We start from the raw sequence: 127,797 nt of genomic DNA, 5'->3' as shown, positions 1-127,797 counted from the left end.
CTTCTTAAAAGTTGTAGCAATTCCAACAGACTGTGTTAGTTCACTACAGGCTTCATCATTTAGAAATGATTGAGAAATGGTAGGTAGGATTTGGGTAGGGAATTCAAGATCGCATCCTTCTCAAGTTGTTCGTGCAAGAAAAAATCGAGCTTGCTCAGACGCTCGATCTGCTCGATCATTTATAATACATAATCAGTGACCGATGCTTCCTCCCTTATCCGAGCATTGAAAATGGCACAACTAGTCTTGTGCTGCTCAACATCATCGGGAGTACCAAAAAACTCGTTCAACACCTTGAGCATATCTTCTGATTAAGCCTCTTCAAATTTTTGACTGAACTCGTCATTCATCATAGCGCGCATTATGCAACGCATTATGGTGCAGTTGTTGAGTCACTTCAAGTAAGTTTCTCGAACAATACCATGAATATTAGAAGCAGGCTCTTCAGGTGCTGGATCTGTAAAGATGTACAAGATCTGCTCGTGCTCCAGGACTATTTTTAATTTTCGATACTAGTTATCAAAGTTGGATCCCATCAATTTTTCACTGTCAAACAGTGATCGGAGCGACAAGTTTGAGGCCATGACTATACAAAAAAAAATAAAATCTAATCAGTATATGAATTAATTAAGCCTAAAGATATAGATTTTAGTCTAAAAGTTCTTCCACTATTTTATATGAATTGGTAGCCTCTACCTCTAACTCGAAGAATTACCTTAATTTTTTAGTGGGTTCTAGAATCCACATAAACTGCACACGAGCTCGACTTTGGCTGGGTCACCCATGTGCATCCATGGGTAGGTTCTTTAATCACTTATTTCATCAAATAATTTTTAGTAAGTGATTTAGCCCTAGATAACTTTTCAGTTGACTTTGATCTTCTCTGCAAGCCCTGATTAGGTCCAACTATTAATATGATCATACTTAAGAATCTAACTACCAAATGATCAGATCCAATTTTAGCCGGCTAACCTGATCACTTACTAGAGAGACTCGATTGAGTCATCATATTATGAATGATAATTTCAATAGCAGATGAGCACCAAGCCTTTGGGACCTAATAATTTAAAAAATTTAATTTATGAATTAAGAGAAGAGAAGAGATTAACCAGTAAATCATAATTCTTCCACTGACTTCATCAAGTTATTGAATTGGATTAGGATCATACTGGTTGAAATGACACCTAAATCAGTCACACTGATTAACCTTAATGATATGAATCAACTCAAATCACTTAGCAGTCTAATCAAAATATAATCTACCAAATTGGCCAAATAAGTGAGATCGATGGAAGGATATGCTAAGCTTGCCTTAGACACCATCAAAATGGTCAGATAAGCTACTCTTAATTAAAAACCACTGATCGAAATGTCAAACTTACCTTAGACATCAATTGGTTAATTAGTTTCAATTTGACTAGCCTAATGACTCGGGTTCAACCACTGAGCCTCAATCAAATTCTATTTGATCTAATCAAAGATATGGACTTGACCATCTATAACTATTGTATTGGGTCTAAAAAAAATTTGATTTAATTTAATTCAATATTTGGTTAGATTTAATCAATTTCTCTATATGACTCATTAACCCTTTGATTCTAACCATAGGCCTAACCTAATTAGAAGACTTGATTTGAGCTAACCCATATCCTCATATTTTATGCAATGTCATTAGATCTTAAATCATAATTTCAGATCTAATCAATTTTATAATTAATTTTTAATTAAATTCAACATCAATATGGGTTTAGATAAAATTTTTGAAACTATTTTTCATGTAAATATTTTACATTAATTCATAAAATCCTTTTAGATCATATCTAAACTTCTTATGATTATAAATATTATTAAAATAATTTTAATCAATAAGATTAGATGTTATTACTTTTCATACAACTTGCATCACATACAATAAATCTTAGGATTTCAAGATCTAAGATTTTACAGAAAAGTAAGTTCTTCCTTTCGCATTCTTCTTCATAGGATCTCACAGTGGCACCCTTACATGCTATAAGAGCACCCTATTGAATGGGAGGAGAGGGTCATATAACTCTACTTGCTCCTACGATCAGACAGTCTGGTGATTACTCAATCCAAGTACTTTGCCACTCAAATCATCTAATCTAACATGTACAGACTGATCAAATATCAGATCTAAAAATAAAATTTATTTAGATATAATCTAAATAATATAAAATTAGATCTAAATACATATAAAATTATATCATATCGAACCTAACTCTGATACCATTTGAAAAAAATATTGACAGTTTTATGCATGTAATTTTAAAATTTTGTAGTGGATCTAGTTAGATTAAATAATTTAACCTACATTACATGCACAAGATCTAATCTAAACTACCATGCCAAGTCCTATGATATGATTAAATATGAGATTAAGATCGAAAAAATAAAAATCTGCATCAATTATATTGATGTTGTAGACTAGATCTAACCCTTAGATCTAACCAAACATGATCTAACGAGTTCAGAACTCATTACCGAAGCATAGATTGCTGATCTCTGCTAGTGTATCATGTGGATAGAAGTTTTTTTAGGTTGTTCGCAGCCACACAAAGGTATTCGATATCTATAGATCGTCCACATGAAGAACGAATGCTGATCAGGCTCCTCAAGAATGCTAGCTTGCAAGAATCTTTTAAGGCTGATCTTCTTCTTCTTCTTTTAATCTCTTGGATGCTTCAGAGAGGGAGAAGAATCAATGGAGGAAGGAAAAAGAGAAAAAAGCTTTTTAGAAGAAACAAATTTCAACCAATACCACCTATGGGGCATCCAACTATTGGACCCCTTTTATATAGTAGGTGTTGGGGTTTAGGGTTAAGAGAGGATGCCAATTAATCTCCATGCCACATCCATATGGTGCATCCAAAAATTTTCAAGATTATGTCATGGTGTGAGAAAGAAATTAGATCTTTCTCATGCTAACAAAACCTCAATGTACAAAAGAAAAAAAATATTTGGCACCACCCATCTTTCTAAACTAAATGGATCTCTTTCCTTCTTATCTCCTTATCCTTGATTCGGATCGAATTTAAATCAGAAAAGAGATAAGATCAATGACTCATCAAGAGTGCTACCCACCATCTCAATGCTCTCCTTTCTCACATCCAAAAATCTCATGCAAAAACTATTTTTGTGTTAACAAGAATGGTGTGGGTCCAAGGCATGCGCTAGGGGAGAGAGTCCTAGTTGTCTGGGACTCTTTGTTTCCAATTTGATTCCAAATCAAATCAAATTTGGTTTGAACCTAATGAGAGGAAGGAATCTAATCTAATTAAAAATTCAATCTTCTCAATAAATTTTTAACATAATTAGAAATTATTTGAACCCAAGTCCTGATCAAATCAAGAACAAGTTTTCTTCACAATTAGGCTTGATCTAATCAAATCTAATCTAAGTCAAACTGAATCGAATTCAATTAGACCTGATTCGAACCTCTTTGCTTAATCAAATTGAGTCAATTAGAAATCTAGTTGCTAATAAATCCTTCATGAATAGTAGAGTTCCAATCCAGTAGGACTGTCCTTCAGAGTCCCAGTCCAATGGGACTCTTCATCAGAGTCCCAATCCAATGGGACTCTTCAGCTATCAGATCAGACTAAATCTTCTTATGTGTGTGACCCTATAGATTCGAATCTAAATCGGTAGCATAGGAATAACTTCATATACTAATCGATGTAACCATCTAGCAATGGGACATGATGTCTGGATAGATCGAAAGATTGCAAAGTAATATTCTAGAATCTACTGGCATATGGTTGCCGTATAATTCATCTCTTTAACCCTAATGCTCAAGGTGACCTAAGGTTTAACTATCAACTCTAAAATAGTCAACCATATTATATTTTAATCTTTTAAATCTATCACATGGATTATCTTGATCAAGATTTTACTAAATTGAAATACACTGATGCATTAACTCCTACTTATTTAGAGGGATCAATCCCATCTTGACTCATGAACCGACTTGATAAGTACTTGACTGCATCTAAAAACCTTCTATCATTGAATTAAAAATTTAGATGGCCAAACACCAAAGTAAAATAAGTTGCTTACAAGTCACTGTGGTGATCTCAGATCGGAGGGATACTTATACCCATACCCTTCGCGAGCTACTCTTGACAACAGAGTGCTCAACAATTGATCATGTTTGATACGAATGTACTCCTATATTCCACCTGCATACCATATCAGTGTCTTCACACTCTTTGGTTAAGAGAACAACCAATCTATATGACACACAATAATCTATACTCAATATCGCCATCATCCTATTAATAGCATATCATTTGATCGTGAACATATTTTAAAGACTAAATGATAAATTTTTCTTTGTTGATTAAATATGTCCTAAAAACTTTATCACAATACAAGAGTTCAAGTAAGATAGATAAAATATGATGAAAAAATCAAATAATTTTTACTAATAATAATTCATATACAATTTACAATTATGAGCACAATCATCAATAGGCTGACGATTAATTTTGAGATATAATTTTTAATAATTTTATACTGTTAGGTGTCATTGGTGGATTGTGAGAGCTCACTAGGATTATTCGAGATCGATAATTCTTATTGAATTATAGTAAAATTATTCTGATCCATTGAAAAGAGTTTCAATGATATTATGATAGAGACATGGTATGTCTTACTGTCAGATAGAATTGAATCTATGGGCTTACACAATAAAAAGATTAGATCTAGAATAAGCAATTAAACTTATGAAGTCTCAATTGAGTTTAGATAAATCTTATTAGGTTCAGGGTAATCTTACTATGACAAGGTTGAACCCAATTTTTTTTTTGCACTTGAATTACTTATTTGATAAAATTAATTTAAGTTAATTACCTACTAATAATCTAAATAAATTAGATTTATTGGGTTTCAATTCTTGGATGCCTAGGGTTTTGGATCATATGTATTAAGGGTTCAAACCCTTAATCAAATTTCTTGATTATTTTTATGGGGCGCCACTTGATTTGATCAAGTTGGGCATGCCCACATTACTGATGGCATCTTAGACTAAGGAGGGGCTCACTCTTCTTCCCTATGGTGTGTGAGAGAGAGGCCTTGAGGGCACCAACATGGTTCTCCTAGGCATGATCAAAGAAAGGAAACAATAAGGATTTCTAATGTAAGTAGGACTCATATTAAGAGACTATTTGGTTTGGAATAGGATTCAAACATTTTTTTCTATTTAAAGGAGCCTTCTCTAAGGGTCTTAGCATCTGAATACCAAAAAACTCCAAGCCTCATTAAGCCTCCCCATGCCTCCCTCTCTTCTCCATCTTGGTTCCAACACCGAAAGGGTGTTGGGTGTCCACCATCTCCACACCCAAGGAAGCTTGGGTGGCACCTTTTAGCTGCTGATCTTTAGAGATTGATTGCTTCAAAATTAAAGGAAAAAGATCAAAAAAAGAGGAGAAGAAAAATATTAAGAAAATGATCAAAGAGTTGATCGTGATCCAGGCTTCGCTCAGATTCGCAGGGTGATCGTTCTTGGAGAAAAAAGATCAACATCATAGAGGACTGTTCCATATTGATCCTGAGTAGATACCCATAGAGGTCGAGTACTTGTATGGCTAAAAAAAAATCTATTCTTTTCTAGATCCAGATTCGAAGAAAAAAATTATAAAACAGGTATGTGATTCGATCACATATTTAATTTCAGCATAAAATTCAGTATGTGTTCAATTTCAGCATATGAAGTAGATCTATATGTTCTATATTTTATGCACATATGTATTAAATTAAAAAATATTTTAATTTTAATTTTACTATATTATTTTTAAAAAAAAAATTTGAAACACACATACATGCACCCTATATGAAATTTTAACAAGTTATTATGGATTCAACAATGAAAGCCGAATACATCGCCAACTCTGAAGTTGCTAAAGAAGCATGCTGGTTTAAGAAGTTCGTTGAGGAGCTGGGTGTGATGCCATCAGATCTATGTGACAACAATGGCACCATAGCACTGCTAAGGAGTCCAGTTCTCACCAAAAGTCCAAGCATATAGAGCAGTAGTTCCACATCATATGCGATTATCTCAAGAAGAAGTTCGTCGAGATGCAGAGAGTCAACTCCATATAAAATATGGTGGATCTGTGGACAAAGCCTCTTAGCCAATAGAAGATCGAAGCTCACCTTGAGAAGATGGGTTTTAGGTATATGGCCAATTGGCTTTAGGTCAAGTGAGAGTTTGTTAGATATGTGACCTAGAAGTCAATTATTGACTGACATATTTTATAATTTTAAGACTTAATTTTATACTTATAAAATTTTTAATAAAAAAATATTTTTATTTTCAATTAATTTATGTGTCCATGATTTATTTTAAAAATTAACAAAGATGATATTGTATATTCTTAAGATGTTGAAAATTTGAGATATATATTATTAGTAGTTAGTTTTTAAATACTTTCGATCATAGGATCATCACGAAGGATAGTGATCTATCTATTTAAGATCGTTGTATGAATCACCTTCCTTTCAAATATATGAGTCTCGAGTCTGTGGTGTAGGGACACTGGTGTGAGAGTGTAGATGGTTGTTAGAGAATAACTTGTACTGAGAGTAACCAACATAAAAATTTACTTGGATGTCTACTCACTTATCAGTAATCTTCTCGATGCTGCAGTGCTGTGAGTAGTTCTTTGACCTATGGTGGATTGGCTCTTCATAGTGAGGCTACTGAGTTTGACTGTATATTTTCTTGGTCCCTAGCCATTCGAGTCTTTACTGTGTATGTTAGCTACAGTAGGTTCGGTTCACTGTTAGAGTAGAATGCATCTAGATGAAATCTATCGATCTTGGTAAAAAGAAATCCTATACGATTCACAAGACTGAGTTCAGAAAGTCTTCAACTGAAGTAAATATGAATGGTGGAAAAAAGTTTTCATGAGATTCACAAATGAACTCAAGTCGAGCCAATCTAGTATTTGACTAACGATGGAATTTGACAAGTTCTTCATGACCTCCATTGAGCCAAAACTCATGATAAAAAGACTAAATCACATAGTAACTGCACCTAAAGGTTTAGATTTTTTTGTTCTGTTAGATTGCTACTATATACTGCTAGGCATCACTGATAGATTGTGAGAATTCACTAGGATTATTTTTAGATCAACGATCCTTGTTGGATTGAGTTAAAATTGTTCCAACCCATCGAAAAGAATTTTGATGATACTGTGATAGAGATCATGGTATGTCTCACTACCAGACAGAAGAGAACATAAGGGGTCACATACAAAAGGAGTTTGACCTGATTAATGGTTTAGATCAAAGTCAAATTATCAATTGGATTGATGAGTTGAATTAATTTGTAAGTGTTATAGATTTAGTAACTACTAATTATTAAAAGAGAGTCTTAATTGCAAATATTACAATTTAATTAGAGTTGATTAAATTATAGATCAAGTCATAGTTAATTTAAATCAAATTTAATTTAATTGATCTTGATTTAATTTAAGATTAATTGAATTTAATTATCTAAATTAGATTTGAATTTCAATCCTGATTGGATCAGGTTTGACAGCCTTTCAAATTTGATTCGAATCGGGTTCAAATTGGATTCAATTTTAATCCAGATTGAACCCAATTGAACCTAACCTCTTAAGCCCAAGTTCATTAGGCTTTTCTCTCCACTTGATTGATCAAAAAAGGGATGGGTGCTGATTTTTCTTGCATCTCTCTTGGGCGCATGCGTGGGTTGTTTTGATGAGGTGCCGCCTTACTTTCTTGGTTGGTTGGGACTCCTTTCTGATAAGCAATGATTTGAATTTTGATTTGAATCAGATCTTATCAAGTTTTGACATGGGAAAGGAGGATATTTTGTGCGACAAAAATACAAAAAGCGGGCATGAAGGCATGAGAAAAATTATTCCTTGATTATGCATTGATAACAAACTTGCCGCCCCTTCCTCCTACATGCCAACTTCCTCCTTGTTCCCTCTCTTTCATGCCCCAGTACCTCCTCCTCTAGATCAGATCTGAGAGAAGAGAGAGACCTTAGAGAGAGAGAGAAAGGGAAGTAAGAAAGGGTTCTTGATTCTTCTTGGTTGTTGGATCAATCCCCATAAACCTACAATAGGGTTGCTTCAAGTGATATAAAGTAAAGGGCCCCAATCCAAGCCAAAGAACATAGCCTACAAGAGAGCTAGCACCCCGAAGGCTTCAGAGTTCTGATTGGGATCATCTTTGTGTAGATACCAGCAGAGGCCAGGCACATACACGGCTTTGACTGGAGCCCTAGATATCTACAGGATCCAATCCAAGGAAAAACAAAAAAAAATGATCAGGTATATTTTCCTTCTTCCTATTTTTATTTTAGATCTGATTTATAAATTTATTTATACATGTTAGACTATCTTAGGTGATTATGATTTAGAATCAGCATGCTTAGATTATATAAAAATTATTTTTATGTTCTGCTTCTACTGTAGTTAACGTAACTAGTTAAAATTGTATGCGAATCACCTGCAAACTATCACATTGTAGATTGGTGTATGAGCTGATGTAGGTCTACCTGGGTAGGCTAACATGCATGCTATCATCAACCCATGGAGATAGATCAGCGGATGAGCTGAGGTATGCTTGTATGTGGCTTGCTTGTCGATCTTAGCATAGTCAAGGTTGCGCATCCAAGACAACCTTCTATGGTCACCCTTTTGCCTCGCGAAGGTTTGGATGACATCATAGTTGCTCACTTTCATGGTTTTGAGAAATATCCCTCGAACTTGCCACCCGATGCAGATCCTTTGTTGAACTTCATGATGCTTTTATGAGGGTCATAACTCTAAGATGGTGATGTTCTAAAGAATGGGCCCTAAGGAATATTTTCTGAAAGGAAGGCAGACTGTTAGAGGCTTGGTAAGCTTGACACATGGCTAGCAATTAGGGGGGATAACTTGATCTCAACTGTCCAAAAACTCTATGAGTAGAGGGAGGTTCACCCCTCACGAATGGAATAGCTTCCATCTTCTTCCTCCTCTCTATCTTCTTTCTCTCTTGCTCTATTAGCATGGACCATTGGTCAGTAGAATGGCTATTGGACCACCTTGAGGTGCTCCAACTAGCCCTTCAATAGGCCATGGAGAGGGTGGCAGAGGTTGAAGGCAAGGTGGGGCTTCTACATGGCAGCCTGGCCATGGAGAAGGCAAGAATCACCTATTGGAGGGAAACTAAGATGAAGGCACAATTGAGGGTGGCTGAAATCTAGTAGAAGAGACAAATCTTAGGGTCTCCATGTTGGGTTCTGGTCAAGCAATGGAAGGTTGGATTTTAAAATATTTATGAAACCTACTAAGAAACCCGAAACCCTAAACCCTAGGATTCCCTTTGATGCATTCAATCAAATTAATAAACTATAATGAAATGAAGCATATAATTATATAAATACCTCAATTGCTATTTTCAATATCTCCACAAGGTACACAAATGTATACCCTCCAATGGTGATCCACACAGAAATTGGTTCAAAGAGTCACTCCTTCTAAACCCGATCGCCGGACCCGAGTTGACCCTGACTCGATCGGTTTGATTGAGTCGCTTCCCAAACCTGACTTGGACCACTTCTTGACTTTTTGGTAATTTGGTTAGACCTCTTAGGACCCTCTAGAGCCTTATCCTAAGCCTATTTAGGCTGAGAATAGGCTGGATAGGCTTATCCTAAGAGAACTAGGGGTGTAAGAGAGAGAAGGAGAGGATTCTTGTCTTAAGCAAGATAAGAGAGCATGTAAGAATTGAATGATCTCTCCTCTCTGTGCCACCCCCTATTTATAGTTGTAAATGGGGTATGAAAAGCATCTCGTGATGACTTGTAGGCACCACATGAAAAGGTTTATCAAAACCAAGAGTCTTACATGATAAGAACTATTAGGAATGAAATACTGTTTCACAGCCTTCTCACATGCATGCCCATGGAAGAAACCTTTTGGCATCCCAACTTAAATTAAAAAATTTCAATATTTTGCCACATGATTGGAGGGTTGTTTCTAATTTAAATCACTAAGAGAAACCCCTTAAGAAGCCTCTCATTTCTGCATTAAAATAGAAAAACATCAAGCACCTCTTTGGGAAGTCTTCACACATGTGCGTCTATCTTCTCCCTTCTTCCATGCCTTATCATTCCATCAAATGCCTTAAAACTTATGATAGGCTGATGGAGGGTTTGAAAAGCTGCCACACAAGTCTCAAACCCATTAGACAAGGACTCTATAAAATCATCCATGCCAAAATAAGTGAGCGTCTATCATATTATGCGCCAAACCTTGGGTAGAGTTCAATCCCCATTGGACTCTATCATTCCAACATCCAAAAGGGCCATGTGGCACCATCTAATGGCTGCCCAACATCAGAGAAGAACTCAAATTAATTTTTAATTAATTTAGTTCACAAACTGGATTAGGATCGAATCAATACTAACCAAAATTGGAGCTAGGATTAGCCTACCAGTGCTAGCTTGTCAATTAGCCACTCAATCAAGATCTAATGACCCATAAATCAATTCAAAAAAAAATCTTTGATCAATTTTTTAATGTGTATGACCCATTGAGCTCTACACCTAGCTAGCAGTAGGTCCAGATACATGTTGATCTGATTTGATTAGACTCCATCTAATCGATTTAGGTCAAACCTATGTAGACCTAAGTTGTCAAATTAGAATCTTTTTCTAATTGACTCATGAATTACTCTTTAATTCATAAAAATATATAAGACATGATTGATGCCTAGCAACATATTATGCCTACCTAGAAGATATAAAATATTTTGATGAAAATATCAAAAATATTTTTCAGTGGTAAGTTACTGTGCAATCCAATCCTTTAATCATCTTTTATTCTAAATAGGTAATGGCTATAGAAAAATATCAAACCCTAATACTTATTCAAATGAATCTCAATTCACTAATGATGACTCTATTATAAAATATTAGAAATTATTTTTTTAATTTTTATCCTGCTTTGATCAAAGACTTCCTGAGTTATCGATTAATGAGATTGCTTAGGATGACACCTCTCCTTATCAGGAGTGATGATTCCTTGTTGATTTACTCACTACTTTTATATATATATCACCATATCCAGAATACCTTACACGTGTCTTTAGAAAGTCATGATAGAAAATGAACCAAAATATAGATCTATATATACAAGGTACTATGGTAGCCTTAGGTCAAAGGACCACATACACTACTCCTACTAAGAGAACCATCTTTTGATATGTCAGTAAGACTTCCATAAGATGTAATTCTCATGATGGATCATTTCAGTGAACTCATCCTCCTATGAGCACCCACATCCTTGTATTAGTGTCCCTATACAAGTGATTGTGAGATCAATCATCCTCTCCATCAAGCATACATAGGATGTGCCAGTCTATCCAGTATCATTGATTTCTGACTCAATGATCCTATGACTGAAAAGATTTTAGATTAAGATTTTAAGTCTCACTAGCACAATTTTATCATCGTCCTAAAACCATTATCCTAACCTACGGAGTTTATCATAATTTTAATAATGCACAGCATATGATGAAACAAAAATATCTCAATTTTATTTATAATAAAATATGTCAATTTACATGAGTATGGAAGATAAAGCAGATTAATCCCTTTATATATGTCATTAGATTGGCTTGCAGGGTATTAACTCTTTAAATCTCTCACTTGCACTAAAATCAATCACCCTTGTATTTAATTTCCATACAATCAAGATGACGATCTAACATTTGCTATGACAGGGCCTTAGTGAATGGGTTTGCTGAAGGAAAAAAGTCCGATCAGTAGAATAGGGATCAAAATCTCCAGAGAATTTTTTGAATCTGATGCCTCGTAAGGTCTAAATACATAGACCCTCTACTTCGCACGCATGCCAGGCTCTACAGGAAAGATGGATGAATGTTGGGCGTCGTTCCTTCAAAAGGGCAGCGAGAGGAGGAAGGAGATCTGATCTCATGCCTTAGGAAATCCTTGGATAGGATCTTCATGCTAAGAACCAGCATCCAAAGGAACTCCAGCCAAGAAGAGGAAGGCGTCCAAAAAAATCAGCTCCTCTCTTCTTAAGTTTTGTCATACAAAATAGATTTCTCACCGATGGTTTTTGTTCCCTTTTGTTGCACAAAAATAAATCTCATCACAATCAATGGATAGGAGTCCTCCCTTTAGATAGACGTAATGCCCAATCTAATCAAGACCTAACTAATTTAGGACTCTTAATTGAAATCATATTTGAACTAATCCAAAACTTAACCAACTAGGAAATGGAGGAGAGAAAGGATGCCTCCTTTCTTCACACGTGAAGCCTTCACATGCACACATAATGGGATGGAAATAATCACCACTCCCTCCTCTCTTAGTCAACCACTTTATGAGAGAGAGTCCCAAGATTTTGGGACTCCTTAGCTCTAAATCAATCTGACTCAAATTTAATCCGATTCGAATCTAATTCGAACCAAACTTGAAGAGCCTGTCAATCCTATCAAATTAGGACTCTGATCCAAATCTAACTTAGATTTTTAATCCAATTAAATTTTAATTAAATCAGATCTAAACTAAAATTAATTAAGACATAAATTCAATCTCTTATAAATTTTTTGGATCACTGATCAGATCATTATCATCTCCAAAATTAAACCTGCACCTCATGTCCAGTGCTAGCTAAACATAGTTAACTATTTATTTTCATATGACCCTTAACTTAATTCTCAATTAAGCTAATCTATTTGTTCAATCAAGTCTCATACTTCCAAATTGAACACATAGATATTAGGTCAATTCTTTCCTACTTTGCCTGACTTTGTGTGTGACTCCATAGGTTCGAACACTAAGTCGGTAGCATAGAAACTATTTTCTATACTAATCAAAGTTACCATCTAGCAATGATTTCTGACGTCTGGATAGATCTTTTTGTGTGACTCAATAGATTCGAACATTAAACTGATAGCATAGAATATATTTTCTCTACTAATCAAAATTATCATCTAGCAATGATTTTTGACATCCGGATAAGTCAAATATTTATAAGGCAACATTCAAAAATCTTGAAATATGGTTACTACATAATTTATCTCTTTAATCCTGAATGCTCAGGAGGGCCTAGGGTTTAACTATCTTGAATGAGTCATCCATATTATATTTCAACCTTTTAAATCTATTACATGGCTTAATCCGATCGAGATTTTACTAAATTAAAATACAATGATGCATTATCTCCTATAATCCAGAGGGGTCAATTCCATCTTGATCCATACACAGACTTCACAAGTACTTGACTGTAACCAATAGCTTTCTGTCACTATATTAAAAATATAGATAGTCTGACATCAAAGCACAGTGAGTTGCTTGCAAGCTACCGTGATGATCTCAGATTTGAGGGACACTTATGTCCATACCCTTCGTGAGCTGTCCTTGACAGTAGAGCGCTCCACAGGTGAGTCACTTATTCAGTGATGATATACTCCTACATCTTACCTGTATGTCATACCAGTATTTTCATACTCTTTGGTATGAGGACAACCAACCTATATAACATACAACAATCTATACTCGATAAACGTCATCATCCTTTAATGACATATCATTTGGTCATGAATATGATTTAAGAATTATTCGATAAATCTTTCTTTATTGATTATTTTATAGTTCTAAGGAGTTCACCACAACACAAGAGTTCTAATAAAGAAGATGTATATTTTATGATAAAAAATATCAAATAATTTTTATTAATTAATAATTCATATATAAATTACGAAAAGCACAATCATCCAAATGATTAGCTTTAGGACATATTTTTTAACAACTCTCACTTGGACTAAAGTCAATTGGTACAGTATCTAATACTCATCTTTCATTTATGTTGGTCAAACTCTTTAATTTCGGAGGCTTTAGTAAATGGATCGATTAAGTTTTTCTTTCTATTGATCTTCTGAAGATCGACGTCATTTTGATCCACGATCTCCCAGACAAGGTGATAGCAATGCAAAATATGCTTGATTCTCTGATGAGACTTCAGCTCTTTTGCTTGAGCTATGGTTCTGACGCTGTCGTAGTACAATAGAACAAGACCATCAAAGGAGGATGCCACTCCAAGCTCACTGATGAGCTTTCACAACCAGACACGGATGCCGCAATGTACTCCATCTCGCATACTGAATCGGCTACGGTGTGCTGTTTGAAATTTTTTCAATAGATCGCTCCTCTATTTAAGGTAAACACATATCCTGACACACTTTTACTATCATCATGGTCTGATTGAAAACTGAACTCAATATATCCCATAAATTTTAAGTCAATATCTCCATAGATAAGCCATTAATCCTTAATATTTTTTAAATACTTAAGGATTGTCTTACAACCTTTCAATGATTCTCATCCGGATCAGATTGGTACCTACTCAGTACCCCTAGTGAGTATGCCACACCGATCTCGTACATATCATGGCGTACATGATAGGTCCCACTATTGAAGCATATGAGATTCTACTCATACACACTCTCTCTCTCTCTCATGAGGTTGTCTGACAATCATTCTTAGACAAAATAATTTCATGGCCTATCAAAAGATAGCCTTTCTGAAATTTTTCATGCTAAACTATTTTAGTACGATGTCGATGTATAGATCTTCATCCCTAGGATGTAGGATGCTTCTCTCAAATTCTTCATGAAGAACTATGAAGATAGTCAGACTTTTATTCTCTATAATGCAGGGATGTCATTTCCAATTAAGAGAATGTCATCTACATACAAAATAAAAAATATAACTACTGACCCATTAGCCCATTTGTATATGTAGGGTTCTTCTTCATTCTTAACGAAGTCATATATTCTGATCATCTTATCAAAATATATGTTCTAACTCCGAGATGCCTACTTCAATCCATAAATAGATCTCTGAAGCCTACACACCTTTGATTCATCTATAGATGTGAACCCTTTAGGTTGTATCATATACATCTCTTCTTTTAGCTCTCTATTTAAAAAAATAGTTTTGACGTCCATTTATCAAATTTTATAATCAAAGTGTGCCGCTATCACAAGCATAATCCAAATAGACTTGAACATTGCTACAGGAGAAAATATCTCATCATAATCAATACCATAATGCTGATGATATCCCTTGACAACTAGATGGACTTTATAAGTCTCCACCTTTCTGTCTGCACTCCTTTTTCTTTTGAAAATCTACTTACACCCTATGAGTTTTAGCCTTTCGGGTAGATCAATGAGTGTCCATATATTGTTGACCTTCATGGACTCTATTTTGGACTTCATGACTTCAAGCTATTTATCAAAGTTAGACCTCTGCATGGCATCCACTTAGGTGATCAGATCCTCATTATTCTCATCGAGTTCAATAAAATCACCATTTTGGATCAAAAAATCATAATATCTATCTGATTGATGGGTACTCTACCAGATCTCCTCAAGGGTGCCTCTATAATGGGCTACGAGTGTGATCTAACCAAATCTGGTTCTATAGGTATAGTTATTTGTGTCAGCTCTTCTACCAACCAAACTTTATTAAGTTTAATCTTAGTGGCATCAATTTCTTTACTAAAAAACTCTTTTTCTAAAAAGAATATCTTATTGCTGATGAACACCTTTTGTTCTTCAATAACGTGAAGTAATATCCGTTAGTTTATTTTGGGTACACAACAAAATAACACATATCATATCGGGATCCAAGCTTATCAATCTACAAATGCTTGACATAAGTCAGACATCCCTAAACCCTAAGGTAAGAGAGTATCGGCCTACGTCTAGTCCATATCTCATATGATATTTTTGTGACTGATTTACTTGAAATCCTATTCACAACATGACAAGCAGTCTTAAGAGCATAACCACAAAAGGAGACTGATAGATTTGCAAACCCCATTATGGATCGAACCATGTCTAACAAAGTATGATTCCTCCTCTCAGACATCTCGTTATGTTGTGGTATCTCAGGAGAAATCTATTGAGAGAGAATCTCATTCTCTTCTAGATATATTAAAAATTTATTGAAAAGATATTCACCTCCTCGATCTGATTGAAAGTTTTAATATTCTTTTTAGTTTATTTTTCTATCTTATTATGAAATTATTTGAATAATATAAATAATTCGGACTTATGTTTCATAAGATAGATGTATCCATATCTCGATAGATCGTCAGTAAATATAATGAAGTAGTTATATCCTCCTCTGGTACTCGTGTTCATAGGTCCATATATATCAGTGTGTACTAGACTCAAAACATCACTGGCTCATTCATTCTTTCCAGTAAAGGGTGATCTGATCATCTTTTTAAGAAGACAGGATCATAGGTCAGCAATGACTAACAATCATTGACTTCAAGGATTCCCTCTTTATTTAACCTATTCATCCTATTTTTGTTTATATGATCGAGCCTATAATGCTAAAGATAGGCATCCATGATATTATCTACTCTTGGGTATTTGTTCGGTGTGTACATTATACTAATAGGCTGTGATAAAATATAAATGCCACCTTTTAATTATCCATGCATAATTGTAATACCATTCACAACGATATCATAAAAATTTTTCTTTATTGAAAAAATAAATCCATCCTTAGCCAAAATAATGACAATAATGAAAATAATATTAATAAAAAAGATGGACAATAATGACAATCATCTAATATAATGACATTTGAATTGAGAACAATCTGCATCTTTTCTATAGCTAGAACTGGAACAGTCCTTCCATCTCCAACATTCAAAAATCAATCGTTATTCTCAAATTTTCTACTAACTCGAAGTCCTTGCAACAAATTACAGATATGAATCGGACTTCTAGTATCCAATATCTAGATAGTAGTATCACGACAGAAAAATTACAAGGTGTTATCATATAAGCACCTTGATCAGCAACCATTTGCTTATTTCTTTTTCTAGGCCTATACAGGTCTGTCTTAGACAACTTAGTTCCAGCATAATTTTTCTGCACCTTGCATTTTCTTCCTCTCTTAAAGGACCGATGCCCCACTGAGAATGCATCCTCAGGGATACCAAAAGACTTATTCAATATTTAAAGTATTTTCTCTGACAGAGCTTTCTTGAATTTATAATTAAATTAATCATTCTTAGCAACTCTCATTATGCAACATACCATCACATGATCATTGAGCCACTTCTAATAAGTGTCTCTAACCATTGCACATGCATTGAGAACTGGTACTTCAGGTGCTGGATCCGTAATCACATATAGGATCCTCTCATGCTCAAAAATAATTTTTAATTTTCAATACCGACTATCAAAATTGAATCCCATAAGCTTGTCACTATCCAATAGTGAGCGAAGTGACAAACGACTAGCCATAACTGAAAGAAAAATATTAAGATCTATTAATATATGAATTAATTAAGCCTAAAGACTTGAACTTTGGTCTCAAGATTCTTTCACTATTTCATACGAATTGGTAGCCTCAACCTTCAATTCGAGAAATTATCTTAATTTCTTAGCAGGTACTAGAATCCACATAGACTGCACACAAGCTCAAGTTTGCTCGATCAACCCATGTGCATCTATGGATAGGTTCTTAATCAATTATTTCATCAAATAATTTTTAGTAACAATTTTACCTCAGGTTCCTTTTCAATAGGCTTTGGCTTCTACTGAAAGTCTCGATTAGGTCCAACCATTAATATGATCATACTCAGTACATCTAACTAATGAATGATTAGGCCTGAGTTTGCTTGACCAATCTGACTACCCATCAGAGAGTCACATCTGAGTCATTATATTATGAATAATAATTTCAATAGCAGATAAGCATCAAATGTTTGCGCCTCCAATGATTATCAAGCTAATGACCCATTCCATCCAACTTAATGGGAGCCTATGATCTAGTTATCTCCATAACTATTTTATTTTAAAGATCTAATAATTTAAAGAATTTAGTTATATAATTTTAGAAGATAGAAAAAAATTGATCGATAAGTCATAAATCCTTCCACTGACTTCACCAAGTCATGAAAAAGACTAATGACAAGCTAGTCTTATGGCATTTAAATCAGTCACACTGATTTGTTTTAAGGATTTAAGAATAAGAGAAGAGATCAACCGATAAGTCATAAATTTTTCTACTGACTTCACCAAGTCATGAAGAGGACTAGAGACAAGCTAGTTCAGAGACACCTAAATCAGTCATATTGATTTACCTTACTGGCATGGATCAACTCGAATCAATCAACGACCTAATCAAAATATAATCTATCAAATTGGCCAAGTAAGTGAGATCGATGGAAGGATCTGCCTCGACTTGCCTTAGATACCATCGAAATGGTCAGATAAGCGGATTGTCAAATAAAAACCACTTGTCAAATTGTCATACTTACCTTAGACACCAATTGATCAATTAATTTCGATTCGATCAACCAAAAGACTCAGATCAAATTATTGAGCCATAATCAGGTTCATTTGGTATGGTCAAAAATATAGACTTGATCAAGCTACAACTATTGAGATTGATCTTAGAAAAATTCTGACGTAATCTAACTCAATTTTTTATTAGATTTAATCAATTTCTTTAATTAATCTATATTTATTTCTAAACTTAGGTTCAATCCAATTAGATAACCTGATTCAAGTTAACTCATTGCCCCAACGACTTACGTGGTGTCTTAGGATCTTCAATTCTCAAATCTAAATCTTTTAAACTTAATTCTAAATTAAGTGTGTAAAATATGTGTTTCAGTTCATAAAACTATTTTACTAAGATTTTAAATGAAGCATATATCATATATCATATAATTTTTAGATCTCAAAATCTAATTTTTAGATCTATTTTTAATAATTAAACATATATCAATTTGATCTAAATTTCATATATACATCATGTGCATCATAGAAACTTTTTGACCACTACATATTACATCATATGCAGCATACAATTCAAATCTTAAAACTAATTTTCATATCCAAATTTATTTTATTAAAATTATAATGAATCATAAATCACTTTAGATCTAATCTAAACATATTTATGATCAAAATAATTTTAAAATTTTTTTTACTGTTCTTCTTGAGATATAATCAGATGACACCCCCACACGACATAAAAGAACCCATCGAATGGGTAAGAGAGAAACTTTAATCCCTTCTTCCTCTTATGATCGGATGGTCAGATGATCATCTCACTCCAAGTACTAGGCTACTAAGATCAAAAATATAATTTCTAAAATCAATTGCATCTACATATGCAATTAACAAAATTTAAGTGTGCACTAATATGAATGTGATCATATCATACATATTTTACATCTAATCTAATTAGATCAATGTATCATATACATTATTTCAAATCTAAAACTAAATTTATACAGTATATAAAACATTCAATTCAGCTCTGAAATCATATAGAAAAATAATTAGATATACATATGAATGTATAAAAAATAAAATTTTGGTTAGATCTATTTTTATATCGTACATAATTTTATTTAAAATCATATCTAAAAATCTATCAAAACTGATTCAATTCGATCTTGATTAAGTCTAACTTCCCATCTAAAATACTTCATAATAAATTTTATTAAAAGTTAATTTAAAATAGATTATAAATAGGTTGTTATTTTAACAAAAATTTACATCAAAAAAAAATTTTGTTATAATAGATTTATAACAAACCATCATCAACCATTGATTTTATTCTTTAAAATTTGATCAAAATTAGATCAAAAAAATTTTACTTAATAGGTTTAAATTAGATTTAATATCTAATATAAAAATCTAGTTACATCCAAGATGTAAACATATCATAAAAAATTATCTATGCATCCATGTATCAACTTAGCTCTGATACCAGTTGAAGAAAAAAAATTCGATCAGGGTCGGATCGTTAGGGTGCATCTAAAATTTTTTTTATTTCATTAATTTATCTTTACCTGATATGCAGTGAAATAGAGATCAAAATCCTCAGAGAATTTTTTGAATCTAATGCCTCACGAGATCTGAATACAAAGATCCTCTACTTCGCACGTACGCCAGGCTCCGTAGGAAAGATGGATGAACATTGGGCATCTCTCCTTCAGAAGGGCAGTGAGAGGAGGGAGGAGATCTGATCTCACACCTTAGGAAATCCTTGGATAGGATCTTCACGCCAAGAAGCAGCACCCTAAAGAACTCCACGCCAAGAAGAGGAAGGCGTCCAAGAAAATCAGCACCTCTCTTCTTAAGTTTTGTCGCACAAAATAGATTTCTCACCGATGGTTTTTGTTCCCTTTTGTCACACAAAAATAAATCTCATCACAACTAGTGGATAGGAGTCCTCCCTTTAAATAGATGTGATGCCCAATCTAATCAAGACCTAACTAATTTAGGACTCTTAATTGAAATCATATTTGAACTAATCCAAACCTTAGCCAACTAGGAAACAGAGGAGAGAAAGGATGCCTCCTTTCTTCACATGTGAACCCTTCATGCGCACACATAATGGGGCAAAAATAATCACCACTCCCTCCTCTTTTAGTCAGCCACTTTATGAGATAGAGTCCCAGATTTTTGGGATTCTTTGGTTCTAAACCAATCTAGCTCAAATTTAACCTGATTCAAATCCAATTCGAATCTGCTTCAAAACATACTTGAAGAACCTATTAATCCTAATCCAATTAGAATTTTGATCTAAGTCTAACTTAAATTTTTAATCCAATTAAATCTTAATTAAATCAAATCTAATCTAAAATTAATTAGGATATAAATTCAATCTCTCATAAATTTTTTGGATCACTGATCAGATCATTATCATCCTCGAAATTAAACCTACACCTCATATCCAATGCTAGCCAGACATAGTCAACTGTTTAATTCCGTATGATCTTTAACTTAATTCTTAATTAAGCTAATCTATTTATTCAATTAAATCTCATACTTTCAAATTGAATATATAGATATTAGGTCAATTCTTTCTTACTTTGTCTGACTTTGTGCGTGACTCCATAGGTTCGAACACTAAGCCGGTAGCACAAGAACTATTTTCTATACTAATTGAAGTTATCATCTAGTAATGGTTCTCGATGTCTGGATAAGTCAAATATTTATAAGATAACATTTAAAAATTTTAGAATATGGTTATTATATAATTCATCCTTTTGATCCTGAATGCTCAAGACGACTAAAGGTTCAACTGTTAACCCTAAATGAGTCATCCATATTGTATTTCAATCTTTCAAATCTATCATATAGATTACTCCGATCGAGATTTTACTAAATTAAAATACAGTGATGTATTATCTTTTATAATCTGGAGGGGTCAATCCCATCTCAATCCACACACAGATTTTATAAGTACTTGACTGTACCTAGTAGCCTTCTGTCATCGTATTAGAAATACAGATAGTCCGGTACTAAAGCATAATGAGTTGCTTGCAAGCCACCATGGTGATCTCACATCTGAGAGACACTTATGCCCATACCTTTCATGAGCTATTCTTGATAGAAGAGTACTTCACAAGTGAGTCACTTGTTTAGTGACGTTGTACTCCTATATCTCACTTGTATGTCATACCAGTATCTCCACACTCTTTGGTTACAAAGACAACCAACCAATATGGCACACAACGATCTATACTCAACAAACATCACCATCTTTTAATGACGTATCATTTGATTGCAAACATAGTTTAAGAACTATTCGATAAATCTTTCTTTATCGATTACTTTATAGTTCTAAGGACTTCATCACAATACAAAAGTTTTAATAAGAAAGATGTACACTTTGTGATGAAAAATATTAAATAATTTTTATTAATTTATAACTCATATATAAATTACAAAGAGCATAATTATCCGAATGATTGGCTTTATGACATATTTTCTAACATCTGCTATATTGTTCTTTATATCCACTCATTCTATGATAATATTTTTTCTTTCAATAATTTCTCAAATAAGATAGAAGCATCTTAGAATGTGCTTGAATTTTTTATAAGACCTTGGTTCCTTAGCTTGAGCTATAGCTCCAGTGTTATCAAAGTAAAGTGGCACGAGATGTTCAATCTCAAAAACTACACCCAATTTGGTAATAAACTTCTTCATCCAGAGAGTTTCTTTGGTGGATTCACTAACAACTATGTATTCTACCTCAATAACTAAGTCAACTACATTTATTACTTGAAACTCTTTCAACTCACTGCTCCTCCATATAAGATAAATACATACCCTGATATGGACTTGCTATCATCAGGATCAGATTGAAAACTAAAATCAGTATATCCTTTTAGTTTTAAATCAGACCCTCCATATATGAGAAAAGTATCTTTAGTCCTTCTCAGGTACTTAAGAATATTTTTTACTACTTTTTAATGTTCTTCCCCTGGATTAGCCTGAAATCTACTGGTTATGCCTAAAGCATAAGCCATATCAGGAATGGTATATAACATAGCATACATAATAGACCCTACTGCTGAAGCATAAGGTATAGAACTAATTCTATTTTTTTCTTCAGGTGTCTTTGAAGACATCCTTTTAGAGAGATATATGCCTTGATCTATGGGTAAGTAAGCTCTTTTACTTTCCTCCATATTGAATCTTTTCAATACTAGATCAATGTACCTATATTGGGATAAGCCTAACATCCTTTTAGATCTATCTTTGTAGATCTTTATACCAAATATATAGGATGCCTCTCCTAAATCTTTCATGAAAAACTTTTTAAATAGCCAAGATTTGACCAATTGTAACAATGAAATATCATTCCCTATGATAAGAATGTCATCAACATACAGGACTAAGAAAATAATGGCACTCCCACTAGTCTTCTTATACACACATAGTTCATCCATATTTTTGATGAAGCCAAACTCATTGACTGTTTTATCAAAATAGATGTTCCAGCTCCTCGATGCTTATTTTAATCCATAAATAATTTTTTTTAGCTTGCATACTTGATTTGATCTTCAACTTGAGACAAACCCTTCTGTCTGTAACATATAAACTTCTTCCTCAATGTTACCATTAAGGAAGATAGTTTTTGCATCTATCTACTAGATTTCACAATTAGAATATGTAGCTATGGCAAGCATTATCCGAATAGACTTGAATATAGCCACTGGTGAGAAGGTTTCATCATAGTCAATTCTTTATCTTTGTTTGAAGTCTTTTGCCACTAACCTAGCCTTGTAGGTTTCAACTTGACCATCTACTCCAATCTTTCTTTTAATGACCCATTTATATTTTATTTTGATTATGCCCTTAGGTGCATCAACCAAAGTCGATACTTAGTTGGAGTACATGGAGTCCATTTTGGATTTCATGGCTTCAAGCCATCTTCTTTTCTCTTCTTCTCCCTTTTTCTCTTTGATCTAAAGCCCAAGGAAGCCCCAAATGCCTAACTAAATTTTTTTTAATATTTTTTTAAAATAAAAATTAGATCCAATCTAATTTTTATACTAGAAAAAAATAAAAAAAAATCTGAAAAACTTCTTCTCTAAGGCTGAGCACAAGAAAGAAGACCTTTCTTCTTCCTTCTCTTTCTCTCATTTAGAAGAATTTTTCTTCTCCAATTTTCTACTGTAAAACCAGTAAAGGAGTCTCTCTTTGATGCCTAAAAATCAACAGTCAAACTATCACAAAATCCTTCAAAAGAAAGTTGGAGAAGATGGCTTTGACATGTGGAACTTGGGGCATCCAACTCTTGGATGCCCCCTCCTTGTTTTTAGGTGACAAGAAGAAAGGGGAGGGACACCATCTTACACGAAAGAAAGAAGAGGTGCAGCACTTCTTTGTGGGGTGTGAATAATTCACAGTAAAAAGGAGTAGGCATGGAGAATATATAAGTAGATGGGTTTAGGGAATTGGTTAAGTCCTATTCCAAATAGGACTCATGAATCTTGTTCCAACTCTAACTAATCTTTGGATCCAATCTTAACTAATTTAAAAATTAGTTATGACAAACTAACTAATTAGATCCTAGCTTAATTATAAAATTGATTAGGCCCCAATCCAATTAGGAAATTAGTTAGATTAAGATCTCATCTGTGGGAAGTATTTTTTACTTAATAGAGCTTGATCCAATCAAGCTTATTATCAATAGAGTTTGATCCAATCAAACATACATCAAATTAAACTGATCTCTATCAATTAAATTTGATTTGCATCCCTAAGATCAATTGAAATAAGCTCTGTTATCCATTAGGGCTACATCAAAGCAAGCCAAAGCAAACCTAGCTGAATCCAATTCAATTAGATCTGATCCAATTTCTATTGCTCAATCAAATTGAGCCAATAACAATCAAATTATTAATTAATTATTTTTTTAATTTATCAACTATTAGTAAATAATTTATTGTAATCTTTACACAGGATTAATCATCAATCACATTGATAATTGAATCTTTCAACGATTCATAATCGTCGATCAGTCATTTGATCAGATAGATACTTCTATGTGTGACCCCATAAGTTCGAACCTAAGTCGATAGCATAAAAATAATTTTTGTACCAATCGATGTAACTATCTAGTAATAAGATCCGACGTCCGAATAGGCTGAATGCATGCCTAGCAATACTCTAGAACCTACGTAGATATAGTTATCGTATAATTCAGCTCTTTGACTCTCGATGCTCAAAGATGACTTAGGATTAAACTGTCAACCCAGGAAGAGTGGTCTACATTGTATCTCAACCTCAAAAATTTTATGACTCCTCACTAGGACTACTTTAACCAAAGTTTTGCTAAATTGAAACATAATGATGCATTATCTTCAATTTTACTTGGAGTGGTCAATCTCATTTTAACTCACACTCAGACTTCATAAGTACTTGACTGTACCCAAAAATCTTTCATCATCAAATTAAAAATTTGGATAGTCCAACATCAAAGTATAGTGAGTTACTCGCAAGTCACCGGACAGCCTCAAGTCAGAGGGACACTTATACCCATATCCCATCAGAGCAATCTTTGATAGTAGAGTACTTCTGAGTTGATCATGCTCAGTGAAATATACTGATACATTTCATCCATATGCCATACCCATGTCAACACATGCCTTGGTTAAGAGGACAACCAACTAATATGGAACACAATGACCTACACTCAATATAATTATCATCCTTGTAACAATTGTATCATTGGATCGTGAGCAAGATTTAAGAACCATATGATAAATCCTCCTTTATCATTTTGAAAGTAGCTTTAAGGACTTTATCATAATATATGAGTTCTATTTAGAATGATGTATTTCTTATGATGAAACTGTCAGATAATATTTATTATTTTATAAATCATATTCATGTATGAAGCACAATCATTTACAACTTAGATGATTGGCTTTAGGACATATTTTTCAACAAATCATGCCTCATTGGAAAGATGACCAAATCTCTATTTATTGGATATGGAGAAAGGGCTAATGAATTGTTAGGCCTAATATATTTAGATGTTTGTGAGCTTATGACAACTCATGCTAGGGGTGGATACTCTAATTTTATATTTACTAATGATCGATCAAGATTTAGATATGTGTATCTTATAAAACACAAATCTGAAGTTTTTAAAAAATTTAAGAAGTATCAAAAGATGGTTGAGAAACAAACTGAAAAAAGTATCAAAGTCCTTAGGTCTAATCAAAGAGGAGAATACTTATCCAGTGAGTTTCTTGATTATCTGAAAAAAATTATATTCTCTATAAATGGACCCCTCGTTATACACCACAGTTAAATGGTGTAGCCGAAAGGAAGAATCACACCTTATTAGATATAATGAGGTCCATGATGTGTTTCATGAATCTTTCTATTTCATTCTGGGGATATGTCCTAGAAACTACTGTCTATATTTTAAATAGAGTACCTTCTAATTCTATCACTACTCTATATGAAATATAAAAAGACAAAAGATCCAATCTTAAATATCTTAAGATTTGGGATTACCCAGCTTGTGTCAAAAATTTTATTGGATATAAGTTAAGTGCTAGGGCAGAAAAATGTTAGTTTATAAGGTATCCTCTAGAAAGTATTGGATACTATTTCTATCATTCTACTGAACAAAAAAATTTTATCAATAGGTGAGCTTATGACAACTCATGCTAGGAGTGGATACTCTAATTTTATATGTACTAATGATCGATCAAGATTTAGATATGTGTATCTTATAAAACACAAATCTGAAGTTTTTAAAAAATTTAAGAAGTATCAAAAGATGGTTGAGAAACAAACTGAAAAAAGTATCAAAGTCCTTAGGTCTAATCAAAGAGGAGAATACTTATCCAGTGAGTTTCTTGATTATCTGAAAAAAATTATATTCTCTATAAATGGACCCCTCGTTATACACCACAGTTAAATGGTGTAGCCGAAAGGAAGAATCACACCTTATTAGATATAATGAGGTCCATGATGTGTTTCATGAATCTTTCTATTTCATTCTGGGGATATGTCCTAGAAACTACTGTCTATATTTTAAATAGAGTACCTTCTAATTCTATCACTACTCTATATGAAATATAAAAAGACAAAAGATCCAATCTTAAATATCTTAAGATTTGGGATTACCCAGCTTGTGTCAAAAATTTTATTGGATATAAGTTAAGTGCTAGGGCAGAAAAATGTAAGTTTATAAGGTATCCTCTAGAAAGTATTGGATACTATTTCTATCATTCTACTGAACAAAAAAATTTTATCAATAGACATGCTACTTTCTTGAAAAAAAAAATTTAAAAAAGGTAATGGGAGGATAGTTGAACTTGCAGAAGTTCAAGACCTACATACAATTCCTCAAAAACTTGTGGATAGTCCACAACTTGAACCTGAACCTAATGAACCCAATGGTAATATACATCTACATAACACACCTCCTCTTTAAAGGTCAGAAAGACTGTGAAATACACCTCTAAGATATGATTTTATCATCAGAAATGATAATGAAATCCAGATCATACAGGATGATGATTCTCTAACTTATTCAGAAGCTATCATGAGTAAAAATTCTCTTGGGCCTTTCTTTTGAATTTTTTTAGAGTATGAAATTTATGTAATTTTTTACATGAGAAATCAGATTAGATCTAATTTTTATCATAAAAAATTAGAGAATAAAAGTTCTTCTTAAAGGTATGAAAAGAAGAGAGAAAGGTTCTCTCTTGTGCGTGAGAGAATTAAGAAGAAAAGGTTCTTCTCTTAATCTCTATCATAGAGATTTCATGCATGAATCCAGAAAGAAAAGGAGAGGATCTCTTTGTTCTTCATCTACTTCATATTTCTCTTAGATCAGTCAATAAAAGGTATCTTCATAAGCTAGCACTCCTAAGGAGATCGATTAGCACAAAGACTTCGTGTGGATATCCGTAGACGTCGGATGTCTGTGCGGCTATTGAGCATCATGAAGAACTAACTACCATAAATTTTGGATGCAGTGATCTGCTATTCATTCTCAGGTATGAAGTTTTAAACTCAATTTATATTTAGATATGATCTAAATAAAATATAGATATAATCTATATTTGTTGAATTTTAGATTTTAGATTTACATATATGTATATTAGTTCATGTCATAGATCTTGTATGGTAGTTTTTGATTTGATCTATGCATTATTGTATATTAAATTATTTAATCTATGTATGTTTCACTGTAAAATTTTAAAAATGCATGCACAAAACCACCATGCTTCCCTTCAACTAGTATCAGAGCAAAGGTTCATTATGACATGAACGTATATACTTGTAGAGTTGAAATCTAGATTTAGTAATGCATAGGATGTATTATGATCTGATTTTAGATATGATCTAATATAAAAATTAGATCTGATATAATTTAGATTAGATCTAAATTTTTACATATATGATGTGTGACGAGATTAGATGATCCGATTAGCAAGTACTTAGATTGGATTGATCATCAGACCGTCCGATCAAAGGAGCGAAAAAGGTTTAAAGACCCACTCTTTCTATTCGATAGGGTTCTCTTATGGCATATAGGGGTGCCATGTGATTTAATCCCATGAAGAAGAATGCAAAAAGAAAAATTTACCTTTCTGTAAAACTCTAGATATTAAAACCCTAGGATTTATTGTATATGATACAAAGTATGAGTTGTATGAAAAGTAAAACATCTAATCTATATGATTAAAACTATTTTAATCATAAAAAATAAAATTTAAAATCATAAAATATTTTAATATGATCTAAAAGTTCGTTATGATTGATTTTATTTTAGTTTACATAAAAATTTTTAGATCTGAAACTATATGATACCTATTGGCACGCCAACTGAGCTGACTCAAGTTTGAACTGAGTTGATCCAATTCTCTGATTTAATCGGCTCAGTGCTGACTGACCCAACCTAGTTGTCTCAAGCCAAATAGTAATAGTTACTATTCATGAGCAGTTAGTCGATCAAGTATTAGACTTAGTCGATGTTAGAATATCGAGTAGGTTGCATGTATGAATTTCAAAAGAATTTTGATTGCAGTGAAAAATAAATCTAGGTTAAATTCCTTTAACCCCATAGGCAATAGATCTAATCTATACTACCCGAGCTCCTGGATCTATGACATGCACATAATCTAAAAATAGAAAAAAAAATTATCGAGATCGAATCTCATATTGCCCAGATATGGAGCCCCAGAGGAGGGGTGAATTGGATCTTTTTAAAATTTTAAAGATTGAACTACTTAAGCAATGTGCCAAGATGAAGAGTGAAGTGTATCAACTTGCAATAGAAATAAAATCAAATACAAATAAGAAGTAAGCAAGTAATGAACACAAAGAACAAGAGAAGAGAAGTAAGCACAACAACACAAAAGATTTATAGTGGTTCGGTGCCAACCTTGTACCTACATCCACTCCCCAAGTCTCTAATTGAGAATTCAACCCAATAAATGGATAACAATGGATTACACCACATCGAACACCTCCGATTCTTGCCTTCCAAGCAAGAACACTTATTTTTTAGATACAAGCCAATCCTCAATACTTCGATTCAGGGTTCAGATGAATCCAAATGAATTTTGAAACCCCCCAAAACTCAAACACCCAAAAACTATTTGAGAAAAATAGAGTATACAAATTTCAGCACACAAACCCCTTAAATACACACAATAAAAGCAATAAAAATATAATACTTAAGGGGTGGAAGCCTTTGCTGTACACTCTCAATGAATTTCATACTTGATTGCTGCTGAAGAGTGGTTGGTGAGGTGCTTAAATGCTTCAATCTCTCTCTTAGGGTTGAAAATAATTTTTCTCATATTTAATCTTTAAGCTTGCAAAAATCTTCTGATTTTCCATTTGAATAGAGTATTTATAGTTGCCATTCACCTTTGATAATGTCTTAAAGTTGGTTTAGAGCCATTGGAGAGTGTTTAATGTGCATTAAATACATCAAAAAATGGGCTGAAAACTAATCGTTACACATGCTCGCTGAAATGAGGTGTCCCATGGGGCATCCCATGGGGCATCCCAATTGGCTAGACAGAAAGTCCTGCTTTCTGTTTTAGTCTTAGGTATCAAGAGGGCATCCCATGGGACGTCCTAATTACATGGGGCATCTCAGATGGGTCATCCCACAGCATGCCATGACCCAAAATGCTGTGTGCCGGCTGCCTAACAGAAGGGGATGACCCAGGTGGGTCGTCCCATCATATTTTAATCCAGTTTTTCATGTATTTAAAGTTCAAAACTTATCAAAATTCATCCAAATACTCTCAAATGAATTCAAATCAGTTTGGACACTCTCAAAAGCTTTTAAAACTTCACCAACTTACTGAAACTTCAACTTTTAGCATATTTAATGAAGTTTTTCAAACCCAATCTCTTGGACTACATAAAACATCATAAAAATAATCTTCAAACATAGAAAACTAATTAGTAGTCTCCTAAAATAGTTTGTGATCATCAAAATCAATTCTTGGAGTAACAATCTCTCCTTTTTTGATGATGACAAAATATTTGAGTGTTCATAAAAAATATCTTTAAAGCTCAAGCAATTTGGGTTTATGAAGTACTAGAAGAACTATGCCAAGAGTTCAATCATAGAGGGTCATGATATATAAACTTTAATGAATTAACTCATTTAGCTCAAATAATTTATGAATGAATTAGAGAATTTCTAAAGATTGTCCTTATTCAATCAAAATCTTCTTCTTTCTTGTATGAATTAGATTATTTTGATTATTTGAAAATAAATCTTCTTCTTTCTTATATAAAGAGTGTATATAAAAAAAAATTTGATTCTAGTATCAGAGCAATAGATATGAGAAGGTATATCTCTTTTCTTTTTCTTATCTTGATGTTAAAGTAAGAGTGAGACAATTAAAATAAGAATCAAAAATGAATGTATCGAGTCAATTTGGTATCAGTGCAAAAGTAAGATTTGTAGAGCATTTAAGATAAATAGATTGATCAGAGTAATTTTTTAAATAGTATCAAAATGAATGTATCAGAGTTTTTTTTTTTTTAATTATGAATCAGTATCAGAGCTTTTACCATTTAGTATAGAATATTGTATCAGAATAAAAATTGTTAAAAAGCTTAGAAAGAGCAAAAAATTTTCAAAAGATTTTAAAAACTACATCATTTTCACACTTTATCATTATTTCTCCCTCAAATGCATTATTTTCTCCATTTACCTTTATTTCTCCCCCTTTATCATTATTACATATTTTTTAATGTTTCATTATTTCTCTTCCTTTTTGACATCATCAAAAAAAGAATAAACTAGAAGAGTAGGATGTTCATGGTGTTAAGTCAAGTATCAAGAAAATAGAGCATGATACCACATTCATCCATCCAACAAAAAATGATACTAAGCATTCATTCATCCAAAGAGACATAATAATAAATATTCATACAACCAAAGGGATATGATAATAAACATTCATCCAAAAAAATATGAGTAGAAAGGAAACAACCTCATTCATATACATCAAAATAGAGGTTACAAGAGTCATAAAGAGCATAAAGCTCTCATACGTCCAATCTATAAAATATAACTAAGTAATCTAATACAAAATAAAGTCAGAAAGACAGAGCATCAAGCACAAGATCCAGATAGGTGAAGACATGATCAGCCTCGTCCACGACTGAAGGGTCTGGTCCGAGAAGAGGATGCAAGAGGATGAAAAGCAATGGGCTATACGAATGCAGGCTTAGTAGATGTAGAGGATCTAAACTGAAGCTGAGTCCTAATACCATCTAATTAGGACAGGATACCCATCACAGTAAGTTTGAGTCCATCCAGATCAGCTGTCATAAAATCTCTGGAATCTTGGACATCTGCTCGTATCAGCTGAAGAGAAGAGCGAAGCTGGGAGTGAAGTCTCTCTATCTCTCGAGCCAAGTCATCCACTTGAGGAGCAGATGAGGTCGATGTACCCATGTCAGAAGAGAGAGAATTCACTACCTGTCTGATCTCTCTCTCCAAGTCAAAGATCCTACCACTGAATCTCCAAAGTGAGCTCTCCACACCCTGCAATCTGATACTCAAGTCCGATAACAGCTCCATCAACGAAGAAATGTGTGGGACAATAGATGAATCCAATGATGGAGTAGAGAAGGCAATGGAAGAGGCTGGCTGACACTGCTGTGGCTGCTGTGTCTGCTGCTGCTATAGCTGCTGAAAGATCTGCTCCTGATACAGTTGAAACAAGTGGAGATGCTGCATAACCTGATCCTGAAACTGCGGCTGCTGGAACTGGTGAGACTGAAGAAGCTGTTCCTGAAACTGCTACAGCTGAATAGATAAAATCTCTGTCACTCTCTCAGCTAGTGGTTCTATATTAACATCCCTTAATTTAGAAGTAGGCACGTTACAGCTCAATGGGATACTCTAACCGAGGGTCCTGCCTCAGGCTTCGAAACATAGTGGTCTGTTGGGCTCAGCCTAGGCACAGGAGAAGAAGGACCCTTTTCCTCAGCATGCTCCTCATCCTCATCACTATCCTCCTCTGCAACACGACTCTTGATCCACTCGCCATCCACTCTCACAAATCCCATCCTCCTAAGAGAGTGGTTGTTGTAGGTATCAGTGTATGACAGCCTACAAACAGTCTCTCCATCAAAATTGACTTCATCCTCTCTAAAGATAACTGTGAGGGCCATACCATAGGGCAAGGGAGTCTTGGACCTGTTCAAGGCTTTCCTCATAGCATCAATCATCAAAAATAAAAGGTTCAAGAGAGACTCTGAAACAACATGGTGCATGAGACATATGTCTCTCCCCGTCATCAGATCATATTTTCCCCCTTTAGGGAAGAAAATTCTGAAAACCATATGGTGGAGTAGTCTCATCTCCACACTCAGATCTTTAGCTTCAATTTTTAAAAAATCTTTCACATCAATCCTCCCAAGTATGATCCTAAGTTCAACTTCTTTCTTAGGTAGTTCATCCAAACAATTACCTTCATAGGGCATTTGAAGTAATCTACCTAGCTTGGAGCATTTAAAATGATCTGAACACCCTTAACAGTAGATTTTAAGACTTCCTCAGAGAAAAATAGATTGGAATAAAATTTCTTCACCAAATCTATGTAAACTGGTTCGGACAAGCTTAAAAAGAATTTCCAACCTTGCCTAAACATCTTCTCTCCAATAAAAAATCCATCTTGCCTTAAAAACTTGAAATCTACATTCCTACCCAATGCAACTTTTTTAGCAGACAAGGGGATCTTACTTGGTGTCACAGGAGGTGAAGCATGGGGCGGCTCTTGAGTAATCTTCTTTCCTCTCTCCTCATCCTCCAAGGATCTCATAGACTTTCTCCTTTGTGGCATCCTCATCTTGTTGGCCATGATGCAAAAAGATGATGAAAAGTGGCCTAAAGAGTGGAGAAGGGTTGGATTGAACCGAAATCAAAGAGGAGAAGAGGGTTTTTGAGTGATTTCCCATGGATTTGATGGCTAGGGCTTGAAGATTTAGGAAAAACTGAGAATGACCTGTGAGAAAGATGGATTTGGGAAGAATGAGTTTTGGTTTGGAGGGATTTTGAGATTTTTGGGAGAGCAAGGATATGGATTCTTGATTAGGACGAGAGGGAGAGGAGAAGGTTTGGGATTTGAGGCATCCCAACTCCCAGTTCTATTGAAAAATGATCGGGTGGGCTCACTTATAAGTGACCTACCCGCATGAATGGGATGTCCCATGGGATGCTCCATTTAGGGCTCTTTCAGGTGATGAAAAAAATGATTTAAATAGAGAAAAAAAATCAAAAAAAATTTAAAAAATGATCATATCGAGTTGAGAAGGTCATAGAGGGTCTATATAAATTTTGATATAATTTTTGATAAAAAATTTCAACGGATAAAAATCCAAGAAGGTATCTGAATAGTATTGAAGAATTTTTAAATGACTTAAAAAATTCTCAAAAAATGATAGATGGCTCCCAAAAATAGGATAATAAAATTAAAAATTTTTAAAAGAATTTTGAGAGTAAAATTATTATAGAAATTCAAATAGAAGGATCTAAGATGCCCAATTCTCTCTTAATTTCATAAAATTTATTTTCATTAAGGGCTTTAATGAAAATATCAGCTAATTAATTTTTGATATTTATATATTCAAGTATTATATCATTATTTTGAATATATTTTTTTATAAAATGATGTCTAATTTCAATATATTTTGACCTAGAGTGTTGAATTAGATTTTTGGTTAAATTGATGGCACTGGTGTTATCATATTTTATGGGAATATTTTTAAGTTTAATGCTAAAATCTATGAGCTGTTGCTTAATCCACAAGATTTGAGCATAGTAACTTTCAGCTGCAATGTATTAGATCTCGATCGTAAATAAAGTCCCTAAATTTTGCTTCTTGCTAAATCAGGAGATTAAGTTTATTCTTAGAAATTGGCAAGTTTCACTGGTATTTTTTCTATCAAGTTTACATCTAGCAAAGTCAGCATCTGAAAAATCTATTAAGTCCATATATGATTATTTTGAAAACCAAAGACCTAGGTTTTGTATTCCTTTCAATTATCTAAAAAAATTTTTAACAGCATTTAAGTGTGATTCTTTAGGATTTGATTAATATCTAGTACACATACATATACTAAATATTATATCAGGTCTACTTGTAATCAGATATAATAAAGATCCTATCATGCCTCTATAAAGTTTTATATCAATACTTTTACGATGCTCATCTTTTTCTAATTTACAGGAAGGGGTCATAGGGGTACTTACAATTTTTAAGCTCTCCATTTTAAATTTCTTTAATAGCTCTCTTGTATACTTACTTTGGGTGATGGAGATCCCTTCCTTCATTTATTTGATCTGAAGTCCGAGGAAGAATGTGAGTTCTCCCATCATGCTCATCTTGAAGTCCCCCTGTATAAGCTTGACAAATTTTTTGGAACAAATTTTTATTAGTAGACCCAAATATAATGTCATCAACATATATTTGTATGACTAGAATTTTTTTATCTTTTCTTTTTATAAAAAGAGTAGTGTCAACTTTTTCTCTTAAAAAATTATTTTCTAATAGAAACTTACTTAATCTTTCATACCAAGCTCTAGGAGCTTGTTTTAATCCATATAATATTTTATTTAATTTAAATATATGATCTAAAAATTTGTGATTTTCAAAATCAGAAGGTTATTCAACATAAATTTCTTCAGTAATATAACCATTTAGACAAGCACTCTTAACATCCATTTGAAACAAATTAAAATTCATAAAGTAAACAAAAGCAAGTAGCATTCTTATATCTTCTAGTCTAACAACAGGAGCAAATGTTTCATCAAAATCAATTCCTTCTTATTGATTATATCCTTTAGCAACTAATCTTATTTTTTTCTTATAACATTTTCATCTTTATCTAATTTGTTTTTATATACCCATTTGGTTCTTATTATTGGGTGATTTTTAGATCTTGCAACTAGTGTCCATATATTATTTCTTTTAAATTGATTTAATTCTTCTTGCATGGCAATTATCCAGTTATTATCTTTTTTAACTTCATCTATTGTTTTAGGTTCTAAGTGAGAAACAAAAGCTACATAATTGCAAACATCTCTAAGTGAAGATCTAGTTCTTACACCTTGTGCCGGATCATTAATTATTAATTCTTTAGGATGATTGTGGATATACCTTCATTCTCTTGGAAGATTACCTGTGTCTTGAGATTGCTCTTGAATGTTCTGATCATTGATGTTTTCATCCTCATATTTTTCATCCATTTGATCCTTGTTTTGTTGATCCAAATCATTTAGGATGAGCTCCTTCATTCCATCTTCTATAATACCTGCATCATCAGCACTAGTGAAAATTATTAGTTTCATCAAAAATAACATAAATTGACTCTTCCATTACTCGTGATCTTTTATTAAATACTCTAAAGGCTTTACTAGAAGTGGAATAGTCAAGAAAGATAGCTTCATCAGATTTAGCATCAAATTTATCTAAGCTATCTTTGCCATTATTCAAAACAAAACATCGATAACCCAAAATATGAAAATAACTTATATTAGGTTTTCTACCCTTCCATAGTTCATAAGGTGTTTTCTTTAAAATTGGTCTTCTTAAGGCACAGTTTAAAATGTAATATATTGTATTAATTGCTTCTGCCTAAAAGTATTTTGAAAGCTTGCTTTCACATAGCATGATACGTGCTATTTCTTTTAGTGTTCTATTTTTTTTTCAATTACTTCATTTTGTTGAAATATTTTAGGTACTGAAAAATTATGATCTATATCTTTTTTGTCACAAAGCTTTTCAAAATCTTTATTTTCAAATTCAGTTCCATGATCACTTCGAATAAAAATGATTGGTAAACCTTTTTCATTGAAAACTTTTCGACAAAACTTAGAGAATGCAGAAAATGCTTCATCCTTAGAAGCTAAAAATAAAAGTCAAGTAAAATACAAAAAATCATTAATAATTATAAAATCATATCTTTTTCTTCCTAGACTGGTTGTCCTTGTTGGGCCAAATAAATCCATATGCAAGAGTTCTAGAGGTTTAAAAGTTAAAATAATATTTTTAGATTTAAAAGAAACTCTTGTTTGTTTACCTAATTGACATGCATCACATATTTTATCTTTTTCAAAACTAATTTTTGACAAACCAAAAATCAAATCTTTTTTGATGATTTTAGAAAGTATGTGCATACTAATATGTGCAAGCCTACGGTACCAAAGCTAATTAGTCTCATTAATTTTAGCATTCATGGCCATAAGACATTGCATGCTTTGTAAAGAGAGATTATCCAAATCAATCATGTATACATTGTCATGTCTATGTCAATGAATCTAGTGCTAGCATCAGTGGGACTAGTTACAATGCACATAGATGATTCAAAAACTACTTTATAACCTTTATCACATAATTGACTAATACTTAACAGGTTATGTTTAAGACCATCTACAAGTAAAATATTTTCAATGCAAGTAGAGGGAGTGATACCAATGTTACTGATACCAATGTTTTTTTTTTTGCCATTATCTCCAAAGGTGACCATCCCTCCATTCTTGACTTCCAATAAGATGAATTATGATTCATCACCTGTCATGTATCTTGAGCATCCACTAACCATTTTTTTTTTGTTACTTCGGATGCAAGACACACCTGCATACATGAGATCAAATTTTAACCTTAGGTACCAAGCTAACTTGAGTCCTTTAGGGTTAGTCACAATGATTCTTTTTGGAACCCATATTTTCTTAACCTTTCTACCATTAAATTTATTTGATGAACATGTATATGCTTTATGCCCTATCATACCACATCTAAAACAAGTAATATTTGATAAATTTCTTATAGATTCATTGAAAAAAATATTTTTAAAGAACTTTTATTTTCTTAGAATGTTGTAGCCAAATCCTACTTTATCATATACAGCCTTTTGACTGTCAATAATCATCTGAAGTTTATTTAAACTTAAAGTAAATTTGTCAACCATAAATTTTAACTTTGATATCTCTTCCTTTAGTTTTTAATTTTCTTTTATAAGAGTTTTATTTTGACTAGGGAGTTCATCTTTTCTTTTATTAGTGATTGATTTTTTAGATCTAATTCTTTATTTTTCTTATAAATTTTTTTTTCTTAATTAATGGTTTCTTGATTTTAGATTTTTATTTTTTATTTTTAATTCTTTTAGATCATTTAAAAATTCATAAAAAGTTTCTAATATTTCATCATAAGTAAATAAAGATTGAGTTTCAGATGATACCTCATTTTTGTGTGCCATAAGGCACAGGTTGGCTTCTTCCTGAGTTTCTTCATTAGTGGTGGAGTCGTCGTTGTCACTCCATATAGCCATCATGGTCTTCTTCTTCTTGAACTTCTTTTGACCTTTCTTAAACTGAGGGCATTCTGATCTGAAGTGGCCAGGCTTCTTGCATTTATAGCAAATTATGGGCTACTCTTTTTCTTTCTCTTTACTTGGCTCTCCCTTAGCTGGTGGCCTTCTCTTGGTCCCTTGTCTTTTTCTTCTCATGAACAGTTTGAATTTTCTAGTGATCAAGGCCAAGTCCTCATCTTCTTCATTGTTGTCTGATTTTTCTAAGTCATCTTCTTCTTGAGCTGTTGACTTGACGGCTATGGTTCTCTTTCTTCTGATTTTCTCCTTAGTGTGCTGCTTCATCGCTAGTTCATGGGTCATGAGAGATCCAAGCAGTTCCTCCAATGGTAGAATATTCAAGTCCTTGGCATCTTGGATTGCAGTGACTTTCACTTTCCATGATCTTGGTAATGACCTGACCATTTTTCTCACAAGGTCACTGTTAGAGTAACATTTGCCAAGACTTTTTAAGTCATTTATGATGTCAGTGAATCGAGTGAATATTTGAGTTATTGATTCTTCAGATTTCATTTTAAATAGTTTATAGTTGTATATAAGCATATTGATTTTAGATTCTTTTACTTGGTTTGTGTCTTCGTGTGTGACTTCTAGCCTATCTCAAATTTTTTTAAGAGACATACATGTAGAAATACGATTGAATTCATTAGCATCCAAAGCACAATATAAAACATTCATGGCTTTAGCATTGAGCTAAGCCATTTTTTTATCAAAATCATCCCATTCACCATCCGACTTAGGAATAGACATGCCATCAATCAATTTGGTGGGTGTGTGGTCTCCATTTACTATGACACTCCACATGTCATAGTCAAGTGCTTGAATAAAAATTCTCATTCGAGCTTTCCAATAGGTGTAGTTTGACTCATTGAAAAGTGGAGGTCGATTTATGGATTGCTCCTTGGATAGGGATGTGTCAAATTGGGCTGTCATAGATCTTTAGCTCTTGATGGTTAAGTCAAGCAAGAACTAGAGCATTGAGCTCTGATACCACTTGTTGCCTAGATATGGAGCCAAAGAGGGAGAGTGAATTGGATCTTTTTAAAATTTTAAAGATTAAACTACTTAAGCAATATGCCAAGGTGAAGAGTGAAGTGTATCAACTTGCAATAGAAATAAAATCAAACACAAATAAGAAGTAAGCAAGTAATGAGCACACAGAACAAGAGAAGAGAGGTAAGCACAATAAATATAAAAGATTTATAGTGATTCGGTGTCAATCTTGCACCTACATCCACTCTCTAAGTTCCTACTTGAAAATTCAATCCACTAAATAGATAACAATGGATTACACCACGTCGGACACCTCCGACCCTTGCCTTTCAAGCAAGAATACTTATTTTTCAGGTACAAACCAACCCTCAACACTCCGATTCAAGGTTCGGATCAATCCAAACGAGTTTTGAAAATCTAAAACTCAAACATCCAAAAACTATTTTAGAAAAATAGAGTATACAAATTTCAACACACAAACCCCTTAAATACACACAATAAAAGCAATAGAAATACAATACTTAAGGGGTGGAAGCCTTTGCTATACACTCTTAATGAATTCCATACTTGATTACTGCTGGAGAGTGGTTGGTGAGGTACTTAAATACTTCAATCTCTCTCTTAGGGTTAAAAATAATTTTTCTCGAATTTAATCTTTGAGCTTGCAAAAATCTTCTGATTTTTTACTTGAATAGAGTATTTATAGTTGCCATTCACCCTTGATAATGTCTTAGAGTTGGTTTAGAGCTGTTGGAGAGTGTTTAATGAGCATTAAATACATCAAAAATGGGCTGAAAACTAGCCGTTACACGTGCTCGCAGAAATGGAGCATCCCACTGGTATTAGGGCATCCCAATTGGCTAGACAAAAAGTCCTGCTTTCTGTTTGATCTTAGGTCTCAGGGGGGTGTCCCATGGGGCATCCCAATTACATGAGATATCCCAGGTGGATCGTCCCACAGTGTGCCATGATCCAAAATGCCACGTGCCGGCTGCCTAACAGAAGGAGATGACCTAGGTGGGTCGTCCCATCATGTTCTAATCTAATTTTTTATGTATTTAAGATTCAAAAATTTTTAGAACTCATCCAAACACTCTTAAATAAATTTAAATCAGTTTGGACACTCTCAAAAGCCTTCAAAACTTCATTAACTTGCTGAAATTTTAATTTTTGGCATATTTGATAAAGCTTTTCAAATTCAATCTCTTGGAATATCTGAAACATCATAAAAATAATCTTCAAACATAGAAAACTCATAAGTAGTCTCCTAAAATAATTTGTGATCATCAAAATCAATTTTTGAAGTAACATCTCAATACCTTTGCATGGGTCGATCTACATCGCAGTCGATGATCATGGATCTGAACGGATTTCTTTAGCCGCATATGTGCCCGACCTCCATAGGTATCCACATGAGGACTTGTTCCAACCAGAGATAGATATCTTCATCGAGATGCTAGCTCCTTTACAGAAGACTCCTCTTTAATGGTTGAGGTTGTTCTCTCGCAAATCTCACAAACTCTCTTGAGAACTAGGAAGAATGGGAGCAATAGAAGGAGGAAGAAGACTCAAATTTTTTAGAATATTTTTTTTGAATTTTTTTGATTTTTCTCATCACCATAGGGTCTAAAATTAGTCCCTATTTATAAGAGGAAGAACTAGGGTTTCATGGGAGAGGAGGCACCACTTTTTTTCAAACCTGATTTCTCACGCCCATAATTTTCCACGTCCAAGGGAGGAATTTAATTGTTGGCACCACCTAGTTGCCATAAAAAAAAAATTAGATTTCCTTCTTATCTCTATCCTTGATTTGAATCAAATTCAAACTAGGAATGAGATCAAGAGATAAGGTGGTTGAGCCATCAACCAATTACCTGCCAAAAACATCCTCTCCTCTTATATCTGTGCCCAGAAACATCATGCACATCATTCTTCATGCCAAAACATTTTTTGTCGTGGAATATGGGCATGAAAACCAAAGGGGGGTGGAAAGAGAGTCCAGCTCCAATGGACTCTAGGGTTTCAAAATTTGAATTAAATCAAATCTGATTTGATTTGATCCAAATAAGAAAAAAATATATAAATAAGAATAATTAACAATGTCAAATACATAAATTTGAAAGATAAATATAGAAAAGCATCCCATCGTATCCCATATGCAATTGACTTGTAGGACATTATTCTTTCACCTCCAGTCACCACAGACCTCTCCATTCTATATAAGTTATTCTCCAACCTTCTTCCTCTCATCATAACCATGGCTCCCTTGGTAATATTCAAAACTCCACTCCTGGAATGACTACTAAAGTTGTAGCTATTTCACTCCAAGTAGCCCAATGACACCAGATTCTTCTTCAGCTCCGAACGTGCTTTACATTGGTAAGAGTCTGCACCATCCCATCGAATATCCTCACTTTGATGGTTCCAATACCAGCCACCTTGCAAGGTTGGTCTTCTCCAAGTGTCACACTCCTCTCATCGATTTGATGTATGGAGTGAACCAAGACCAATTCGGTGTGTAGTGGTGAGAACAGGCTAAATCTAGAGTCCAAACCTCTATGTTGCTTCTATGACCATCCAAAACTACCAAGAGATCATCCTCCACCTCGAGATCAGCCACGGTACTTAACGAATCAAATCCACTCCTTTCTCCATGCTTCTTCTTTCAAAGTAGACAATCCCACTTGAAATGCCCTACTTCATTACACTTGAAGCAGTTTACCTCCTTCTTGCCTTTTCAGGACTTAAACCATCCCCTTTGCTTGCTTCTATCTTTCTCTCTTTCAGACCTCTCCCCTACGGCCAAGCCCTCCTAGGTAGTTTCTTCTTTGATCAACTTTTCTCTCTGCTCATTAGATCTGAGTATTGAGACCATATCTTCATAGAACAATGTCTCCTTTTCATATAGCAGCGTTGTCACCAACGGATCATGGGAAAAGGGCAGTGAGCATAGCAAGAGCAAACTCTTATCCTCCTCATCCATCTTCACTCCAAAGTTCAGCAAATCGTTGCTTATCTGATCGAACTTTTGGATATGCATCACAATATCTCAAACTTCCTGCATCTAAAAGCTGTACAACTGCTTCTTCAACATCAATTTATTGTACATATTCTTTCCCATGTACATGGTATACAACTTCGACTATAACACCTTAGGTGTTCTCTCTTCTAGCACCGAATACAACGTCGAGTCTACCAAATACCCTCTAATGGCTGAATATGTCCTCTTCTCTAAGAAATTCCATTGTCTATCCGTCATTCCATCTGGCCTCTCCTCCAATGCTAGATCCAACTCATATTGGACCAACAAATATTCCACCCTAACTTTCCACATAAAGAAGCTTCTCTTCCCATCAAACTTCTTGAAATCAATCTTGATGCTGCTCTCATAGATGGATCCTACCAAAAATGTAGTAATCCATAAGATGGATCTAGGAAAATACCTTGGAAGAGGTGTGCTGCAAAATCTCTGCTTGATGATCTTTCTTGCTTCTATCTTCTCCCTCCTTTCCATGCGAAACCAGGCTCTGATACCAACTATTGGAGCAAATCACCCATGCATGGAGACCTGGAGATCACCGAGAAGCGCACAAGGGGGAGAGGGCTGTAGCTTGTGAGTGCTAGAAGGAAAAGGGTTGGCAAGGCCTTGGGTGGCTTGGATGTAGGCGCCTAGATGGGGCACCTCCTTGGAAGTCCTAGGACAGCTAGGGTTTCTCCTTGGAGAATGGCAGCTAGGGTTTGGGGTGGAGACATGAGAGAGAGAGAGGAGAGAGAGTAATTGGGAGAAAATGGTTCTATTCCTTGCCTCAATCAAAACTGATTACAACCTTGTATATTTATGCAAATGGTCTCCAAAGATCAAACCCAAAAAACTTCCAATGCTAACCCACATGTAATTGCACTCACCCAAGCCCATATACACCATGACTTGCATGCTTCACTCACCTTGGATCTAAACCTAGCTCAAATATGGATCAGCCCCTTAACACCCAAGTCTCTTGGGCCTCAAGATCGTGGAGAGCTGAATGCTTCCACCCTAGGACCCAAACTAGCTCTAGAACCTCTATAAATGCTTCATAGACTTTAAACCTTAGCCTTTTCCTCAGCTACCAGAGGCTTGAGAGCACCACACCTGAGCTTACACACCATTTTCAATGAAAAGATGAACTCGAGAGGAAGGTTCGAAAACTTGAATGCTGAATCGATAAATTTCAAGGAGTTAGCCTCAACAAAATGATGGCTTCAGCTTCATGACCCAACCTCCATTCTCTTGAGAAATCCTAAGCGAACCGATCCCAAATTGGTTCAAAATACCACAAGTCGAGCAATATGACGGCACGATTGACCCGCTTGACTACCTGGAGGGCAACAAGGCCATCCTGATGCTATAGGGGGCATCTGGTGCCCTCCTCTATCAAGCCTTCCTAGTAACTCCCAAGAAAAGCATGAGAGTCTAGTCTTCCAGCCTCACCCAAGGATCGGTTCCCTCCTTCGAGTAGCTGGGAAGATAATTTGTAATGCACTTTGATAGCCAAAGGCCACAGTCGAAGAATAATGATAGTCTCTTCTCTATTAAGCAAAGAGAAGATGAGCTGTTAAGAGACTATGTGATGTACCTTAACGTGGCCATGCTTGAAGTCCAAGACTTCAATGAGTTTGTCACCATGTCGATGATAAAATAGGGACTCAAGGATGAGTGCCTAATTTTCTTTCTCAATAAGAACTTTTCAAAAGACTACACCGACCTCCTAGCTCGAGCCCGAAAATGCATTCAGGTTGAGGAAGGCAAGACCCGTTGTCAGGAAGAAAAAGGAAAGAAAAATGGCAAGAAAAAGAGGCTCTGTAGTGATGATTACGGAGCTCAAAAAGAGGGTGGAGAAAATCGCCCTCGAAAGTAGAAGAGGATGAAAAATCCCCAACAATACTTCCACAACTACACCCCTCTCTCTGCCCCTTGCACTCAGATCCAGATGAAAATTGAAGGCTAAGATTACATACATCGGCTTAAAAAAGCAAGAGTGAGATCAGGCCAGTAAGATCAGAAGGAGTACTGCCACTTCCATCGGGATCACAGCCACAACACCAAGGATTGTCGCCAACCGAAAGATGAAGTCGAAGACCTTTTCTACCGAGCATACCTTGGAAGACATATACGGAATAAAGGAAAAGACCTGATGGCAGGGTCACATCAGGCAAACACTAATGCAGGCAATGACCTCGGTGACAATCCAATGGCTAACCTCATAAACATGATTTTAGGACTTGCTGGCGGCAAAGAGAGGCAGAATGAGAGGAGGATCAAGCAATAAGCTTTGTGGTCATTGATGTTCAGTGCAAAAAGATGCAAAAAAAATTCTTTCTATAAGCATGAACATCCTCGATGGCGTCAAGATGGAGGTAGTTCCTAGTCGTGGCAACTAACCACATCATCAAATGGGTTGAAGCTGAACTCCCTTCACAGATCATCGATGTAAAAGCTCAAGATAGATTCACCCCGACAGCAGGTGGCTAATTACTACTATGCCTGTGCTAGAGCCAAGATCTCTCGATCTGAAGGCCCTATGCTCAGATGAGCCGAGGTATCTAAACCCCAAACAAGATAGGCTAATTCCGTACTAGAAAGATCATGTCGGTTAATGGAAGAAACCTGACCTAGAGCCTATGCATCAAAAACTTTCAACGGCATCTAGCTTCCACGGATCTGGGACTCCAAAAGCCTTTGGATGTAGTACCAGTAAGCTATATAACTCTCCATGCCTTTGCCATCAATAAAATACTTCCTTCTAATGGAAAGCCCAGTCATAAAATTTGGCCAAATTGAGATTAGTCATCAGAACAATGCTGAAGACCACCACAGACCTTATGCAATCATACATCACTCCTCATCCATGGACAAGTCAAGCAGGGATTAGAGATGATTTTGGATCAGTCTTAAATGACACCTCAGAAGAGCCTTTTACAACAACATCAGGATGACCACACAAGGCACAAACAAAGAATGAACATTTTATTAAGAAGAAAAGTTTTATTACAAGATGACTTCAATCGAACAAAGTCCATTACAATGAAAGAAGAAAAAGTACAAGCTCAGCTATCGTCAAGGTTCTACATCAGCTTGATGCAACGAAAGTAGTAAAACTCGACGATGTCTGCCTCACGACCTATGGGGATGCATTCACCTTCATGATGCATCTCCAGGGAGAATCGAAAGGCCACACCCACCAGAGAGGGCCATACCACTCTCGGAAAGATCCAAGATCCTCCCGTGGAGTGACGTCCCAGAGCAACCCCGACAACCGCCACTGTGGCTCAGTGAGCAGAGCGGCAGAGATTTCCAACACCTCCCATGCCAAACGAAGATGCTACCCGAAGCGCTGTCCTCCAATGCATCCCCTTGAGGCAAACTTTGGTTGCACGGAGATGTGAGAAGGCTACACCGAGTAGAAGCGTGTGGCAATGACGCTCCGGTGTCCAGAAAGATGACATCCTAAAAAGACAATCGGGTGGTTTCAACTTCAAGCAACAGGGGGCTCCATTTATAAAGAAGTCATACCCTGGCATCTCCAACTACCCCATCGGCCACAAGACATATGCCGTCGGGAGAGAGCCTCGAAGATTGTGCCACCAAGAATCAAGATGCCAATTGTCCTTTTTGATGCATCATCATTACTAAAAAGGTATCTGACATTAAATTCCTAAGGAGTACGATCCACTAGCAGATAGTCCCCTAGAGGGAGAGGGGGAAAGGAAGGTGTTTGGTGTGGCTCCAAATACAAAGAGAGATATTCAGACACTTCTATGAACTCCAATGATTGGATCGACAGACTGATCCTTCGAAAACATCCTAGCTTAAGCACCACGACTTTCAGATACAAGTTGGTGAAGTATTGAAGATGGGAGGATATCCTAACCTAAGATAGGACCTTCCATAAATGAAAGCTTCAGAAACAATCGAACGACAAACGCTTAGATTGAAATAACAGACGAAAATGGCTCAACGATGATGTAGCCGAAAGACCGGCTTGAGAATCACCTCAAAAATCTTTGTCGAGTGAATTATGATCTCCAAGGAAGATCTAACCATCCTAAAGGTCTATCCGATGATGGAGGTCGAACATCTTCCAAAACCCACGACTCAATAGTTGTACAATTCTTTGATGTTGAAGATTCTAGCAAAGAGTCGTGCTATCAAAAAAAAAGAGAAATTTTTTTTGACTCTATTCTCATTCTTACTCTCCTACTGTTCTCTGTCTTCAATTGTGGCTGATTTAAACATCGAAAGATCCCTCATCTGAGAACCTCCCATCTCTTTTTCTAGTGTGCGAACTTTCATTGCAGGTGATTAAAATTCTGACTCAGCACCTGTGTACTCCGACAATACCGATAATTTAAACTATCATAACCCATAGCAACTCCAATCGAAGAGGCGCAGCAACAGTTACTAAAACCAATAAGAGTGGAGACCCAGACTAAAAGCAATCGTCAAAATAAAGGATCAGTGTGTTTGAGGATGATTATTATTTTAGTATGGTGCTTGTTCTACGTTACCATTCTAGTGGTTATAATTTATTTTATGAAATATAAGAATAGATTTGAAGTTATTAATATTAGAAAACTATTATTAATAAATTTGTATTGAAAAATATATTACTGTAGAAAAGTTAGATTGTCCAATCACAACAAATTGACTTCTAATCAGATGTTCACACATAATTTAAGATAATGAGCTCACTCAACTTATCAAATGCCATAGGGGCATTCATTAATAGAAGTGAAAATAATTTCGAACCTGTATAACTTGAATGAAAGTGGATTATGATTGAGTTTGAAACCTTGAACTAATTAAAATGTGGATCAGGTTTGCTTCATGCCAAAACCTGAGCTAATGTGATTCATTTGAAGCCCCACTATGAAGGTTGAGATTTTTTTTTTTGTTTTTTTGCATTGCATTTCATTAATTAGCAAGTCTTCCCATAGTTACATCATTGGATTTTTTTTTTTTTTTTTCCAGTGAAGACTTTAAAACGTTTAGCATTTTGTTCGCCTTTTTTTAGGGTAAAAATCATATCAACTTAGCAGGCGAGTCAAGAAAATAATTAAAACTTCATTTATCTTATATAAAACATGACAATTTAGGCCCAACATCTTTTTTTTACTCCTTACTTCTCATCGTAGATATTTGACTTTGAAATGTTGAAATGGTTGTTTTGTAAATAAGTCTTCCATGTGCGTATGTATGCAAATGCAATATCCAGTATACGCATTTGTAAATATGAACATAGGTACACCAACAGATATGCTCATGTCTGTTTTCTACGTAAATATTATAGTATGTGTATTCTGTCAATACGTAAGCATATATCATATGGTTGTGTGCATGTACATACAATTATATTAACAAATGCACGGCGTGAATTCATTTCTTACTATACATTATACAAATATATATGGATCATACAGATGCATTATTATATGAAATTATATTACATAAATTTGATTACATCCAGATATATGCACGCATGCTTTCTTGACCAGGTGCATCATGCATATTATCTTACAAAAAATGGATAATGTAAACTTTAAAAATGTAAATCATGGATTTGTGTTTCAATAGTTTTGGAAATTATTAATAATTGACAAGATACATTCAGTTGAGAAAGAGAGAGAGAGAGAGACCTGATGAACATAAAACAATGTGAATGAGAAAGCAACTGAAAAATCCGAAATAGCATTTTACAAACTTAAAATGTTATGTTGCAGTGGGGAAATTAACTTGTAACATCAACTCATCAACATTGCCTCGGGCGGTTAAACAGCTTATGGAACTAAAGTTGGAAAGGAGGGCCTACAAGAGATGCATAGTAGTACCAGGCTCTGATATTTACACCAAATGGAAGATGCATGCCCTATTCACGAGCGAAGTTTTCATAGATTTAACATTTTCAAGGTGGTACAGTCCATATAAGTAACGATAAGGTTGTAGAAGACGAGAAAAAGGAGGGAGAATCCTCTCTACAGGCTCTCGTCTTCATGGTACAGGTACAAGCCGAAACCAAAGCGAGCACAGGCTTTGCAGAAGGCTATTTCTTCTGCTGCCGCAACAGGTTCTGCAAAGCGGTCATCATTTAGAGACACTGTTCCAGTGGACTCGCGGTATGCCTGCACTCATACAGAACAAGCAAAATTCGGTATCAGGAAACCTCATTGCTTATTTATTAAAAAACATGTCGTTACTTGCGAGCCTTTATAAGCTTTTAGATTATTTATGTAGCTGTATATCTTCATCTGAAGGGATCTGAAGAGAGATGTTTTTTATATAGTCAATGGAAGAAAAAAAAAAGAACTATAGGCGTAATTATATTGTCATTGTCAGGTCAAACCTTAAATACTACATTTAGCCATATCATGTCAGGTATTCATCAATATTAATGCCACAGATTGTATCAATATGTGCAATCCATTCTGCCTATGTACTTTAAAAGTTCTAATTAGCCAAAGGTTGCAGACGAGCTCATTTTGCTGGCAAAATTCTGCCACATTCAACCCCTATGAAAGCTGCCTGGATCAAATGTTATGCTACCTTCTTAATAAATTCTAACTTCTAGATCCTTGTTAGTGCAATGCCCCTTGGTACTTTGAAGCCCCAAGGTGTGTGTTGTCCAATGGCTTGCTGAAGAAGAAGAAGAAGAATAGTTGTATTTGGCATCATCACTGGTTTCTTAATTTTACAAAATAGGAAGAAAGCCAGTCAACTTTGTTTCGTTTTCAGCATATTAAAGGGAAAAAGGGAATTGCCACAATTGTTTTTTGGTTTTGAAACAAGTAACGGAACATGTTTGATAGTGGTAGTGGACCCAGAGATGTTAGCAGCAGGAATGTTGGTGACAATAGTAAGTGATGGAGAAGCAGTGCTAGCAGTGGTGATAAACTGGTGGTGTTGGGTGGCAATGGCAGCCAAGTGGATGTGGCAGCAGTGGTGGTGGTGAATGGCAAAGTCAGTGGTAGTGAATGGCAAAGTTGGTGTGATGCTGGTGGCAAGTGACAATCGTGTGATGATGATCATGATGGTAATGGCATGTCCATACTGGTGGATGGCCATGGTGATGGAAGTCAGCAACTGAAGATGGCGACTACAAATGTGGTGGTGGTCCTGTGGCTTTCCAAACAAAAAACCAGAAAACAAATAACTCTAAGTGGAAGAAATATTTGAAAATATTTTTATTGTTTTTCTAAAAATAGAAAACAAAAGCAGGTTTACCCAAAACCTTTTTCTGATTCAAAAATAGAAAAACAAGCTTTGCCAAACAAATCCTAATGATGGTTCAACTGGTATTTGAAAATATTTCATGTTTTTTTTTTTTTTTTTGTTAGACTATGATTCGGATTGGACTCAACCAGGATAGATAGATTTCCACATCTAAACCCAGATTGAGAGGGATTATGTGCGAAGATGGGGATAACTTCACAGAGATGCATAGGCCCTGACTTATAGGAAAGAGTCCTATAGATCTTAGGGCTCCACCCTAAGGTGTTCCTGGAGAAGCCCAAATACCAGTGATCAATGACTGACCAACTCTCTCCTCTTCCTCTTCCTCTTCCCTCTCTCATTGTCCTTTCTGTCTCTTTAATTGCCATCCATGGCTTTAAAGCTCCAGAGTTGTGGGAGAACACTTGTAGTTTCTCCAACTGACAGTGGTGAACTCCGGTCATCCCATGGTGCAGCTACCAGCGATTCTGTTGGGCTTGTATGGAGAGTAATGATTTGAGATATGATTTTGCTTTCCTGATCATATATTTTACATTTTTGAAACTAGAAGACTCGTATAGCAGCCTAAAACATTGATAGTAAACCTAATATTGATTTCTAATTTATGAAGGACAATTTCACAACTTCCAAACAGGATTATCTTAACCTCCCCCCCCCCCCACAACAAAAAAAGAAAAAAACAAAAGAAGCTACAATTTCACAACATAGAAAGACGACATATAACAACTATAACTGTCATCATGGCCACCACCATCACTGTTATTGCAAATGCAAGCCACATCACTATTGCCATGACCGCCACCAAACATGATTTCCTACTTCTTGTCTTCAAATAATGAAAAAAATATTGCGGCTTCCCAACATGTCTTTTGCTCTCTTTTTGAGCAATAACATGTTTTTACTTTCAACAATTCAAAACAATACAAGGAAGTGGGCTTTGTTCTGGGTGGGGGGGCGTACAAGCTTATTTCTAGTTCTTAGAAACAAACTGTTGCTGCAAGTCTCCGATGCAAGGTGTGTGGATGTGATTGGTCTCCCTCCAATCTGGCGGTCAGCCTCATTCCAAGGAATAGGACTCCTTGAGGGACCTGAAAAAAGAAGTTCACTCTCACCGGAGATTCTCTAGTAGGGGACCCTCCAATAAAAATAATAAAAGAGCATGGGAGTGAGAGAGTGGATTTGTTCTCTTGAAAGAAGAACTTGTCTGAGCTCTCTTATGCCCCCCTTTATATAGAGAGGGGTAGCTGTGTGTTACACTCCAAATTTGGTAATGGAAGCAGAGAACTAGCACCCACGATTATGAGGATCGTGGGTAGTGGGTTACAAGCTTTAATTGCATGATGTTAACTCATATGCCCGTGATTAGAGGAAACCGCCCGAGATTGTAGGAGATTTCTTCGGGTTCATCTTTCCTTCTTTAACGATCCAATGGCTTAAAGCTTCATCTCGCATCATCGGCTTGTCTCCGACCTCAGCGTCGATATGTGTCTGATCACAGGGTCGGGTGATAGCCAACGATGGGGGATCACTTTAGTTTGGTCACCCAGTCTTCTCTTCCCGATATCCGAGGAAGTCATTGGTACCAGATCCGAGATAAGTGTTCGGTGACAACCTAAAGAAGGGAAGGTCGAGGTCGGGAGGTAAATTCTCTCCACAACAGTTGGCCCCCACTTCCAAGCCTGAAAAAATTTTATCACTTTGGGCAAAAGTAGTTGATTTCGAGACTCAACCTCGATCCTTGGTCTGACTTTTAGACCAGATCATTTAATGTGCACTATTCAGCAAAGAGAATTTCAAAATCATGTTGATGCATTGCTTCATGAATCTCACTGAAATTAAGGGATGCGAGATCGAGACACTACGGCATAATGATCTAAAAAAGGGGATTCGAAGGTTGCATTTGGGCCTATCATGGTTTGCCACGTGCAGTTCATCGATAGGCCCTGCTAAACCTCTCACGGATCGACCTTAGGTGGCCCGATCTAATGGAGGTGCGATGAGAAGTCATGCAATTCAGTGGCCTTGATGCGTGCCATGTGTCAAAATCCAATGGTAGGGAGCTTTAATCCTGACCGTTGGTAAGTAGAATAAACAAGCTTCTTCTGTCTTCCTTTCTTTCTATTAGCTCAATTGAATTTTCTATCTCTTGCCGCCGTAGCTTCTGGAGGAAGGTTTGCCGTCCGCCACTATCTTCTCCAATACCAATGAAGATTTTAGGTTCAAACTTCTCTTCCGATTGGTTTTCCATCCTTTGATTTTGCTTTTTATTGCATTTCGTTTCATTTTTGCTCAGTTTCTAGTGTTAGCATTTTTGTTTCCTTGTAGTCTCTCTCTTTCTTGTTTCTTTTCTATGGTTTTTGATGGTGGTGAGGTCAGGGGCAAAAGCCATCGTGTTGGCCAAGGTCCTTGGCTGCCACCTCTCAGGTCAGGTCTGAGGATACTTGGGCCACCATCGAATCTGGCTCCTCCTCCAAGCACTAGTCTTCTGAACCCCAAGGCTTAGGCAGTCCCGTGCATGGGTTCAAGGACTTTTGGAGCCCAATTAACAAGGTGTTAAGCATTACTAAGGACAATTTGAGAAGATTTCGGATTCAATATTTCATTCCTTCATCTTTCCAACTGGAGGTTCCAAGTCGAGAAGACCAAGTTATCAACACTCCAAAGGGACGAGTCGCCTTGTACAAGGAGTCCCTCTGAGCTAGTCTCTACCTTCCTTTTCATCCCTTGGCAAGTAACATCTTGGACTTCTATAGAATTCTTTCTACTTATATCACTCCAAACTCTATTCGGGTGATCGTAATTTTTATCATTCTTGGTAGTTGGCTCAACATCCCTCCGAGGAGCGATGTTCACGTTGAAGAAACAATCCCATGAAAAAAGATGGTAGTATTTTTCTCCCCGGACAAGGTGTAAGTTCATCATGGGCCTTCCCTCTTCAGCTCACAACTAGAAAACCTATTTCTTTTTTGTCTCTTTGAATTTGCCTTGAGGCTTTAATTAGATCTGGGGCGATCCTCAGATTTCTCCAAATAAAGATAAGTCAATCCTTCCTAAGAACAATAAAGATTATCATGTTCTGCTCAATGTCGAAGTACCGAAGTTGAAAGAGCTAAGGACTGAGTAGACACTTTATGATGTTGGCACTAGTCCAATACTGCCTCGGGATACGATCGATTTTCTTTTTAACTTAAAAAAATTTGTTATCTTGTTACTTGATGTTGTACTAACCATCTCTCCTCGATTTTGTAGTGATGAGACCGACTCTAGAATCGATCAAATCGGCCTTGAAGAAGAGGTTGGGCTCCTTTGGGGGGAGCCCTCGTCTAAGAAGTAGAAGTCTCGGTCGATGACTTCTCTGATCCCCTCACCATCAGCAAGGATGTCGAATGCAAATCCCTTGGAGAACAATGATAAGCCTATCGCCACCCAACTGTTAAGGTCGACTCCTTCGACCACAAAGTCAATCAAAGCTCCGACTCTCCACCTACTAAGCGAACTCTATCCTCGCCTCATCTGGCGTCACTATCTCTCTTCGAGGGTGCCAACCCCATCGACAAGATCCGAGGTAGGTCTCTCCTCGTCTGGGACCGAGGAGGGATTTATTACTTTAGCAAAGAGAGTATGGAGTGACGACTCCGCTCTTCGTGATCATCAACTCGCTCGGAAGCTGATAAAAATGGTGCTGCTTCCATCCGACTGGACAAAAAAGAAGGTTCATCCTTTGGACAAGGTGGTGGGTGCCTCCTATGCTGATCTCCTCGAGATAAGCTTTATCTTTATTCAAATTTCTATTCATTACTTGATCGAAGTTTTTAACTTATGTATTTTTGCTGTAGTTGGCTGATGACATTACTGTCCTCAGCAAGGGCCTCATCGGGTTTGATCGAGTGAAGCTCTCGCTTAAGAAAAAATTTTGGGCCCCCAAGGCCGAGCAAAGGCCACTGAGGAGGCGAAGAAGGCGATCAAGGAAGAGACCTCCAGAGCCATGTCCGAGCTCCTGGCAGCTTGGAGAGGATCGAAGCCCTTGAAGGCTTTGTCACTGTGGAGTGTGGCACCACCGACATGCATCGATAAAAGGTTGCCAAGCTCAAGGACACACTGGAGCTCAGGGAGGCGACAATCAAGGCTACCAAAGAGAGAGAAACTGATCAAGGCCCGGGCTGATGTAGAGAAGTCGAAGGCAGTGATCGAGGCCAGGTTTAAGGCTGTGGAGGAGTTCAAAGCCTCCATGGATTCTAAGGCAAAGATCATAGAAGGCTCCTCAATGACCTATGAGTACGGGTTCGAAGCCTGCAAGGCATAGGTCACTTGGCTGTTCTCGAGAGTTAATGTCAGTCACCTTGATCCAGAAGCCAACAACAATGAGGCCAAGGAGGAGGATCAGACCATGTTGCCCGCCCCAAATGCCGAGACTTCAGCATCCAAGCCTACCGCCGATGTTATAGCCGAGCCCACAACTGAGGATGCTACCTAATTATGTTCTTTTTATTTTCTTTGTTTTTTGTAATGAATTTCTTCAAGTAATGAAATGAACTTTTCTTCATCATATTCCAATGTGTTTGCTTGCTGACTTATCCAAGTCCTTAGGGTCGTGGTCCGGTCTAAAATTTGTCAACTCAATCAATTGTCCGAGCTATACTCAAATTAAATATCGTTGGCTCGGATAAATATCCGAAGTCACATCATCCAAAGGTGATCTGAAGTTGATTCATGACGACAAATTTTGCCAAGTCAATAGTATCATCCACACCCGACCAAATATGGTGTGGTCGAAAGATTCCAACCAAGAATTTTACTGAGCTTCCAACTTGGGTCGGGATATCTCCCTATTATCGATGCTTTACCGATCACTCATTTGGAGGTCTTAGCTCAAGCTGAAATGTCTCCATGAGGTTGATGCTTTTTGACCTAATCGTCGGGATCCAGACTAGGGCCCAGATATCCCTTGATTGGTTCTTATTTGACCATCTCTCCCCAAGGACCAAGACTAGGCTTGGTTGTCTCGAGTTCACTGATAATTTATACTCTTTGGATGTCCTCGATTATTACCGATGCTTTCGTTAATGGTCAGTTTTGGTCGACTTTAATAGACTTATTACTTAGTCGCTTTTACGAAAGACCTATATAGGAACTTGAAGATAATTTTATTGATTCAAAAATGAATACACAACTTACTGATAGTACATTCTAAGATTCTCAGCATTCCAAATCCAAAGAATAGGGCGCCATCAAGGCCTTCAATTTTATAAGCCCTAGGTCTAATGACTTTGGTGACCCTATAGGACCCTTCCTAATTCTGACTGAAGCTCCTCTTTTTCTGTCGAATTGGATGATGATCCGAGTCCACATTCAACCTATGCACAATGACGTCAAAGGATATACCTGGCATGTCGAATGCTGACTAGATGAAGACGTCCTCATTGGTTCGTAGAAACGCCATTAGTCGATCTTGATGATCGGACATCAGCTATACGCCAATCTGAAGTCCTGCTCGAATCATATCCGAACGGGACTATGACGAGTTGTTCGGCCAGCTGCCTTTGGACCTCCTTTGATTCTTCCCTATGGTCTTCGAGTAGCAGAGCCTCCATTAGTCATTTTCCTTTTATGGTTGCCAAGAAGTATTGTCGGGCAAGCATTTGATCTCCTCAGATTTCTCCGACCACATTTCAAGTTGGGAATCTCACTAGTAGATGATATGTGGAAAGTATCGCTTGCACATTCAATCTGGGTTGTCCAAGAATCACATTGTAAGCATAAGGCATCTGGACTATGAGGAATGTAAGCTATACGGTTTTGTTCGAAGGCTCTCATCCAATGATCACTGGTAGAATGATCTTCCCTTCTATTGCTACAGAATCCTTAAAAAATCTGACCAGGAGAGTATTGATTTTCTTTAGTCAATTAGTAGGCAATCTCATTCATTGGAATGCATCATAACATAACACATCGATCAAGCTTCCATGATTGATTGAAATCTTTTTTACATCATAATTTGCTATCATCATTGATACGATGATAGCATCATCGCGACAAGTTTGAACTCCTTAGAAATTATTATCAAAAAAAGAAACAATGTCCCCAGTACACTGTCTCTTTGTACCTTCTACTCGATCCTCTACTTCCAGCCATCGAAGAAACCTGAAATTATGTTCATGACTCCAGCCGTGGGTTGGTTATCTTTGTTCTCTTTCTCGGCTTGGTGCCAAGGTGGCTCTCCAGTCATGCCATTCTCACGCTCCCGAACATATTTGCTAAGATAGCCTCTAGATTAGGACCTTGATTTCATCCATTAATTGGAGACAGTCCTCGGTATCATAGCCGTGGTCGCAATGAAAGTGGCAGTACTTCCTCTTGCTCCTCATCCATAGGGCTTTTATCGGTTGAGGTCGGCGAAGATACCCCTGACCCTCGATTTCTATCAAGATTTGGGTCTGAGCGGACATCGGACTATAGTTATTAAATCAGCAAGGCGGACTCCTCAACTTGAAGTTCTTCAATGGTTGGAAGGATTCTCCTTTAACCCAAGTCGCACCCGTGGTTCCTCCCAACCTCACTTCTTATTGGGGGTTCTCCCCCCTCTGTCCATTTGTGCACGGCCCGAGCTTCTTCTATTCGTGCATATTTTTGAGCCCATGCTAGAAGGTTGGCATAGTCCCTCGAAAAAATTTTATCAAGAGAAAAGATGGGCACTCATGCCGAAGTCCTCGCTTAAGCACCGCCGACATTGCCACTGACTCATCAAAATTGCACACTTCGAGCGTGGCCACGTTAAAACGTGCCACATGGTCACGCAATGATTCCCCTTCTTGTTGGATTAAGAAGAGACTCAATGTCCTTTGGCTGTGCTCGATTGTTACCGAAGTGGGTGACAAATTGCTTTCCGAGCTATTCAAATGAATAGATGGACTCCGATTGGAGTCCAGAATACATACCCATGCTGATTTCTTAAGGATGGCCAGGAAAGCAAGGTAGAAGAGAGCATCCAAGACACCTTGGAGCATTATGAGAGCCTTGCAGTCCTTCAAGTGGTCGAGGAGATCCGAAGAGTCATCATACGACTCTATCTGGGGCATCCTATATGACTCTATCTGGGGCATCTTGAACAGATCCAAAATCGATTCCTCCAATATCATGCTGAAAATGGAGGGTCACGACTCGAAGCTAAGACCATCGTCATTCCTATGGCCTCTATTCTGTACCTCCCCAAGACAACATTCAATCTCCCAAACCTTTTGTTCAAGATCATCCTCCCGACGAGATTTCCCAGGATGTGGAGAGTAGTCCGGGATTGAATCTCCATCGGAGAATACAGGGGAACACCGACATCACTCCTCCCTCCCTAGGTTTTGGCAGGAAGGAGATCGTCAAGTAGCAGAAGCAAAATGATGCATGCATCTGGGAGCTGGCTCTAGACTCCTGGGGCAAGATCAGCAAATGTGACAAAGAGCTGCCTAATGAATAGGCTATCGAGACTACTGTCACTCCGTCGCCTGCTAGAGCTACTACATGGCACTAGTTAATACCTGGACCTATTGGACCAGGGCATCGAATTGCTGCAGATTCGCCATTATGGGGGGTTATATAGGGCCCACTATGGTGGACAATCAAGCGGTGCCACCTTGGCTACAATGGGATGACTGCTAGTGCAAGATGGTGGAATTATTGTGTACTCTTGTCCTCACCATGTTTCCATTCCTTTTCAAATGGACACTATACCCTTCCTCTAGTGCCAAACTATTGCCTCACGTCTCCGATCTGAAATATACAGATGTGGTCGATCTCCTTTCAACCTGACGATCAGCCTCACTTCAAGGATTCAGACTCTATGAAAAATCTCAAAAAGAAAGTCTACTCTCATCGAAGATTCTCCGATGTGGGACCTTCCAATAGTTAAGTCAGTCGAAGCATGAGCATAGCAGAGTGAAGAGTATAAGAGTGAGTGTATTTATTCTTTTGAAAGAACTTATCTGAGAATCCCTTGTGCCCCCTTTATATAGAGCGGTGGCCGTGCATTACCTCCAAATTCAGTAACAGAAGTGAAGAATTAGTGCCCACAATCATAAGGATCGCGGGTAGTGGGTTACAGATGTTAATTGCGTGATATTAACTCACATGCCCACAATCAAAAAAAAAACAACTAAGATTCTGGAAGATTTCTTCGAGTTCATCTTTCCTCCTTTAATGGTAAGATGGCTTGAAGCTTCATCTCGAGTCGTCGGCTTATCTCCAACCTCAAGGTCGATATGTGTCCGATCATGGGGTTGGGTGGTAGCCAACAATGAGGGATCACTTTAGTTTGGTCGCCTGGTCTTCTCTTCCCAAGATCCAAGGAAGTCGTTGGTCTCGGATCCGAGGTGAGTGTTCGGTCATAACTCTCAGAAAGGAAGGTTAAGATCGGGTGGTAGATTCTCTCCACAACACAAATAAACTGGCTGCCTTGCCGAATTCACCCACAAATAGATTTACAATATTTTGCACCATAGGCAAATTACAGAGCTGACAATAGGATTTTAGCAAGATGGACCTTTTCTAACAAAGTATGCATTTACCATTGCTAAAATGAAATGACATTATGTTTAACATAAGATTTTTAGCTTAGATAAAATGCATCTAATTTCTATAATCGGATGGACATTCTGAGGAATATTTTAAGCTATTGCTAGATGGATCGAAGTTTAATGTATCATCAACCAAAAGACATTAATGCATGAAGATGCAACCTAATGTGCTTTTATCATTTATAACCATTACATGAGTAGCATATTTGCGATATTCTTCTAATTATTGAAAAAGAACTGAATTACACATGCTTCTTTCATTTGTCAAATTATTCTCAAAGCTATTCCCATACTAAGTTAATTAACATTTACTTAATATTGATGATTCATTCACAACTAATTCAAGAAATATTTATAGCTTGCTAATCAATGGTGCTATGTGTTGGTAGTGGTGTTTTGTGACTCCATTGATCTCGCATCTCCCATACTAGGTTATACATGAAAATACAATTAACACAACATCGGCATTCGGTCTTTTCTCAACCACCTGGGATCAGCTATATGGATCCTTATTTGCCATATATTCTTATTAAGGTCACCTCTAATGAATAAGCTACTCATGTCTTTCCTCACAACCACCATCTCTATTAAATAGATCTTTCCCTTCTTTTCTTGCAACCTTCGATATAATTGAAGTATCTCTGACTATTGTAGTCCTTTCATATCTTCATTGCACATGCCCATACTATCTCAATGGATTGACCATCACTTTGTCCTTAATTTGTATGATTTCTACAGCTCTTCTAATATATTCAATTCTTAGCATTTCCCTTTTAGTTTTACTGCATGTCTATCTTAATATTCTCATTTCTACCACAGACAACTTGTTTTCTTTAAACCCTCCTTATGGTCCAACATCACAAGCCACAAAACATTACAAGCCTTATTGTTATTCAATATAATTTTCCCTTAGGCCTCCAAAATATACATCAATCACATAATACAACTGAGGCACCTCTCCACTTCATCCAACCAACTCTAATCCTATTACATATATCTTCATCCATGTTGCCACAATTTTGCGTAAAGGATGCTAAATAATGAAAGTGATCTTTCTGCAGTTTTTCTTGCCCATTAACCTTAATCAGAACCTTATCTTCATTTCCATGTTAACTATATTGTCTTTGTTTATCAGATTATAAAGTCTTATCGATGGAGATCCAAGTTCATGCCATGTTGAATCATAGGACTATGTCTTAGAGATTTTATTCGAATTTAATTATCATTTTTCTGTATTTTTTTCTTTTATCTTCTGGTTATTTCAATGTTACTGGGCTATTTTGGATTCCAAAGCTGAGAGATTAAAAGATGTCAATACTTATTGTTGGTGCAAAAACCCGCTTGCGCCGGAGAAGCTGGAGTTGAGGAAGTCGTGGTCGCCGTCGGAACCTGCAAAGGAAGTCTAAACCGGAAGTGAGGTTGCTCCGGCAAGACCCTCCGACGCTCAAGTCAGTTCTCTGCCTCAACAAGAATGGAGTGCTCGAACGGAGAATTTAGCAGAGTTTTGAGATAAAAAAGACGAGAGCTTAGAGAATAACGTATCTGGGTCCCCCTTTTTATAGGCGGAGGAGGTAACGGATTGATGGCGACGTCTGTAACCGCCTGTCCGTGCACCGTTCGGGGTCAGGAGGGGTCTGTTATGAGGAGTAGCGGAGCGGAACCGTGGCCATTACTATGGCCTGCCACGTGGAGCCTGTTGTAGGTAGTGGAGCGGCGTCCGTTGCCGCCAATTGCCAGGGAGTAGTGGAGCCACGCAGCACCCGCCGCAAGGAGTGGAGCAGAATCATGGCCGTTAAAACAGCCTGTCAGGGAGTAATGGGGTCGCGTAGGGTCCGCCGCAGGGAGTGGAGCAGGATCATGGCCGTTAAACAGCCTGTCAAGGAGTAATGGGGTCGCGTAGGGTCCACCGCAGGGAGTGGAGCAGAATCATGGCCGTTATTGTGGCCCTGGAGTGCAGATCCATCGGCTGAAGCTCGGCAGTGGTCGGAGCTGATGACGGAGTTCGGCTCCCGTAGGAGCTCGGGCGGAGTCCTCTCGGAGTTGAAATCACGGGCGGAGCCCGACTCCCGTAGGGATCCGGGCAGAGTCCCCTGCAACTAAAGTCAGGTGCGAAGTCCGGCTCCCGTAGGAGTCCGGACGGATCTTACCGGCAATCGAAGTTAGCGACGGAGCCCGGCTCCCGTGGGAGTCCGGACGGAGTCCCCATTGCGGTTGAAGTTGTCGGCGGAGTCCGGCTCCCGTAGGAGCCCGGACAAAGTCTGTCTGCGGCCGTTGGAGCCGAGGGCGAAGCCCGGCTCCCGTAGGAGTCCGGGCAAAGTCTTCCTGCGATTAAAGTCAAAGGCGAGGTCCGGCTCCCACAGGAGTCCGGACAGGGCTTACCAGCAGTTGACGGTGAGGACGGAGCCGGAGCCCGGCTCCCGTAGGAGTCCGGGCGGAGTCTTCCTGCAATTAAAGTCAAAGACGAAGTCCGGCTCCCGTAGGAGTCCGGACAAGGCTTACCGGCAGTTGATGTCGAGGACGGAGCCCGGCTCCCGTAGGAGTCCGGGCGGAGTCTACTTGCGGTTGGAGTTGTCGGCGGAGTCCGGCTCCCGTAGGAGTCCGGACAAAGTCTGTCTGCAGCCGTTGGAGCCGAGGGTGAAGCCCGGCTCCCGTAGGAGTCCGGGCGGAGTCTTCCTGCGATTAAAGTCAAAGGCGAAGTCCGGCTCCCGTAGGAGTCCGGACAAGGCTTACCGGCAGTTGATGTCGAGGACGGAGCCCGGCTCCCGTAGGAGTCCGGGCGGAGTCTACTTGCGGTTGAAGTTGTCGGCGGAGTCCGGCTCCCGTAGGAGTCCGGACGAAGTCTGTCTGCAGCCGTTGGAGCCGAGGGCGAAGCCCGGCTCCCGTAGGAGTCCGGGCGGAATCTTCCTGCGATTAAAGTCAAAGGCGAGGTCCGGCTCCCACAGGAGTCCGGACAGGGCTTACCAGCAGTTGACGGTGAGGACGGAGCCCGGCTCCCGTAGGAGTCCGGGCGGAGTCTACTTGCGGTTGGAGTTGTCGGCGGAGTCCGGCTCCCGTAGGAGTCCGGACAAAGTCTGTCTGCAGCCGTTGAAGCCGAGGGCGAAGCCCGGCTCCCGTAGGAGTCCGGGCGGAGTCTTCCTGCGATTAAAGTCAAAGGCGAAGTCCGGCTCCCGTAGGAGTCCGGACGAGGCTTACCGGTAGTTGAGGTTGAGGACGAAGCCCGGCTCCCGTAGGAGTCCGGGCGAAGTCCTCCTGGAGCTGATTCTGCTGAGGGCTTCGACTGTGGGTATTTTATACCCAACACCAGTCCCCCTACTTCCGAGTTCGAATTTCGAATAAAGTACAGAGAGATGGGCACAACCGAAACCGTCCCCTCGAGTCCTGCGCACCGCCGCTCCCAGATATTTTGGCATTAAATGTGTGCATGTCGGCGCTCTTTTTTTGGTTATGGTGACCTGAAGAGTCTTTTCGGAACCCCCACCGAAACGCGATCCCAAGCGTCGCGCTACGAAAATTTGCGAACGGTCAATCCTTGATAGCGATGAGGGGGACATGCGGAACACGTGGCATGCCTCAGTTGGCCTAGGTACACCCGCTGCCATAACTGCGCTAAAATCCGCTGGCTATTTAAACCCCCTACTCTTCCTTCGGGGTTTCATTCTGCCGAGAGGACGGCACCTTTCTTTCGTCTGAGAGCCTAGCTACTCAGCTACTTCCCCCGCACCGGTCCTTGCCGTCTTCAGCCCCCCGATTCTTCTCTAAGGGGTTCCCACGCCATGTCCTCTACCCCGGAGGCCATCCTCGAAGGGATGTCTAGGGCTTGGAGGAAGGCGAGGAGGAGAACAGCGGCCGGTAAGGATCCCCGTCGTTTCAAAGGGGGCTCAAGGAAGAATTCCTTCAACAACAGGGGTTTAATAACGGGGGCCGCCGGTAAAGGTATTCTGCCCGAGAATTTCGGAGTAGCAAGGCGGGGTGATACCGATCAAGAGGGCAGAGCTGTCGTCACAAGCTGTGGCGGGATCCTTGATGCCGTCGGGGCCGAGGGACCAGAAGCGGTCGGTGTCGACGGTGGGGCAGTAAAATTTGTTGCGGGGACGGTGGAAGTAGCGCATGCCGACCTTGCAGGAGCGTTTTGGATGGTGGCTACCACAGAGTATTCGCATATCTCTGGCGCCACCGTAGCCCCCAGGGTGACTCCGGTTCTTCTTGAAACAGGTCTTCGTCGTCGCTGCCGTTGCCCTTATCGCCCCCGAGAATCTATCCCACCCTTTTCCCCCTGAGGTTGGGACTTCGGAGGTGGGGCGAAGCAAGGCGGGGCGAAAGCCGATAGGCCCGCCACACGCACGGGACACGAAATGGAAAGAGAAGTTTGCAGCTTGAAGCGGCCTCCGGTGTATTCTTTCCCAAACCGTGTTCGAAAGACTTGCAATGATGTATATTTTTTTTCTGGCCCACCGGGTCTTGTAACGTGCATCTTGTTAGTTGAAAAATGAAAAGGAGATTTTGTTACCTCGTCCGCGTCTTACATCGAATAGTTGTCTGTCGAACTTCTTTATTCTTCTTTCTTCTCTCTTCCTCCTTTTCTTTTTTCCCTTTTTTTCTTTTTCTCTTTTTTTTCTTTTTTTACGGCATCCTAAGGTCATTGGTGGTCCCTTTTATTTGTATTGGATTGCCATTTGCCGAGCTCTTTTTCAATTTTTACGCCGTTCGAAGGTATCCGGTTGCTATTGCACCAACCCATCTTTTCCGTCAATGGCAGCAGGCTCGCCCAGGGCCATTCGGGCTTGGGGTCCCTCTTAGGGTTTGAATTCGGGGATCCGAGCCTCTGTCACCCTAAGTGAGTTGTCCCATTTTGTGTCGAAAGCTTCCTTGAAAGCTGGGACTCCCATCGGGAGTCCCAATCCTTGCTGTGATAGGGTTTTCTATACCTCGGGCGCTGTTTGTTTTCCAATCGTCACTGTTGCGATCCATTGCCTTCCTTTTTCGCTTGGAGTTTTTCTCCGCTGAAGCCGAGGAGAAGTTCGGCTCCCGTGGGAGTCCGGACGGAGAATCCCTCTTGAAGTTGGAGTTGTGGGCGGAGCCCGGCTCCCGTAGGAGTCCGGGCGGAGTCCTCCTGCGATTAAAGTTAGGTGTGAAGTCCGGCTCCCATAGGAGTCCGAACGGATCTTACTGGCGGTTGAAGTTGGCGACGGAGCCCGGCTCCCGTAGGGATCCGGGCGGAGTCCCCCTTGAGGTTGGAGTCACAGGCGGAGCCCGGCTCCCGTAGGAGTCCGGGTAGAGTCCTCTCGGAGTTGATGTTGCGGGCGGAGCCCGGCTCCCGTAGGAGTCCGGGCGGAGCCTTCCTTGGCGTCGTGGACAGAGCCTGGCTCCCGTAGGAGTCAGGGCGAAGTCTTCCTGCAATCAAAGTCATAGGCGAAGTCCGGCTCCCGTAGGAGTCCGGACAAGGCTTACCGGCAACTGCTGTTGTCGGCGGAGTCCGGCTCCCGTAATAGTCCGGACGAAGCTTACCGGCAGTCGAGGTTGGCGACGGAGCCCGGCTCCCGTAGGAGTCCGGGCGGAGTTGTTCTGTAGTCGATGTCGGTGACGGAGCCCGGCTCCCGTAGGAGTCCGGGCGGAGCTGTCATGTAGTCGAAGTCGGCGACGAAGCCTGACTCCCGTAGGAATCCGGGCGGAGCTGTCCTGTAGTCGAGGTCGGCGACGGAGCCCGACTCCCGTAGGAATCCGGACGGAGCTGTCCTGTAGTCGAGGTCGGCGACGGAGCCCGGCTCCCGTAGGAGTCCAGGCTGGGTTTACCACCGGTCGAAGTTGCTTAAGCTAGGGCAAGGTTTTCCTCCTGGGGGGCGTATATGGGTGTTGCAGGGCCTCTCCCCTCATCCGATCTAAAAGAACCGGGCCTTTGACTTTGTTCATGTCAGGACGAGGTCCTCCTCCTGTTCCTGACATGGCTGTGGGGGCACATTAGGGCGCTGTAAGGCCTCTCCCCCCATCCGGTCTAAATGGAACCGGGCCTTCGATTTTGCTCAAGTTAGGGCGAGGTTCTCCTCCTGTCCCTAACAGGGCTGTGGGGGCACATATGGGCGTTGTAAGGCCTCTCCCCCCATCCGGTCTAAATGGAACCGGGCCTTCGACTTTGCTCAAGTTAGGGCGAGGTTCTCCTCCTGTCCCTAACAGGGCTGTGGGGGCGCATATGGGCGTTGCAAGGCCTCTCCCCCCATCCGGTCTAAATGGAACCGGGCCTTCGACTTTGCTCAAGTTAGGACGAGGTTCTCCTCCTGTCCCTAACAGGGCTGTGGGGGCGCATATGCGCGTTGCAAGGCCTCTCCCCCCATCCGGTCTAAATGGAACCGGGCCTTCGACTTTATCTAGACGAGGTTGCCCTTCAGTTTTTGATACAGTTTGTTTGAATTGTCCAAAGACATATGGGTATGCGATTTTTGATTAAAACGAAGTTACTGGTAGTACATCCGTAAGTTTTCTGAGTTCCACGGTCGCGGAAGGTCGGCTCCTCCGAGTTCCTTAAGATAATAAGTTTCCGACCGGGCTACTTCTTTGACTTCATACGGTCCTTCCCAGTTTGGGGCGAGTTTCCCCCGGTCCTGAGGTTGCGAGACAGCAGCTCGTCGAAGTACTAGATCTCCTGCTTTGAAGGCTTTGTTCTTGACCCGGGCATTGTAATATCGAGCAACTTTCTGTCTGTAGGCTGCCATTCGAACCTGAGCGATCTCCCGTCTTTCTTCCAGCAGGTCGAGGTTGGCTCTAAGACTTTATGAATTTTGGTGTTCGTCGAATGCCACGACTCGTGCCGACGGGAGTTTAAGCTCGATCGGGATGACGGCTTCCGTACCGAAGGCTAAAGCAAAGGGGGTCTCCCCCGTAGGTAACCTCTAGATAGTTCGATACGTCCATAGCACATGATAAAGCTCGTCCGCCCAAGTTCCCTTTGCTTTTTCAAGCCTTGTCTTAATCCCCTGCAAAAGGGTTCTGTTGGTCACCTCAGCTTCGCCGTTCGTCTGGGGATGGGCTACTGATGTGAAGTTGTGGGAGATGTTTAGATCTTCACAGAATTCGGCGAATTTTGCTCCCGCAAATTGCCGTCCATTATCAGTGATTAGGGTTCTAGGCAGACCGAACCTACACACGATCGACTTCCAGACGAAATCTTGTACTTTTGCTTCTGTGATTTTCGCCAGTGGTTTGGCTTCAACCTATTTGGTGAAGTAGTCGATCGCTACGAGGAACTTCCTTTGCCCAGATGCCATGGGAAAAGGGCCAAGGATATCCATCCCCCATTGTGCGAAAGGCCATGGGGCACTCAAGGGTGTGAGTTCGGTAGTGGGCTGTCTCTGGATGTTGGCGTATCTCTGGCATCGATCACACTTTTTGACATATTCAATCGAATCATGATGCATCGTTGGCCAGTAATATCCTTGGCGGAGCAACTTGTGGGATAAAGATCTAGCTCCCAAATGGTTTCCGCAAATTCCTTCATGTACTTCCCACAAGGCGTAGTCAGCTTCCGAGGGCCGGAGACATTTTAAGAGGGGTAAAGAATATGATCTCTTGTACAATTTTCCCTCATAAAGGAGGTATTTGGAGGCTTGATTTCGGAGCTTCCGAGCTTCTTTCACATCCTGGGGGAGGACTCCATCTCTGAGATAGATTATCAGGGGGTCAATCCAGCTGGGTTCGTGGTCAATTTCCATTACGGGCCGCGATTCTTCTGTACTCGGGTGCTTTAGAACTTCAAAGAGGACGCCTTTGGGCAGTTCGGCCGGAGCCGATGTCGCCAGCTTGGAGAGAAGATCGGCTCTGGTATTCTCCAGCCTTGGGATCTGTCTAATGTCGAAGTCGCTAAAGGCGGGAGCGAGCTCCTTTACCTTCTCAAGGTATTTGGCCATACTGTCTTCCCGTGCTTCGTAATTCCCGCTGACTTGCCCCACCACCAGCTGAGAGTCGCTGTGTACCCGGAGTTGACCTATTCCCAGCTCTTTGGCGATCCTTAGTCCTGCGATCAGAGCTTCATATTCCGCTCCATTGTTTGTTGCGGGGAACTCGAAACGCAGGGCGTACTCCGCGATGATCCCCTCTGAACTGACCAAAATCAGGCCTGCGCCTGCGCCCGACATGTTGGAAGATCCATCCACATAGAGGGTCCAAAAGCGATCGGAGGGATTAGCCTCTTCGTTGGGGGAGTTTGGTTGGGACTTCAGGTCGTCACCTTTGCTTTGTTCAAGTTCAGCCTCCTCTGGGATGGTACACTCTACTATGAAATCTGCCAGTATTTGGGCCTTCACTGCTGGCCTGGGTCGATAATTGATGTCGAATTTCGTGAGCTCAATCGCCCATTTCGCCATCCTCCCGAAGGTATCTGCCCGGTGCAGGACCGCCTTGATTGGTTGGTCGGTGAGTAGTGTCACGGTGTGCCCTTGAAAGTAGGGTCGGAGCCTCCGAGCTACAATCAACAAGGCGTAAGTCAGTTTTTCTAATTTGGTGTACCTGGTCTCGGCGTCCCTCAGCGCGCGACTAACGTAGTAGACCGGTCGCTGGACTTTCGCTTCTTCTTTGACAAGGACGGCCGCGAGGGCCATGGGAGAGACCGCTAGGTACAAAAATAGTTCCTCCCCAGGTTCAGGCTTTGCCAACAGCGGGGGTGAGCCAAGGTAGCTTCTTAACTCTTCGAACGCCTGTTGGCACTCAGAGGTCCAACAGAAATTCTTCGGCTGCTTGAGGGTTTGAAAGAAGGGCAAGCATCGTTCGGCCGACCTCGCGACGAAGCGATTAAGAGCCGCTATCCTCCCTGTGAGGCGCTGAACCTCCTTGATCGACTTTGGGGCGGTCATCTCCTGGATGGCGCGAATTTTCTCTGGATTGGCCTCAATCCCGCGCCCTGATACCATGAAGCCCAGGAACTTTCCTGAGGTTACCCCGAAAGCGCATTTAGTTGGGTTCAGCTTCATTCTATACTTTCAAAGAGCGTCAAAGGTTTCCTCGAGGTCGGCGACATGATTTCTGGAAGACTTGCTTTTTACAAGCATATCATCCACGTAGACCTCCATGTTTCGGCCGATCTGCTCTTTGAAGATTTTGTTCACCAGCCGTTGGTAGGTTGCGCCCGCATTCTTGAGGCCGAATGGCATGACCCTGTAACAGTAAAGGCCGCGATTAGTGATGAAAGCTGTCTTTTCTTCATCTTCCGACGCCATTCTAATTTGATTATAGCCGGAGAACGCGTCCATAAAGGTGAGGAGCTCATGGCCTGAGGTCGCGTCCACCAATTGGTCGATTCGGGGAAGGGGGTAGCTGTCCTTTGGACAAGCCTTATTCAGCTTTTTGAAGTCTATGCACATCCTCCACTTGCCGTTTGTTTTCTTGACCAAAACAACATTGGAAATCCAATCAGGATAATTGACTTCCTTAATGAATCCGGCCTTGAGAAGCTTATCCACTTCCTCGGCTATCGCCTTCTGCCTCTCCGGGGCATGACCTCGGATTTTTTCTTTTGTCGGTCGATGCTTCGGATCGACTGCCAGATGATGCTCCATGACTTCCGTGTCAATCCCCGGCATGTCCGCCGGAACCCAAGCGAAAACGTCTGCATTCCTTCGGAGGAAATCAATAAGACGCGTCCGCACCTCCTCCCCCAAGTTGGAGCCAATTAACGCCACATGCTCCGCATTCCCATCATTCAGGGGGATTGGTACCAGATCTTCGATTGGGCCGCCCCTTTCTTCGGTGAAGTCGTCGCGAGCATCCAATCCATCGACGGGATAGGGGTCAGCCCGATCGCTTCTTTGCAAGGCGATGTTGTAGCAAAGTCTGGCCAGGGCTTGGTCTCCCCGGACCTCTCCGATCCCCTGGTTGGTGGGGAACTTCAACTTCAGATGGTAGGTTGAAACGACAGCTCTGAGAGCATTGAGGCCGGGTCGGCCAAGGATTGCATTGTAGGCGGATGGCGCCTTTACCACCAAAAAATTCACCAGAGCCCTGGACTGCTTGGGATACTGACCCGCGGCCACAGTCAAAGCTATCATTCCCTCCGTCGGAACGGCGTCACCGGTAAACCCTATCAAGGGGGAGCAAATCGGTCTCAGATGACCGCCAAGAGCGAACATTCTTGAAAAGACGTCGTAGAACAAGATGTCGGCCGAACTTCCATTGTCGACAAGAATGCGACGGACGTCGTAATTCGCTATATTCAAAGAAACTACGACCGCATCGTTATGAGGGAATTGGACTCCATGGGTGTCTTCTTCGGTAAAGGTTATGGGTTCTTCAACTTTTTGCCGCTTGGGGGATGCAGCTGGTATGTTGGTTGCCTCCCGCCGGGATTCCCCCGAGATGGCGTTGACGGAATCCGGCAGAGGCCGGTCATCCGGCCACTCCTTATCGGCGACCATAGCCGGAGGTAGTTGTGCAAAGGCCTCGCGAGAAGGCATCAGATAAGGGAAGGAGGAGTGGGTGCCGGAAAAGATGGCCGGAAGTGGATCCGTTGAGCGCTCCTTTAAGAACAAGGGTATTGCGAAGACACAGCCCCTTCCTCTAGCGCCAATCCTGTTGGTGCAAAAATCCGCTTGCGCCGGAGAAGCTGGAGTTGAGGAAGTCGTGGTCGCCGTCGGGACCTGCAAAGGAAGTCTAAACCGGAGGTGGGGTTGCTCCGGCAAGACCCTCCGACGCTCAAGTCAGTTCTCTGCCTCAACAAGAATGGAGTGCTCGAACGGAGAATTTAGCAGAGTTTTGAGATAAAAAAGACGAGAGCTTAGAGAATAACGTATCTAGGTCCCCCTTTTTATAGGCGGAGGTAACGGATTGATGGCGACGTCTGTAACCGCCTGTCCGTGCGCCGTTCGGGGTCAGGAGGGGTCTGTTATGAGGAGTAGCGGAGCGGAACCGTGGCCATTACTATGGCCTGCCACGTGGAGCCTGTTGTAGGTAGTGGAGCGACGTCCGTTGCCGCCAATTGCCAGGGAGTAGTGGAGCCACGCAGCACCCGCCGCAGGGAGTGGAGCAGAATCATGGCCGTTAAAACAGCCTGTCAGGGAGTAATGGGGTCGCGTAGGGTCCGCCGCAGGGAGTGGAGCAGGATCATGGCCGTTAAAACAGCCTGTCAGGGAGTAATGGGGTCGCGTAGGGTCCACCGCAGGGAGTGGAGCAGGATCATGGCCGTTATTGTGGCCCTGGAGTGCAGATCCATCGGCTGAAGCTCGGCAGTGGTCGGAGCTGATGACGGAGTTCGGCTCCCGTAGGAGCCCGGGCGGAGTCCTCTCAGAGTTGAAATCACGGGCGGAGCCCGACTCCCGTAGGGATCCGGGCGGAGTCCCCTGCAACTAAAGTCAGGTGCGAAGTCCGGCTCCCGTAGGAGTCCGGACGGATCTTACCGGCAATCGAAGTTAGCGACGGAAACCGGCTCCCGTGGGAGTCCGAGCGGAGTCCCCCTTGCGGTTGAAGTTGTCGGCGGAGTCCGGCTTCCGCAGGAGCCCGGACAAAGTCTGTCTGCGGCCGTTGGAGCCGAGGGCGAAGCCCGGCTCCCGTAGGAGTCCGGGCGGAGTCTTCCTGCGATTAAAGTCAAAGGCGAGATCCGGCTCCCGCAGGAGTCCGGACAGGGCTTACCAGCAGTTGACGGTGAGGACGGAGCCGGAGCCCGGCTCCCGTAGGAGTCCGGACGGAGTCTTCCTGCAATTAAAGTCAAAGGCGAAGTCCGGCTCCCGTAGGAGTCCGGACAAGGCTTACCGGCAGTTGATGTCGAGGACGGAGCCCGGCTCCCGTAGGAGTCCGGGCGGAGTCTACTTGCGGTTGGAGTTGTCGGCGGAGTCCGGCTCCCGTAGGAGTCCGGACAAAGTTTGTCTGCAGCCGTTGGAGCCGAGGGCGAAGCCCGGCTCCCGTAGGAGTCCGGGCGGAGTCTTCCTGCGATTAAAGTCAAAGGCGAAGTCCGGCTCCCGTAGGAGTCCGGACAAGGCTTACCGGCAGTTGATGTCTAGGACAGAGCCCGGCTCCCGTAGGAGTCCGGGCGGAGTCTACTTGCGGTTGAAGTTGTCGGCGGAGTCCGGCTCCCGTAGGAGTCCGGACAAAGTCTGTCTGCAGCCGTTGGAGCCGAGGGCGAAGCCCGGCTCCCGTAGGAGTCCGGGCGGAGTCTTCCTGCGATTAAAGTCAAAGGCGAGGTCCGGCTCCCGCAGGAGTCCGGACAGGGCTTACCAGCAGTTGACGGTGAGGACGGAGCCCGGCTCCCGTAGGAGTCCGGACGGAGTCTACTTGCGTTGGAGTTGTCGGCGGAGTCCGGCTCCCGTAGGAGTCCAGACAAAGTCTGTCTGCAGCCGTTGAAGCCGAGGACGAAACCCGGCTCCCGTAGGAGTCCGGACGGAGTCTTCCTGCGATTAAAGTCAAAGGCGAAGTCCGGCTCCCGTAGGAGTCCGGACGAGGCTTACCGGTAGTTGAGGTTGAGGACGAAGCCCGGCTCCCGTAGGAGTCCGGGCGAAGTCCTCCTGGAGCTGATTCTGCTGAGGGCTTCGGCTGTGGGTATTTTATACCCAACACTTATCTAGAAACTTAATTGCTGTAGCGCATTACCATTTGAGACACTGTTCATGATACAGTAACCGTGCCTTATTTGTGGTAGTTTTGGGATTTTCAAATATAGTTGAATTAGAATAAATAGGGACTCTTAAGATTTGATGTAATGAAAGACCTTATGCAGATTACGAATAAAATAATGGAGTCTTTGATTTTCTTTACTTTTCTGGTCTGATTCCGCAAAAGGAGGTGTGAGACCTTCAAACCCTAAGTGCGATTCCTAGGTTTCAAATGAGTCCAATATGATCTTTTTGCTTTCATTTATTTTTAGTTTTTTTTCCTATGTTTGATCCCAAAGAGACTTATTTGGTCTTGCTCCCTGGTATCTTATTCATCTCTTACTGATCTTTCTTTTGATTTTCACTTCTCAAAGGATTTCTATCGGTCACATCAAATTATCTTTCACAATAATCCAGCAAGTACATGATTTCCGATATTTAATTGCATAAACCTTCAAAATCTCAAGTTAAACTCTACAATCCCAAACTCTAGGTTAGGTGGTAACTCTCTGTTACCTATTCTCTTCAAAAATATTATCTTCCTAGTTCAGTTTTATAGACAACTCAGATCTGCATTTGAAATTTTAGCACTTTGTAGGTTTCAATCCTATCCTGAACCCTTCTAGATCCCCTTCCCTCAACTACCGTACATCCGTTATCTACTAAAGCTTCTTCCAAAAATCCAATTTAGTGTTTACTCTAGTTCTTTTTCATCAAACAATACAATCCTGTCTATAAATAACATACATAAAATATATTTTCTGCATATGAGCAGTAAGTTCATATATAATTAGGGTAAAAAGAACGCCCTTAATGTTGATCTTGGTGCAAGCTTATTGTGCTTGGAAATATACTTCTTGGAGAGGGTGGGCCTTGGTGCAACCATAAGGTTCAATGAACCAAAAGTCATATATATCGGTCAGCAATCAATATGATATGGTATAGGTGCATAACTAACGTAGATGCCTTAGCTAATAAATACCTTGATTTGATGGACCGGACCCAAACGGGCAAAAAATCAACTTGATTGCAATAGATCCTGCCAAATTTTGACCCCATCACACTAGAACAAGCATAACTCTCTCATACGGAGTCAGAAGCGCTTATAAGGTCCCAATTTAGAAAGCTCTTTCCATGCTCTACGAGCCTGATGCTTTGCTATCACAATCAGTTTTGGGGCCAAATTCTATTGTTTGACAAGTCAACGGGAGCCAGAGGATCCTAGACAAATTGGAAGTCTTGATTTTTTTTCTATTTTATTTCGAATTGTTTATGCATTTAGTTAGGGCTTTTTCATCTATAATTACGGTCCTTTTGGCCAACATTGTAGTTAGTTTATTTTCTCTATTATCGAGTCAAAACTCCAAAAGAGTGTTCTTCTTCCTTTTTGTTCTCTTTATTTCGTGCGTCTTCTCTCTCTTTTCCATCAAAATAGCATAGGTTGCGTCAGTTGGTATCAGAGCCCAACCAATCCTTGAGTGGAGTTTCTTCCCTACAGTCGAGATGGCAGGAGGTGCTGGTGGCCACAAGTGGAACCAAACTGCAACCCAAGCGGTGGCGGCTCCTGAAGAAATCACGTAGCAGGAACGGGATCTGATGATAGAGTATCAAGATTTGAGGAGACAGATGATGGAACTGACTACGTGTCTTATACAGTTGGAAAATCGAGATGCAAGATCCGAGGTAGAATCAGAAGACTACAGATATGATAGAGAAACTTCAGATTTCGAGAACCCCTTCCACAGGGGCACTTCCATCTGCCGGCATAAAGGTCAAGGTGATTCGTTTGAGCGACCAACCCACTGTTATAATACCATCGGGGTAGATCTGCCTGATAGTCGGATAGTCTACAATCAAAGGTGTTCACTAGATCAAATCGAGCGCATCTTTGAGTATAAGGAGGTGCTTGACGACAAGAAGGTGAAGCTCGTCGTCCTGAAGTTGATAGGTCGGACTTCTGTCTGGTAGCAATAGCTAAAGAAGATCAGGAAATGTAGAGGCAATCCGAAGGTCCAGGACTGAGAAAAGATGAAGGTGTTGAAGAAGCAATTCTTGCCCTTCAACTATAACAGTCTCCGTATCAGCGCCTGCAAAACCTCTGACAAGGGGCTAGATCCATGGACAAATACATAGAAGAGTTCTATTAACTAGTTAAAAACTATTAGATGGATGCCCTAGAAGCCAATCTGACAAACACGTATTTTTATAGGACATAAATTTTGTACTTTAACTCTTATTCATTAATAAAATAGATAATTTCTATTTCATTCTTATGTTATGTGTCTTTAAATCGTTCAAAAAATTAATAAAATGATGATATATTCTCAAAAATTAAGAATTTGAGGCATGTGTCATTGATGGTTAATTTCTAGATTGCTCCCGATCGATGGATCATCACGGAGACGATGATTGATCCGATAAGATTGATGCACAAATCATTTTTCTATGGGTAGACGAGTCTTGAGTCTACAGTGGGGATACTGAAACGAGAGTGCAAGTGATTATTAGAGAATATCGGTACCGAATGTGACCAGTACAAGAAGTCACTTGGATATCCACTCACTCATCAGTGACTTTCTTGATGTTGTAATTGTGTGAATGATTCTTTGACCTACGGTGCCTCGACTATTCACCATGAGGTTGCTATAGTTTGACTGCACATTCACTTAGTCTCCCAGTAATATGGATCCTTGCAGTCTATATTGGCTACAGTAAGTTCATTGTAGGAGTAGGATGCACATCTAGATAGGATCTATTGACCTTATTAGATAAGGGATAGTTCTATGTGATTTATGAAATAGAGTTCTTAAGACCGTGACCATGGCAATGTGATTAGTGGAAAAGGATTTCCATAAGATTTCACGATTTGAACCCGAGCTGATTAAATCTTACATATGATAAATGATGAGATTTGACGAATTTTTCATAACCTCCATCTTGTCGGAACTCACGATAAAAAAACTGAATCATATGTTAACTACATCTAGAGGTTCAGACTCTTCCATTCTACTGGGTTGCCACTATATGTTGCTAGACGTCATTGGTGGATTGTGAGATCCGCGAGAATTAATTGATGGTTAATAATTCTCGTTGGATGAGTTGAAATTGTTTTCATCTATTGAAAGGAATTTCAATGATATTTATAATGGAGATCATGATGTCTCACTATCAGATAGAATAGAACCTATAGGATCATACATATAAGGAGTTTTGACTTGATCAAATAATTGAATTGTGAATTCGATTCATAGATGGATCCAATGATCAATTTGATTGATAATTGGACTAAGTTGTAAAAGTTATAACAGAGGACTTATTAAAAGTTAGTGAGTTAGAGGAAGAACAATTAGCAATTATTCCTGAATTAATCATTAATTATTTAATTTGATCATTAAATTAAAGATTGGGCTTAATACAAATTAAATTGGATTTAACTTGGTTCATTTTGGATCTAGTCCTAGTCAAATTAGGATTTGACTAAACCTAATTGAATTTGTAATTCGATTGGATTCAAACCAAATTCAATTAGGGCTAGGAATTGAGTTCCCAATTAGACTGAAATTCTCTCGCATCCCACACGCCTAAGAAGAGAAGGGGTGCACAAAAGAGGTCATGATCAGTGCATTAATATACATAAGAAGTATTAAAACCTTAGCTATTTAATCTCTATTATTTAGTATTTGATGCTTCTTACTTTCTTTTTAAGAAATATTAATCTTGAAAAATTATTCACAAACCAACCATTCCCAACAAATACATGCTACCAGCTCGTCATACACACTTCCGCGATCACCAAACCCAAGACAAAGCCTAAGTTAGCCGCCTCTATCATCAAACTTTTGGCCAATACAGACGCATTCCGAACCAGAACAAAACAAGACAAAGCCCATGGACGCATGAAGCCCATAAAAGCAAGCCACAACCCAAACTATCGCGAGGTCCACGCGCGGCTCGCATGGCTCACCGAGACAACTGTCGCACGATCTATGCATGGCTCACCAAAATAGTGCCGCTCGATCTTTGTTGCGGCTCATAGCAAGTAGGCGCGGGTCCAAGCGCAAGCGGGCGTGGTCACGGGCGCACAGGCGCGGATGCAGGCACACACGAGCGAACGAGGCGGGCACAACAGGCATGTACGCGGCCTGGTGCATGGGTCCAAGCGAGCCTGAGGAGCGAGTGAGCGAGTGTAGGCATGTAGGGGATCAATTTAAAAGCGGGCCTGGGGTCAGATGGGTTCATGTGGACACAGAGCGGGTGCCTGAGACATCGCCTGGGACTTGATTCTCACCTGGGACGCTAACAAAGACACGAAAAGAGGGGTGGCTAAGGTTTTGGAGTGCTATAACCTAAGAAGGAAACTATTTTGAGACATAAGAGATTTGAGGAGTTAAGAGTTTGAGATGCTTAGGGTTTGGAGAGGTTCTAAAGCTATAAAAAGGGGTGCATGGCGGCCTAAGAAAGGAGAGAAGAAGTTGAAAGATATTAGTTAGACCGAAGAGTAGAGGGAGAAGGCTGTGAGGTTGGAGGGTTTCAAGATGGTATAAGGAGATTCGATTGAGAAGATGGAGCCATCAACCAACGAGAGTCAACTCATGAGCGGCTAAATCCACTAGTCTCGGGAGGGAAGAGGAAGTCTTGTAACAACAAAATGGTTTCATGTTCTATCCTTTCTTGTACTTCTTTTATGATATGAATCAATAAAGCTTCTCTTTTATTATGCAATTGTCTTGTGCACTTTCTTTTATGTTTATGTGTTAGATTGTAGTTAGAACAATCTTTGCTCTCTAAAGACGTATCGTGACCTACAGATACGGAGCGTGCTAAGAAGAGATAGGTTATAAATCCTGTACTTTCCAGAGGTGCCGTGACCTACGAATACGAGGTGTGCTGAGACAAGATAGGTGGTTTTTAGCTTGATTTATTATTTCTTCTTTACTTTGAGATAAAGCCCTAGAATAGCTTATACCGAAGGGACGAGCCATGATCCAAGGATATGGATCGTACTCAAATGGAGATAAGCTATGTCCAAGGCCTAATTACCAGCATCTAATATCATTAAAAAAAAATACAACTCTGTTTTATGCAAGACCGATTCGTAACCCTCCAAGATAATCATTTTCTGCTTGATCCAACTCTTAATATAGTTTGTTTCTAGTTTCTTTTCTTTTATTTGCAATGCTTTTAATCTAACGATCTTAACTCTCCTGTAACCACAACTCAGCCCACGATCTTTGTGGATACGATCCCGACTCACTACTATCTATATAGTTTTGAATTGATGATTAATTTTGATTGTCTACGACAGCGATCAAATTTTGACACTGTTGCCAGGGACCATTGGCACAATTGTGATTACAAAAAAGAAATATTTATTGCCTTCTTTAATTTTATTGCTTTCTTAATTAAATGCTTTAATTATTCTTGCCTTTATTTCAGTTGCTTTATTTTCAAGCTTGCCTTTTATTCTCTTGACCTAAAAATAGAAAAAAAAATAAATATTTGCTTATTTGCTGAATTACTTTAGTTTATTTTCTTTTTATTCTCAAGTTGACTTCTAACCTAATTCAAGTTTCTCTTTTATTTCAATTGCTTTAGATATTCAAAAAAAAGGAAGAAAAAGATACATAGCATAACATTTAACTAATATAGAGAAATCCCAAAAACAAAAACTAAAAAAAATATATACACATACTTACACAAGAAAAGAAACTGTTTTGCTTGGACATCTTAATTGTTGCATACCATTTCCATAATTCACTTTAAGGGTGCTAACCCATAAATATGATAAGGTGGAGATTTTATCACCCTTAACCCACAAACCATCTTCTTCATATTGCATAAACCCAAGCCTTAACTAAAATCGACTAGATGCTAGTCCTAGGAACAGTCAAGCTTAATAAGATAAGGGAGCTCAAGGATTGGACTGAGTTCTAACTGATTGATCGATCGATGTCTCGACAAATAGTTCAGAGATCTCAATCCCAAAGAAAGGTGGTTATCTAATTAGGTTCGTTGCTAAAGTACGAAGAGCCTCCCACCGATCTTACACTTATCTGACCAACTTGGTTAGTCAGATTCTGACTTGGAGTGCTAAAAAACGACCTTAAAATAGTTAGAAACTATCTAGATCTACGTTAATCCTAGGATAGAGAGTCCATTCTTGTTTAACTTGATTGCAATTAACACCAAATATTAACTAATTCTTCTCTCTCTCTCATAGATTTAGGACTTTTTAAGTTCTCATCTTTAAAATTCTCCTCTTTCTTTCATCTTCTCTTATCTTCTCCAACAAAAACCCATTAAAAAAAAAACTTAATAGACTAGCATTGTCCTTCATAAAATTTTTGGTTGCATGCTCGATCGACAATCACAACAATCTGAATTACAACCACTAGATGAGAAACTAGAGAAGACCATTAGGACTATCCGATCTAGGAACATGGCTGCACCTGGTGAAGCCAATCGCCCTTGCCCATTGAGGGAGTACTTTACCCCATCCTCGTATACATATTCTCCTACGACAGTGATTAAATTTTGATTGTCTATGATAGCGATCAAATTTTGACACCGTTGCCAAGGACCATTGGCACAGTTGTAATTACAAAAAAAAATTATTTACTACCTTCTTTAATTTTATTGCTTTCTTAATTAACTGCTTTAATTATTCTTGCCTTTATTTCAATTGCTTTATTTTCAAGCTTGCCTTTTATTCTCTTGACCTAAAAATAGAAAAAAAATAAATAAATATTTACTTATTTGCTGAGTTGCTTTAGTTTATTTTCCTTTTATTCTCAAGTTGACTTCTAACCTAATACAAGTTTCTCTTTTATTTCAATTGCTTTAAATATTTAAAAAAAAGGAAGAAAAAGATACATAGCATAACATTTAACTAATATAGAGAAATCCCAAAAACAGAAACCAAAAAAAATATATACACATACTTACACAAGAAAAGAAACTGTTTTGCTTGGACATCTTAATTGTTGCATACCATTTCCATAATTCACTTTAAGGGTGCTAACCCATAAATACGATAAGATGGAGATTTCATCACCCTTAGCACACAAACCATCTTCTTCATATTGCATAAACCCAAGCCTTAACTAAAATCAACTAGATACTAGCCCTAGGAACACTCGACAAGGGAGCCCAAGGGTTGGACTGAGTTCTAACTGGTTGATCGATCGATGTCTAGACAAATAATTCAGGGATCTCAATCCCGAAGAAAGGTGGTTATCTAATTAGATCCGTTGCAAAAGCACGGAGAGCCTCCCATCGATCTTACACTTATCTAGCCAACTTAGTCAGATTCGGACTTGGAGTGCTCAAAGATGGCCTTGAAACAGTTAGAAACTGTAGAGATCTAGGTTAACCCTAAGATAGAGAGTCCATTCTTGTTTAACTTGATTGCAATTAACACCAAATATTAATTAATTCTTCTCTCTCTCATAGATTTAGGACTCTTTAGGTTCCCATCTTTAAACTTCTCCTCTATTTCTTTCATCTTCTCTTATCTTCTCCAAAAAAAACCCATTAAAAAAAAAAACTTAATAGACTAGCATTGTCCCTTCATAAAATTTTTGGTTGCATGCTTGAAAGACGATCACAACAACCTGAATTACAACCACTAGACGAGGAACTAGAGAAGACTATTAGAGGACTATCCGATCTAGGAACATGGCTACACCTGGTGAAGCCAATCCCCCTCGCCCATTGAGAGGGTACTTTACCCCGTCCTCATATACATATTCTCCTTGCATTCAAGCACCTTCCGTAGAGGCCACTCAATATGAGATTAAGTCCAATATTATTCAAATGCTACCATTATTTTATGGATTTAGTAGCAAAGACCCGTACAAATACTTGGACGAATTTTTTAAGATTTGCTCCACAGTTAAGATTCAAAACTTCTCTGATGATGCCCTTAGGTTGAAACTGTTCCCATTCTCACTCAAGGACAAAGCCAAACATTGGCTAAACTCCTTAGATTCAGTAACCACTTCGATCTGAAACCAACTTCAGAGAGAGTTTCTCAAGAGGTATTTTCCATTAAAAAAATGACCAAATTAGAAAAGTCATCACTAGCTTTTTCCAACTGGATGGAGAAATGTTCCATGAGACATGGAAAAGATTAAAGGACCTCATACGTAAGTGCCCACACCATGTAGTTCCTAAATGGCAAGTGGTTCAGTGTTTCTATGATGGTCTATCAGAGAAACACCGACAAATGATTGATGCATCATGTGGTGGGATATTTATGCTGAAAAGTGACGATGAGACTTGGCAGCTATTCGAAACACTCAGTGAAAACACCCTACATCACATGTCTGCCACTTCTAGAAAAAAAACCCACGTTCCCACAAAAGAGAGAAATCTATGAAGTTGGGAACGTTATAGATATGCACAGCAAAGTGGATGAGTTATCCCAAAAACTGGACTTCCTACTCAATGCCGGACACTTGCCTACTCCATCCACCCCTGTCCAAGATGTTTGTGCATTATACACAAGCCCTATCCATTTTGTTAATGACTGCCCAGCTGCACACCAATTTTCTGAGTTTGTTCACGAGCAAGTTCAGCAAGCTCAAGTCCAGGCAGCTTATAGATCGAAAAATGATCCATACTCGAACACGTACAATTCAAGCTGGAGAGACCGCCCAAATTTTTTCTGAAAGCCACAACCTATGGTTGGCTCAACTGTACCAAGATCCAACTATCAGGACCCAACATATGGGCAAGAACCATACCACCAGTTCCAAAATGCTCCTCAACCTTCCACTACTACACATAATTTAGCTTTTGAGGAGATCTTGAAAGCACTGGAATAATTGGAACTCAACACCCAGACCCTTCACTCCCACACGCAATCCATAGCTAAACTAGAGACCCAAATCGATCTAGCCACCGCATTCAGTAGGAAAGGAGAAAAACTACCTAACCAACCTGAGAGCAATTTGAAAGGGCAATTCATGGCTGGAGGCTCCAATGCCCCAAAAATCTTTTCTGAACACACCAAATCAGTCATGACTCTCAGGAATGGGAATGTCATCAAACGAACAAGCAAAACCAATGAGACCGACCCCAAACCAAGCAAGAAGAGAGAGGACCTAAAAGTAGGAGATGAACAAACAATGCAAGCACCACCCTACCTACCCAAAGCTCCATGTTCGAGTGCCTTAAAAGCCCCTATTCCCGCGGATAAGAAAGGAGGAAAAATTGATGAGATGTTGGAATTATTTCAACAAGTCCAAATTAAGATCTCCCTTCTTGATGCAATCAAACAGGTCCCAACATATGCAAAGTTCCTGAAGGATTTGTGCACCCAAAAATGTAAATTCAGATCACAAATCCCGAACAAAGTCTATCTCGCCGAACAGGCTAGTTCTATTTTCTAGCACGCGACCCCCTGAAAGCTTAAGGATCCAGATGCCCCTATCATTTCTTGTGTTATAGGGGATTTTCACATCGAGAAAGCCTTTCTAAACCTAGAGGCAAGTGTGAATCTCTTACCTAGTTCAGTGTATGAACTTTTTGGATTCAGAGAATTAAAACCCACATCGATCACCTTGCAGCCGGCTAATAGATCCGTTAAGGTACCACGTGGGATGCTCGAGGACATTTGCGTCAAGGTGGATGAGTTCTATTTCCCAATTGATTTCTTAGTCCTCGATATGGAACTGAGTAGCAACCCTAGATAAATTCCCATCATCTTAAACTGACCCTTCCTAGCTACGACAAATGCATGCATCAACTGTAGAACAGCAGTCATGGACGTATTATTTAGGAATAAAAAGTTGAGACTGTGTTCAGTGCTTCCCAAGGACCATCGATAGATAGTTGCTTCTAAATAGACACACTCGAGGACATCATAAAGGAAGCTATGCCCAAAATTCTTGTGCAAGATCCCTTAGACGCCTACCTGGCTCCCTCTGGAGTGGATGATTTCGATATAGAGGGATACATAGAAGAGGTAAACATCCTACTAGATACACCCCACTCTAAAACCACTCCCCCATTGACGATCAAGTATGAGCCACTGCCCGTATTAGCTAGCATACTAGTGCCATCATTAGAAGCACCATCTGCCTTCAAATTAAAGCCACTTCCGATCACGTTGAAGTACGCATTCTTAGGAACCAATGATACCTTCCCAATAATCATTGCATCAAACTTAACCTCTAAATAGGAAGCCCAACCTGTAGGTGTGCTAAAAAAACACAGAGGCTATTGGGTGGTCTATTGCCAATCTGAAAGGCATAGACCCCTCCATCTGCATACATCACATTCATTGCGAGCCCGATGCAAAACCGCATAGAGACATGCAGAGTAGACTGAACCCTAATATGAGGGAAGTGGTTAAGGAGTAGATTGAGGAGATACTTTAAGAGACAAAGTCTGGCTAAAGACTTTAAACTTAGTACGTTTTGGGAGGCAATCCAATTTTTTCATCTTAGTTTCTTTAGATTTAAAAATAATAATAAATTGACTCAGTTGCATTTGCTTATAGGGACTTGGATTAGAATTTTGAAGGCACCTGTCAACTCAGAAGCACAATTACCCTAAGTATACTCTCTCCTTTTCTTTTGTTTGATTCTTTTATTTTCTTACTCCATTGAAGGCAATATCGATTAAATTGAAGAGAGAATAATAAATTAATAAATCCTCAAATAAGTTAGTATTTAGCATTTAGGCATCCGATTGTGCTCAAAAATCGAGTTGAACCAAGAATTTTTTTAAAAAAAAAATTGATGCATAGCTCAGAAAGTTTATGAGATACAGAGAGATCAAGTATTAAAAAAACTCAATGAATTGTTAAGTTTAGAATAGAAACAATTTTTTCTTGAGTATTTCTGATTTTTCCTACCAACATCAAAGAAGAATTTGCTTCCTATAAACTTGTGTAGGATAACTATATATTTCTTCGTAAAATAAACCATTTTATAAAATAAAAAAAAAATTCAAAAACTTCACGCTGAGTAACCAGACCTCTTTATCTAAAGCAAGCATTGAGTTTCACATCAAAAAGTGTGAAGGACAAAAAAACTCTGTTGTAAAGCTAGTCTTTAACTCGTAGCCTGTTTGATTTGAGTTAGTAAGCCCGAGGGATTTTTTATACCTAGTACTCTAAAGCTATCTGGTTCAAGAGTCATTGACCGAAAACTCACTACATAGGTCAAACAAAAAGCTTAAGAGATTAAGACATTCAATAGCAGTACAACATTAAAGAATATAAAAAAAATTAAAATCAATAAATGAAGGACGGAAGTAACAATATACTTGTCCATATGAAAGTAAGATGATTTAGAGATAAAGGTAGAGAACAATTTAGAAAAAAATTCAGAAAAGATTTAGGATGCGTTTGGTTAGCCATTAAAAAAGTACTTTTTTTGCTTTTTGATTTTAAAAAAATAAAAATCAAAAAACAATGTTTGGTAACACCATGAAAAACAAAAAGCAAAAATCAAAATAATCAAAATAATTGCTTTATATGCAAAAGAAAAATTTTTTGCTTTTCAAAACTTACTTATCTGATTTTTTTGCTTCCCCACATCTAAAAATCAAAAATTAAAGAATCCGAATCCTTCTCCCTCGTCGAGCTCTTCACCTCCCCACCCCCTTCTCTCTTCCTTCCTGAACCATTCTCCCTCGTCGAGCTCTTCACCTGCCATCCCCAAACATTGCTTTTTGCTTTATAGCAACGTAGTTACCAAACATACTTTTTACTTTTTTACTTTTACTCAATAGCAAAAATCAAAAAAATAAAAAATACTTTTAAAAAATCAAAAATCAGAAAGTGTAACCAAACGTACCCTTAGTGTTCTTGACTTAACTTCCACATTGATTAGTATAATATCTCAATGACATAACGCACTCACACTCTACTGAATATCAATGACCCTTTTGAAAATTGCCTGATAAAATCTGAAACTCTAAGCTAAACGGTACTTAGCCCTAAATCCTTTTTTTATTCGAGGACAAGTAAAGTCTAAGTTGGAGGGCGCGATCAGTGCATTAACATGACACAAGAAGTATTAAAACCTTAGCTATTTAATCTTTATTATTTAGTATTTGATGCTTCTTACTTTCTTTTTTAGGAAATGTTAATCATGAAAAATTATTCACAAACCAACCATTCCAAACACATACATGCTAGCAGTCCGTCACACACACTTCCACGATCACCAAACCCAATACAAAGCCTAAGTTAGCCGCCTCTATCATCAAATTTTTAGCCAACGCAGATGCATGATCCGGACCAGAACAAAACAAGACAAGGCCCATGGACGCACAAGGCCCACAAGAGCAAGCCACGGCCCAAACTGCCTCGTGGTCCACATGCGGCTCACCGAGACAACAATCGTGCGGTCTACACACGGCTCACCAAAATAGTGCCACTTGGTCTTTGTCGTGGCTCATAGCGAGCAGACGCGAGTCCAAGTGCAAGCGGGCATGGTCACAGGCGCTGATGCGAGCGGACATGAGCGAACAATGCGGGCGCGACAAGCATGTACGCAGCCTGGTGCCTAGGTCCAAGCAAGCCTGAGTGGGTGCACAAGTGTAGGCACGTGGGGGATCAATTTGAAAGCGGGCCTGGGGTCGGACGGGTTCATGTGGACACGAAGTGGGTGCCTGAGACGCCGCCTGGGATTTGATTCTCACCTGGGACACTAACAGAGATGCGAAAAGAGGGGGGCTAGGGTTTTGGAGTGCTATAACCTAAGAAGGAAACTATTTTGAGATGTGAGAGATTTGAGGAGTTAAGAGTTTGAGATGCTTAGGGTTTGGAGATGTCCTAAAGCTATAAAATGGGGTGTATGGTGGCCTAAGAAAGGAGAGAAAAAGTTGAAAGATATTAGTTAGGCCAAAGAGTAAAGGAAGAAGGCTGTGAGGTTGGAGGGTTTTCAAGGTGGCATAAGGAGATTCTACTGAGAGGATGGAGCCATCAATCAGGGAGAGCCAACCCATGAGCAGCTAAATCCACTAGTCTCGGGAGAGGAGAGGAAGTCTTGTAACAATAGAGCGGTTTCATATTCTATCCCTTCTTGTACTTCTTTTATGATATGAATCAATAAAGCTTCTCTTTTATTATACAATTCTCTTATATACTTTCTTTTATGCTTGTGTTAGATCGTAGTTAGAACCACCTTTGCTCTCTAAAGATGTGCCGTGATCTACGAATATGGGGCATGCTAAGGAGAGATAGGTTGTAAACCCTGAACTTTTTAGAGACGCGCCATGATCTACGAATATGGGACATGTCAAGGAAAGATAGGTGGTTTCTAGCTTTGATTTATTATTTCTTCTTGTGAGATAAAATCCTAGAATAGCTTATACCCGAAGGGACGAGCCGTGATCCAAGGATACGGATCGTGCTCAAACGGAGATAAACTGTCCAAGGCCTAATTACAAGCATCTAATATCATTAAAGAAATACAACTCTGTTTTATGCAAGACCAATTCATAACCCTCCGAGATAATCATTTTCTGCTTAATCCAACTCTTAATATAGTTTGTTTCTAGTTTATTTTCTTTTCTTTTCTTTGCAATGCTTTTAATCCAATGATCTTAACTCTCCTGTAACCACAACTCAGCCCACGGTCCCTATAGATACGATCCCGACTCACTACTATCTACATGATTTTTTTGATTATCTACGATAGCGATCAGGCCACACCTTTTGTGCGTGCGTGAAAAATAAGGGAGAGAGGGCGCATCCAAGGGTTGGCGCGCGCCCCCTGAGAGTCTCTCTCTTCTCCCTTTTATCTCTCTATCCTAATCTATTTTTAAAGTTTGAATTTGATTCAAATCTTTAAAATTTGAATTTGATTCAAAATCATAAGGATAAGATAGATACATAAGGGTGTAGGGTCTATAAATAAGGGAAGGAGGGATCAACCAAGGTTTTCATCCGCCCCCTCCTGTTCTCTTCTTGCCACCCAAGAATCCTCCTCTCTTCTTGCCGCCCAAGAGGAAGACCCATATTCTTCCTCTCATCTTCCATCCTCTCCACAAAACATCTTCCTGGTTTCTTGAGAAGAAAAGAAAGAAGAAGATCAGATTCAGTTTGAAGAGAGAGATCTGTAAGGGAGCTAGCACCCTGATGGTGTTCGGATTCTCCTGATCAAGATCAATCCTGTATGCATACCTATAGAGGCTGGACGCATGTGCAGCTTCAAGGAACCTCGAATATATCCACGGATTTCAAATCGTGGTGAAAAACTATCTATGCAAAAGTAAAGATCAAATCCTTAATAGGTTAGATCTTAATCTTGTCAATGTAATGAAGACTGGATTGGAGATATGATCTTCATACGTTCTTAATTAAATTAAATCTAATTAGATTTAAATTATTTAGATCTAAAATTTTCTTTCCGTTGTGTATTAGTTTTGAAATTTCTGCATGTATACTTGTCACCATAAGATGGTTTTTCCTTCCAATGGTATCAGAGCGGCTTTACTATTGTAAGATTAAGATCTAAATTTTAGATCTGAAAATCTGTTTTCAGATCTAAAATTTTGAATTTTAATGATCATGGGATTGATTTCAGATCTAAAAAATTATTTTCAAGATCTGAAATCAAAAATGGTGGATGATCATACAATTATTTTCAGATCTGAAAATCTGATTTCAATTGATCAAGAGAAGGATTTCAAGATCTGAAAATCTGTTTTTAGATCTAAAATTCAGATTTTTATGTTCATGTACTTTGTTTTCAAGATTTGAAAATCTATTTTCAGATCTGAAAAATTTGAGTTTTTATGTTAATACATCTGAAATTCTTATCTAACCTTCATATGATTTGAATTTTATTAGACCTGAATTGTATCTTTATTATATGTTCATGTATGAGATGATGTTCATAGATAGAGATCAATCTTGATGTAATCTATGATGGTATAGATATTTTTAAATTAAAGTAATTTGATTGAACATAAGATAATGTTTTATAGTCAATCTTAGATCATCATGAAATAAAGTTGTTCTGGCATAACAGTGAAAGTCCGTTATGCTGGCAGGTTGTCCTAGAATGAAAAGAGATTGATAAGATAAAACATCATAAGAAATTTGACGCGAACATAAGATTATTTAATTTAGATTATATGATAATTGTACGGATGTTTTTCATAGACATATGTAATGATCTCCTTGAATCGTTACAACCCTTGAAGTAGGGTGTATCATGAACACACCAAATTGGTTTGCAATTCGCAATCTGTGGTGGCATAAACCAATGGACTGAACCGATTTAGAATTGATTGATCAATTAGTATCTAAAATGATAGAACGATAGTTACTTAATTAGGATCGTTGCTTATGCATGGAGAGCCTCCCCACCAATCTTGAACTTATCTGGCCAATTTGATTAAGTTCCTTTGAGTGCCTAGTGTTGAGTTCACCATATATGTTGCATTTGCACCATGATTCCATTCTTCATGAATCAAATCAGGATCTCTCAAGTAGATCCATGGTAATTGTGGATTTACATCAGATGTAAATTAAACAATTAAAATGAAGAGACCTAAATTAAAGCTCCTCACATATATTAAGTCTAGCAGTCTTCCACCATTGTAGATGTGCGGGCATCTTTTTGGTGTTGATTGTTCTCAACTAGATACAGCGGTTCAATTGCACTGAGAGGTGCAACCACCCTATTGGCATGAGATGTTATAGGATGAAGATGGGATTAGGCCCAATATCTGTCAAATGAGAGACCCAATGACGGCTTTGCACTTGCGTTGAATGGTGGATCTGACTTAACTAAGGAATAGGACCAATATTTGTCAGGTGAAGCCTTCATGACTTAGAGACCGAATGTCGCTACAATAAGCTTGAGAAGTATTGAACAAAAACTGTCCGCTCGGTATGTGTCATCGATATCTGTTAAATAAGGTGCACATATATCAATGAGACCGCAGTACCCACCTGAAACCCTAGTCATGAAGGACTTCTATTTCTCTACCACAGGAGGATAAGAGATTCAAGAAAATAATGGGAGGAACATTTGTTTTAAAAGATCCTAAAATAAATTGAAAGACGAGTACAAAAGTCTAATTAGAATCTCTTCTACATTTCACAATGTTAGCTTCCAATCCTTGAGCCCAAATTCTTGAAACCAACCAATTAACCGAAAACAACTACAAAGACTAGCTTAGGAACCTCAGAATAGTTCTAAACTCAGAAAAAATAGGCTATGTACTCGATGAGGACCCCCTTGTCTTGCCAAACTGTCCCATTGCTGAACAACGAACCCAGTATTTGAAAAATGGATGGATGATGACAATAAGATCAAGTGCTATATCTTGGCATCGATGTCTAATGAACTCTAACGCCAGCACAAGGAAATGCAAACTACCAAAGCTATGATAACCCGCCTACAAGAGTGGTATGGTGAGTAGAGCCGTACTACACGTTATGAAGTATCCAAGAGGCTCTTTAATACCAAGATACGCGATGGACAGTCGATCCATGATCATTGTTTGACAATAATTAAAGATTTAGAAGAGCTTGAGAAGCTTGGCATGACCATGCATAAGGAATTGCAAGTGGATTTGATCCTGCAATTCCTTCCTAGTTCATATGAACAGTTTATAGTAAACTACCATATGAACAAGATCGATAGTACTTTATCTGAATTATTAAATATGTTGATAACTACTGAGGGAACCTTAAAAAGCTTTAAGGGGCACTATTTTTACTATAGAGCAGGCATCTACTTTCAAGAGAGTTTACTTGGAAGAAGAAGCCTGCGAAGAAACAAAAACAACAAAGTAAGTCAGAATTTAGTTTAGTTCTTAGAAACTGTTATTATGTACCTGCTGCTAGCAGAAATTTAATTTCTGTATCTGTGCTAGCACAGGATAAATGCAATTTTAATTTCAATAAAGATTACTATTCCATTTATTTCAGAAATAAAATGGTTGCATGTGGTTTTTTAATGGATAGTCTGTGTCATTTACATGTTGATGTATCTGTAAACATATCCGAACAGACAGTGAGTGTCGTAAGATCTAAGAGACCTAGAGATGAGATAAACCATATGAAATATGTCACCTCAGACTTGGACATATTGGAGAGGACAAAATAAGCTAATTAGAAAAAAATAAGATCCTTGACTCATCATATCCAATTTGTGAATCATGCCTTCAAGAAAAAATAACCAAATTATCCTTTATGGGATATGGGGAGAGGACCACTGAGATACTTGCCCTGATACATATTGATGTATGTGACCCATTTGATGTGTAGGCCAAAAGTGGTTATTTCTACTTCATTACCTTTATCGATGATTACTCACGATATGGATACGTATACCTTATAAGATACAAATCTGAAGCCTTTGAAAAGTTCCAAAAATTTAGATGTGAAGTAAAAAAACAAACCAAAAAATCCCATAAAATTCTTCGATCTGATCGAGGAGAATACCTTAGTGGAGAATTTCGAAATTATCTCAAGAAAAACGACAGTCTCACAATGGACCTCTTGGTACACCTCAACTCAACGAGATATCAAAGAAAAGAAATAGGACCCTATTGGATATGGTCCGATCCATGATGAGCTTCACTGATTTACCTTTAATTTTTTTGGGGAAACTTTACTTTCTACAATCTATTTATTAAATAAAGTACCCTCTAAATCTGTTCTTACTACGCCATATGAAATGTGACACGGTAAGAAACCAAATCTTGGTCATCTCAAGATTTGGAGATATTCAACCTATATCAAAAAATAATAGACAAACAAGTTAGAGGCTAGATCTATAAGAGCTTGTTTTATAGATATCCTAAAGAGTTTTTAGGATATTATTTTTACTTTCCAGAGGACCACAATATACTTGTGAGTCGACATGCCACATTCTTGGAGAAACAATTTGTCCAAGATAGAGATAATGAAAGGCAAATTGAGTTCAAAGAGTCTTTAAAGAGCAACGAGTCATAGATAATTTAGAACCTGAGCCAGTAGATGTAGTACCTCCACCATCTCATAGATCTAATAAGATCTCCCGTCCTCCTGAAAGATACATAGGTCTGATCATAGAGAATGTAGAGGAAATGTCTATTGTAGGAGATAGAAAATATGGAGATGATCGTAAAACCTATAACAAGATGATGTCAAACATCAACTCTGAGAAGTGGTTGAATACTACGAAATCAGAAATTGACTCAATACACACCAAGTATGGATCTTAGTAGATTCGCCAAAGGATATAGTACCTATTAGATGCAAATGAATCTATAAAAGAAAAATAGCTACAGATGAAAAAATAGAGATCTATAAAGCTAGACTCATAGCGAAAGATTATAGTCAACGCAAAGATATTGACTATCAGGATACTTTTTCATCTATAACCATGCTGAAATCCATCCACATATTGCTTGCTATTGCAACTTATTATAATTATGAGATATGGCAGATGGATGTGAAAATTACATTCCTAAATGGATATTTTGAGAAAGATATCTATATGGAGCAACCTTTGGGTTTCACTTCCAATGATGAAGATCACAAAGTCTGCAAGCTGCATAGATCCATATATGGATTGAAGCAAGCATCTCGAGTTGGAACACTAATTTCAATGATGCGATCAAATCATTTAATTTCATCAAAAACGATGAGAAACCTTGTATCTTCAAGAAGGTCAGTGGGAGTACTGTTATATTTCTTGTATTATACGTGGACGACATTCTCCTTATTGAGAATGATATTCTCATGCTGACTTCAATTAAAAATTGATTGTCTAAGAAATTCTCCATGAAAAATCTAGGAGAGGCATCATATATTCTCGGAATAAAAGTCTATAGAGATAGATCTAAGAGGATGCTTGACCTTTTACAAAAAATATACATAGAGAAAGTGCTGAACAGGTTCAGTATGAAAAATTCTAAGAGGAGATTTTTATCCCTTAGGTATGACATTCATCTCTTCAAGAAGATGTGTCCAAACATATTTGAGGAGATTCAATACATGAGCAGGATCCCTTATACTTCGACTATAGGAAGCCTCGTGTATACCATACTATGTACACGACCTGATATAGCCCTTGTTATGAGTATCACGAGTAGATATCAATCGAATCCAAACGAGCAGCACTAGATACCTGTGAAGGACATCCTTAAGTACTTAAGAAGAACTAAGGATTTGTTCTTGATCTTTAGAGGAGAATTTGAGTTGTGGGTTGAAGGATATACTGACTCAGACTTTATGTTTGACGCTGATGATAAAAGGTCTACATCAAGATTTATGTTTTTATACAATAGTGGTTCAACAAGTTGGAAGAGTTTTAAGCAACCGATCATTGCAGATTCAATCATACAAGCTGAGCATATCGCTGCTTCAAAAACTGCAGTCTTTTGGTACAAAAAATTCATTGCAGAACTGGATGTTATGTCATCAGATGCCATCACATTGTACTGTGACAACAACGGTGCCATAACCCTAGCTAAGGAGCCCAAGTCTCATCAAAAGTCCAAGCACATCAAGCGGCGATTTCATATCATTCGCGACTACCTCGAGAAGAAATATGTCGAGATGCAGAGAGTAGACTCCACGAACAACATGGCAGATCCACTAATTAAACCATTTAACCAGCAGAAGACTAAAGCCCACCTTAAGAAGATGGGATTTAGATACATGGCGGATTGATTTTAGTGCAAATGGAAGATTGTTAGATGTATACCCTAAAAACCAATCTGACAGACACATTATATTTTTTTAGAACATAAATTTTATACTTAACTCTTTTATTCATCAATAAAATGGATAATTTCTATTCCATTCTTGTGTTGTGTCCTTGAATCGTCCAAAAAATTAATAAGATGATGATACATTCTCAAGAATTAAGAATTTGAGGTATATATCATTGATGGTTAATTTTTAAATTGCTCTCAATCGATGGATCATCACGGAGACGGTGATTGATCCGATGAGATTGGTGTATGGATCGCTTCCCTATAGATAGATGAGTCTTAAGTCTACAATGTGGAGATACTGAAGCAAGAATGCAGATGGTTGTTAGAAAGCATCGATACCGAGCGTGATCAATATGAGAAATCACTTGAATGTCTACTTATTCATCAGTGACTTTCTCGATGCTGTAGTTGTGTAAATGATTCTTTGACCTGCGGTGCCTCGACTATCCACAGTAAGATTGCTGTAGTTTGACTGCACATTCACTTGATCTCCTAGTCATATGAATCTTTATGGTATATGTTGGCTACAGCAAGTTCATTGTAGGAGTAGGGTGCGCATCTAAATGGGATCAATCGATCTTAATAGATAAGGAGTAGTCCCACGTGATTTATGAAGCTGAGTTATTAAGACCGTGGTCATGGCAATATGATTAATGGAAAAGAATTTCCATGAGATTTCATGATTTGAATCTGAGCTAATTAAATCTTACATATGATAGATGATAGGGTTTGATGAATTTTTCATAATCTCCATCTTGTCAGAACTCACGAAAAAAAAACTGAATCATACGTTAACTACACCTAGAGATTCAGACTCTTTCATTTTGCTGAATTGCATGTGCTGCTAGACATCACTAGTGAATTGTGAGATCTGCGAGAATTAATTGATCGTCAATAACTCTTATTGAATGAATTCAAATTGTTTCAACCCATTGAAAGGAGTTTCAATGATATTTATAATAGAGATCATAATATGTCTCACTATCAGACAGAATAAAACCTACGGAATCACATATAAAAGGGGTTTTGACTTGATCAAAAATTGAATTGTGAATTCGATTCACAGATAGACCCAATTATCAATTTGATTGATAATTAGACTAAGTTGTAAAAATTGCAACAGAGGACTTACTAAAGATTATTGAGTTAGAGGAAGAACAATTAGCAATTGTTGCTAAATTAATCATTAATTATTTGATTTGATCATTTAATTAAAGATTGGGCTTAATAAAAATTAAATTGGATTTAATTTGGTTCATTTTGGATCTAATCCCAATCAAATCAAGACTTGACTAAACCTAATTGAATTTGGAATTGAATTGGATTCAAACCAAATTCAATTAGGGCTAGGAATTGAGATCCCAATTGGATTGAGATTCTCTCTCATCCCACACGCCTGAGAAGAGAAGCGACGCACAAGAGGGGTCACGCCTCCTCTTGTGCGTGTGTGAAAAATAAGAAGGGAAAGAGAGGGCTCGTCCAAGGATTGGGGCACGCCCAATGAGAGTCTCTCTGCTCTCTATCCTAATTTGTTTTTAAAGTTTAAATTTGATTCAAACATTTAAAATTTGAATTTGATTCAAAATCAAAAAGATAAGATAGATAAGGGTGTGGGATCTATAAATAAGGGAAGAAGGGATCAACCAAAGTTTTCATCCGCCCCCTCCTATTCTCTTCTTGCTGCCCAAGAATCTTCCTCTCTTCTTGCTGCCCAAGAAGAAGAGCCATCTTCTTCCTCTCATCTTCCATCCTCTCCACAAAAGGTCCTCTTCCTAGTTTTTTGAGAAGAAAAGAAAGAAGAAGATCAGATTCAGTTTGAAGAGAGAGAAAGCTGTAAGGGAGCTAGCACCTTGATGATCTTCAAATTCTCCTAATCAAGATCAGTTCTGTGTGGATATCTATAAAGGCCTAACGTGTGTGCGGCTTCAAGAAATCTCAAAAGCATCCATAGATTTCATATCTCAATGAAAAACTACCCGCACAAAGGTAAAGATCAGATCTTTCATAGGTTATATCTTAATCTTGTCAATGTAATGATACCTGGATTAGAGATATGATCTTCATGCATGCTTAATTAGATTAAATCTAATTAGATTTAAATTGTTTAGATCTAAAAAAAATTTTCCACTGCATATAAGTTTTAAAATTTCTACATGCATACTGTTGGTGCAAAAATCCGCTTGCGCCAGAGAAGCTGGAGTCGAGGGAGTCGCGGTCGCCGCCGGGACCTGCAAAAGAAGTCTAAATCGGAGGTGGGGTTGCTCCGGCAAGATCCTCCGACGCTCAAGTCAGTTCTCTGCCTCAACAAGAATGGAGTGCTCGAACGAAAATTTTAGCAGAGTTTCTAAGTAAAAACGAGAGCTTATAGAATAACGTATCTGGGATCTCCTTTTAAAGGCGAAAAGGAGGCAGTAGACTGATAGTGACATCTGTAACTGTCTGGCAGTGGACTGCCCGGAGTCAGGCGGAGTTTGTTGCAAAGAGTAGTGGAGTAGGATCGTGGCCACCGCCGAAACGTGACACGTGGAGTCTGTTGCGGGTAGTGGAACGGCGTCCGTTGTCACGACTTGCCAGAAGGTGGGAGGAATCGCGAGGTATCCGTCGCAGGGAGTGGAGCAGAATCGTGGTCATTATAGCGATCTGCCAGGGAGTGATGGAGCCGCGCGGAATCCGCCGCAGGGGGTGGAGCAGTATCGTGGCCATTGCTGCGGCCCCCATCGGGCCCAGGCCTGTCGGCTGAAGTTCGGTTGGAGTGTCTGACAGAGAGAGGTGGCTGGCCACCTGTCTGAGAGGAGCTCGGAGTCCGGCTCCCGTAGGAGTCCGGACGAAGTCTTCTTTCAATCGGAGTTGGGGACGAAGCCCGGCTCCCGTGGGAGTCTGGGCGGAGTCCATCTGCAATTGGCGTCGGGGGCGAAGTCCGGCTCCCTTAGGAGTCCGGACGAAGCTTACCTGCAATCGAGGTTGAGGACGAAGTCCGGCTCCCGTAGGAGTTCGGGTGGAGTTTCCCCGTGGCCGGAGTCGGAGGCGAGATCCGGCTCCCGTAGGAGTCCGGTTGAAGTCTTCCTGTAGCTGGAGTTGGGGACGAGATCCGGCTCCCGTAGGAGTCCGGTCGAAGTCTACCTGCAATCAAAGTCAGGGATGAAGTCCGGCTCCCTTAGGAGCACGGACGGAATTTACCAGTAGTCGAAGTCGGAGACGAAGTCCGGCTCCCGTAGGAGTCCGGACGGAGTTTCCCCGTGGCCGGAGTCGGAGGCGAGATCCGACTCCCGTAGGAGTCCGGTTGAAGTCTTCCTGTAGCTGGAGTTGGGGACGAGATCCGGCTCCCGTAGGAGTCCGGTCGAAGTCTACCTGCAACCAAAGTCAGGATGAAGTCCGGCTCCCTTAGGAGTCCGGACGAAATTTACCAGTAATCGAAGTCGGGGACGAAGTCCGGCTCCGTAGGAGTCCGGACGGAGTTTCCCCGTGGCCGGAGTCGGAGGCGAGATCCGGCTCCCGTAGGAGTCCGGTTGAAGTCTTCCTGTAGCTGGAGTTGGGGACGAGATCCGACTCCCGTAGGAGTCCGGTCGAAGTCTACCTGCAACCAAAGTCAGGGATGAAGTCCGGCTCCCTTAGGAGTCCGGACGAAATTTACCAGTAGTCAAAGTCGGGGACGAAGTCCGACTCTCGTAGGAGTCCGGACAGAGTTTCCACGTGGCCGGAGTCGGAGGCGAGATCCGGCTCCCGTAGGAGTCCAGTTGAAGTCTTCCTGTAGCTGGAGTTGAGGACGAGATCCGACTCCCGTAGGAGTCCGGTCGAAGTCTACCTGCAATCAAAGTCAGGGATGAAGTCCGGCTCCCTTAGGAGTCTGGACGAAATTTACCAGTAGTCAAAGTCGGGGACGAAGTCCGGCTCCCGTAGGAGTCCGGGCGGAGCCTTCCAACCGATGAGGTCGAGGCCGGAGTCCGGCTCCCGTAGGAGTCCGAACTAAGTCTACTTGTAGCCGGAGTTGGAGACGAGATTCGGCTCCCGTAGGAGTCCGATAGTTGTAGAAATCTGCCGTTAGTGAAGTTCGGCTGTTGGCGAGGTCCGAGGCAGTTCGGAGAGGTACCATCTGCAGTTGAAAGCCGGATGAGTCTTGGGAGGATCAATCCTGCTGTGAACTTCGGCTGAGAAATTTTATACCTAGCACCAGTCCTCCTACTTCCGAGTTTCGAATTTCGAATGAAGAAAGTACAGAGAAATTTTCGCAGCCGAAGTTAACCCCTTGAATCCTGTGCGCGACCGCCCCCAGATATTTTGGCATTAAATATGCGCGTGCTGGAGTCTTTTCGAATCGGGTGGTTCGAAGGGACCCTTCGGAATCCCCGCTGGCGCGCTGGCCCAGATACGGCGTAATAATGGCTCCGTCAGCTGTCAGCCACTTTTAGCCGCCTGCTGAGGCGAGTGGGACACGCGTCGAGCGCGGGTCGGTCTGGGGGGATTCGCGATCATTATGGCGTCGGATCCCAGGGTCTATTTAAACCCGCCTTTCCGCCTGAAAGTTCTACCGGTATCCGCCTTTTCTTCGAGAGCCCTGACCTCCCTTGGCGTCTTCCTTGGCCCTAGGCGTCTTCCGAGTCATCCCTGTCCTCGCTCTTCTGCATCCTCCAGAGCGATCTAGATTAGTCCCAGAACCTTCGTTTTTCTTCTTGCCACCTTGGGGGCCTTTTCTCCTGTCGTATTCCTTCGATTTGGTCTCCCGCAACCTCTCATCCTTTGTCCCGTCCGATTTCTCTAGGATCTTTAGGGCTTTCGTCTGAAGTCGTTCGAAATGTCTTCCAACATCTCCGCCTCTGGCGGTTCAGGGAGTTCCTCCGCCTCAGCCCCCCAGGACCCCCATTCTGTAGACGAACCCACATCTGGGATTGGGCTTCACCCAGTTTTTGCGCCGAGCACCATTCCCTGCTCCCTGACTTCGGATGAACTCCTGTTGATAAGGGTTCAGTACGGAGTTCCTCCGGAATACGACCTGGAGTTTCCTAGCTCCTCCGACCGGGCTAGCACTCCCCCACCCGGTCGTTTTTGCCTGTATCAAGAGGCGTTCCGTGCCGGACTCCGGCTTCCTCTTCCGCCCTTTGTTGTTGCCCTTTTCCGCTTCTTAGATATCTCTTTGGCTTCAGTAGCTCCGAATTCCTTTAGGTTTTTAATAGGGTTTCTTTTCCTTTGCCACGTAGTTGAGGTTCAGCCATCCCTTTCTTTGTTTAGGCATTTCTACACTTTCAAGCGCCACCCTTCGGCGAAGGACTGGTGGTATTTCTCCCCCCAATTTGGCAAAAAGGGGTTGCTGAAGGGTGCTCCCTCTTCAATCCACAACTGGAAGGGGAAATACCTCTTCGTCCACTGCCCGACCCTGAGGCTGAGCCTGCCCCCTTGGGGCTCTCTGAGGGACTCTGTCCGTCGGGCTCCCAGCCTGGGAGAGGACGACCTTCAGGCCGCCCGGAGAAGCTTCTTGACTATTCCGCTCCTTCCCTTCCCAACCTTCTGAGGGAGCAATTTTTGTTCAACATCGGCTTGATCTCCCAAGATCCTGCGAGTATTCCATCTTTTCTCTTCTCCTCTTTTCCTCCGTCCTCCTTCTTTCTCTCTTCTTTTCTTCTCTCCCTTTTCTTCGCTCTCTTTTCTTTTCTTCTTCTTCTCTCTTCTTTTTTTTTTTCTTTTTGCATGCCACTTCTTCCTTTTTTACCCTATCACTGATTTTCAATTTTTTTTTTTTTTTTAAGAATGGACGCCGAAGCCGTACGGATGCTCGCCAGGGGCCTCAAGGCCCACAAAAGAAAAGGTGCCGCGGCCTCCAGATCAGCAAAGAAGGCCAGAGTGGAGGAGACGAATTCGGCCGCGCCTACCCAGGCGGCTCCCGCGATCGACGTTCCTTCGGACACCGAACCACCGGCCCCCCGAGCCTCTTCAAGGAGCCCGCCAACTAGGGGTCCATTCTACGGAGGCACCCGGAGTCGAGAGGGGGATGAGAAGGAAGTCGGTGGCCCGCAGGGGGAGTAGCCGCCGAGCCGCCGTGGAAGAGTCCCTCTATTCCGAAGAAGGGCTGGAGAACCCCTTCAATGACAGGGACTTGATCAAGCGACTGATCGACGGCTGCATTCTGCCCTAAGTCGCCGAGAGGATCGACCGCGCCGATCCTGAGCAGCGGATTTGGGACTCCTTAGGGTCCTTTCTCGAGGTAAACAAATCTTCATTTAATTGACTTTTCGACCCCTGCTCTGATCCCCTAGCCGTCCTTACAGATTGGGCACCAGCTCCTTGCCAACATCGAGGCGACGAACCGGGCGAGGAGGAACGCCATCCAAGCGGAGGAGCGTCGCCGGGCCGAAATCGCCCATCTCGAAGAGAAGGCAGCCGAGGTAATCGCCCTCCAAGAGGCCCTAGAAAGAGAGAAACAGACCCGGGAGGAAGAGAAGCAGACCTCGGAGGAGACGGTGAGAAAGGCGGAGGCCGAGGTCGCCAACTTGGCTGAGCAGATTCCAGTCCTGATCTCGGAGGCCAGGATTCTTGCGGTAGAGGAGTTCAAGGCCTCCGCGGAGATGAGGGACCTGAATGTCCGATTCGGTCAGGAAGCATTCATCAAGGGGTTCGAGCTCTGCCAGGAGAAGATGGCCAAGAAATTTTCGGAGTTCGACCTCAGCTTCCTGGGTGAGGAGTCTGAAGATGAGGCCGGTCCCTCTCCTGCTGCCACTGCTGCCGCAGCCCCCCTTCCAGGGACACCGAGCTCCCCCACCCCTACCACAGAGGTCTGAGACCTCCAACCTTGTATTTTTCTTTTGCTGCAATTTTTCCTTTTCTTTTTGTCTTTAAGAAACATTCAATCAATAAAGTTGAATTTCTTGTCGTGGATGGCTTCTCCCTTCTTCCTTTCCCCTTTCTGCTTTTCTTTCTGTGATGAGACGCGCCTTGACGCTTTTGTCTCCCGATGGCAGTGCCCTGCCGAAGCACTTCCCCTGCCCCCGGGGATCCCGCTGAAGTCCACGATCCGACGACTAAGGAAGTTAGTTCTTCACTTGACAAAAGGGACAAAGAAGATGGAAGGTGAGGTTGAGAGAGGGTCACTCTGAAGCCACCGCGGAGGCCACCCGCTTTCGGAATCTCCACATGAAGGGGATCATGGAGTACAGCCGGAGGAAGACGGACTTTGCGAAGGAGCTTGAGGAATACAAGAAGAGCGCCAGCGATCGAATTTGGGCTCAAGCTGCCAAGATCAGTGCTCTCAGGGTGGAACTGTCGGCTGCGAAGGAGAGGATCGGCCAGCTGGAGGGAAGCTCGTCCCGACTCTTGGCCCGGGCTGACGGCGACCGGGAGTGGTCGAAGGTCTCCGACCTTCAGCAGCAGCTTCAAGATGCCGCGGTGAGCTATGACGTGCATCGGGCCGGCTGGCGCAGGCAGGTGGATGAATACCAAGGGAGGCTCAAGGTGGCGACCGACGAAGTCGCCCGTCTTCAAAGGCAGTTGGCTGACAGGGCTCAGCTCGCTTCCTCTCGGGACTCCAATGAACTCCAATCCCTAAGAAGAACTGCAGAAGGGCTTTCTGTCGCCCTTGGGGAGGGGAAGGCCGAGCTGCAGCAGTTGAAGATCCAGCTAGTGTGTGAGCAACAGGCCGTCAAGGACGCTGAGGCGGAATCCGAGGTCCTGAGGAAGAGGCGTCGAGAGGCGGAGAATGAAAGCCAGCGACTCCGTCGGGCGCTCCAGGACGCGCAGCTGAAAAAGGGAGAGCTAGAAGAAGAAGTTGAAAATCTGAGGCAGTCCTGGATAAGGGGCGAAGCAGATAATTCGAGATCGGAAGGAGCAGAGCTTCCCTAGGGCTCTTTTTGGCCTTCCGTCTTTCTATGCATACATTTTCTCTTTTGTTGTTTTGTTTTGCTCTCGTTGTTTTGTTTTTCTTCCTTTGGCCTTCTGGGCTTCGTGGTGTATATTTCGCAAATGAAATGAAAAGGGGATTTCGTGTTACCTTGTCCACGTACTGTGTTGAATCGTCGTCCGTCGAACTTCTTTCGTCTTTTGACTTGTCCAACTTTGGCGTCACTTGGAGGTGTCCAGCCGTCGCTACGCTGACTTGCTTTTCTTGTCGTCCACGGCCATAGGCTCGAGCCTGATGGTCCGAACTCCGCGTTACCTCGAAGGCGTCGCTGCTTTCTTGACCTGTGTCGAGAGCTTTCTTAGAGGTCGGAGATGTTTGGTAGGAACTTTTCGTCTTTATTGAGGCGAGGCTCCTTAGATCTTTGGTGCGGTTTGTTTTTCATCTGTCGCCGGCGTTATTCGCCACTCTCCTTTTTAGTTTTCCTCCTCTCTTCAAGTGAGGATCCTCCCTTTGCTTTTTGAGGGGTCACGTAGAAGTGTTGAGGTGCCATTGAGGGGACTTTTTCCTTTACCCAATTTTGTTGGGCGGCCGAGTTTTTGTCACCTCGGGACGAGGTTCTCCTTCTGTTCTTGACGTAGTCGATCTCTGCTTAGGTTAGGACGAGGTTCTCATCCTGTCCCCAACGGGACTGTGGGGGCGCATAAGGGTCGTTGCAAGGGCCTCTCCCCCCACCCGGTCTAAAAGAACCGGGCCTTCGACTTTGCTCATGTTAGGGCGAGGTTCTCCTCCTGTCCCTAACAAGGCTGTGGGGGCGCATGTGGACGCTGTTCGACCTCTCCCCCCATCCGGTCTAAGAGGAACCGGGCCTTCGACTTTGCTCATGTCAGGGCGAGGTTCTCCTCCTGTCCCTAACAAGGCTGTGGGGGTGCATGTGGACGCTGTTCGGCCTCTCCCCCCATCCGGTCTAAGAGGAACCGGGCCTTCGACTTTGCTCATGTTAGGGCGAGGTTCTCCTCCTGTCCCTGACAAGGCTGTGGGGGCGCATATGGGCGCTGTTCGGCCTCTCCCCCCATCCGGTCTAAAAGAATCGGGCCTTTGACTTTGCTCATGTCAGGGCGAGGTTCTCCTCCTGTCCCTAGCATGACTGTGAGGGCACATTAGGGCGTTGTAGGGCCTCTCCCCCCATCCGGTCTAAAAGAACCGGACCTTTGACTTTGCTCATGTTAGGGCGAGGTTCTCCTCCTGTCCCTAACATGATTCAGGGGGCATTCGAGAGCCGTTAAACGGGCCTTCCCCCAATCCGATCTTACAATAATCGGACTTTCACTTGGCTCATGTTAGGACGAGGTTCCCCTCCTGTTCCTAACATGACCTTGTGTTAATTGTTCGAAGGGGTCATCCCCAATCGTGACAGATCCATGCCAAAAGAGAAAGACATGCAAAGTTCGAAAGGAATTTAGATTCAGAGCAAAGTCGTGAGCAGTACATTTACAGGTTTCTCGAGTTCCGCGGTCATGGAAGGTCCGCCCCTCCTTGAGGCCCTCCGGTGATGGAGTCGATGGTTCCGATCGGAGGCCGATCTCCGGGCTGCTCCTCCCTCCTTGGCGGTTCGGGTTGCGGTAGGGCCCTTGGCCGATCTTCTCTACCCTCAGGCCGACGTCGAATGAACCTATCGAGTCGACCTCGCCGGATGAGCTCCTCGATCTCGTCTCGGAGCTGGATGCATTCCTCCGTGTCGTGGCCGTGGTCGCGATGGTAGAGACAAAACTTGTTGGGGTTGCGCTTTCCGGGGTGTGTGCGCATCCTCTCAGGCCTGGGAGCTACTCCCTGACCTCCATCAGTACCTGGGTCTTCGAGGTGTTGAGGGGGGCGTAGTTGCGGAATCTTCTCGGTGGAGAACTCCGCCGAACCCCGCGATCCGGACTTCTCTGCCTACGTACCCGGGGCGGAGTTTGGACACGCTTGTGCCCAGAAGGGGATCGAGAACGTGGCCGAGCCTCTCTCGGCCCTTTTTCGACTGCGGGCTTACCCGAGTCTCCCGCCTGCCGTTCTCTTGCAGTCTCCTCGTCCTTCATTTTGAAGGCTTCTTCCGCTCGGGCGTACCCCTCGGCCTGAGCCAACAGATCAACAAAATCCCTGGGGTATTTCTTCTCCAGGGAGAACAAAAGGTCGTTCTTCTGAAGGCCGCCCTTCAGAGCGGCCATTGCTACTGACTGGTCCAAGTTCTGGACCTCCAGCGCGGCGACATTGAAGCGGTTGATGTAGGCTCGAATGGACTCCCCCTCCCTCTGCTTGATATTGATGAGGGACTCCGAACCCTTCCGGGGGCGCCGGCTGCTGACAAATAGGCCACAAATTGGTGGCTCATTTGATCTAAGGAAAAGATGGTACCCGGCTTCAGCGCCGAGTACCAGTTTCTCGCCGCTCCCTTCAAGGTGGATGGGAAGGCTCGGCATAGAATGGCGTCAGGTGCGCCATGAAGCAACATCATCGTCCGGAAGGCCTCCAGATGATCAACCGGGTCCGAAGTCCCGTCGTAGCTTTCGAACTGGGGGAGTTTGAAGTTCGGCGGGATGGGTTCTTGCATGATTATTTGAGAAAAGGGAGGGTCAGTGCAAATATCTTCACCATAAGCGGGGGGTGCGTGGCGGAGTTCTTCGATCCGCCGATTCATCTCCTGGAGCCTCCGGTCCAGGAAATCCTCTCGACTACGGGTCTCGAGGGTCCTCTGGCAGAATGGGGGTAGAGATCTTCCAGGGGTGGAGTCGTGGTCGGACTGGGGGCTTTCCACCCTTGGATTCGTCTTTCCGAGAAAGACTGGGCGGCTGGCCCAAGTGGCGCATCCCGCCGCCGGGTTTTGGAGTTCCGGCGACGCTCTTTCCGGCCGCACCGATGCCTGCGGCTGCTGCTGCTGTTGCATGGCCTGCACAGCTTCAGTTAGGCCTCTGACCTGCTGCACCAGCAGGTCGAATTGCTCCGTGCCAACCGCCGTCGCCGGAGGAGTTGGCAGAGGCTGGGAGACTGGAGGTGAGGCCGGAGCCTGTGATCTGGCCGCGGAGGCCGTAGATCGCCGTGTGGATGCCCTGCGGGGAGGCATCGGGCGAAGATCAGGTGGGAGAAGGAGTGGATGTCGGAGAAGATGACCAGAGGTGGTCCCGTTGAGCGCTCCTTTAAGAACAAGGGTACTGCGAAGGTTCGCCGCCCTTCCTCTAGCGCCAATCCTGTTGGTGCAAAAATCCGCTTGCGCCGGAGAAGCTGGAGTCAAGGGAGTCGCGGTCGCCGCCGGGACCTGCAAAAGAAGTCTAAACCGGAGATGGGGTTGCTCCGACAAGACCCTCAGACGCTCAAGTCAATTCTCTGCCTCAACAAGAATAGAGTGCTCGAATGAAAATTTTAACAGAGTTTCTAGGTAAAAACGAGAGCTTATAGAATAACGTACCTGGGGTCCCCTTTTATAGGCGAAAAGGGGGCAGTAGACTGATAGTGACATCTGTAACTGTCTGGCAGTGGACTGCCCGGAGTCAGGCGGAGTTTGTTGCAAAGAGTAGTGGAGTAGTGGAGTTTCCCCGTGGCCGGAGTCGGAGGCGAGATCCGGCTCCCGTAGGAGTCCGGTTGAAGTCTTCCTGTAGCTGGAGTTGGGGACGAGATCCGGCTCCCGTAGGAGTCCGGTCGAAGTCTACGTGCAACCAAAGTCAGCGATGAAGTCCGACTCCCTTAGGAGTCCGGACGAAATTTACCAGTAGTCGAAGTCGGGGACGAAGTCCGGCTCCCGTAGGAGTCCGGACGGAGTTTCCCCGTGGCCGGAGTCGGAGGCGAGATCCGGCTCCCGTAGGAGTCCGGTTGAAGTCTTCCTGTAGCTGGAGTTGGGGACGAGATCCGGCTCCCGTAGGAGTCCGGTCGAAGTCTACCTGCAATCAAAGTCAGGGATGAAGTCCGGCTCCCTTAGGAGTCCGGACGAAATTTACCAGTATTCAAAGTCGGGGACGAAGTCCGGCTCCCGTAGGAGTCCGGGCGGAGCCTTCCAGCCGATGAGGTCGGGGCCGGAGTCCGGCTCCCGTAGGAGTCCGGACTAAGTCTGCTTGTAGTCGGAGTTGGAGACGAGATTCGGCTCCCGTAGGAGTTCGGTAGTTGTAGAAATCTGTCGTTAGTGAAGTTCGGCTGTTGGCGAGGTCCGAGGCAGTTCGGAGAGGTACCATCTGCAGTTGAAAGCCAGATGAGTCTTGGGAGGATCAATCCTGCTGTGAACTTCGGCTGAGGGTATTTTATACCCAACACATACTTATCACTATAAGATGGTTTTTCCTTCAGAAACAACCTGACAGAGAGTGAGGAACAGATGGCTGCAAGATATCTTGATGGACTAAGGCAGCAAATCCAAGATGCCTTGAGGCTCCACTTCCTGTGGATAGTCAAAAAGGCTGACCATCGTGCCGTAGTTGCTGAGCAGTAACGACAAAGGCTTGTGTCTAGGTCTAATCCTCCCCTGCAGAGCAACCAAGCGTCAAAGAATCAGGGAGACATACGGTGCAACACAATTTCTACCCCTCCCATTCGTAGCGTTGTTAATTCGAAATCCTCTAAGCCCGCTCTGGTTGGTTTTTCTACTCTGCAGTGCTATAACTATGGCAAGATCGGCCCGAGAAGTAGTTACTAATAGAAGGAGACAAACTATCTGACAAGGATCAAGAGCCTATTTATGACGAAGGAGGTGAAGAGGGGGATGATTCTCTACTGTTTGGAGATGAGAGGCTTTAGTTGTTCAAAAGAGTGTACTTACTCCCAAAAAGAAGAAAGAAGATTGAAGGCGAGCCAATATCTTCCATACTTGCTGCCGTATTGAAAAAAGGTCTGCACGATCATTATTGATGGAGGTAGTTGCAAGAACGTCATCTCTCAGGAGGTCGTCATTGAATTGAACCTGACCACTGAAAAACATCCTTGGCCTTATAAGCTATCATGGTTCCAAAAAGGAAGCAAGATGGTCATCGATAGTTGCCGCCTTATATCATTTTCTATCAAGCAAAAGTACTTTGACCAAGTTTGATGCAACATTGTTGCCAAAGATGCTTGTCATCTGCTTTTGGGGAAGCCTTGGTAGTATAATTGCAGCATCACTTATAATGTTGCCAAAACACTTACTCATTCTGGAAGGACCGTCAGAAGCTTACTCTGACGTCGATGGAGGACCTACCTAAATCAAAGTCAGAGACCATCATCAACCTTCTGATGAATTACTCTTACTTGAAGGAAGCAATGAAAACTTCTAACTCGAGGGCGAGTTCTTTCCAATCTGGGAAGTATGACATAGATGCCTCAACTGGTAAATATCTTAATTTGATGGACTAAGCCCGAAAGGGACAAAAAATCAATCTAATTGCAATAGACCCTGCCAAATTTTGACTCCGCCATACTAGAACAAGCATAACTCCCATCCGAAGTCAGAATCGCTTATAAGATCCCAATTCGAAAAGCTCTTTTTGTGCTCTACAAGCCTGACACTTTGCTGTCACAGCCAGTTTTGAAGCCAGATTCTATCGTTTGACAGGTCAACGGGAGTCGAAGGATCCTAGATGAATTGAAAATCTTGATATTTTTTCTATTTTGTTTCTGATTGTTTATGCATTTAGTTAGGATTTTTTCATCTATAAATATGGCCCTTTTGGCTAACATTATAGTGAGTTTATTTTCTCTATTATTGAGTCAAAACTCCAAAAAAGAGTTTCTTCTTCCTTTTTGTTGTTCTCTTTGTTCCGTGCATCTTATTTCTCTCTTTTTCATCAAAGCGTGGCCTAGACTGTGTCAATAATGTACCAAACCACAGACCTGTAAGGCCTCTAGACTTAAGAGAGAGAGATCGAATATGGAGAGAAAGATGTCTAATGAGGCTTTGCAAGCAGGTAGAGGCCAGAGGAGGTGGGAGAGGGAGACGGGAAGGATTTTGTGAGGGCTTTAAGAACTTTGAGCTATTTGACAACCCTGATTCTAGCAAAAGGGATCGAGAGAGAGGACTCTCTTGACTAAGACATCATTGTTGTCATAGGACGTGGATGAGACACCATCAGACGGCGTCATCGGAGGACAAGGTTGGATGAGGAGGTGGGAGGGAGAGCAAAAGGGAATGCCTTGAGGGAGCTAGAGTTCTTCGAGCCTTCAAGCCCTCTCAACTAGTTTCGATTCAACCAGCTAAACCATGTAACCGAGTGGTTTGACTCGGTTGCCCCGAATTGCTAATTTGGTACTGTCCGACGAAAACTAGTAACATTGCTATGTTATGACCTAGGTGTCATGAGACACCCGTTTTAGGTATACCTCTTAGACTGCAGCATCCGTAACACTACCATGGCCAGTTTGAAGCCAAATGCCAAAAGTAGAGGATTGATGTTAGGCTAACAAGTACTTGTAAGAAATATATCAAACCATAAAATGGATACAACTTTTACATGAAAAAATCATAAAATATCTTAATAGTGGTACCCCCTATATCTTTATTTTTTTATTTTTTAAACCTAATTATTAAATTATTTCCTATCTCGTTGCAAGTTCTCACTTTTTTCCTATTCCCCATCTTTGCCCAAGCAAACTTGTCACTACCTACGCTCAACAAGCTATCCAATCAAGGGATACTCATCAGGTGCTGTATGTCTACTAAGTTATCTTGAATAATCCTCTCTGAGAACATGAATTTATAGCCAGTATACAATTGTAAGCACATCTTTTCATTTCATGCTCCCTTCTGATCTCAAATTACCTAATTTATATTTAACATACAGCAGTGTTATCCAAAATTTCAGTATTTAATACATACGTAATCACTCTAAAAGAATTTGTGCATTAAAGTTAAACCTTGAAAATGTCTATAAGCCATTTTCATGTAGCAATTAAACCTGCTATTGTTCTCATGCTTGTCTTTGATATTTCCAACATCCACATATACTACTTTGCATTTTACTTCTCAGGTACACAGATTCTTCCTTCATGTCTATAGGTTTCCAATAATTTCTTTGTGAGAATAAATTGATGATCATTCTATATCACACCAGTCATATAAGCTATAGAAGAACAACATTTATGATATAGGTTAGCCATTCCATCTTATATCCTCTGTAAGTTCATATTGTTGATGGTAAGTGCTTGAATCGGCTGCAACTCTATCACCATGTTTAGTAAATTTTTCAGGACCCCACCAAGTGGTAGCATTTACTGCGTTCTTCAGACCATCTTTGGAGTCATCATCATGTCTACTTGAACACCTCTTTTTACTGGCATCTTGGTGCCCAATAAAATAACTTTCCTACATTGCATTTCTTTTCACTTAGGTTGACTAAGGCTCACCTACAGTCTCAGATGCTTTTCGGTCTAGAGGCTTCAGAACTCTTTTTTCTGAAATATGGTTAATGATCTTTCAATTTGGCTTGTGGATAAGGTAGTTTATGTTTATGAACTTGGTTAGTTCTTTTACCTCTCTCTTGTAGTGCTATCACTAGTGGGGCAATCACTTAAATCCGTTAGAAATAATTTAGGAGGATCATCAGACTTGATATAGACCACTTTGGCCATTATAGGTAGGGCTTGAAACTCCAGGAGCAAGATCCACACATCAGGAAAACAAATCACATGTCAAACTTTTAGAGACCATAACTTGGTCATATGATGCCCGATTCGACCCCTAGGAGGTTAAAACGGGCAAAAATTCTTCATTTGGGCCCTAAAATAGGCCGACCAAGACAAAAATTCCTTTTTCAAAAAAAGATCTTGATTGAGCATATCTTCTAACAGCAAGTAAAATTGATGCGAAGTCAAATTTTACCTTCTGTAGGATTTTAGCTTTCTTGTGTCTATTTCTACTGGCTATGTCTATTTTTGGAAAGTTAGTCCTATTTGAACTAGGAGAGAAATCTAATAAAATTGTGCACGGGTGGACTTCACTACCATTACAATTAAAGGCTATGTACCTCAGTTTTAATTCATTAATTGATCATCAATTAGAAAAAAGTAGACATAAATCCTACTTTCACAAATTTTTCATTTTTTCTAATTTTCTATTGGAAGGTTTGAGTTGAGCGGGTTGAGAGAAATCTTCCAAATCCCCAATTAGATTAGGTTGATATCACAGCCTTGGTCCTCTATATCTATGGGAGCCTTAGTATATGATCGAAATGAAGAATTTTTGCCGAATGAATTTTGCCCTAGTATGTCTGTGGGAACCTTAGTATATGGCAAAAATTCTTCATGTGGGAGATAACTTCAGTATCAGTGCTTGAAGAACATCGAAGGATGAAAACAAGTATGATTGCTAGTTTTTTTCTACTTCGATCGATAATGAGATGAAGGGATATCTCACACAACTAGAGTTGAAGATCATCCAACTCACCTAGATTATGTCTCAATTAGTGATACTTTCAATATAAGCACTAGCAACTCCTGTAGCCACACCAGCAACTTCTATAGTGAAGTTATCTCCCACATCTAAAGATGAGAATCTACCATCTAGCAAAGAAGACCAAAGTCGAAAATCGTCTCCAAGCAACAAAAAATGGTTCAGCTATGAGGCAGGAAAGAATGTGTTTCCCCACCATCAGCTCTGATTTAGTAGAGCTAAATCCCCTAAACAAAGAGAGCCTGATCTATGAGGATCATTATACTCAATCAGGACCACTTTGGCCACTATAGATGCGGCTGGATAAAGTCCAAAAGCAAGATCTGCAATATCAAAAATCCAAAACTTGCGCCAAACTTTTGGAGGTCACAACTTGATCATACAATGCTTGATTGAGAAGATCGTTTTTCTATTCAAATAACTTTTCGATATCTACAACATAACACCAACACCTTAGGAGATTGAAATGGGCTGAAATTCCATCATTTGGACCTTGAAATGAGCCAATCAAAACAAATAGTTTCTTTTCGAAAAGGATTTTAACTAGGCATATCTCCCAACTTAGGAAGAATTACGTAGAGCAATAAAAGATAAAGTCAATGTAGAAATCAAGATCTACCTTCTATAGGCTTTAGCTTTTTATATTTATTTCTATCAGTTATGTCTATTTTTGAAAAACTAGTCCTATTCAAACTAAGAGAGGAATCCAACTTGAGTTATGCAAGGGTTGACCTCACTACTATTATAAATTAAGGCTATGAATCTCAATTTTGATTCATCAATTGAAGCATCAATTGATCATCAATGAAATAAAAAAAAATATAAACCCTACTTTCATAAATTTTGCGTCTTTTCTAATTTTCTTTTGAGAGGTTCAAGTTGAGCAAGTTGGGGAAAATCTTCCTTCTCGATTAGATCAAGAAATTTGCTGTAACTCTAACATTGCCCTTATAATTGTAAATAAAAAAGCTAATTTTTCCTTCTATTTAAAAAAAATGACGGCAGAAAAATACAGCATTGCATCTTTTTTAATAGTCTAATAGGAGACCAATGATGCAGTTATCCAGCAGTAAAAGTAAAGAGCAGGTGCTTCAACATTAATTATTTCACTCATATCACAACAAATAAATATGAAATGCAAGAATCATGAATTAGGGACAAAACTGTAGTGCAAGTACCTCTCCATCTGATCCTCGGATTGTAACACGATATACCACTGTTACACTTCCATTGTTGGAGAATGTAACATCGCGAACTTCTCCACACCAGCCTTGAGAAAGAAATATCAATGAACATATAAATTAATAGATTTTAAATTATGTGCACCACTTGCAACAGGTATTTCTAATGCATATCAAGTTGTCCCAGCCATTGCCAGTTTGACCCCTATAAGAAGATCGATAGCCAAAGCACAAATATATACAGATTTTGCAATTAGAACTTAAGGAGTCCATCAATATCAAGAACAGGTATCGAGATGATGCCACTGATAGGTACCTACAGAATGAGATAACTTTTTCACTAGCTCACATTTTAGGGCCTGTTTGGATGCAGATCTTATCAGATTGATAAGATCTTCCAGCACGAACTTCGCTTCAGAAAATGTGCTGGAAATCTAGGCGATTCAAAGAGATTAGACAGCATGAGGAGAAACTAATCCCTGGTTTATATGGATAATGAATACTTTACCAGTGTATCTCATCTCTCAAACTAGAGATTAGTTGCTGCTCCAACCGCCCCGATCTTTTTCAAAAGCAGTGTTCATTGGAAGATCTTATCCAACTGAGAAATTCTTTCGGCATTTAAACAGGCCCTAGAAACATCAAATGTGATAGGAATTCGCTCCTACTACAGAAAAATTGATTCATTTGAGATAAGATTTATGCAGTGACAAATAAATTACCCAAATAAAGTAGCTGTACTGCAGAACAATATGAACAGGACTTTGCAATCACCATTTATCATATTCAGAAACAGGTCTGCCATAAAACTAAGAAAAGGTTGACCTCAAGATTCTAAAATTCAATGACTTGCAACCGGCAGATATAACCTATCAAGCCTGCAGATTTTGTTCTAGGAATTATCTGACTCCTATTGTGCTTGATGTCATCTGGTACTGCATATACTAAATTCATAAATCGCAGTTTCTGATATTAAAGCTTGACTAAGAAAAAAGATTAAGAAGAAAAGCTTCAACGAGATAGGCACAAAACCTGGCAAAACTAATGATTAGAAGTATATCACAATGCTCTTGTTCTTGGCCTTGAAGCAGAGAATGAGGGTCCTACCTACGTCAGTCTTGGATCAATGGTCATGTTTAACTAGAAAGAAATACAATGAGTCTTCAGAAGTAAAGAGGGATCTCAGGCCGTTATGCTGGATGGTATTTTATTTCTTCTCAAAGATTGGGCTGTGGTGTGTTCTAACAAGAAAAGGATGATGCTAAAGCAAAAACTAGATCCTACCCTTCTATGCATGGTTTTGCTTTCACAGGCTAACCATCGTATTAGAAGTATTACATTAAAAATTTTGGATTGGGCTTTGGCTTTGCCCAATTCTTTCCATTAAAAGAAAAAAATATTGATAGGACTATCAGCATCAGCATCATAGTAGTACAGGAAGAAAGGCTCACCTGGGGCATAAAAGCTCAACATTCTGTTAGTGTGATACCTACATAAACAAACACAAGAATCAGCCCAGACAAGATAAAGAATCAAAATAGCATTATATCAAAACAAATATCATAAAATGAAGGCAGTTATGTATTTTGGAATCATATACTTCCATCACTCAATTGATTTGAGCATTAAAGGATAATCGTAGCTGTCTTAAATTTGTATCTTTTCCCTTTTGATAAACATTAAGAAACTTCATCAAAAATCAAAGATATCGGGAAAAATATGCATTTTACATTTAATGAAAACCAATTCTCTATACTTAATTTATATAATTAGTCCTTTTTCCTTATATTGCTATGTGTTTAGGTATATTATGCCAAAAAGCTTAATTTATCTAGGACATGTAATGAATCTAATGTGAGTTATTTATTTGGGAAATTTTCTTAGAAGAAATTTGGAATGCAAGCCATAAGAAATTGGCTTTGTGATTTTTAAATAGCAAATATATTAGTGCTAGATGGTGGCTATTAGCACCATGCCATGAAGCTATGTCTATATATGAAACCAAAGTTCACTATCTTAGTACTAGATCTCATATCGGTATCATACTAGTAGTGTCCGTGTGCCTAGTACAAGGGTTAGTTCGATGTACCACCGGTATAGTATGCTCAGTATGGTACACCCAGTATGGGGTGGTCCACAACAGCATGGCGAACTATGTATGATATACCTTAGGATATAAGGAAAAAGGAAATAAACGAGAGCTAACTAAAACTAAAATAAGAAATGCAATGAGAAGAAGAAAACATACTAAATTTTAAAAAAAAAAAAAAGAATTAGCCTGAGCAATATAGAGGATCAAAATAACATTAGACATACTAAATACCATAAAATGCATGAAATGGTGCATGTCAAAATCTTCTAACAAAAAACAAAACATAGTTTTATCACTCAACTTGATTCCAACATGAAAGGACAGCTGTGGCTTCCTTTAGACATTAAAACACTGAAAATCAAAGATACCGAGAAAAATATGCCTTTAAAGACAAACAATTCGCTATCCTTAATATTATCCTATTATTCTTTTTTCCTCGTCTTGCTAAGTCTAGAAGTATACTAGTTGGATAGATAATAATTATAAATTGCCATAAAGCTCAATCTATATAAGGCAACAAAATATACTTTTATCACTCAATTTGATTCGAGCATGAAAGGATAATTGTGGCTTCCAACACTAAAACATGCAAAATCAAAGAAATCGAGAAAAATATTCTTTTTATATTTAAAGACAAACAATTATCTATAGTTAACATTATTCTATCATTCCTTTTTCCTCATATTGCTAAGTCAATCTAGAAGTATACTACTTGGATGTATAATATTGTAAATCACCATGGAGCCCAATCTATATAGGGCATGTAATGAATCTAATGTGAGTTATTCATTTGAGAATTTTTTTAGAAGAAATTTGGAACTATTGCCCATAGACACAACCCAAGAGGGGGGTGAATTGGATTTTTTTCAAAAATTAAAACTTACTGTGCATATATTTCAGAGTATATGGAGTATAGTGAGGTGATACAAAAAGAAGAACGTTGGAAAAAATAAGCAATTAAGATATAATGCAAACAAAAGAGAAGACACACATAAAAATCCATAATTTATAGTGGTCTGGTGCCAAACCCCGCACCTACATCCGCTCCCCAAGCCTCCCTTGAGAATTCCGCTATAATCTATATCCAGATTACAGCAAGATTGTTTTTCGTACTCACAATCTAAATCCAATTGATTTTTATCATGAAAATCAATCAAAACCACTTCCCAAAGCCTCTGCTAGACTTTTACGAACAAACTCAATTCAATTCCAGACTTGGATGGGCCTTTTTTCAAGTTTCAATCTCAATTGAAACTTGCTTATAACAGAAAATGAGATATATAAATGTAAACACAATATAAGCTCCCAATAGAGCAAATAAAATCGATGAAGCTCTTTAGAGAACGTGCTGAGAAAGCTTTTCAATTAAAGCACTAAGGAATTCTTTAAATGCTTCAAAAAATTCATTGCTTTCAGCTCTCTTGGATGCTCAATGAATGCACTTGGGCTCTCACTTGATTTTTCTCTTTTATTTTTCTCTTTTTATCTTCTCTTATTTTAATCACGTTTGAAAGCCTTTAAATACTCCAAAAAAAGTCAAACTACTAATTCTAGCCATTGAAAATTATTTGAAAAAATCTGAAATTTCTGCATAAGTAGCTGTTATTACTATCAGCCTCAGTCGAATCAACTCGAGGCCAAGTAGGGATCGACTCGAGCAACTATGAGTCAGCTCATAATCAAGTAGGGGTCGACTCAAGGACCGTTCCATAGAAATACTTTTTTATCTTTCCTGAGAGAGTTAGTTCTAGTCAAGTAGAGGTCAACTCGAGGTCTAGTACTGAAACTTCTACATTCTATCTAACTGAGAGAGTCAACTCGTACTTAAGTAGGGGTCAACTCTAATCTATGCCACTTGAAAAATGCATGTCAAAGACTCTTTTAGATTTAGGGGTCGACTTTAAGTTCCTTTTTCTTGATTTTTCACGATGTAGCTTTGTCCAATCATCCTCTTTTGATTCCAAAACTTGTTGATCAATATGAGCTTCCTAAGAATGATTTTAGCTTTCCAAAAATATCTACACAAAAATTTCACCAACTCATTAATATCAAAATAAGTACTTAAAAATTTTGTATTCACCAAAATCAATTACTAGGTCGACAGGAATGCAAGCCATAAAATCTTGGCATTCTAATTTTTAAGTGGTAAGAATATCAAATCTAAATACTGACTCCTAACACTATGCCATAAAGCTCTGCCCATAAATGAAACACCTTTGGAAACAAAAACAAGGAATACTAGAGAGCCAATAAAAATTAAAATAAGACATACCAGAAGAAAACACAATAATAATTAGCCCACACAAGATAGAGGATCAAAAACACATTGCATCATTAGAAATATCATAAAGTGCATGTAGTGGCGCATGTCAAAATCATTCTGATAGAAATAAACAAACTTCATAACTCAAAATGTTCCAGCATGAAAGGATAATTGTGGTTGCCTTAAATCAGCATCTTTTTCCATTTGACAAACATTAATGCAATGAAAATCAAAGATATCGAGAACAACATGCCTTTTACATTTAATGACAAACAATTCTATGTACTTAATTTATCATACCAGTAAGTAAGTTTGTAACTATGCTTAGCCAGTTAGTAGTAGTCAATACCATGCTACAAAGCAAATCCATGTTAGATATGTAATGAATCTACTGTAAGTTATTCATTTGGGAATTTTCTTAGAGGAAATTTGTAATGCAAGTCATAGAAGCTTGCAATTCTAATTTTTAAGTACTACATATATCAAAACTAGATAATAAGACTTAACACTACGTTGTAAAGCACTGCCCATATGTGAAACACCTCGAGACACAAAAAAAGGAATCTAAGGGAGCTAATCAAAATTAAAATAAGAAATACAACAAGAAGAAAAACACACTGCACTTCGACAATAGAAGTCAATTTGTATTGAAAAAGAGGGGAAGCTTGCCCAAAAAAAAAAAGAAGAGGAAGAAATGAAAAGGAAGAAAGCAGCAAAAATGATTAATAAGATGAATGATAAAAAACATCGAGTAAGGCAAATTATTGTCATGCAAGAGCAAGACCAGAGTTAACACATCCCAAGCTACCAGTCTAGATGGAAACATCATGACTTTTTCAAGATTGGAAAAAGCAGACTAAAAATGATTCCTACCCTTCAAGTCCCCTACCAAACAGCATGCACCATAGTCTACACCAAGGAATATCCTCCTCACCTAGTGGAGCATAAAGTACGCCATGTCCCCATATAAACTAGCAATTAAGCAGAATACAATCGACAGTGCCATTATTCCAACAAAAGAACAAATCAATGCAAAGTATGTACAAGTCTCCTTGATAATGGGCATGTCCAAAACAAATGACCAAAATGTATCATTGTACCATCTGCAAATTAAAAAAGCAGTTGATCAATTCCTCTACATGAGAACCTACCATACACAAGCCTACAATCTCATCTGTCTGCTAGAGACCACACAATCTCATCTGTTTGCTAAAGACCACACACACACACACACACACACACAGAGAAGCCTACGAACTGATCCATTTGCTAGAGTCCATAAAAGACATATAAGTATACAAACACAAACTCTAGTGCTTTTGTCACATATATGGCAATTGTCCATCAGGTATTGTCAAGATCAGAGTCAATACACAAACCAACCCAAAACCAGGAAAACAGATGCACTACTAAAACCTCACTCTTCCTCCCCTAGCAACCATTAACCGGTAAATGACATAGAGTTATAGCTATCACTGTTGCATCACAATTTGGGCTCTCCATGTACTCTCTTTTTTTGAGAATAGTTCTCGACTAAGTCTCACCCTCATTCTCTATCCTACAGACCAGTTTTCCTTATGATAGCTTTCTTTCCGAACAAACAAGCTTCTCAGCTTGATTGCTCTGTTCCTGCAAGCATCCATATAAGCGCTTCACTTGCAGGAAAGATGGAAACCATCAAAATATGACTTCAAGTTCAAGACTTCCTGTTTTGCCAAAAGATGCAGACAATCAAACATCATGAGTGCTGATGCAATATTGGCAATGGTCAGTCCTCCAGAAACAATCAACTATGCTAGCAAGCAAAGGGCTTAACTAACCTTTCAGCTTCCAGATCCCAATTATAGTAAACTTTTGATTTCCCTAATTCATAATATTTACAGTCTCCTGAAAGCTGCAATCGTATATCCAGATTCTTATCCGAGAGATCATACCATAATCAAGCCAAGAGATTGACACATAAACATAAGATGCCTTCTTGGAAAGCACATGGATATAGTTTACCAGAAAAAGAAGACGGATATCATCAGCTCCACATATAATTTTAGCAGCAGCAGATCCATATTTCCTCTTCCCATTTCCACACCCATCTTACCAGGCACATCAACAATGTACATCAACAATGTCTGATTTAACGGTAAGATCACCCCAACATTTCCTCGACCCTTTAGATACTCATTAAGTCAACAACTAATCGAGAAATAGCACCGAGCAGATTAGAAGCAATTGTAAAGAAGAGATCAGCAGGCATGGGGGAGGTGGGAGAGAGAGATACCAAGGGATGGAATTGTCGGCGGTGTGGATGATCTTGTCGGGAACTCGCTTGTTGAGGTCCCGGAGGATCTCCGCAAGGGGGCGGGTGAGGCAGGACGCCTTGTCCAGGGGCACGACATAGTTGGAGTTGCGCACCGCATCGCCTGCCTTCTTCCCCCCGTTTCCGGCGCGCTTCTCCAGCGCCGCTGCCACCAGCCTGCGAGCCCAGCTGATGCTCGCCGCTCGCCGCCTCCCGGCCACGCACAGCGTCCGCACCTCGTCGGTGGCGATGCCCGGCGGGAAGGCCAATCTGCTGTCCAGGAACAAGGTCGCGCCGGTTGTAGCTTCCATGGACGCCAGCTGAGAACGGAAAGAGTTAAGAGTTAGAAAGAAGAGAGAGATGGGTAGGGGGGATGAGGAGGGGGAGGGGGAGGGGGAGGAGAGAGACAGAAGACTTTGGCCTTCGGAGGAGTGATTACTGGCCTCGGTCAACTTTCATGCGCCTCTTCTGTCGACCCGTTCGGGTTGTACCGTTTACGCCAAAGAATGATCGGTCCGGGGACGGCAATTAGGTTGGATCCAAATGGGCTGGAACAGAAAATTATCAATTTAAATATAATTTATTTATAAAATATATTAAAAAATTTATATTTATATTTAATTTATTTATTAAATAAATAATTTTATTTAATTTTTTTAATTTATTTATTATATAGATCAAATTAGATTAAATAAATTAAATTAATTTGATTAAATAGATCACAAACAGATTATGCATGTTTTAAACAGATCAAACAGGTCTTAAACAGATTAAATATGTTAAACAGATCAGATTAAATGGGTCGGAAATAGGTTAAGCAAGTTTTAAATAGATTAAATGGGTTAAGTAGATTATCTGACTCAACTCGATCTGAATATTAAATAAATTAAATGGATTAAATATCTAAAATCCAGATCCGATCCAAATATTAAATGGATTAAATGAGCCAACATGTTTATGATCCAAATATATTTATGGCGGATCGAACACGGATCGAATTGATGGGTCGGATCATATTTTGCCGGTCCTATCGATCCTTATTGGGCCTTATGTGGTGCTCCCAAGGCTCAAGGAGTCAAAGCTAAGGCCAAGATCTAAAGTCAATGGGTGGTCATGAGGTTTCTAGATTAGTTTGGGCTCTAGGATGAAAGACTGTCAGCCTTTCGGATCTTGAGGTTCAGAGATTTTGGGCCTTGAGAGGCCAACTTATATTTGGACTAGGATTGAGTCTAACATTATGAGACTGGGTCAAGTCATGAGTGTACATGGGCTTGGGTGAGCGCAATCTTATATTGAGTTAGCAAGAAGAGTTTTTTGGATTGGGTCACATTGACCCTGTATATAAAGATACATTGTATTCTTATTCGATGAATCAAAAGAATACTAAAATCATTTTCTCCCTAACCTTCTCTCTTTTCCTTCCTCTCTCTCTGGTCTTCTCCACATCCTAGCAGCAAGAAACCCTAGGATTTCTTGGCCGCCCTCCTCAAAAAGGAAAGAAAGAAGGCGCTAGAGTTTCAAGCACCTCCTTGTGAATGTCCCCCTTTTTGTGCGCCCCCTCTTGGCCGCCCAAGAGGAGTTCCATGCCTCATTTTTTATTTTTTGGAGACTTCATCAAGGGTACTTTCAGGTCTCAAAAGGTGGGTTTCAGATCTGATGGAGAAAGGGTTCAAATCGCAGAAAGAAATCCTGCCGACAAGATTTTTAAGGCTGCTGAAATCCTGAAGGCTGTTTTTGTTTTGCTTGGTTGCTAGCCTTCAAGGACCTTCATGATTAGATTCTTGTTATTTTCTGACATCCACAATCTGGAGAAGTTGCTCCAACAATTGGTATCAGAGTACGGATTATGTGGAGAAAGAAGGAGACTCCAGAAGTTGAAAATCTTCAAAGGCTGAAATTTCAGTAAGGACCCTATCAAGGTATTTCTCAAATCCCTTAGAGTTTTGTTGTGTTTTGGGTTTGGATCCAACTATAGGAAGCAACATGAAGGTTGATTTTGAGAAGTTTGATGGGAAAGAAAATTTTTTCATGTGGAAGTTTGGATAGAAGATCTTTTGGTTCAAACAGATCTAGATCAGGCATTGGAGGAGAAACCTGAAGGGATGACGGATCGTCAGTAGATATCCCTGAAAAAGAAGGTTTGTTCTGTGATTAGAAAATATTTGGCAAATGCGGTGCTCTATTCAATGTTAGAGGAGAGGACCTCGAAAGGTTTGTGGTTGAAGTTGCACATTATGTATATGGAAAAAAATATGTATAACAAATTGATGTTGAAGAAGAGACCATACAGCCTTCGGATGCAGGAAGGTGGAGATGTCTTAGGTCACATCCAAAAATTCGATCAGACGTGCAATGAGTTACTGAACATCAGGGTGAAGATGGAGGAGGAAGATAAGTTGTTGCTGTTGGAAATGTGTCCCAAAAAGCCAATCGTCAAGCTGTTGACGGTTGAGCAACCAAGTATTGTAATTGATTTATTAATAAATAAAAAATATTTGGCATTTTCATCATAAGCTTTCATCTTCTAATGAACTCCGTTGTTATGATGAAGTCCTTAGGACTATTTAGATTCGATAAAGAGAGGATTTATCGATTAGTCCTTAAAACTGTTCACGACCAAATGATAGGCTGTTAATAAGGACGACAGCTTCTATCGAGCATAGGTCGCTGTAGGCCATATGGGTTGGTTGTCCTCTTAACCAAAGAGTGTGGAGACACTGGTATGGCATACAGGTGAGATGTAAGGGTACATCGTCATTGAACGTGACCAACTCCAGAGCATTCTGCTGTCGAGAATGTCTCTGATGGGATATAGGTATAAGTGTCCCTTAGACTTGAGATCACCTCAGTGACTTGCAAGCAACTCACTGTGCTTTGGTACTGGACTAACTGAATTTCTAATTCAGGGACGGAAGGCTTCTGGGCACAGTCAAGTACTTGCGAAGTCAGAGTGTGATCGAGATGGGATTGACCACTCCAAGAGTTGGAGAAGAATGAGTCGCTGTATTTCAATTTAGCAAAACCTTGGCCAGGGTAATCCATCAGATGGATTTGATATTTTGAAATACAATGTGGACAACCTGATCAGAGTTGACAGTTGAACTCTGGGGTGTCCTATGATCATTTTGGTCAAGGGGATGAATTATATGAAAACTATATCCGCATGGGTTCTAAGGATGTTGTTCTACACATTCGACCTATCCGGTCGTCGGGTACCATTGCTAGATGGTCACTTCGATTGGTATAGAAATTTGTTCCTATGCTACCGGCTTAGGTTCGGACCTATGAGGTCACACACATTAGAGTTCATGATCCGATCGGATGGTTGATCAACGATTAAGAATCGTTCTAGGGTTAGATGATCAATACGATTGATATTTAACCCAGTGCAAGTGTTGCAGGAGGATCGATTAGCAATTCGATTGCTAATTAGCTTAATTTGATTAAGCCAATGGACTGAGATTAAGTCTAATTAAATATGATTTAATTAGATTTGGTTTGGGCTTGATTGGATCAAGTCCAATTGGTTTATTGGATAAGCCAAGTGCAAGGAAAAACTAGTCCTAGTTCAACTAGGACTTGGGTCAATCTAATTTCTAATTTGATTAGAAAATTAAATCAGATTTAAATCTAATTTAATCTGATTAAATTAGGTTTTTAATTAGGTTAAGACCTATTTTAATTGGATTGATCTAATTTTGATTTGATTTGGTTTGGGAAACCAAATTAAAACAAGTTATGAGACAGAATCCTAGTAGGACTAGGATTCCACCTTGTACCACATAAACCTTCTCCACGCCCTCTCTCTTATTCAACGCCAATCTCCACTTATTTTGTGTGACAAAAGCCCTCTCCCAAATCTCTCCCACGTTCACAAAAGGTCTCCTCTCTTCTTTCTTACATGGAAGGTGATTTGGATCAAATCTAAAAGGAATAAGTTTGGATTTCGAATTCTATGAGATAGAGTTTTAGAAATCCAAAACTCTTTCAATTTTGCACCGAATTTATCCAAATTTTTTTTGGAATTTTCGTGGCTTTTAGGGTTTACATTGTGCACCCTTTTCTGTTGATCCATCCACGAAAATATGAAGGAGGTGCTCAAGAGTTGGGCGTCCCTTTACTTGCCATGTTTGGATAAGCCTTGACTAGGTGTTTGACCTAGACAAGGACTCTATCATATCTCTCTATATAAGATGAGTTTCTTCGTGAAATTTTAAGGAGAGATAGATATTTGAGATGCCTTTCTGCCATCCAAAAATCAGAGAGAAATACCTTTGGGTCGTGGAGATATAAAAGACGAAAGTTTGGGTGTCTAGAGAGAAAAACGTGAAGAAGAAGAGGGTCTTCTTCTTGGGTTTTTATTTTCATATCTTTCCTCCTTCCATCTTGAGTTTCCTGAGAGTGTCTCAGATCTGAAACTCCTCCTTCTACTTTCCATCTTTGGAAGAGTCCAAATCAAGAAGAAGGAGGCACCTGATCAACCATCAAAGAAGGATCAGCGCAGTACTAGCATACTGTGCTGATTTCCTGAAGCAGGACTTCTGATCGAGATTCGTGGGCTCGTGTGGACGACTCCTAGAGGCCGGACGCGTGTGCGGCTTGCAACATCATCCTTAAGCCCGGATCAGCGAGGTTAGAGCATCTAACTTGCAAGGTAATAGATCTGATCTATTATTTAATACATACATTAGATGTAGCTAGTATAGAAACATGTTGATATGATCAACATGTAGTTCATACTATATTTATATATATTTTAATTTTTGATTTAATGCTATGTAATAATCATGTAATAGGATCTTAGATCTAGGGATTTTCTGATCTTAGAAAATAAATTTTGATTTATTTTAGTCTTCCGCTGTATGATCTTGAAAAAGTTTCAAGATCTAACCCTGAAACCCTAGATCTGGTTCCTACAATTGGTATCAGAGCGAGGTTCTTTATTACATGATTATTTATACATGCTTAGATTATTTTTTAGATTAGATCTAATTTATAATCTGATTATTAAATCTGAAATTAAAATTTTAGATCAATCACAAACTGCAAGGTTGTCCTGCTGTAAGGTTTACCCCTTACAGTGCAAAGGTTGTCCTAGTTTGTGTAGATCTATCTTTAATCATAAATTTGTTAGATATGATCTAGATTAAATTTATGATTTATTAGATTTAAAAGATGTTTAAATCTGAAATAAAATCTCTTTGTTAATAATTTTTATGCAAAGAAATTATTTAAAGTTGAAATTGTTTCAATTACGTGAACCTATTCAGATTAGATCTAAAGTAGTTTCATGTTTATTTCACTTGCATCTTGATTATGAATCAAACATGCAATATGATTGGTAGAATCATATTGTAAAATTGTTTTACAAATATGAAAATGATTTTTTTTTGAAAAGCCGAACCCAACCCTCAGCCCAAAACTTAATTAAGAATTAAGAAGTTGTTTGATTAGGTTCTAGGATTGTGAATTGAAGAACCTAAGACACAAATCATAACACATTGGGTTAATGGGTTAGTGGAAATTAGGTCCATTAATTGGGTTAGACCTATGGTTAGATTAAAGATAGACTTAATTAGAGAATTAACTAAATCTAATCAATTGTTGTCTTAGATTAGGTCAAGGATTCTCTAGATCAATTACAATAGTTGTAGTTGGTCAAGTCCATGTCTTTAACGAGAACCAAATAGACTTGATTCTTGGCTAAGCGGTCTAGCACGAACTGTTAGGTTGATCTAATCGAAACTAATTAAACCAGTTGGTGTCTAAGGTAAACCAGACCGGTGGTTTTTAATTGGGAGCCCGCTTACCTGGCCATTCATGATGGTGTCTAAGGCAAGCTTTGGCAGACCCTCCCACTGATCAAACTTACCTGGCCTCTTGGTGAAATTATTTTTGATCGGATCACTTGACTATTCGAGCTGACCCATGTCAGCTAGGTAAATCAGTGTGACTGATTTAGATGCTCCTAGACCAGCCCTGGTCTCCCTTAAGCTGACTTGGTGAAGCCAGTGGGAGGATCATGATAAGCTAGTTCATCTGACCTCATCCTCTATATTATTTAAATCCTCTAAAATTATTAGGTCCTTAAAATGATAAAGTTATGGAGATAACTGAGTCATAGCCTCCCATTAAGGTGTTTGATAATGAGTCCATGAACTCAATAATCATTGCAGACCCAAAGGCCTGGTGCTTGTTGACTAATGGAATTATCACTCATCATATGATGACTTGGAAGTGTCTCTCTAATGGTGGTTAGGTGAGCCAACCAAAGTTGGGCTTAATCATTCGTTGGTTGGATACACCAAGTATGATCATGTTAATGGTTGGACCTAACCGGATCCTTACAGTGGAGGCCAAAGCCTACTGATTAGGTTTCTGAGGCAAAATTAAAATTACTAGAAATTGTTTAGAGAAACAATTGGTTATGAACCTACCCTTAGATGTACATGGGTTGGCCAACCAAAGTTGGGCTTGTGTGCAGTCTAAGTGGATTCTAGTACCCGCTAAGGAATTAGGGTAATTCCTCGAATTGAAGGTAGAGGCTACCAATTCGAATAAAATAGTGGGAGAAACTTTTGATTAAAGTCCAAATCTTTAGGTTTAATGAATCAATTACTAATTAGGTTATGGTTTTCCTTTGTGCAAATATGGCCACTTCCCTATCGCTCCGATCATTGTTGGACAATGATAAGTTGGTGGGACCCAACTTCGGTAGCTGGTACCGAAAGTTGAAGATAGTCCTGGAGCATGAACGGATCCTATATGTGATAATGGATCCTGCACCTGAGGAGCCAGCTGTCAATGCACGTGGAACAGTTAGAGACACTTACCAGAAGTGGCTCAGTGATCGGACCACGGTGCGCTGTATCATGCTGGCTGCTATCATGAGCGATGAGTTCAGTCGCAGATTCGAGACGGCTCAGCCAAAGGACATGCTTCAAGTGTTGGAGGATACCTTTGGCACACCCGATGACGTAGAGAGGCACAAGACTAGTTGTGCCATCTTCAACGCCAAAATACGGGATGGAGTCTCTATCACTGATCATGTATTGTACATGATCGAGCTGATGGAACGATTGAGCAAGCTCGGCTTTCCCTTGCATGAGCAGCTTGGGAAAGATGCAATACTGAACTCGCTGCCCAAGTCTTGTCTCCCATTCCTCACTCATTATAGAATGACAAAGCCTGAAGTAAACTACCATGGGTTAATGGGGTTGCTTCAGAACTTTGAGAAGGATCACCAACTCCTCAAGGAGTCGGTGAACTCAGTGAACTCAGTGGGAGGTTCATCTTCTGGTTCTCGACCCTTTGAGAAAGGAAAGAAGAACAAGAAGAAGAAAGTCAAGAAGGTGCAAGTTCAGGCTGGGACATCTGTGCAGAGCCAGACCAAAAAGATCAAGCCTGATAAGAGTCTATTCTACTGGCAAGCACCCTAGATTAGATAGTGTGTCAAATATCTACTTATGGCAATGGAGGCTAGGTCATATAAATAAGAATAGAATAAACAGGTTGACTCAAGAGGAAATCCTCAAAGTCAGTGATTGTGAATCACTTCCAACCTGTGAGTTCTGTCTTCTTGGTAAAATGACCAAGTCACCTTTTACTGAAAAAGGTGAGAGAGCTACTGAGCTCTTGGGCCTAGTACATACTGATGTATGTGGGCCCATGAGCACCAGTGCTAGAGGTGGATATTTCTACTTCATAGCTTTCACGGATGACCTATCCCAATATGGATATGTCTATCTGATGAAACATAAGTCGGATTCATTTGAAATGTTCAAACGATTCCGAAGTGAAGTAGAAAAACAAACTGGGAAGAGTATTAAAACTCTTCGATCTGATCGAGGAGGAGAATACCTTTCTAGTGAATTTCTCACATATCTAGGAGAGAATGGGATTCTCTCCCAATGGACTCCTCCAGGAACACCACAGCATAATGGTGTGTCTGAAAGGAGGAATCGGACTCTGTTAGACATGATCCGATCCATGATGGGTTTTGCTAGCTTGCCGATATCCTTCTGGGGATATGCACTCGAATCGGCTTGTTATCTATTAAATAGGGTTCCAAGTAAGTCTGTAATTAAGACTCTATATGAGATATGGACGGGACGTAAGCCAGCACTTTCATACCTTAGGGTCTGGGGGTGCCCGGCCTATGTCAAACGATTAGTCACAGACAAACTTGGACCTAGGTCTGACAAATGCTCATTCATAGGGTACCCCAAAGAGACAAAAAGATATTTTTTCTACCATGCTGATGAACAAAAGGTGTTCGTCAGCCTTAAGGCAATCTTTTTAGAAAAGGAGTTCCTTGGTGAAGGAACCGTTGCCTCTAAGGTTGAACTTGATGAAGTTCAACAGGTAGAAGGACCGACACCAATAGCTGAACCTGAGTCGGATATGATTAGATCAGATCCGGAGCCCAATATACCTGCACCATTAAGGCGATCCGGTAGAATACCGCGTCAGTCGGACAGATACTACGGTTTCTTGGTCCGGGACGGTGATCCCATCGAACTTGATGAGATTAATGAGGATCCGATCACCTATATGGATGCTATGCAGAGACCTGATTCCGAGAAATGGCTTGAAGCCATGAAATCCGAAATGGAGTCCATGAAGGTCAACGATGTATGGACATTGGTTGACCCACCTAAAGGGGTTAAACCCATTGGGTGTAAATGGGTCTTCAAAAGGAAGAGGGGCGCAGACGGAAAGGTGGAGACCTATAAAGCCCGTCTGGTTGCCAAGGGGTATCGTCAACGTTATGGTATTGACTATGACGAGATATTTTTCTCTGTGGCAATGTTCAAATCTATTCGGATAATGCTTGCAATAGCTGCCCATCTGGATTATGAGATCTGGCAGATGGATGTAAAGACAGCTTTCCTGAATGGAGAGCTGACTGAAGAGGTGTATATGATACAACCTGAGGGGTTTACATCCACAGATGAGTCCAAGGTGTGCAAGCTTCAGAGATCCATTTATGGATTGAAGCAAGCTTCTCGGAGTTGGAACATGCATTTTGATAAGGTGATCAAAACGTATGGCTTCATTAAGAATGGAGAAGATCCCTGCATCTATAAATGGGCAAATGGTCCAGTTGTGGTATTCCTTGTCTTGTACGTGGATGATATTCTCTTAATCGGGAATGACATCCCCGCACTACAGGGAATAAAAGTTTGGTTGTCATCACAGTTCTCCATGAAGGACTTGGGTGAAGCATCCTACATCCTAGGGATGAAGATCTATAGGGATAGATCTAAAAGGATGCTTGGGTTATCCCAGTCCATGTACATAGACACTGTGCTGAAGAGGTTCAGCATGGAGAATTCCAAGAAGGGCTATCTACCGATAGGCCAAGGAATTTCTCTCTCTAAGAAGGATTGTCCGACAACTCCTGAAGAGAGAGAGCGTATGAGTAGAGTCCCATATGCTTCAGCCGTGGGATCTATCATGTACGCCATGACATGTACAAGACCAGATGTGGCATACTCACTAGGAGTAGTGAGTAGATACCAATCTGATCCTGGAGAAAACCACTGGAAAGTGGTTAAAGCCATCCTTAAGTATTTGAGAAATACTAAGGACCAATGGTTGGTTTATGGTGAGTCAGATCTGAAACTTGTGGGGTTCACAGACTCCAGCTTTCAATCTGACCATGATGATAGCAGGAGTGTGTCGGGTTATATCTTTACTCTGAATGGTGGAGCAATCTACTGGAAGAGTTCCAAGCAGCATACTGTGGCGGACTCTGTTTGTGAAGCGGAGTACATCGCAGCATCGGATGCCGCGAAGGAAGCTGTGTGGCTGAAGAAATTCATCAATGAGCTCGGAGTAGCATCCTCCTACGATGGTCCAGTCCTGCTCTACTGCGACAGCACTGGTACCATAGCTCAGGTGAAGGAACCCAAAGCACATCAGCGGATGAAGCACATCTTGCACCGCTTCCATCTGGTCCGAGAGATCGTGGATCGAGGTGACGTTGACCTTCAGAAGATCGACTGAAAGGAGAACCTAGCCGACCCCTTCACTAAAGCCCTGGCAATAAAGGAGTTCGACAACCACAAGTCGAAGATGGGTATTAGATACTGTGTCGAGTGGCTTTAGGACAAGTGGGAGTTGTTGGGAAATGTGTCCCAAAAAGCCAATCGTCAAGCTGTTGACGGTTGAGCAACCAAGTATTGTAATTGATTTATTAATAAATAAAAAATATTTGGCATTTTCATCATAAGCTTTCATCTTCTAATGAACTCCGTTGTTATGATGAAGTCCTTAGGACTATTTAGATTCGATAAAGAGAGGATTTATCGATTAGTCCTTAAAACTGTTCACGACCAAATGATAGGCTGTTAATAAGGACGACAGCTTCTATCGAGCATAGGTCGCTGTAGGCCATATGGGTTGGTTGTCCTCTTAACCAAAGAGTGTGGAGACACTGGTATGGCATACAGGTGAGATGTAAGGGTACATCGTCATTGAACGTGACCAACTCCAGAGCATTCTGCTGTCGAGAATGTCTCTGATGGGATATAGGTATAAGTGTCCCTTAGACTTGAGATCACCTCAGTGACTTGCAAGCAACTCACTGTGCTTTGGTACTGGACTAACTGAATTTCTAATTCAGGGACGGAAGGCTTCTGGGCACAGTCAAGTACTTGCGAAGTCAGAGTGTGATCGAGATGGGATTGACCACTCCAAGAGTTGGAGAAGAATGAGTCGCTGTATTTCAATTTAGCAAAACCTTGGCCAGGGTAATCCATCAGATGGATTTGATATTTTGAAATACAATGTGGACAACCTGATCAGAGTTGACAGTTGAACTCTGGGGTGTCCTATGATCATTTTGGTCAAGGGGATGAATTATATGAAAACTATATCCGCATGGGTTCTAAGGATGTTGTTCTACACATTCGACCTATCCGGTCGTCGGGTACCATTGCTAGATGGTCACTTCGATTGGTATAGAAATTTGTTCCTATGCTACCGGCTTAGGTTCGGACCTATGAGGTCACACACATTAGAGTTCATGATCCGATCGGATGGTTGATCAACGATTAAGAATCGTTCTAGGGTTAGATATCAATACGATTGATATTTAACCCAGTGCAAGTGTTGCAGGAGGATCGATTAGCAATTCGATTGCTAATTAGCTTAATTTGATTAAGCCAATGGACTGAGATTAAGTCTAATTAAATATGATTTAATTAGATTTGGTTTGGGCTTGATTGGATCAAGTCCAATTGGTTTATTGGATAAGCCAAGTGCAAGGAAAAACTAGTCCTAGTTCAACTAGGACTTGGGTCAATCTAATTTCTAATTTGATTAGAAAATTAAATCAGATTTAAATCTAATTTAATCTGATTAAATTAGGTTTTTAATTAGGTTAAGACCTATTTTAATTGGATTGATCTAATTTTGATTTGATTTGGTTTGGGAAACCAAATTAAAACAAGTTATGAGACAGAATCCTAGTAGGACTAGGATTCCACCTTGTACCACATAAACCTTCTCCACGCCCTCTCTCTTATTCAACGCCAATCTCCACTTATTTTGTGTGACAAAAGCCCTCTCCAAATCTCTCCCACGTTCACAAAAGGTCTCCTCTCTTCTTTCTTACATGGAAGGTGATTTGGATCAAATCTAAAAGGAATAAGTTTGGATTTCGAATTCTATGAGATAGAGTTTTAGAAATCCAAAACTCTTTCAATTTTGCACCGAATTTATCCAAATTTTTTTTGGAATTTTCGTGGCTTTTAGGGTTTACATTGTGCACCCTTTTCTGTTGATCCATCCACGAAAATATGAAGGAGGTGCTCAAGAGTTGGGCGTCCCTTTACTTGCCATGTTTGGATAAGCCTTGACTAGGTGTTTGACCTAGACAAGGACTCTATCATATCTCTCTATATAAGATGAGTTTCTTTGTGAAATTTTAAGGAGAGATAGATATTTGAGAGCCTTTCTGCCATCCAAAAATCAGAGAGAAATACCTTTGGGTCGTGGAGATATAAAAGACGAAAGTTTGGGTGTCTAGAGAGAAAAACGTGAAGAAGAAGAGGGTCTTCTTCTTGGGTTTTTATTTTCATATCTTTCCTCCTTCCATCTTGAGTTTCCTGAGAGTGTCTCAGATCTGAAACTCCTCCTTCTACTTTCCATCTTTGGAAGAGTCCAAATCAAGAAGAAGGAGGCACCTGATCAACCATCAAAGAAGGATCAGCGCAGTACTAGCATACTGTGCTGATTTCCTGAAGCAGGACTTCTGATCGAGATTCGTGGGCTCGTGTGGACGACTCCTAGAGGCCGGACGCGTGTGCGGCTTGCAACATCATCCTTAAGCCCGGATCAGCGAGGTTAGAGCATCTAACTTGCAAGGTAATAGATCTGATCTATTATTTAATACATACATTAGATGTAGCTAGTATAGAAACATGTTGATATGATCAACATGTAGTTCATACTATATTTATATATATTTTAATTTTTGATTTAATGCTATGTAATAATCATATAATAGGATCTTAGATCTAGGGATTTTCTGATCTTAGAAAATAAATTTTGATTTATTTTAGTCTTCCGCTGTATGATCTTGAAAAAGTTTCAAGATCTAACCCTGAAACCCTAGATCTGGTTCCTACAATTGGTATCAGAGCCAGGTTCTTTATTACATGATTATTTATACATGCTTAGATTATTTTTTAGATTAGATCTAATTTATAATCTGATTATTAAATCTGAAATTAAAATTTTAGATCAATCACAAACTGCAAGGTTGTCCTGCTGTAAGGTTTACCCTTACAGTGCAAAGGTTGTCCTAGTTTGTGTAGATCTATCTTTAATCATAAATTTGTTAGATATGATCTAGATTAAATTTATGATTTATTAGATTTAAAAGATGTTTAAATCTGAAATAAAATCTCTTTGTTAATAATTTTTATGCAAAGAAATTATTTAAAGTTGAAATTGTTTCAATTACATGAACCTGTTAGATTAGATCTAAAGTAGTTTCATGTTTATTTCACTTGCATCTTGATTATGAATCAAACATGCAATATGATTGGTAGAATCATATTGTAAAATTGTTTTACAAATATGAAAATATTTTTTTGAAAAGCCGAACCCAACCCTCAGCCCAAAACTTAATTAAGAATTAAGAAGTTGTTTGATTAGGTTCTAGGATTGTGAATTGAAGAACCTAAGACACAAATCATAACACATTGGGTTAATGGGTTAGTGGAAATTAGGTCCATTAATTGGGTTAGACCTATGGTTAGATTAAAGATGGACTTAATTAGAGAATTAACTAAATCTAATCAATTGTTGTCTTAGATTAGGTCAAGGATTCTCTAGATCAATTACAATAGTTGTAGTTGGTCAAGTCCATGTCTTTAACGAGAACCAAATGGACTTGATTCTTGGCTAAGCGGTCTAGCACGAACTGTTAGGTTGATCTAATCGAAACTAATTAAACCAGTTGGTGTCTAAGGTAAACCAGACCGGTGGTTTTTAATTGGGAGCCCGCTTACCTGGCCATTCATGATGGTGTCTAAGGCAAGCTTTGGCAGACCCTCCCACTGATCGAACTTACCTGGCCTCTTGGTGAAATTATGTTTTGATCGGATCACTTGACTATTCGAGCTGACCCATGTCAGCTAGGTAAATCAGTGTGACTGATTTAGATGCTCCTAGACCAGCCCTGGTCTCCCTTAAGCTGACTTGGTGAAGCCAGTGGGAGGATCATGATAAGCTGGTTCATCTGACCTCATCCTCTATATTATTTAAATCCTCTAAAATTATTAGGTCCTTAAAATGATAAAGTTATGGAGATAACTGAGTCATAGCCTCCCATTAAGGTGTTTGATAATGAGTCCATGAACTCAATAATCATTGCAGACCCCAAAGGCCTGGTGCTTGTTGACTAATGGAATTATCACTCATCATATGATGACTTGGAAGTGTCTCTCTAATGGTGGTTAGGTGAGCCAACCAAAGTTGGGCTTAATCATTCGTTGGTTGGATACACCAAGTATGATCATGTTAATGGTTGGACCTAACCGGATCCTTACAGTGGAGGCCAAAGCCTACTGATTAGGTTTCTGGGGCAAAATTAAAATTACTAGAAATTGTTTAGAGAAACAATTGGTTATGAACCTACCCTTAGATGTACATGGGTTGGCCAACCAAAGTTGGGCTTGTGTGCAGTCTAAGTGGATTCTAGTACCCGCTAAGGAATTAGGGTAATTCCTCGAATTGAAGGTAGAGGCTACCAATTCGAATAAAATAGTGGGAGAAACCTTTTGATTAAAGTCCAAATCTTTAGGTTTAATGAATCAATTACTAATTAGGTTATGGTTCTCCTTTGTGCAAATATGGCCACTTCCCTATCGCTCCGATCATTGTTGGACAATGATAAGTTGGTGGGACCCAACTTCGGTAGCTGGTACCGAA

The 127,797-nt window shown here is 40.0% G+C and overlaps 1 protein-coding gene and 1 non-coding gene across 3 annotated transcripts; both read right to left on the bottom strand.

Moving 5' to 3' along the window:
• Positions 1 to 46,956: 46,956 nt before the first annotated feature.
• LOC105034328 (DNA repair RAD52-like protein 2, chloroplastic) lies at positions 46,957 to 113,858 on the bottom strand. Of its 2 annotated transcripts, none has more exons than XM_010909446.4 (5): positions 113,758 to 113,858; positions 113,332 to 113,669; positions 108,153 to 108,190; positions 106,699 to 106,790; positions 46,957 to 47,403 (listed from the first exon to the last, which is right to left on the bottom strand). In XM_010909446.4, exons 2-5 carry the CDS (start codon positions 113,658 to 113,660, stop codon positions 47,257 to 47,259), a joined length of 606 nt encoding a protein of 201 aa, XP_010907748.1. In that variant the 5' UTR covers positions 113,661 to 113,669; positions 113,758 to 113,858; the 3' UTR covers positions 46,957 to 47,256. The 2 variants fall into 2 exon arrangements, with proteins under 2 accessions (XP_010907748.1, XP_010907749.1); XM_010909447.4 differs by having other exon boundaries at positions 113,793 to 113,811.
• Positions 77,696 to 77,801, bottom strand: LOC114913047 (small nucleolar RNA R71). The gene has a single exon (XR_003799075.1). It is a non-coding gene; the product is annotated as a small nucleolar RNA R71 (small nucleolar RNA).
• Positions 113,859 to 127,797: the final 13,939 nt, after the last annotated feature.

The sequence above is a fragment of the Elaeis guineensis genome, chromosome 8, assembly GCF_000442705.2.
Source record: "Elaeis guineensis isolate ETL-2024a chromosome 8, EG11, whole genome shotgun sequence".
NCBI classification, from domain to species: Eukaryota; Viridiplantae; Streptophyta; class Magnoliopsida; order Arecales; family Arecaceae; genus Elaeis; species Elaeis guineensis.
Note: the sequence above shows the minus strand (reverse complement) of the source record. Positions and strands in the feature narration are given on the sequence as shown.

Coding starts and splice junctions, on each gene's coding strand:
- LOC105034328 (XM_010909446.4), bottom strand. CDS start 113,660: ATGGAAGCTACAACCGGCGCGACCTTGTTCCTGGACAGCAGATTGGCC. Junction 108,191..113,331: donor GCCGACAATTCCATCCCTTG/GTATCTCTCTCT, acceptor TTGTTTATGTAG/GTATCACACTAACAGAATGT. Junction 106,791..108,152: donor GTTGAGCTTTTATGCCCCAG/GTGAGCCTTTCT, acceptor TTCTTTCTCAAG/GCTGGTGTGGAGAAGTTCGC.